Genomic DNA, 144,179 nt, shown 5'->3' on the forward strand with positions numbered 1-144,179 from the left:
AGCCACACATTGCTCGTACAGCCAAGTATCACTCTTAAAGCCACTTAACACACTTTTAGCCACTTGTTTTTCTAACAGCCACCTATTACTCCTTCCTCCTCTTAACACACTTACATCCACTTATCACTCTTACTGTCACACATTACTCTTACAGTTATTCAATATTCTTACAGCCATTTATCTATCTTACTGCCACTTATCACTCTAACATCCACTTATCACTCTAACAGCCATTTATCAATCTTACAGTCACTTCTCACTCTATCTCCCACTTATCAGACCCGCAACCACTTCTCACTCGTACATACACTAATCACTCTTATTGCCACTTATCACTTTAACAACCACTTATAACTCTTAGAGCCACTTATCTCTCCTACATACACTTACCATTCTTACAGCCACACATTGCTCTTACAGCCAAGTATCAACCTTACAGCCACTTATTATTCTTACAGCCATTTATTATTCTTATAGCCACTTAACACTCTTTTAGCCACTTGTTTTTCTAACAGCCACCCATTACTGCTTCCTCCACTTATCACACTTACATCAACTTATCAATCTTACTGTCACACATTACTCTTACAGTCATTCAATATTATAATAGCCACTTATCACTCTTATAGCCATTTATCAATCGTACAGTCACTTATCACTCTTACATCCACTTATCAATCTTACTACCAAACAATACTCTTATAGTCATTCAATATTTTTATAGCCACTTATCACTCTTACAGCCATTTATCAATCTAACAGCCACTTATCACTCTTACAATAACTTTATTCTTACAGCCACACATTACTTCTACATCCACTTATTACTCGTACATTTACTAAAGTATTCTAGTTTCTTACCATCAATTTTCACGAAGAAAAGGACTAATACTCCTGTTGACATCATCAAATTGAGCCTAAAATACATTTTGTAACAAAGCGTATTCTTAACCTTTCCAAAAATATCTTTATCTGCACTACACAAATTAGTTTCAAATTGTTTTCAAGTTTCAGAAGTGAACTACATGAATGTGTAAATGCGAATGTGCTAATATATAATCTAATTAATTATGTGAATCTATTTTAATATAAATATATTTTAATAACGAACTTAAAAGCACAATATGAATATTATAATTCCTTGATCGAATGACCAATTTACTGCTTCTGTCGATGATAATGGTTGAGATATCATTATGTAAATTAAAACGTTTAGAATATTAAAAAGCAAAGGCTGACAGCTAAGTCAAAAGATGGTCGAACATCGCTTGGTGAGTTGCAATCAAAAACAACTTGCCTTTTGTTTCGAAGAAAAGCTTGAGCCTAATATTCATCAGCAGCATTGGGGCTATGTGTTATAACGAGAACTACCTCCTTATAGCATTGTGTATGCAGTCTGACATACGTGTACAATGTTGTTGTGTTTTACAAAGATTGTTCAAAGTATGGACCTGTGATTTAAAGGGACTGTTCACAAGATTGGCACCAAAAAAGTTTTATCTGTAACAAATCTCAGGACAATTATTAAATGAAATGTGTTACTCGTTGATATTATATATTTTTTATAATAAAACACCAAAATTGAAAAAAAAATGTTTCGAAGACCGGGTTCAAATCGTTGTCTCAAAAATTGCAGACCAGCGTTGTAACCACTGCGCTACGAAGGCTTACTCTGTATGGGTGATATAGTTAAGCTTTCCACCTAACTCGGTAATATCATGTGATAACATCGACTAGCCAATCACGCATAAGGAATGAATTCTACTAAGTAGACTTACCCAGTAATCTTTTTAATGGAAAAATACGAGAACACTGCGAAAAATGAATTAATTGTAAACTATGCGGTTCTTCAGTTAGTAAGTTTCAATGCATTGTACACATCGATACCAAAATTAAGTCAGTTTAAGACAATTTTACTGCTTTTCGCTATTTCATCAAATGGAGTACAGTCCCTTTAAAGCTGCCCTGAAAAAGGGGTGACAGGTTTTCTATAAAAAATATAGTTACATCATTGAAAATCTTTTCTGAAACTGCAAATAACAGACCTTTTATATAAAATGATTTGATCGAAATAAAGAAGTATGTGTACCTTGGTTACCATACGCCAATCACGTAAATTAATTTGTATAAGTCTGATTTTACGACTTTGAGAAATACAAAAGAACTATGACTTTATCTGATTAAACGCTTTATCCCCCCTCCCCTACACACACTTTTCAAATTCCCCTTGCAGCTTGCAATCAGTTTCAGTCTAAAGTTTAAACCAGTCTATTCAACAGTCACCCCTTGTGGTGTAAGCCGATTTTTTTTCAATGCTTAGAACATAGTTGTCAACATTCCCCAAAATGAAGCCCTAGTCCATCAGTGCTTTCAGTACTTTAATTTACGCAATTGGTTTCTTAATCACTGTGTATAAAATGATTCATTTTTGTATATTTCAAATACATAAGCCACGATAAGCAAACAAAGGAGTCAGAAATATATTCTCCATTGACAAACCTGGGGCTCTGATATACTCGTGAGATGATATTTCAATGTTTACGAGCTATTATTCAAATTAAATACAGTATCTTGTAACATTACCCTATAAGATAAAACCAAAAATATCTGCCCATAAAGTATGAGACGGATTAACATAAACCTTTGCATAAATCTTGAAACTTGATAGTTCGAAAACATTGTAAATATTTCTCAATAGATTCGTCCGTAAATTTCACACACTCACAGTAGGATAGTGTTACATATATTAAGTTATTTTAACTCCAACATTGGTTCAACCATCCAATGAATTCTAATGTTGTTTGCTGATCTTTCCGATGCAATACCCACACTTGTATTAGTGAAAAATAATTACTATTGACGTCAAAAGTATATGATAGTGTGAGTCTTGATTGTTTTGTTGTTAATCTAAAGGAATTTAACAAGACCAAAGGATGTGTTTTTTAAGAGATTGTACGTTATGGAACACTTTTAGTTTGGTAGGAATAGTACGCACTGTTCTATTTCTAAAGTTGTGATATGCTTTTGTATCCTATCATATGTCCTTTAATGGAGTCGATTTATTTATTGGAATGAATTCAATAGCATTAAATGTATTGCAGTATTAATTGACTGTAGATTATTTTACTGCAAAGCAATTTTATTCAACTAAATCAAATTCGAGAATGTAAGTATGAAACGGATATTATACATTTAAATCATTGTACATATCACTCGCTTTGCAACAAACATCCGCTTCAACTCTCGGTATGATGAATGACCCCGGATTTCTTTTCAAATATAGAGTTGTTAAGGTTATTATAGGAATAACTAGGAAGTTTTAATGTTTCTCTCAATCATTGCAATTAATTATCTTAGCAAAAGCCTGACTTTAGTAATGTAATGCGTAAAAGCTATCCATTCTTTTAGCATTTTGTTATGATCTCTTAAATTAAAAAAAAATCAAAGATGTTTGTTTCATTTAATAAGTGAATGTAATTATGCTAACTGACATGTCTCAACATAATCGGCTTTCATATACTATACATTAACTAATTGAAATGTTCATCTTGTTAATTTATTGTACACATTTTCCGACAGACAAAAAACCATTAACGTTTCCATCACGAGTCACCAGTCAACCAATATTGGTCGCATTTTTCTTTCTGTAAGTTACATCAAAACGCACCAACCAAGTAGAACACAATATAAAAAAGTTCACATCTTGACAAGTAGAATAAATAAAATAATTTAAATTAAATTAATTGCGACATTGTGGCTTTTAATCGACCGCTTTCAACCATCGTATGGAATACTTTGTTCCTTATCAATTGATAATATTACTTTTAAAAATCTTATACAATCTCGATTGCAATGCAGTTAAACTGTTGATATAAATATAAAACTTATAACTTCTAAAGTACTTCATAGTTTAAGCATTGGAAAACCATGCTGAAAGCTGATGTTGCAACTATTTATATTTTTCAGAAAGAAGTTATAGCTGCGGTTCAAACCCAATTATTGCTCTCCCGGCCTTATCAAGAGTTTTGACAATTTTTTTCTGTGTACATCTCGACCAGGAAACTCTTAATCGCCTCTAATAATTGAAAAGCGTGTTAATTTATTACATCAAATCTTATTCACTGTATCGTGCAAATACTCGTCTGCATGCAATGCTAAACTAATACAATTTTCTACAACTAGGCATTTCCTAAACATAGTTTTAACAGCTATATCGAAAATACACGTGCATATAACCACATATGAGCCTTAGGATGTAACGGAAACCAAGGGCAAAAGTCTAGCCGGCATAACGTTAACGATGATCTTGTGATGATGAACACATATCAACCTTAAACAGGCATCCAGCGTGCGACACACACTGTCATATGAAAAAAGAGACTGATTGCATCAATAGTATATTTTACATAATTGAGCCTATTAATCTTACATACATGTGTAAAAGGCAAATCATATGTGTAGACATACTAAATAAATAGAACAGATCATAAACAATGCATTTTTGTTAATTCTGATTTTTAATATCTCCGTATTCCTTATTATCTATTTCTTTTAAGAGGACAACCTCTTTTATCAAATAGCGTACCTGTACCTGTGTTTGAAGATCTAAGACAGTTAAATGTTATTAAACGAAATATTGTTAATCGATTGGTGTACTTAGACCTTCCTTTCAAAAGTTAACATAAAGGTATTTGTTTTAATTTAAATTCTGCCGTAAAGCATTTAACATTAACATCGGAATGACGGAAAATATGTGCATCATTCAATTCAGACTGCTAAACAAAATGTCTAAGGTTTGATATAAACTCACCAACTGTAGTTTATGACTCGTGTTTGTTTACTTAATTAAATTGAATTGATTGAATACCTTTAACAGTTTTATTTTACAATGCAATACATCCAGCCCCATACCCATTATAATTATAAATGACGAAACATAAGTATGAATCAATTCAAAGTCAAATTTATTAGAATAATAAATAAATAACATGCATTTTTCATCGCTTCAAATATATTCTCAAAATGAGATTCTGTAGTTATTGCCTTTTTCCAGTGACTGTGATTAAAGATGGAGAGGTGGTGGACTGTACACATGACTGTGTGTGTTGTAAAGGAGGTGCTGCTCGCTGTGCAAATGGTCGCTATTGCTTTGATGGGTGTGTTGATACTCTTTATGGACAAAGTTGTCACAACCTTTGTCCTTGAAACTGCTATACGTGCGAACAAACATTTGCCAATTGATGTTACACATGCAAGGACTAATTTCATGAAAAAAATAATATGTGTAGCAAGAAGTGTTCGATCGGGAGTGCTTGAGGTACATTCATTGATGACGGGTCCTGCGAATGTCGTCCCAACTTTACGGGATAACTGTTCAAACCGACTTTATTGAATGTACTCTGACTTATACTGTTCAGATAAAGTGTCGGTGGCACATGCTCAAGATTTGATAGCATATGCACGGTCGGTTGTATAGATGGGTATTCAAAATCCAATTGCACAGATATTTGCATTTCAAACTGCATAACATATCAACATTATGATATATCGTAATTTAAGTCATGCAATAATAGTAGTTTTCATTGAATTATTGCTAAAACCTTTGAGGATGTTATGTGTGTGATGCAGCACCTTCAGAGATACTAGTAAAAGATTTATGTCCTTATGTCTATAATGGTAAGACCCATTCTGTCATCAAGGGTACATATGCGGTTTCTATTTAGCATTTACACTCATCAAGGCTTAGTGACGCGTTAATTAATAAATTATTGCTATTATTGATAAAAGTCAAAAAGTAATGCAGCGTGACATCAATGCATGTACTATGCAGTATTTATCACACGATATGAAACCTGCTGACTGTTTCAATGTGGTAATGCATTTTTCCCAAGATCTTCCGATACATGTGTACTCTGTTTATGTTGCTTTGTATGGTGTGAGTTTTTTCTAAGAGGATGAAAACACATGGACAACAAAATATACAAAGTCAACACATATAGTATGTATGTTCAGTTCAATTGTACAAAAGTAAACAACAAACGAAACGTATAAGTCGCTAGATTCTGAATGTCATTTTTCTTATGCCGCTGTATAGTTCCTAATGGCTGAATGGCAGTTTTCTTCTGCCGCTGTATAGCTCCTAGAGTCTGAATGTCAGTTTTCTAATGCCGCTATAGAGCAGCTAGAGTCTGAATGTCAGTTTTCTTATGCCGCTGTATAATTCCTATGGTCTGAATGTCAGTTAACTTCTGCCGCTGTATTATTCCCAGAGTCTGAATGTCAGTTTTCTTATGCCGCTGTATAGTTCCTAGTGGCTGAATGTCAGTTTTCTTATGCCGCTGTATATTTCCTAGTGACTCAGAGTTTGTTTGGTTCGCTGTATATTTCTTAGATTTCTTAGCCACTTTGTGTCTGTTTACTCTCTTTACCGCTGTCAAGTCCATTTTTGCAAAAAAATTCTTTACTTTAGTCACTGCATATTTTTAAGCCACATAGTGTTTGTTTATTAATGTCGCTGTATTTATCTAATGACTGAGTGTTTGTTTACTGATGCTGCTGTATTGTACCTAGTGGCTAAGTGTATGTTTAGTTATCGCGCTATATATGCTATTGCTGCGTGATGTTGCTGTGTTGTTTCTAGTGACTGAGTGTATGTTTACTTATGCCACTCTATAGTTCCTTGTGAATGAGAGTCCGTTAACGTATGCCCCTGTATATGTCCTCGTGGGTGAGTGTCTAATTTGTATGCGGCTGTACATTTCACAGATGCTGAGTGTATGTTAACTTATGCCACTGTATATTTCTTAGTGGTTGAGGGTCTGCTAGGGCTAGGCTCTGATCCTAGATATTGCAACAATATTATGGATAATTTGAATCCAACTTTTCAAGTCCTGTTCATGTAGTTACCTTGTGGTAATGCATTTTTCCCCAAGATCTACCGATTCATGTGTGCTCTGTTTATGTTGTTTTGTATGGTGTGAGATTTCTCTTAGAGGATGCAAACACATGAACAAGTAGATATACAAAGTCAACACATATAGTATGTATGTTCAGTTCAATTGTACAAAAGAAAACAACAAACGAAACGTAAAAGTAGCTATTGTAAAACAATAAAATAGTAGGCCATTGTTTTTTTTCTGTTGATTAGATACGTTTTTCTCCCACCTCAGGTAAGTAGATCCATATATTTAACCATGCTAGAAATTCTTATCTTGCCCACGGGCGAAGATAAAATGCCCGTATGGAACTTCTTTTTATGGTCACCACATTGTAATTATCTCCCTTGTTGAAGACTGTCGTCTGTAGCGCATCATGGAAACCTTGTCTTGTGGCAATTATTAGAACGCTAGTTAATTATTTCTCGCTTCAAATGTCACCAGAAAACAGTTTTCACATATCTTTAAGAAATAATGCTTTACTCTTCTTAGAACTATTTAAAGACTGATCAGACCATTTACATACTCTGAATCACTGCGCGAATATCCATGACAACCACGAATTATCGCATATCCGTACGCAATTATTTTCACTAAGCACAAAAGAGTTCCAGCAAAAAAATACATGTTTTCTTTATTTTGTTTAACTGAGGTGGGAGAAAAAGCATCTACCATAGCCGCTCGTGTAAGATAGGTTCATCCCGACCCTCGCGCAGGGTGTTTTGCGGAAACTCTGTAAACCTCGTTTCCGCAAAACACCCTACGCTCGGGTCGGAATGAACCTTTCTTACACTCTCGGCCATGGAAGATACCTATACACACACATTTAGGCCATTGTTTTCTCTGTTGGTTAGATACGTTTCAAACATTGAAAATGTAGGCCATTGTGTTTATCTCTTGATAAGATACGTTTCACACACAATCTTTGTATTATAATGAACTTCAAAATGATGTAGTGTGCTGCAGAGACAGAAAATAATATTTAAATTTTTAGAGATTAAAGGAATTATTACCAAGGGCTACCATTTAAAATTATATTTATAAATCGAACAGACTGTATAAATAAAATAAAATCATATATACCATTTATTTACATCAAATTCAATTGTTTAGCATACAGTTAGGATGCATGTACGCATATGCCATTTTCATTGATTTCTTAATCTTAATTACATGTCATTGCATATGTTATAAAAAAGATATCAAAACAATAATCAATTATTAAAGTAGAATATTTTATATAAAACAAATCCATACAACATGATAGCAATAAATTAAACACTAAATAGTAGCCATGTTGAGACTGAGTTTAAACGAAGTTTGTATCATGTTTTACCTGAAAACCTTACTGTAATAATCAGACTTTAGTTAAGACAGAGTTCAAAATGTATATAGTAACTACGAATACTTATGTGAAAAATTACAGAAACAAGCTCGGTAGCAAAATGTTTAAAGATAAACCCGGTTTAATGGCCCTGGGTAAACGCCAAATACATAGAACACACAAACCAAAAATTACAAACAAGAAACATGGAAGAACAGCACAAAACACTACAAACAGCACAGTGCATATACACTATGTATAGACAAGACAGGTATGTTTATCAAGGATTGTTACGTACCGCCTTGGAACGGTAAGTAAAATGTAAATTTACTGAGTGTTTAAACCAGTTTACTTGCACAGACTTCACTCTCATCCCAACAATCCTAAATAAAGAAAAAAACGTAAAAGGTAAATCTTATCAAAGTATGCATTAACTTGATGGAACTTAAAAATAAAACAAATTATAAAAAGGTAATAGGTATGCCCCAAGTACTTCAATGATTAGAGATCCCAACTCTTTTTGCAGACAGAGAAATACCATTCAGAGTACCTAATGAAAAAACATTTCAAAGACGATGCAGTCATTGTTTGAAACTGTGAGCATCACACACAGTCTGCCTTTTAAAATAAAATATTTAAAACTGCGTGATCATAGAGTTTCATAATAAAAATATTATTATACTAAAACTGTGAACAAATAAAGAAAACATTATTAAAAATTAAAACGACATACATCAGCTAATCTTTTCTTCCAAATGATTACCTATGTAAAATATTTGAAGAAAATGACGTCACACGCCAAAACATTCCAAGCCAGCCACAGTCGGTTTAAAGATAACATGAGTCTGCAAAATTTTCATAAAATCGAAGGACTTAATACTCAAAACGGAAAGAAAAAAAATGGTACAGTCATAAGACTTGACATAATCAGATTATTAGTTAGTTATTTTGTAATGTGTGTACAAACATATATTCAACTATACATAATATATAATATCTATTGACAATAGTTCTAGTGCAATATTTCATCAACAAAGCATGTATCAAACTGCATACATATACATGTCCCTTTTGCCGATCTAACGGTTGAACACGAACATGTAGAAGTATTTTTAAAACTGTTCCATATATATATGTAAACGATTCCAACAAGAATGACGAAATGTCTTTAGTCCAGAACTTGTCACGCGTTGACCCAATATTATGTCTAATCTAATCTCTTTATCGTACAAAAATGGCGTCTATTTTCCCATTTCGATATCTAAATGAACATTTCCCAGATTATGTTCGTGTCTTGATCAGTTTTAATGGGTTGTCGACGTGATATATACGTTAGTATGTGACCCGGTAAGGGATATACGGGGCGCAGAAAACCATATTGGGGTTCGAGTTTTGCTCTCACCCGATTTGGTTTCCTTTGCGCCGTATTTCCAATGTAGGGTCACCTAACACCGTAACTTGTTTATAACACGTATCAGTGTGATAATTGCTGAAAACACTACGAAATACAATATTATAAGTTACGTGGTTAGTATGTGAACCGATATGGGAAATACAAGGCAAAGGAAACCGTATCGGGTGAAAGCGAACAGATAATCGAAATAACTACTCAATTTTAGTACGATAAAAAGAAAATTGACCAAATATGAAAACATATGGGAGTCACCGCGTGACCAGTCCTTCTTCAATTGCGTTGGTGGCGCGTTACATAGTATTATGATATGAAAGTCATAACATATTATTCTTGTGAAGTGTTCAGAACAGTAGCATAACTTAAGAATAAAATACTTTTGTAACCACATAATATATGCACATGAATGAATTAATAAGATAATAGACAAGGAATAAACATGTGCATGTAAATAAAGTGTGAACACTTGAATGTCTAAAGTAATAAAACATATGTTATACATATATGCAAGAGAGCGAAAACATGTTTAAGAGAGGTTATGGGTTCGAGTCCCATCAGGGATACTTTTTCATGACCTCTCAAATATGGACACAAGTATAGGATTTTACATATACTTTTGACTAGAGATTGATTCAATAAGCTATAAGCTTTCGTCAAAATCGACCTTAAAGTAATCTGTATATAATTTGTAACAATTCGAGAGAGCTGATACGTTTAAGGGCTTATAATGATTAACAATTGTGTTAAAAGTTGAAGAAAATACCCGGCTGCCTGTTAAACAAATCAACATTGAAAGTTCTTATTGGCCTCCAAAATCTCCATCAATATTGTGTTGTTTTACATGAATTAGTGCATTATAACTAAAACAACATACATTTATATCAGTATGTCGAGTAAGTCGAGGTAAAAAAAATCATGAAGAATCTGATGGTTACAAAATGTTTCCATACTATTAGCAGAATATTGTTTTCACAAAACAACATCCAAACTCATTATCTATGCGATTGTTGATAACATTGGTATTATATGTCTCGAAAGCACCAAAGTATGATCTCAGGAAGTATCTTACCTTAGACATAACACAAAACATGAAAGCAGACTCAAAATAACCAGTTATGTTCATGAAGAAATTGTATTCTTATATGATGTAATGTATTTTTGTAGGGGAAAAATGCCCGGACAACATTCTTTTGAATACAAAACTGATACATAAGTAACAATTCTAAAGAACAATGCATGAACTTTGGAGTTTGAATGTACTTTGATAGTCACTTTCTGCTTATTTCGCTCTCTTTGTATGGCCTTTTTCATACAGTAAGTGTCGAAAATGATGCTTAAACAATTAGTATGTGTTTTATATTGTCAGCGTCATGTTTTGTATCGCCAGTGTCGTTGAACATGCCCTCTACTTCTGGAACTGACTGTCATTTGTGTTTTTGCTAGGACTACCTTAATGCCAATTTCAAATTAAAACTATAAATATTTAAATTGCTTCTCAAACTGGAATGTTTATTAAAGTCTCTTATTATATTTTCTCTAATATCGCTTAAAGTCAATCTATGTAACAATGACTTTAACAATATACGTTGTTAAGCTGACAAATCATCGTAATATTGCTCATTTTGGTATGTTAATTCCTGTTCCCTTCCACGCAACCCCTCGTAAATCACTCCACCAACTGGATTTGGCTGATAACGAGTCCCTGCAAAGTGAAAATTTACTTATTTAAAAATCATACTGCAAGATCACAGTGTACTTTGTTTCCATTTTAAAATGAAGCAATGCAATCTGTTCAATGTATGTGCTCTTTATAAATATATAGGAAAAACTTCCGTAAATATGGGAAAACGGCATTTGCATTTATGTATATTTTCAACAACTCTTGCATTAAATGGTGTTTTTTCATTACAAAGTGTAAGATACAAACAACAATCTCTAAGCATTTCTTTACCAATATGTAACTGAATATAGTTTTGTATATTTTGAACTTATCAGTAAAAAATACCCATTTCCGTTGCTTTCTTCTTGTTCCATAAACAGCAAAACCCAATTAAAGTTGACAAAAGCATTACTCCAAGACAACCAGTGGTTATTGCAAATACAATAAAGAATAGTTTGTATTCGTCCTGTCTTGAAACGGATGTCCCTTTATCTGGAATCAACGCATCTGTTATACCGTTCTGAGTTGATCGAATATCAGACGTATTTATGCTTGTGGGTGTTGTCGTTTGAGGGCTAGTAACAAAGTCCGCTGAAATAAAGAGCACGGTGTGTTAGTAGAGCGTGTGATGAACCGACGTGTGAGCTGTTATTCGACTAAGCAATTGTTATTTATTCATATATTTAATGTGAAATCGACTTTTAAGTTTTAACAAACGGACTAACTCATGTTTCGCGTTAAGAATACTTAACTACATATGAAAAAGTTAAATACAAAAATGATACTAACATTTGTCAGGAAATCTGAAGAAGCCGTCACTTCCCCAACCATAACTTATTCGCATCGATTTAATTGGAAAGTCCAATTTTGCAAACAAAATAATGCTGCTGATATCAATTTTTGTTCCATGTCCAATCTGGTTGAAAATAACAAAATATTACACAGGGTTAAAATAAAAAATATTGTAGCAAAGTACCTTGCACATTGTGTAACTTGAGCCACCAGTAAACACTAAAAGAAATAATATTTTATTAAATAGGAAGGACGTAGTTCTTTTGTTCTATAGATAAACGTATGCCATTTGTATAAATACTAAATGTCGGTACACGGAAAGGTTCCTTGAGCCTATCATGCTTTATTGTCGAGCATATTTTGTTTGCATATTATTACAATGTATTATGCAAAAAATTATTTTGCCTAAGTCTAGCTTCAGGAAAGGCTTAGATTATAAACAATCCCCGCATACCAATCTGAATTAAATTGAGGCTTGTTGATGTGAACCTACCGCCAAAGTAGTATCCCATGTTATCCAAAACGACCTATATTCTGTCTCATTAAGGATACCTGGGGTCTGAAACGAACAATAAGTCGGTATTTAAGTGTTACTGTAAGATTAGAAACAGAAATTGGCGCTAGTTTGTTTGATTGAATGGATAGCAAGCTTACGTTAAATATGCATACCTCAAGTGTTCCGATTTTAGGTCCGTAAGAATTTGATCGCAATTCCGATACGGTGTTCCCATTTCCTCCGAGCACAGCTTCATAAGTTTTGCTTTTATATTCTCCCGGTTCATTTTGCAATAATATGTGTGCGTCATGTTTTCCTGAACAAGAAATACTAATTTAATACTTCATCTACAGCTCAGTGCAGTTGTTCTCATTCCAAAAATAATATTGTGGTAGTTCCATAACAGCATGACCATTAAGGTCAGGATAAAAATAGACACGGCCAAATCGGAACGGGTTACCGAATTATTAATACACTAGGATTAGGGAGGTCATACTAGTAGAGAGGCTTGTTTATTCGTAGACGAAGCGTGTCCATGTCCATTGTTTGCTTGTTTCTACTACGGTTCCACGGTCACAAGTTTCAAAAAGGTTTGCCTTATAATAATGTGTCTATGAGTATTTTCCATCCAAGTTCTGTACTATTACTCATAAAGAAAGCTTACGTAATATATCAAACAAGATATGAATGGAAAACAAACAAAACCTGTTTGAAATAATTCGTAAACAATAGAGATTCCTTTATCTGTTTACCTTTAGTTTCGAAATAAATTTTATTTGCATTTGCCACAAAAACCCCTTCCTTAACAAGGTCATACTGGGTGTAGTCTAAGCGTTCTTTCAATGGCTTATGTCTCCAGTCTGGAATATCCGGGCAATAGAAATCCTTACCTGTTGAAGAAAATGTTCATTGATATTAAGCTATGCAACAGTGTAATACTGTATGTATAAGTTTTATGATCATAATTCTCTATTTGAATCCGAAATAAATTATCTCTTTTTGAAACTCAGCGTGTTAATGAAATAAGCTGGACGAAAATGGTTCCTTAGTAACTACATAGTTGCTCTTTGCAGCTTTGTAACACTAGCTTCAACATTTTACAGGGTCGGTGTTCACCACGAAATAACGCTTCACTTTCATATGCAATTGTGGCATTACTATAAATTGCTAAAAATGTTCTTATAAGAGTTTGCATCATTCAATTGCACTTGTTTATGATTATTTGTTAAATACATCAATTGAATTGTTTAAGAAGTAAGTATTTCTTACGAATGGTACAATACAATTAAACACTACAGCATAACACTTTCAATTAAACCGCGCAACATTTATATGAACCCTAATATATACATTACTATTATATATGACTAGTTTATATCAAATATGTGTTTTAACAATAACGAAGCTTAAATTGGTTCTTACCTATTACACATGATGCACACAGTGACAGAATAACTAGTATGTGTGTATATTTCCTTTTCGGGAACATTCTGAAGGTAAGCTATCAAACATATGAAAATGAACTATGAAAACATGCTTGTTTTAACCCTCCAAAGGTTTCCTTTGTACAGTTTAAAGCGCAACACTAAGCATTAAGAACGAACGGAAGTAAATTTCCTGGAGTGTCCATTTAAGAGAAAATATACAACTTTAACAAACTAGTTTGTTCACTTGTATAAACGAATCCTGGCAGTTACTTTTCAAGATCAACAAACCACTTACACCAAGAAAATAGGAATATGAAACCGTTCACTCCCAAGACAATCAACGTTTAAAACACTTCAGTACATTGTATTTTGTTGCGAACGTGAGAGCAGGGACGGAACCGGATTCATTTGAAAATGCTAACATTTAATGAAGATTTATAGGAAATAGTTACGGAACTCATACTTAATGATTGCAAGATGGTGCAGAAGGATTTGTTTCCTGATAGATTACTAGTTTTAAGTATATGCATTGACTGCATTGAATTTATTAGCCTCAGTAGCAGGTGAAACAAAACCAATTGAGTAAAGCTTAACCACAAAATCATTTTTTAAACAGTAACAAACACACATTAAGATATGGTTGCTATATACAGTTGTGTTCTATGTCTTCGGCGATTACTCTGTGCCATTAAACGGGGTTGATGTTTAAACATTTGGCTATTGAGATTATTCTGCAATTTTTCACATAAGTGAAGGAAACTATTACAAAATGTGACATAATCTTACAGCACGAATCTGAGCTAAATAATGTATTGGTGAGCATTGATTTAAGTGAATGAAGTGAAAATCGGGCAATGCTAAAGTGCCGCATGCTTGTACATGTTTAGACCCTAAATAAAATGAAAATTTACATCGGTGTTGAGTGTTGAACTATTAAGGCTATGGTCAGCGTCCAAATACCATTGTTAAGGCAATGGGTTCAACACAACTTCCAGACATAACCTCTGGTTAGACACTCAGTTGAAGTCAATAAATAAGATAAGTTCTTTAAGGCAGAAATCTGCTTTAGACCTAGCTGTATCTCTCAACCGAAAAACTTAGATTATGTCTAGTTATTTATTCTCTTTGTCTGGAAGAGTATGTCTTCTTTAGGTAAAATTTAATCGTCCTCTTGATATGCTAAGCTTTTTCTTCTGTTGAATTTTGTCCTCTACTTCTGGTTAAATTAATCGAATGTAAGTTTGTAATTTTACCTTTTTCATTATGATTTATTGCAATGTTTATGCTAGGACTGAACACTGCTTAAAACATGACACGATTTGTGTTTCTTCAAGCTATATCGTTCCAAAACAATTAACACTATAGTTTGGTTCAAAATATTACTGGGACCTGCTTGTTAGCTATACACTTAAACCTTAAACATTTTGTAGAGGCACAAGGCCAATGACAATACACAAGGAACGAGAAACACACAACATGTAAAGCAGAAGGACAGACATCACATGCATTAACACAGCTTTGTCAAATAATGTTGGGGCTGTAGCCTAAGAACGGTCATTTTACATGTGAAAATTAGTACGTTAACGATTTGAATTACATAGCAGTTTGTTGAAAAATATGTAGCTCATCGGCAGCGCGAGCGGTAGTTTTTGTCTTTCCGAAAAGGTTCAATTTGGTTTAAGTCGGTAAACAATTTATTTGGAATTTAGCACACTGCTGTGACACCAGCGAATGTATAGGGGATGCATAGCTTATAGACATAAACACACACAAACACACACTCAAACCCACACACACACACGCCCACGCGCACGCACACACACACGCGCACACGCACGTGTGTGCGTTTGCGCTTATATCCTTTGGAGGTTAATCATATGAGTACACAGCAACCTTCCGAGGCACAATTTACTTCCGAGGTTAATTGTCCCGTTACCTCGGAAGTTTAAACCTCTGAACAGCGTTATAATGTTCACCAGACTCTCCTGGTTAAATATGAAGATTACCTCTAAATAACGTTGTATAGTGTGTCGTGTGTTTGAGTGTGCTTGCACACATTGACATACGAAAACAGGGCGTGGAAAAAGTTTAAAGTCGGGCATGCGCTTGGCTCTCCGTTTCGCTGCGCATGCCTAGTCCGCCCCCGCGGGCACCTGTTAAATTCGCGCATTGGGCATGCGCACTACCATCGACACCTCACGTGGTGTGGGAACAACATGGCGGCTTGCCGAGGTAAGTTGTGTATTATCGATTCTAATGATGGCGGACAGTTTTTCTGCTGTAGGATTTTTGCAAATTGGTTGGATTTTGAAGGGTGTACGTATCAATTCTATTGTAATACCTTTTTATGGAAATTAATGGATGTCGGAGAACACTTCAACATCGTTCTGTACCATTGTTTTAAGACTGTTTCGTACCACAGCACATGGCATTAGTCATTTTAGAATGACTACACATGGCACATACCTGTACTGTATAATGATATATCATATACTGGGTGAGTACCTAAATCGGAACACTTTCGGCAATAGTTGTGAAATATTTTTAGTTAGACTTGCACTACAAGTTCGTGTACAACTACAAGTACAAAAACTTTCATCAGCATACTAGGATTCAAGACCAATTGAATTGGTTGATATAAATGGCATTTTTCAAGATACTACCAATCTGCATGAAAAGTGCTTTATTAACCGCACAATCAAGGACTGCCATTTTCGTCCTAGGAGTACCTAAATATGGAACAGTTTTAATTTGTTATTCATTTTCATTTATTCTTTTAAAATTATTGCTCATTATTTTGTTTAAGTAAATTAATAATTTATGTTATTTACAGCTTGTCTTTTTTTGTCATTTTTGTCAGTAAAATTTGATGATTTTAGTAAAATACAGGCTGTACCAGTATGCTGTGATTATGGCAAGCATGAAGTCTTTCCCCCGCATGCCATGTATTGACATTTGAACATGAAAAACTTTAAATGATCGCAGTTTTTGAAATACTGACCGGATAAATGTGTCCTTTGGAACATGTATCTGAAGCAAGCGTCTTTATTGATTAAAATCGTAAATAACCTGATCCCGATCGGAAAAACACTTTTATAATGGGTGTTCCATATTTAGGTACTGTTCCGATTTAGGTACTCGCCCAGTATATACACTTTATAGTAAGGTTTTTAACGGTGTTTAGTACGTGCTTATGTGGTGGTTAAAGGAGATAATAGTGTGTGAAAACTGGCTCTCTCAATATCGAAAACATGCAACAGATGCGAGGTGCCTGATCATGCAGTTAGAACTCAAGAACTGACATTTTGTGGTTTACCAGTATGCAAGAATTAGCAGTCGTGAAAATTATACTTTTGAATTCTTATAGTTTTGCTTGGCATCAAATTTTTTAACAAGCACTGCTATTTAAAATTCAGAATTTGAGCAAGCCCGAAAGACATTTTACCAGTGCAGGGCTTCAGGGCTTGTGCTTATATTGACCACTATAATTATACATTGACAGATATATTTTACGATTTTTGATATGGCAAATCATTCACGCACAAGTTATTTTGTATCGAATGTAGGTAGTTATTCCGATTGCATCTATAAAATATCTTAAAAACAAGAAATATTACCAGATAATGTTACTTAAATAATAGTTCCGTACACAAAAAAAACAAATATCCAACAAATTATTATGAGTTTGATGCATGTTTCTTCATTTCATACTGTCAAAACATAACAATATACAATACATGAATGACACCTGCAAGGCTGCGGTTCACAGTTTAACAACAATTGGAACACTTCAGCCATGGCCGAGTTGTAACGATTGTATATAAGAGGTCTTTCTCGAAGCTTGCCGAAGATGGTCAAGTTTTAAGCTTGGTACAATTGTTGTCTGTGTCGGTCAAGTTTCGTTTTGTTGGAAAGGTAAATCCTTTGTTTTAATGCATCTAATGCTTGTTTTGTGCAAAATATCTTTGCACTTGCACAGTAAAATATGAATATAAACCTTTATTATCTATTTCAAACCTAAAATGCTTCTCTAAATACAATTCAAAACCCCCCTGTTTTTGCACAAACCCGTATACAAGTTATGGATCGGAAGAATCCCATATAACATGTCTACTATTTTAGACTAGGCAAGAATCTGCATGTGCAGCCACAATCGATGCAGTATGATTTGTATATATATACATTGACAACACAAACATCAACAGAAAAATGCCCCAGATTTGAGTAAAACAAAAATTAATATCAATTTATTTCCTAAATCATGGTCTTAAATGTGCGGCAACATGTGCATGTTGTTTAAGTCAGAAGTCAATTTTACAGTCATTGTTGGAGTACGATTTATTAAAGTTCTATTGCATAACTGATCTGATTAAATTTATTGCTTTTCCTTTTAAAAAGGATGAATTCAGGTGTGAAATATAGAATATAAGTATATTATTATATTATTGCATAATACTAATACAGTTAAATGGAAACTATAAGCTTTCACCGATCTTTATCGTAATGTGAAAGAAAAAGTAAGATGTTAAAAGGCTGCCAAACCATGTTTTCAAATTTGTCTTTCTGTTAATCTTTGAAATTTAAATGGCTGTAACACAATTGTTTATTTTAAAAAAAAAACGATCCTATTATTGATTGTAAAAAGACCCATCCATTTCAGAAGATGTCGAAATATCGGAAGAATGAGAGCATGTGTTTCTTTTTCATATTTTCCACAGCAGTGGTCGAAATTAGCACAAGCCCGCAAGCCCTGCACTGGTAAAATGTCTTCCAGGCTTGCTCAAATTCTGAATTTTATATAGCAGGGCTTGTTCAAAAACATGATTCCATGCAATAGTATAAGAATTCGGGCTTGTTCATCCGAAAGTCTAATTTCAATGACTGCCACAGTAATAGCAGATCGAGATAGGACTCAGTACACATCCATGTACTCCTCATTTCTTTTGGAACTTTCAGGCCTTATGATATATGGATTTTGTCCAAGTGGCCTTTGGTTAAAAATGCTATTTCACAGACTGACTTCAGAAAACCTTCATTAGTAACTTTTGCCCGTTTTTTTTTAAATGCATGCTGTTTTGACAACATCTAGTTAATATGTTTATGGGGAAAGTAGATTCACGAAATTATTTAGACTACATTGATTCATTATGACTTACTTATTTGATAAGATAAGCTTGGGTCTAATTATGTAAACACATTGTCTGCTCATAAAGCACCAATCACACAGGGCAGTATTGGGAGCTATGCTAAAAAGCCTAGATGAAACACTTTGATACACAGCATTGATTAAGCATGTCATTTGTGTAAACCCAGATGATCATGTCATTAACTGGCGCGAGAAGTAAGTGGATTGAATAGTGGCTGTTTACATCAGACTGTTGTTGATATGTTGTCATTGTTCCAGCCTCATTTTATTGCAATTGCAGATGTTTTTGGCCAGAATCAACGCCCTTGCAGAAAAAAAGCCAACCAAAACTACCTTCAGACAGACACGGCTGAAATTGAGCTGAATTTGTGCTATATGCAGTATATCGATCAATACATAGGTATGATTTTGTCGTGATACATTAGCAGCATATTTGTGGACTTAGTCAGGGAATTGAATTTAGAAAAAAATACTGCTCATCCCTTTGAGTTTGTTAGAAAAATGTATGTACTTAAAAACAACAACAATGTCTTCTGTGTCATAATCAAAGCATAAGGTTTGTAAAAACAAAAAATGTTTTGAGTAGGTCTGATATGCAGTCTGCACAAAATATCTTGCCGATGTTCTCATCATTTTCTGTATTGAAGTCTAATTCTAGGTGGAGTTTCGTCTCCCATTGAGTAACAGTTTCTTTGGACAGTTTGTTAATTTTGGCTGCTATGTCGGATTAGTTTGATCATCACCATCGGCCTTCGTAGATATTAAATATCAATGCATAAAAAACTTTAAAAATATTATTGCTTGTCATGATGATGGACTGTGCCTCAAAATTGATATAAGTCAAATACTGCCGTCTAGAATCTGAGCACGAAATAACAGTCTACAACGTGTGAGTTGTGTATACGTCATCATTTTGTGTGTTTACAAGAAATGGAAAGTAAACAAATTGAAAGTTGTTCTTTTTCAAGAGTTTTCACTCGCATTTTTATACCCCCGACAAACGAAGTTTGAAGGGGGTATATTGGAGTCACCCTGTGGTCGGTTTGTCGGTCGGTCCTTTGCAATTTACCTTGTCTGGAGTATAACTTAAAAACTACTTGATATATAAATATTGCCCTTTATTTGTTTTTTTTTTGCTGTCAGTTTTTTTGTCTTTGTTTTTTTTTTTTTGAGGTAAACTATACATTGCAAAAAGGAGACTCTAGACAAGTACACTTTTGATAGGCCAAAAAAGAACACTTTTTTAACATTCCATCTAGAAAAAGCAATATAAGTAAATGTGAATTTAAAATTTGGTGGCATGGCACAATATTTATCTCAGGTTTTACGATAAGTATCTCTTCTCCTTAAAGTCCCCCCACTTCTCCCTAATTTGACTGGTGGGAGAAGTGACTTCTCCCCAAAAATTCAGCCTTGTGAGAGCCCTGGTGATAACAACCCGAGATGGTAAAGAAAGTGTCTGAAGTGAAAATGAACAAGAAAGAAGAATTAAGAGCAATCGGTCGAGATATTACTACAATGTGTGCATGAACATGCATGTACTTTGATATCAATACAATGCATTGTTTTCCCATTTAAGAAAGCACCATGTTTTGGGCCCACCCTGCCCTTTTTAATTCCTGGCTAAAACACTATTTACTGGTTCCAGGTAATGGAGTGTTTGCTAGGCAAGAGCTCTTGAAGGGGCAGTTTATTCTCGAGTACAGAGGAGAACTATGTAAACAGCAGTCTGATGGTGATGAAATGTTCAAATACCATTTCAGACATAACAACAAGGAATACTGGTATGTATATATAGTTTTTGTGTAAGCTATAATTTTTGTAGTAATAAATTGCTATTTATTTTCTTTTATACACTACTTTTTTAGCTTGTCTTTTTGTCCATTGATAAATTCTGGATAGTGTGATGGCCTTGTGGTCGTACCAAAACTCTCTCTCAGATTACATGGTTACAGTTATGTTTTGTTTTGTAAAACTATGCATTGACATAATATCTTGTCGTGTCTGGGTGGTAATTTTGGGTTAAAATTCAGCGCTATTCCCAGTGCAAAAAACATACATTTTCCCCATGACTGGAAAATATGTGTGGTTTATATTAAGAAAACAATATTAAGCAATGTCGGGTGCATTCTCCAAACAAAAAAACATTATCAAAGTCAATAGTTTTCTTGGTTTCAATATTTTAAACTGAAGCATTGTTGTTCACAAAATAAAAAAAAATCTAATGACACCCAAAGTGGTGAAAAAAACACATAGGAACATTAAACACATAGGGACATTAAACACATAGGGACATTTGTCATAATACATTTCCTTTCTTTGTAGTAATGTTATGTTTCAATTGTTTTAATAGCATCGATGCCTCAAAAGACACGTGTCTGGCATGCATGGTCAACGACTTGGACCGATACACAAAGCCTAATTGCAAAATGGTTAACGTTGTTGATGACAGACATCAACCAAGACTCTGTCTGTATGCAACTGAAATGATCAGCAAAGACACTGAATTGAGGTACGATTATGGTGTTGCTGATGTACCTTGGAGAAAGCGAAAGGTAAATAAAATGTTTTAATTTTCTCTTCTTTTTAATTGAAGTCAAAATACTGAATGCATTGTACTCAAACTCTGTTGGATGTTAAATAAAGTCTGACGGGTATTGCTTCTCACTTGGGTAAAATTTGTATTATTGATTTCCCCTATTGATACCCCAATTTGGTGTGAGCTTTATGACGTCACAAATTTTAATAATAGACCATCATACAACCTCAACCTCTAGTTTCGTTAAGTGTTGAATTATTTCTTTCATTGCTTGTTTTTATGAATTATTCCCTTTAAAACCTATAAAAACTTACGGATATACTACTATTTTGTCTTGATTGAAATGTATGTTATAATTTATTACATAGCCTATGGTGTAGATACAGACATGACTTAATCAATAATTGAATTCCTTGTAAATGAGATTGTTTTATTAGCAAGGTGCACACAATCAAAGCTATTTCATTCAAATGGACTTAACTTGAATCCGGACAACTATCGGCAACTTTATGATAGTAAGTTGAATCATAATGTTGACATCAATGTCTCTGCATTTACAAACTTGTATACCATATTTTGCAGAAAAATGATGTCAAGCCTGTGGTTTTTGAACAATTCAGTAATATCGAGATGTTCCTTGTTAATTGTTTTTGTTATTTGCATGGTTTTTTTGAATATGCAAAAGTGAGAACTACATATTCAGTGTACATGAAAAGTCTTTTAGCGTTCAAAAATATTGATTATTAAAACAATTGGTACTTACTGTTTCTAAGAAGCCTGTACATGGGATTTAATGTTTAATAAAAAAAAATCATATTGCCTTAAAAAATTTAAAGCAAACAATTCTTTTTGTATTATTAAATACAGAGAGACAATTTTTTTCTGTCGTAGTTCGAATTTACACATGACATATGATATATAAAAGCCTGGCAATGTCATGTTCTCTGACTCATTTCATGTACACTGTATTTGCCTTACATTATTTTATTTTCCAACTTCATCTAAAAGTTATATGACTTAATTTTCCGCCCCACCATTTGAATATTCATAATTTTGTTCTCCATTTGAACAAGATTACGGAAAGCCCTGTCCTACTATTGCCGTAAAAATCCACAAAGTAATAAAAAAATCTCAATAGTTTTTTTACTTTTTCAGTCTGTGTCTTGTTTTTTTGTTTGTTAGAATTTTGTGTTTAAAAGTTGTTCATCAGAACGTTTGTGGGAATCTTAAAACTGTTGAAATGAATAGTTTTTTCTAGGGATGCAAACGAATGGCAAAATTGATATTCGAATATTCGGTAATTCTTTTGATCGAATATTCGATCACAGGCAAGATTGTCTAAAAACTTCTATATTGCATCGATCATTTGCGTTCCAAATAATGACTTCCGGTATGACATTTGCCGAATAATTTTATTGATGTCGGATTGTATGACGTCGTTTGTAATACGTGTAGTGGCTTTATTGTGCAATTTCAAAATAACTTTGCATATGTTATCTAGAATTATACTAGTATGTCATATTGTTTCATTACAATCATTGTGAATGATGGACATCAAATTTTATGCGCATTATATTCAGTGCGATTTTAGCTACATTGCTCAGTTTAATTGACATACAAAAGAAATATTTTGTGTTATTGCTGACATGACGAACCCTTAATTGGCATCGTTTAAAATAGGTTCCAATCCCCTTTCAACTTTATTTATTTCATTGCCGCTAATTGGCAGGGGACGGCACACGTAAAATTATTTGTTTATTTCGCCATGATGATGGGCCATGATGATTACGCGTAATCTTAAGGCCCTTAATTGACACTTGACGCGCCACTGTGTATTGTCTAGATGCTCGCGCCTCGATAATTGGTGACATGCATGGGTGTATTGACGAAACGAGGGTAAATTAGAGCGTTTTAATCTTTAAATATTAATGTTAAATAAATGTTCAAGATGGAACAAAATTTAGAAAAAAAGTAAAAAATAAACGAATATTCGAATACCGATTTTAATATTCGAATACCATTCTTTTGATCGAATATTCGAATATTCGTTTGCATCCCTTGTTTTTTCCATAATTAATTCATTATGTGATTGGCCTTTGTCAAGACCACACAATCATCTATACTGCAGTTCATCATTATGTAAAATTACCTCCAGCTCATTTATCCTAAGTGTGTTAGAATTGTACCTCAGAAGGTTTGTCATAATTTAAAATTGTAAAATGATTTTATGGCGCTTGATATACATGGTTGTGTGCTGAAGACAGATACTTTTATGATATCTCATAAATGATTATGAATCCCAATTGGGCTAATTAAAATCATCCGTGTGTCCTTTGTCCCTCCCAGTTGTGTATGGACTGTTATGAAGTCATCTATGGACTGATTTTAAAATACTTTTGCAAATGTGTTATGCATACAAAGACGTCATGTTGTGTGCAAGGCCAATGTCCTTACCTCCAAGGTCAAAATTACACTATATAACCCGGACTGTATCCTCTTCATGTATAGACAGTTCTCAAAGTAATTTGCTGTTTTGCATACAAAGATGACATTCCACTTGCAGGACCCGTGTCCCTACCTCAAAGGTCACACTTATGGTTTGATTTCTATGAAATGCTGCGTTTAATGACATAGAGTATATCTGTTCATGTCCGAACTGTATCTTTCACATGTATGGAAATTTTGAAATTATTTGGCACACATGTTTAGTATACTTTAGGCATATGTTACGTGCAAGGTTTGTGTTCTTACCTCCAGGGTCAAAGTCACACTTTGTGTTTGATCATTATAGATTGTTCAATATACATACCGTACATTGAGTATAGGTGGTCATATCCAGGCTGAAACCTTTTGATGTTTGGACAGATTTTAAAATAACTTTGCACATCTGTAAACCACATAAAGACAGCCTTTAAGACCTGTTTCCCTTTGTAAAAGATCCAGGTCACACTTGTCTATGTTTTATTACCTCACAAAGTATGCCAAAAGTTTTTAAATAATGGTGTGTTGCTGTGTGATAAATGACTGTATATAACTTTTTAAAATTATAAAATGACCTTGCAACTCCTGAAACCCTGTCTTTGAACATAAGACAAATACTTCTCATGGCATTGTGACATGGCAGATGTGCGCATGGTATAGAATTTTGATACATTTCAGATGCTGTTAAAGATGGTCATACAGCTGCAGATACTACAGAGGTCACAGAAACATCTGAAGATGCCCTCGGTGAATCAGCAGAAGTCTTCGAACATGCTTATCATGGTAAACTTGAGTGCTATTTAGTTCATACTAATTGATTTAAGCCTGATTGTGTAAAAGCTAACAGCTTATTTTAAACACACTCCAGTCGGTTTTCTTGGTCAAACTCACCAGTACTGAGTGTAAATATGAGAGGAAACTAGAACATTTTCCTCACTGGGGATCAAACCTAGCACCTCTTGGCTGCGAGGCGGACACTATAACTCTGAGCCATCCTTACATTAATTGTGTTTATGATCTGAAACAGGTACATACATGTTTCTGTTGCATCTAGACAAGCATCGACTTTAAAGTACCTCATGATGTATGCTAAAAGTTTGTAATGAATTGTGTGTGTGTTGGAGTCAAACCTCAGAAAGTTTGTTAAGCTTAATTCAGTAAAACTTATGCTTGTTCTCAATCAACAGATTTATTCAGTCTGGGTTATTTAATCACTCATTGGGTGTCACCTTGGGGGACATTGTTTCTCGGAATGACAAACACATGTTGATTTATACATCTAGATCTTGTATGTTCGTAATTTGGCGATGTAAGCATCTAGTTAGTTAATAATTGCTTGTGTTATTTTTGTACCTGAATACCAGTATATATGTGTGAAGCTTTTAGCTTTAATGAGTTTGTAACAGAATACAATCAACTCAACTGTGTGTTTCAGATGCTGTAGGGAACAGTGGGACAGTTGCCCCATCCACAGTTGCCCCATCCACAGTTGTCTCTGAACATGCTGAAGGGCCGCCTCAAGGTAAATTGAATACAAAAAACAAGTTTCTTTACATAGTTATTTCTCACTGGTGACCACAATCTGTTGATGTTAATTACTTAAGACTATTTTTCTGTGATGAGGTACCTCATAAAGTAGACATAATGCTTGTAAAGATGAACATGGAATGTGTGTGTGTGTGTGTGTGTGTGTGTTGCTTACAAATGTTAGATATCTTGTCATCTATTAAAATTAGGCTTATTATACTCTTTAACATGTATTTGGACAAAGTATGCGTAAAAATATTGGTGAAATGTGTGTGTTGAAATGAAGAACCTCTGTGTGAATTGGGTCATCTTGTGTCGGAAAACTTAATTGTTAGGTCACATAAGAAATAGCCTATTTATACCGTCTTAACCATTTTTTTTACCTTTCTTAAACATGGTGAGATTGCTTCCCTGTACAAATTCTTGGACAACTCTTATACTTGTTTAACATAATTGAATTGATCATCAGATTGGCAGATGTTTAAACCATACAGATGTAATTCAATCATACTTCATTTGAAAGTTTTCAAAAGACATATTTCTATGTTTTATTACCTCACAGAATATGCCAACAGCTTTAAACTAATGGTGTGTTACTGCTTGTCAAAATTGTAGCTCTGAGTGCTTGTATGGTAACTTAAAACTAAACTTACATCTCCTGAAACCTATGTTTGTGAACATAAGACAAATACTTTACTATCTCACAGCATTGTGACATGGCAGATGTGCGGGTGGTATAGAATTTTGATACATTTCAGATGCTGTTAAAGATGGTCATACAGCTGCAGATACTACAGAGGTCACAGAAACATCTGAAGATGCCCTCGGTGAATCAGCAGAAGTCTTGGAACATGCTTATCATGGTAAACTTGAGTGCTCATTAGTTTATACTACTTTATTTAAGCCTGATTGTGTAAAGCTAACAGCTTATTTTAAACACACTCCAGTCGGTTTCCTTAGTCAAATTCAGTACTAAGACAGTGTACATATGAGTGGAAACTAGAACATTTTCTGAGCGGGAATCAAACCTAGTGCTCACCTCTTGGTTGTGAGGAGGACACTCTACCTCTGAGCCATCCTGACATTAATTGAGCTTATGACTGAAACAGGTACATTCTTTTTTCTGTTGCACCTAGACCAGCACAGTCTTTAAAGTACCTCATGATGTATACTAAAAGTTTGTAATGAAATGTGTGTGTTGAAGTTAAACCTCAGAATGTTTTTTAAGCTTTATTTAGTAAAACTTATTCTTGTTCTTAAATTATTAGATTCATAGAGTCTGGGTTATTTTTTCACTTATTTGGTGTCACCTCAGGGACATTATTTCTCAGAACAACAAACAATTGTTGATTTATACATCCAGATATTGTATGTTTGTTATTTAGTGATCATACACTGATGTAAGCATCTAGTTAGTTTATAATTGCATGTGTTATTTTCATCCCCCCCCAGGTGGGCATATTAAATTGCACCGTCAGTCTGTCTGTCCGTCCGTCCGTCTCCGTAACTTTCCCTTGTATGGACAGATTTTAAAATAACTTGCCACATGTGTTCCACATACCAAGACGACGTGTGGCGTGCAAGACTCGTGTCCCTACCTCAAAGGTCAAGGTCACACTTAGTGTTTATTCACGATGGAGTGCTGCATATAAGGACATAGAGTATAGGTTGTCGTGTTCGGGCTGTAACTTTCTCTTGTATGGACAGATTTTAAAATAACTTGCCACATGTGTTCCACATACCAAGATGACGTGTCGCGTGCAAGACCCGTGTCCCTACCTCAAAGGTCAAGGTCACACTTAGTGTTTATTCACAATGGAGTGCTGCATATAAGGACATAGAGTATAGGTTGTCGTGTCAGGGCTGTTACTTTCCCTTGTATGGACAGATTTTAAAATCACTTGCTACATGTGTTCCACATACGAAGACGGCGTGTCGTGTGCAAGACCCGTGTCCCTACCTCTAAGGTGAAAGATACACAAGTGTTTATTCACAAGGGAATTCTGAATATAAGAACATAACAGTGTAGGTTGTCAAGTATGGGTGGTATTTTTTATGTTCAGAGGCAATTTAAAATAACTTGCCATATGTATTTGACACGTAAAGGCAAGATCAACTTTTCATGTACTGACCTTGTTCGTAGGTCAATGTCACATTCGGGGGCATTCGTCACATACTGTGACAGCTCTTGTTTATACCTGAATACCAGTATATTTTTGTGAAGTTTTAAGCTTTAATGAGTTTGTAACAGTTTACATTCAACTTAAATTTGTGTTTCAGATGCTGTAGAAATCAGAGGGATAGTTTACCATCCACAGTTGTCTCTGAACATGCTGAAGGGCCGCCTCAAGGTAAATTGAATACGAAACCAACTTTCTTTGAGTAATTATTTGTCGCTGGTGATCACAGTCTGTTGATGTTCATAACTTAAAGACTTTTTCTGTCAAAAGGTACCTCATAAAGTAGACACAATGCTTATTAAGATATACCTCGGAATGTGTGTGTTTGTTTGTGTGTGTGTGTGTTCCTTACAAAATGTTATAAATTTTAAAATACCATCAGTTATACTGCGGTTTGATTACCTCACAAAGTATGCTAAAAGCTTCTCAAGATTTGTGTATTGCTCACTTGTTGTGTGTTCAACTTGTACCTCAGAATGTTTGTATGTAACTTAAAATTTATTTTAGGACATCTGACATATGTTGGTGTACATACAATCCTATCAGTTTTAGCATGTCTGTTTTTCAAAGAAAATATCACCATGGTGCCTGGTCAGCGGGGGAGTGAAAAATCTTCAAATAAAGTCACAACTCTTTGGGCAATCATGGCCCTCTTGTTAAAATATTAGCATATTTTCTTGGTTGAAACATTGATAATCATTTCATAATGAACAAAGGGAATGAAAACCAGGCAATATCTGAAGAGAATGATGAAGTTGATTCTGTAAAAGTGAAATGACCATGGAGAAAAAATAATGGAATTCAAGATCGAGATTAAATGTATAAGGTAACCGGAAAGGTCTTGTTTCCTTCACCGGTCAAACCTGAATGTGTCTGTTTTAAAAGCTTGTCAGAAAGACATACATCATTACATGTATCCCTGATACAGAATGAACCCACAACTGTTTGAGTGAAATACCTGCACATAGACTAGATAATTAACCTTGCTCTCAAGGAATCTTGTTTTGTCATTTCATTTTATTGATTAAGGATGTGTTCAGTGCACATATTATGAATAATGTTAGTTTCTTTCATGTACTACTATAAACAATAAAAACATTGGTGACTGCTTCGCCAATGGAAAGGGCTACAACAGACACCTTTCCATGGAGTTGTGAAACACTTCTACATCAGCTATAGGTGACTTGTGCTAAACTTTACCTATCCGGTATATAAAACAATGTTATGTACCGTAAGCATACTTAGTAATCTTAAGCAATTGTTTGCAGGACATGTTTTTCTATTTTTGTACATGTTTTTTTGCAGCAATGTTCAAGATTTGACCCAGGAGCAGCTACAGTATTATGGTTGATCAGAGTGAGAGGCATCTGCGGAAAATATTTGGAGGATATATTCTCTGCGAGAGACATATTGCATTCAAGCAGGAAGGAAGAAGCAAAAGTAAGGCATTTATGAGCTCAAAACAATTTCAGGAATAAATGCACTGTACTTTTATGGGTAATGTATGAACTTTAGGCCACACCAAATATTTGTTTATTTGTTCGATTGTGACCAAGAAAAGTTGAAGCAAGGAGCGGGAGCAACAAAATTCATATTTCCCATTTCTTTCACAACCAGGAGTTGACAAAGCTGATTTTTTTTAATTGTATAATGCCGTAAATACATTCTTGAATTTTCCCTCCTAAGTACAAGTTAAAATAAAGAACAAACAACACAAAAAGTATGCACATTATTATTCCTTGTATTTTAATATCTTTTACACCTAAACACCAGTAGAGTTAAATAACTTTTTGCATTAAAACCTTATCTTTTGAATGAGGAAACCAGAATTCTTATACTTCTGCTTGGCAATACAATTTTAAACAAGCCCTGCTGTATAAAACCCAGGATCTAAGCCAGCCCGGAACGTATTTTACGAGTGCGGCGCTTGTGCTAATTTCAACCACAAGTGAACAATATGCTTGGTCCAAAATGGTCAGCAAACAGTACCATTAACCCTACAGAATTATCAGGAGCTCTGCACTTGTTATTTAACTTTTTATGGTATTCTGCATCATAATGTTGTTTGGAAATATGGTTTTCATTATTCAACAATATTTATATATAGAGAAGAGATTTCCAAAATTACTAGAAAACTGGCGCCAGTTTTTTAGAATGACTATTTAATGCTATTACAGTTCTGTTTGCCCATGACTTCAACCCAACCCTCTATAACACAGGTATATAATATAGACTGAACCGAGAATGTTGCAGTTTGAAACACTTTCAATGCATTTCAGATGCTGTTAAGACGATTATACAGTTGCAGAAACAACAGAGATCTCAGAACCATCTCAAGATGCTCTTGGTGCATCAACAGAAGATCAGAAGTGGACCATGCCTATCTTGGTAAACTGCAGGCTTAATTGAGCATTTTATCTGTAAATAGGTACATACTTTTTCCTGTTGCACCTAGACATGCATTGACTTTAGTACCTCATGATGTATGCTAAAAGTGTGTAATGAATTGTGTGTGTCGAAGTTTAACCGCAGATGTTTGTTCACCTTGATTTATTGTTGCCCAAAATGACAACACTTCTTGATTAATACATTTAGATCTAATAATTTTTGTAACATTTATAATTTATGTATCCAGTAAGTTAATAATTGCATGTGTTAATTTTGTACCTGAATACCAGTAAGCTTTCATAATATTGTAGCAGTTGACATTCAACTTAACTGTGTGTTTCAGATGCTACGGGGAACAATGGTACAGTTGCCCCATCCACTGTCATCTCTGAACATGCTGAAGGGCTGCCTGAAGGTAAATTCATGTTTGTATGTTGCTTGCAGATGTAGACGTATCTTGTTGTTGGTGTGTTGCTGTTTGTTAAAATTCTACCTCTGAATGCTTGTATACAACTTAAAGTTGTGTACATGAGGCAAATATTTTATATCTCACAAATGATGTTGCAATCATGAAATGTTATACATTTTTGCCGATTTTGTGATTTTTTAATCCACTTGTGGAATGGTGAGACCAACATTCACATGATCATTTAGAGTTCAAGCTCTAGTTCCAATTTCCTCAAACCAGTTTGCACATATCTTCGAACTCTTCTGTTGCTCATAACATTGGTAGTTATATATATGATTTAAAGTGTAACGATATTCCTGGCTTGGTGATTTATTCATGTTATTTAACCTTTATCTTTTGTCCAGCTTAAATCCTCTCTTGCATTTCAGCCAGGAACTTTCAGCGTTTAACAGAGGAGCAAGGCCAACTCCTAAGAAAATGTCGAAGTGTTCAACATTACTATGAGACGGGAACTGAAGATGATAGACTGTATTAATTCAATCAAAAGCCACAAGTGTTTGAATTCTCTGAAGTGGAATTAAATAAAAAAACACATTACACAGTTGGATAACGACAGATTGCACACTGAAACAATAATAAGTGTTCAAAGTGCTAGTACATCTTGTACATAGTGTCAAGGTGTCCAAGCATGTCTCTGTAAGCCAATGGTTCACTGCATATGAGGTTAATTTATATCTTACAGTGGATTGCAGCAAAAGGCCAGAGGAAAATATGTTTTGATACTCGTCCGTATTTTGAAGAAGAAAAATGGGGCTGAATGGCATGTTTATTTTTTTATTTGACGGGCGGGCTGGGATGAGAATCTAAAATATTTTTTCTCTGGCTTAAGGCTTTATTCTTAGTATGTATCTATTATTTCATCATGATGAAGTCATCGTTACTATTCTACATTGTTAAAAATTAGATTCAATCATTTTTAGATTTCCGGAGGTTTTGAAGAGCATATTTTTAACAGCCAATGGGATCATAAGCACATTTCGAGTGTTACATGACCCAGCCTTTTTATCAAAAGTTGCTCAGAGTTCATTTTTGCGTGTCAGAGTAAAAGGCCTTGGAAACTTCAAAATGGCTGAAAAGGCTTGTCCAAGCACTTTATTTTCGCTTGCACTGTTTATCATCTAGGTTAATAAATATAATTTCAGTTGATTTGCAGAAAGTTTACCAGGATAAGAATTTGTCGATTGTTTCTATACAATAATAATTTCAATAAATTAACTTTATTTTCAAACAGTTTTGACACAATGACCACAATGAATTTATATTTTGTCACAACTAAAACTGGTACCAAGGTCTACTGCATTGTAAATGAAAAATAGAAGATATGTGTTGACATACGCTCGAACAACAATTTAACAAAATGGGTATGTCATGTACAACACTGATACAATGTTCTCAGTAGTGGTGACATTATGTCATAATAATTTTTGTCACAAATAGATTTTTAGAGTTGCCGATTGTTTTATTCAAACAGTAATTTCTCATTTGAATTTTATGGAGAAGTGTATTTTAATTATACACATTCACAGTTAATGTGTATTTTCATGGTGTCAGTCATTGGTTTGCAGTTCATGTTACTTTGTAGTTTCTCACTTGTATTTTGTGACATATTCTTAACATGTAAAGATGGCAAATGTATGTGATGAATGTGAGAGATTAACATTGTTCATTGCACAATGTATTCACATATGTGCTTGTTAACCTCGTTCACTATTTTATTTCCCTCTGCATGTAACCAAAAATGACTTGTATATAAAATGTCCATGATTTATTTAAAATTCCATAATCATGGCAACTCGACTCAGTCTCTGCAATATTCAAGTGTAGATCAAGGGGCAATCCCCTGGCATTATTAATTATTAAAATATTTAATTTTACTCGTTTTAATCTTCGAAAAAAGGTGAGGGCTCGCTCCACGGCGCTTCTTGTTTGTTTGTTTTTAGATTATTTTTGCTCTGAAGCAAAATATGACCCCCAATTCTTTTGCTTATATTTTTTAATGAAATGTATAAAATACATGTACTTAAACGTGAAATAAATTTGCCTTAAAAGGATGCTTTGTTTTACACTGATGGTGAACAAAAAGTTCCTTCACGGAGTTCCACCTACAGAATGGAATGTATACAATGTATTGAGCGATCTATATAATGGACTTGAGGAACAAAATACTACGTCATTATCTTGATGAAACCCTGAAGTGGCTTTAAGGGGGACAGGGAACCCGCTGCTGGGAATTGGCTCTTTGTGCTCTAAATGGTAGCCAAAAAGTTATACTATAAGCCAGTGGCCAACACAGTTCGGGTAACCGTTTAATATTGTGGTCAGTTTGAAACGTTACGTGTGAAATAATGAAGATTTACATTAACAAGAGGACACATTTCAAAACCAAAATAAATTTAGACGTTTTTATGAAGTATATTTTTACTCTAGCACCGCTTATTAGCAGCCAACCTACAAGTCCGAGTTTCCGAATGACAAATATGTCAAATTCTCTTACTCAGTTATTTCCCTTGACAATTATATCATATTTCTTTTGCATCATCGCTTTTAGATTTGACAGCCAACAAATTATACGCAAGGTGAATAATAAGATTAAAATAAGCTCCATGGTTACACATAGGTATAAATAAAGGAAGAAACATAAACTTAGGCAAAACTATGCAGGTATCATTTTTAGTTTTAATTTTATTTCCGTCGGCTGGGTTTGGTTAGAATAAGGCAAAAGCCGATCAAGGGTTAAGTACAAAGCTCGTCTTTTTTGTTAATTGTGATTAAGTTGATGAAAGAAACACCACTGGAACACGTGTTACATGTCTATCCGGACAGGTGAACAGTTGGTTAAATCGAAGTCTCGATGTCAAAGTAGTCTGATAGTCCGCCGATACAAAAGAGAAAACGATTTTAGACTCCTGGCGTCTATCATGTACCATTCCAAATGACATTAATGGTGCCGCTTGTTTTTACAATTTGGTTACGAGGTTTTGCGTACGCAAACTAATTAAACCCCAGTAAAATTACATTTTGCTGACGTTCCAAAGTTTTAACCCAACAATCCTTGATAAACAGTTCCCTAGTATTATACATTATATATGTTGTGTGTCGTCTGTGCATGTTTGTGTTGTTTTTCTGTGTTTCTGGCTTTAACCCTATGTCATTATGTTTTAACTTTCGACTACTGAACTTGTATCTGTACTTTCAAGTCAGTATTAAGATACATTAATGTAGAAATGTTTGCTATGCACCTTTTAAGTCTCAAAATGCGTTTGATATAAGAGCAATAATCAACGATATCACGGCATTGTTCACAGGTTTGAAGTATTAGTTTAGTTTATTTACTTATTTTTTTTGCAACGATTGTGAAACAAAGTTGTTACGATTAATCACTCAAGTTGTTACGCGATAGTGTGGTGTTGTGTTGTGCGGGAAACCTGAGTGCCAAGAGAAATACCACTAGTCCAGCTTGGTGACCACAAACTAAACCAACATGCGCCCAGGCTGGGAACCAAACCCGGGAGTGCGTTAACCGAACAACCTTAAAGGCCTAGTTTAAGCCTTCTATAAGTGCCCCCCCCCCCCCAAGTACCCAACTTCTGTTAATTGATCTTAATCTTAATGCCTAATTGGCTTATCAGATCTCCAATCTGAGTATCCTGTTGCGCAGTTTTCATTGTTTTATTATAAAAATTGACCCTAAATGGCCCTGAGCCAATAAACCAATGCACATGATATTGGCCCCTACTGTGGAACCAGTGTGATAAGCAGGAGATGCACAGCATGGGATTATCATGCCAAAGATTCCTTAAACTAGGCCTTTAAGAGCTAAAGAAAGCGGATTCTGACTGGCGCGGTTACACCGCCTCATACGACAGTAACTGGAACAAATCATACACCATGATTGAATTTTGACAAGTTTCCGTGACAGGAAACAAAACAACGCAGTCTGTTTAAATTTCATGGTGTGCGCTCTACCCACCCTCCGGGGCAAAACACGGATAGGTGCAAATATTTTTAGAGTCATCAAACAATTCTGAAAATAATGAAGCGGGAAGAAAAATGCCGTGTACAATAATGTGTCAAATGCAGCATAATACTTGTTCAAAGTCGTTAATGCCACACACAAAGTACACGAACGCAAAATGTTATGGTTAGATGACATGAAGTAAAATCTGTATGATAAGGAATGGGCGGAGCTTACGAATGCTAAATAAATAATAATGATAATAAGAAGAAGGAAACAAAAGGCCCAAGAGGGATAGATTGGGGTTTGCTCTGGAGGAAGAACACTTGAGGTAAAATCCTCCTAGGGGTTAAAACTTCATGATGAGTGCTAGTAAACTCGAGAATTAATGTATGATTTAACACAACGATATTTTACCTCGGTGAGTAAACACGTATTCACTGATCATCAACGTTATGAGTTAAAACAAGTATTCACTAATCATCAACATTATGAGGCAGTTGTGTGTAATATGCAAACGAGGAGATGACAGACACATGTCATACCATATATGGAGATGCCTCTAAATGATGTTGAAAAGTTGAAGAACAAACTATTGATGTTATTTGAATTCTCGACAGCAATTTACAATATATGCCACATTTACGATATTAATTTGAAAGATGGTTGCTCTATCTTCAACAGAAAGGGCAGACCTCGGTACGTCGGTGTAGCTCTATATAACTCACAAGTATATATAAACGCGTATGTGCACACGCACACGCACACACGCACACACACACACACACACACACACACACAAACAAACTGACAGACAAATTAATATATAACATATATAAATACCCTGATAGTTATTTTGTTATGAGATTGTCGAAGCGTAAAAGTAATATGTTTTATTTTTCATATACACACATCAAAATTGGGCAATTGTATTTTAATTTATTTCATTTTTATTCAGTTACGCCAAAAGTTCGATTCATATCAGTTTGTACAATACTATTATAATAATATATTGTGTAAATATATTTCTTGTAGCTCATCTTTTAAGGAGAAAATATTTGTAAATCAACATATATTTGCACTTTGTCACTACGAATATCATTTATTGGTCTAATGTTCATTTTGTCTACTTATTCGTAATATTTAACTATGTAAAATCCCAATGTTTCATTACTTTTGTTTAACAATGGTTAAATTTGAATCATTTTTCTTCCTGTTTTGCACACTCTGGTTTGCATGTACATGTGCTTTATTGATTTCAGCAATGACGTTTGAAAAAACCGGTAGTTATTTAAACAAATGTTTTACAACTTAATATTTAAACTTTCATATAATAAAAAAAGAATCCCCTACTCTTTTTTCACAGTGTAAACAGTTCTGACATCTATCCTAGGACATCATTTATGTATGGACAATTGCATTTGGTAGGACATTTTCAGACAATAACACAAACATTCAACAATTTAATAGAAAAATTTAATACTTTTTGATAGTGCAAATATCATACTTAACATAAGAAAACTGCACTTTGGTGTAATTCCTGAGCGTGTTAAAGGCGGCAGAGTCGTACATGATACATCTTAGCTCGCATCGCCACGAAAGTCGCAAACGCTTCGGACCATTGTCTTCCCATGTACAAAAGAAGTTTTTTGTTTTGTTCATTTAAATAATATAGGAGATGGTAAGTTTAATCAATGGACAAACTATTTGTATCATTTTCCTGTGCATATTTACTTCTTTGCGCCCGTTCAGACCAGATTGTAATCAAACCATATCGGCTTTTAAACGAACGTAATATAAAACAACATACTTAATACACAACTTCGAACTTTTGTTTCGCATGGCTGCCTTACTCAGTTCGATTCAATAGTTTGCGACCATTTTTTTGAAGAAATAATGCTACTAGTTAAGTAACCTGAGTTTTCATTATTTTAGATAATGGACAAAATATATAGCAATTTAAAAATGAATGCGTTAGAACATTCTGCTCCATTTTATGTGCTGTCTTGCTGTTTGCGTGAGTTATAGCGTATTGAATCAAACGGTGTACGCACTATAATAGTGTGCACTGCCTTAACGTAAACGTTTTTGAGGTCGTTACCATTAGCAGAGACCTAAAACATGGTGTAATATTACAAGTAGAAATGTATCTTATACTTTTAGTTGATTTTCAAAATAGGCAGTGTTCGGCTAGTGTAATGTCTTATACCATAAGTTGAATTTTATCATAGACGAAGGTGTTCCGTTGGGTGAAATTATCTTGATAATATTATACTTTTAATTAAATTTCGAAATCGGCATTTTTCGGCTAGTGAGATAAATCATAATTTTTTTAGCTGAATTTAAAAAAGGCGGTTTCCGGCTTGTGGAATATATGTTATACTATTAGTTCAGTTTCAAATATTCGGCAGCTTGAATGTATCTTATACCTTAAGTTGTTCTTGAACCTCGCTGTAAACAGTTAACCTCGATCCATTTTGATTTCTGTATTTTTAAATAATGCGGATGTAATTGTCCGATTTGTTAACAAAGGACAGTTTTTTAAAGCTTTGATTCGCCGTGGCTTAACTCAAGTTTTAACACGCGATGGCTACAAAATGATGGTGGGAATTGCGCGTTGATATTAATTCTGTATTTTATTCTGAAAATTGTGTTTGAAATATCAATATAGGATTCTCAATACTCAGGTAAGACTACAAAATTCTCCTTTGTCATCAGACATAAACGTGATGGACCTAGATTATGACCAGCTAAATTAAGTATTGATCAGTGTCGTTTATTGTGACAATATCAACACTCAAATTGAAATAACTTGATCATATCCAGATTGTTCGTTTATTTAAAAGACATAACATTGCCTTATATGCATAGTCATTTACAAATTTCATATGACCTGTATCATGTTTGAATCTAAAATATATTATTACGACTGATGATAGTGTGTTGCCTTGTTGCACTATCTGTCTCGTTGAATGTCGTCTGTTTGCCATTTACAATTGCGCTTTAAAACAAGCTCAAAGTTAACGTTGCTTCTGGGATTGTCCTTCATAAATCAAAATACCTTTTATTTAAATCTCAAGGCATTGCTTACAACTTATCAACCAAAAGCCATGGCCAACCATGTATTATCCTCTATAATACATATGTTTTGTCATTTATCAATGATTTCAAATGGATTTAAAAACGTGATTTTGTGGAATTATAAAGGATATGTCATATAAGTAGCATGTTGTTTGAAAGTATTTGAACTGAGATATAACAAAATGGTTTCGAATGGCATTAGCTGCAAAAATAACGAGTGACTGGAAATCAAAATAGCAAACCTTTTCGTACCGGTTTTCAGAATAAACCAGTCCTGCAATTTTTCCATTCTTCAAATATTTCCTGTTTTATATCGGCTGAATGTGATGTTCATTTCAATAGGTGAGCACAGTTAGGGTCAACCAAGTCTAGGAGCAGTTACATAAGAATCTGGGCTTGAATGACCCTAGCCATTTCGCTGGAATAATAAACATTTCTCAGCGGAAAAAAAGCGGAAAAAAAGTAAAACAAAACGTTTCAACAACACTTTTCCTTGTTTCACTGCTTTATGACCTGTACCGAATGTAAACATCCGGTACGGTTTCGGGTAGTTCTCGTTACTGACACACGGAAGGTGTCATTATATGTAAAAAAAAAATTCCACTGTTATTGCACCGATAGTTCCATTTTAATCACTTTAAAGCTTTTAATGTTTAAATGTTTGCATACCAAGTAGATGGCGGCCATTTTTATTTTCGATAAAATGGCGTCAGTGTGCAAATGTTAGTCTTCGTCATGCAATTTTGCCATAATCGCCCTGACGTGCCGTGATAATCTCACGAGCGGAGACGATAATCATTATTGCGAGAACGAATTTCCATAGTCAAATGTAACTTTTTATAGTAACATGTGTATTATTTAACTACAATTCATGCTAGGTATAATACCTAAGGGATTTGTTTAATGTCGGAATGCATGTTTAGCATATATATACGGAAACATTCGTATTTGATCACGAACAAGCATGCATCCTTTAAAAAAACTTATCTTTTTAAGATAAGGCTATTATACATATCTGACTACTTTTACTATATGCATGTTTTTAATTATCCCAACGTATTCGGCAAATGTTTTTACAATTATTATTTTCATTGGCAAGAAAGGAAGAGGTTCTGTCGTCATGATCAATCTGAATTTCCTATTGTGGGTAATCCTGAGCACAGTAGGATCATGCACTGCAGGTAAGGACAAACTCAGCAACATTTATGGTATACTTTGTACTATAATTGTTTTTTCGAAACTGTTGCGAACCAATATGTATTTAAGTTCATTATTTAAGTACGCTTCAAAGAAATCACATATAAGTCTAACATCATGTTGTTGCTTTATTTTCCTGTGTAAAGGAGACTTATTTCCGTCAAACATTTAAGATTTAATATATTTAAGGCTCAAATGGTATTATAAGGGCCGGCCAGTCATTATACGAAGGCGTTTTGTCCATCCACCTTCGGGAACTGGCTTGCTAGTCCTTATAAAGCCATATTACCAAATGGCCTTATCAGATGTGACAGTGGTGTCCAATATTTGTTAGAATGAAGCAAACCGTTGGTATCCTAAGAATAAAACCGGTTGACAATGTTTATTCATTAATCATTATACTAATCACGCACATATTAATAATATATTGAAGATATATAAACACTGAATCATTTAAACCTCAAATTTTAATAATGCTAAAATTCCAAATCTCAAAATGATCAATAACTCTGAAGAAATAAACACAAACAACATTTAAAAACATACCTTCCCACTGTTTACTCACGTCGTCCGTCAGCAATTTCATTTCAATTTGATGTTGCTTTCATACTCACGACCTATACCGTTTGTACTCTATGAACATGCGCTCGTCGACTCGTTTAAAGATTAACGCAAAAAAAGACGCAAAGAAAACTTAAAGGTTTATCATCTCAGCGAGCGTAAGATACGTAACAGACCGTTGGTTAACAACAGTAGCTTCCACTGCTCTAAATTTTAACAAAACGCAGTTACTGACAGATTTATTTGATGCCTAAATAGAAGGGAGGTGATTATATAATATATAATGTTAGACATTTTCGCCCATTTGTATTCAATATAGGATGTTAGATCTATACTCAGTCAATGCTGGTATTATGTACTTAATGTTTCCGTTACAGTGACTGTCATTTTAGACGGGAAGGAGGTAGACTGCAATGGTTCACGATGTGCTTGTTGTAAAGGAGGAGTGGCACGATGTGGACCTCTGGCTAAGGTAAATGATGGTGATGATTATTGTTTGGATGGCTGCGTTGATACAATATGGGGCCACAGGTGTAAAAACAGTTGTCATGGAAACTGTTATAGATGTAAACATAATGTAGGTATACCATGTTACGAATGTAAAAATACATTTTATGATGTGAGGAGTAACTGTAGTAAGAGCTGTTCAGTCGGGTGTAATAGCTGTTCTGATGACGGAACTTGTAGTCAATGCACTGAAAATATTGAGGGCGTAAAATGCGAGACATGTATTCAAGGAAAATATGGAACTAATTGTACAAATGATTGCCTCCACCGGAATTGCCGATGTACGACTGATACTTATTGTGATTCATGTAAAGATGGATTCTATGGAAGAACAACATACTGTCAATCACCTTGTTCCGCAGGATGTCAGAATGGTGAATGCAATGACGATGGAACTTGTACATGTCGTCAGAACTTTCTTTGTTCCCTTTGCATGGATTGTATTACTGGTTATTATGGAGGAGACTGCAACACGAGATGCTCAGGTTTATGCAGTGACGGTATGTGTATGAAAAATGGAATATGTAATCAATGCAAGCCTCGTTATTTTGGAGAACAATGCAAAAACATGTGTTCTTCTGGATGCAGCGATGGAATTTGTAGCAGAAATGGGACATGTGCCTGTAGGCTAAAATTTACAGGCTCACTTTGTGATGCTTGCGAAAAAGGAAAATACGGTGCAAATTGTGAACATGAATGCTCTGTAGGCTGCACCACATCTTCATGTGGAAAAGATAATGGGTTCTGCAATTGTCTTCCTAATTTTAATGGCAAAAGTTGTTTGTTATGTACAGACGGATTCTATGGGGCATCTTGCCAACTCCGTTGCTTTGATAAATGCATCAACAATGCATGTTCAATATCAGATGGCAAATGTACTTTCGGATGTAGGGATGGGTTCACAAGCGACAACTGTACAGCGCATTGTCATACAAACTGCAAAACATGTGCACAAAATGATCCGTTAATATGTACTTCGTGTTTCAATGATTTTAGTGGGACAAACTGCATATGTCCTCCGAACTGCAATTGTGCATCGGGAAGTGACATTTGTTTGTCGTGTATAAACAACTACATGCATCATGATAAACAATGTAAATGTCACGCACAGAACTATTGCATTGACAAGGGATGTAATGAATGCATCGATGCGAAATTTTATTCTTATAAGAATAGTTGCTGCGAATGTCCAAATTCTTGTAAAGACGGACTTTGTTCGTCAGGACACAGGTGTCAAAATGGCTGTGAAGATTTATTCTACGGATCGTTTTGTTCATTGAAATGTACGGATATCGACAACAAATGTTTCAAATGTGCGCAAGTAGATGGGTCCTGCTTACGTTGCACAGACGGATATTTTCCAAATGTAAATGGAACGTGTATGAAATGCCTATCATCATGTAAGGCAAATGCGTGTGATCCAAACAATGGTAGTTGTAGTAAAGGCTGTAAAGATGGTTTATGGGGTATACATTGTACAGAAACGTGTAACCTTCTCTGCAAGACTTGTGATAGAATAAATGGTGGTTGTATTGATTGTGTACTCCCAGTCTTATATGGACAGAATTGTGATTTGTCCTGCAGTTCTTCTTGTATAAGCTCGAAATGTAACGAGAATGGAGAATGCTTGAACGGTTGCTCTGATGGTTACACAGGAGTAAAATGTGACACAGGTAAATTAACACATTTCAACCACGATAAATGTTGAAAGAATATACTGTCACTTTAAGTAAGTTAAAAGTAAAATTTCCAGAGGATTTGTTATTCCTTTATCCAAAGATTAATAGAAAGACATATTTACCTATATATTTTTTCGTTAATAACAAAACAGCTACTTCTCGTCTTGTATTCATTGTTTTTTTAAATCCAATGTTATTGTTTGTTGTCAAAAGTTAAAAAGACTGGTGATGACGTTGGACTTAACGTGGGCATGGTTGTTGTCGGAGTTGTCGCAGGAATATCAGCTACTTTGCTGATTCTGGTTATAATAAGGAGGTAAACTCTGTTTTTTTTATTCAGTTTCAATAAAATAGCAATACCGTTTGTTATTCCGAATTCCATTCCAAACATTAATTTGTAATTATTGATACGGTTCTTATGTAGCATATGCTTTCATTTGACAGACAAAGTGCGACAAATGTTATCGGTGGAACACGTTCAGCGATTGAACATGGGCGTTCGAAAACAGGTAATATACCTGTTTGTTTATTGTCAATGGCGGTAAAGCATGAACATTACTATAAATTTTAGCAAAATTTACTTCTTGTTTTAATAAGACGTTTAAAAGTAACTCATACTTCCAACTGTAGGAAATGTCTCAATATCAGCAGAAAACACTTTTTAAGGCAGATCATTCAAAGTGAATGGTTAACTAAATGTTATATTTGTGCACAGAATGTAACATTTACCAATATCATTTCCATTTATAGTCTAAGTGTTGTAACATGTTGCAGGAAAAACCTTGTCGTTGAGTAATAAATTGAATTATATTTTAGAATCCAAAAGTACGTATGAGATTTTTGACGATGAAAATGGTGAACGTTCACATAACCATGAATACGAAATGCCACAAACGTCGACTGAAGGAAATGGGAGGCATTCTCGTCACTATGTTAACACGGAAGATTACGAGACTGTTATTAATTAAATGTGTAACACAGTATTCCTAACCATAAGCGTGCACGATAAAATATAAACAGGATGATGTGGAATATATGTAGCTGGTACTATGTTTAGCTCTGTTCGATTAACCCTGACCCAGTTCAGACTCCTTATTTGTATTCGTGATGGTTCGAAGTAATGTTACAGATGATGTATTTACATAATTGATCAGCAAAATACAATGAGTACGCCGGAATTCAACGATATTAGTGTATATATATGAGCTGTGTATAGAGAATAATATTTTATCTTAGCACCAGGTCTAAGCATAGAAATGTAAAACACGGACGGCTGTCAGAGTGGCCATTTGTTAAACACACAGTCCAAAGAAAACGCAAGATAATTTTTTTCAATGCAAAAGTCGTTTATACATGTCAACATGTACTATATATAATAAGAATAAATAATCCTAACCTAATATGTATGCGTGATAATTTTTCAAATGCATATGACGAGGCTGTTCCATGCCATCGTAATTAAAGCATCTACACATGTACTTTAAGTATGTAGTGAACTAAATAGTCATAGCTCAGAGAGAACGCATGAATATCTATACTGGAAATAAAAATGTACCTTTGACAAATAAAGTCAAAGCGCAGTCAATGCCGCTTAAAGAGACCTGCCTTCGTTCTATTACAGGTGTTTAATTAGGTGATTAATTTCCCCAAACGCTTCGATAAACCTGTTTCTAAACTGATGTTTTGACAATACTCCATCAAGCTGTTTGTGAAAAGGTTTATCGAAATGTTTTCAGAAACTAAACTCTTGATTATACTCTGGTAAAATACCGAAGGCGGGGCTCAGAAGATTGCGCTTTGTTTCATTTAAAATTTTGAAGAAAAAGTATAGTTATATGTGTTTTAAAACTACATTCAAAGCAAAATATTGCCTTCCGATGAAGCATTTATGACAAATTTATCACATGGTTAGATACACTGAACTAAATTATAATAAATAGGAGAAGCCTCGTTATCTGTAATATTATTAAATTTTCTTATTGGTTTAGGTAAACAATTTAATGAAAAATGCACATGTTTAAATACAAAGACAATGAAAATTGGGTTTTCAATTACTAAATATTGCATTCCTATACACTTACACCGCATATTTTTCATGTGTGCATCATAATGTGTGTAGTTCAATCATCTTTTTCTTAATGATATAAAGAAAAGTCCGTATTAAATAGTGTGTGAAAACTCATACAAAACAATTGCTTATATTAATCCTATATTGAACATTGTGTCCGGGGTCCCGGCAGTACCTGGTTTGGGTAATAACAATTAGTGTACAGGTGCGCGTCATCTTTACGCTAGATATAAATAGCGTTCGGATCTTGGCTATGAAAAAAGTTGAGTATGGACGCGTGGAGTCGCCAAAACAAAAATGGTCAAAGCCTACGAAGCGGCTATTTATACGGACTAATTGTGAACTGAATTAAAAATAATATAATATGAAGTTAAATGATAGAGATGAAACAGATGCTCGTTTTTGCATATAACTTGACTTAACATTACACTGTATCGCTAGCATTTATCCAGATTCATCTATTCTAAGCATAGCCTAAATATGACTTTGGCCTTAAAATGTTTTTTTTTCTTATTAGCATTTGTACAAACTAAGAATTCTGGGTGCATGATATAATTTTATCATTGTAATTATTACATATTTGATATTTATTGCATATGCAGTTCAACATTAGAAAAGTTACTTACAGCTTTTAAATTTAATATGCATGTACAAATATAGTGCTTTATAAGATCAGTTGCAATAGTGACATTTGACCCAATTCTTATTTGTCAATGATAGGAAGTCAGTTTCATACTTTAAAGGCCCATTATGATAATTGAGATAAACAAAAGTGCGCATACAACTAGGATATATTATCAGATAATGCCTGATGAAATCCCGATGTCCACTAGATGCTTTAGAAATGTGTGGAAATGTCCAACTGTATCACTGACTCGAATGCTCATTCTCTATTCATATGGGTGCTAAATTTAAAACATACGTTCGTGTGTGTTGAATGTAAATTGTAATTGCAAAAAGAAACCATCGTCTGTGTTCAAGAAACATTAAGAGGATTAAGAGAAGTAAATTGCATATAAGTCTTTAAGTAAGTCACGCAATATGCAAATTTGATTGTGACAGTTTGCATGCTTAATTAAGAATAACCTTTCGGTTGTGTTGCATGTGTGTTTTCGGCAATGTATGCATTTTTGTCATACTGGGGGTTTAGCAATGTAAAAACGGTTTTAAAAGGAAATTTATCTGAATGTACATACACTTAGATAAGTATACACTTCTTAAAAATACAGGGCCCTTTAAAGCCTTGGAACGTTTAACATGAACCTATTTATACAGTTTTGTTTTCCCATCAGATGTTACGGAATAAACGTCTTTGTTATAAGTAAAGACAAATTGGTCACTCTAGATGATCTTATTTTTTGAAAAATATACGTATACATGCACATTTTACTGCACAGTGTCTAAAAGAGAAATATGTTTGTAGATAACTGAATTTATGAAGGCTGTTTGAAATAATAATGAATTGAAATTTAGTTTGTTTGAAATTTTAATCTGTTAACAAATGTATTTATCTTTTTCTTCATATTTTACATTCTGATACAGTTTTTTAACTGTGTTTTGTTATCTTATTTTTATAACAAAAAAGCTGCACTCTCACAGATTTACTGTTTTGACAAAAACAAATTGTCTTGGAATGAGACAATTTTTGCCTAAATATCTGAAAACCAGTGATAAAAGACTGCTGACAAAAGATCAGATCGAAGATTTACATATTGCGGTTCGAAAATTAATGTTGTATGGCTAAAAGCGTTACTAACGGTTTAAGAAAAATGCATAAAACATAAACTCAAATATGAAAATCTGCGTTCTAATTTTTTCTGTCAGCATTTTTATATCACTGGTTTGCAGATTTTTACGCAAAAAGGGCCCGTTCAAAGACAAATTTTTTTTTTAAAAAGTTGTCAAAACGTTCAATCTGTGTGAGTGCGGCTTTAATGAATATATTCTGTAATCTCACCGAGATGTTTTTGCAGATGTAGTGTCAGAGTTGCTTTGTTACAAATAATTCATTAAGCATATATCCTTTTCTTATTTCAATTTTTAGGGTTATTGATTGTTTTGTTATTAGTAATTCAATAAATGTATAGATTTTAAATAAATTATCACCTACCAAGTGCAGTCAATTTCTATTTACTGATGACATCATCAATTATCAGTCATTATTATTGTGGTAATATTGAGCTTGTTAACGGATCTCATCATGCATATTGGGGTCAAACATTTGGTAACGACCTTTTACCAAGTAAAAATAATTATTTTATCGTTGTCTACGTTGAACAATTATCCTGTATTGACACACATATAGATTTAAAATCTGGTTCCGTAAATCAGTTATGACGGCATTGTTTATTTGAATATTGCGTTTCGATTGGAATAGTGTGACCTCATTAAACCAATGTTATACGAAGCTTCAAAAAACAGCTACTTTTTATTCAAACATAGTCATTAACATTTGGTTACGAACAAATATTCAATTGCAGAAGTAACTGGACATTTTACATAGCAATGAATCTTTATTTTCGATGTGAACATAAGTATTGATCGCAGAAAGAATGAGATTAATCCTTTAATGATCCTAAACTAAAACTCTTCAGTTAAAATGTTAATTAGTATTGTTTCGGTGTAATATCCAGCTATGAAGAATGGCATTAATTGTTTAAACGTGTTAGAATTATACCCATGTAAATCAACTAAACTGAAAATGGTACAGCAATATAAAATCTGTCGCTGTACTTTACACCTACAACGGCTTCTAATACATACAATGTTAACTGTGATGAACGTTTAACCTTCAACATATTTTAAAAATATATATAATCGATCAATAAAATATAATTACTTTACTTTCTTGTTTTTAATATGTTATTCATAAAACTTTCTTTTTTGTTTTGACAGGATTTTTACAGTTGGCCAATTTCATTTTTTATTTAAAATTCATTAAGGAAAATTTTGAAAAAATATGGTGTTATCTTTTTTATCGTCTAGAGGTAAGAAGCACGAGTGCCGCTCACTCAATCTCTTACTTCATCTCCTACTGGAGGCCTTTGAGTATCGCTCACTTCATCTCCTACTGGGGGCCTTTGAGTGTCGCTCACTTCATCTCTTACTGGGGGCCTTTGAGTGTCGCTCACTCCATCTCCTACTGGGGGCCTTTGAGTGTCGCTCACTCCATCTCCTACTGGGGGCCTTTGAGTGTCGCTCACTCCATCTCCTACTGGGGGCCTTTGAGTGTCGCTCACTCCATCTCCTACTGGGGGCCTTTGAGTGTCGCTCACTCCATCTCCTACTGGGGGCCTTTGAGTGTCGCTCACTCCATCTCCTACTGGGGGCCTTTGAGTGTCGCTCACTCCATCTCCTACTGGGGGCCTTTGAGTGTCGCTCACTCCATCTCCTACTGGGGGCCTTTGAGTGTCACTCACTCTATCTCCTACTAGGGGCCTTTGAGTGTCGCTCACTCCATCTCCTACTGGGGGCCTTTGAGTGTCTCTCACTTCATATCCTACTGGGGGCCTTTGAGTGTCGCTCAATTCATCTCCTACTGGGGGCCTTTGATTGTCGCTCACTCCATCTCCTACTGGGGGCCTTTGAGTGTCGCTCACTCCATCTCCTACTGGGGGCCTTTGAGTGTCGCTCATTCCATCTCCTTCTGAGGGCCTTTGAATGTCGCTCACTCCATGTCCTACTGAGGGCCTTTGAGTGTCGCTCACTCCATAACCTACTGGGGGCCTTTGAGTGTCGCTCACTCCATCTCATTCTGGGGGCTTTTGAGTTTCGCTCACTCAATATCCTACTGGTGGCTTTTGAATGTCGCTCATTCCATGTCCTACTGAGGGCCTTTGATTGGTGTTCACTCCATATCCTACTGGGGGCATTTAAGTGGCGCTCATTCCATCTCCTACTGGTGGCTTTTGAGTGTCGCTAACTCCGACTCCTAATAGGGGCCTTCGAGTGTCGCTCACTCCATCTCCTATTGGGGGTCTTTGTGTGTCTCTGAATGTCGCTTACTCCATCTCCTACTGAGGGTCTTTGAGTGTCGCTCACTCCATCTCCTTATGGGGTCCTTTGAGTGTCGCTCACTCAATCTCCTACTTGGGCCTTTGAGTATCGCTCACTCCATCTCCAAATGGGGGCCTTTAAGTGTTGTTCACTCCATATCCTAATGGGGGTCTTTGAGTGTTGTTCACTCCATATTCTTCTGGTGGGCATTTGAGTGGCGCTCATTCCTTCTCCTACTTGGGTTCTTTGAGTATCCTTTTTGAAAGTATATGGCATTTGTAAGAGTGAAAGATTATTATGGGCTTTTCAGAATATGGCCAATAGTTTATAAACTAACTAGATATTTCATGTTTCATTATTTATTGTTTTGAGTGGAAATAAAATATAATGTTATACTTTATGCAACGTAATTTAACAGATTTATGATTCTATACGATGCAAAAAAGTCAACGCGTTTAGATATCAGTTACAAGTAGTTTACATTTACCTGTTGCCTTACCAAAAACCTTGGTGAAATATTATTCGTTGACCCTCACTAGCGTTAAAATATTTTTTTAAATTGATAGTGGTCAGGCGTCAAAGTCACGAAGGTAAAGTAATTTCCATATACAATCAGTAAAGTCGAATAACAAGAGTTGACCAAGAATGTGAAATTAAATGCAGATTTAATTTTATTTGACATAGATATGATCATGCAAATAGTAAACCGAACATAAGAATCCATTCCCCAATTTTCTCAAAATATATTACGTATATCAGGCTTAAGCATCTTATTTCATTAACTAGAATTAATAACTCAATTATTTTGTTCAACATGAAAACGTTTGTCTTGATTAAACATAAATATAACCTCATTAAAATATCTCGAAACTCCTCAAAATAAGATACACCACAAAATATACCAAAACAAAACTTGTGTGCTAAGCTTGATCATGTTGTAAGTGTCTAAAGGGTGTTCGAGAACTTTGAGTCTGTAATTTGTGTAACGTACGTTGTTCTGCAATGTTTGTATAGTGGTAATGGATTGCAAGGAACGTGATAAAAAGCCGAAGTTAAGGTTTAAAACTTAAGTTAGTTGAACAGTCTTGTTACAAATTGGATGTTTCAAGATCCACTTTCTTCCACAAACTTGACGATTGACATGGTATGTTAGACAGTGCCGCTTAGAACATACAAATCTGCCCTTGTAGTATGTACCACTATTTTCAGATGGGACACTTGCAACGGTTCTTCAAAATTTCAAACGAGATTTTATACTAATTGACGTTGACGGACGTTGACATCATTCGTTGATGCCTCGAATGCAAAACATGGTGCCTTGTCATTCTTTACAATATAGTATTGTCGTTGTCAAATTATGAAGGTGATCTAACTGCTGTCACCATTGGAACATAAACAGAAAGAGGAAGAATCGGACTTATAATATACAAATATTTGTCGCAATACTCTTAGTTGAGTATATATATTGATGCATTTGCAATCGATTGCAGCATCTCAATTTTATTCTGACCACTGTTTGTAATTATTGAGCTTCAGTAGGGTCTTTAACTTTGTTCGTTATGTGTTTTAACCCTTGTTTGCAAATGTGCATTTTCCTTAAAGATAAAACACATTCATATGATTTACAATAAAACTTAAGACAAAGTTCTAAACCGTCAGTAAGATCTAAATTCTTTGTGAAGCTTAACTCACTGTAATATATATGTTGTGGATTTATAAGGCAATACATAAATTTTATTGAGATTTGCTTGTTTGTTTTGCGGGTTTTGTATTTTCTAAAATGTAGTGCCAGTCCGGCAAATGAACACGGGACACCTGCTTACAAGGCATGTGCTTTACCGATAGAGATAACCACCACGGATACCGTACATACTATCTAATCAGTGCGACACAGTTCTTTATTAAAATATGATAAAATTGATTAGACCTGATAATTGAACATATTTTCGTCATCGTCTCGTTCACATTTTCACGTGCTGTTATCAATGTATAACTAAAACGTCATAAGTTCCGCCTCCGTTGTTTAAGTTCTCGTGGCTTAGAGGTTGAGGTCTTTGTTTACTAATGTCATCTTGACTTGAAACAGTTTTTCTCTTCTGTTTGTTATATCTTATTTGGGGATATATTAGGACAACATACTGAAATTCAAGGGTGTATTTTTATATGCGTTTCATGGTATTAAAATGAGTCCTAAGCAACGTTATTTGCCTAGAAGGAAATAAAAATTAACATAGTCCAAAAGGATGAATTTCATGGCATAGTTTGAATAGGACTGCGTGATTCGCTTAACAGTTTGTGCATGCTGGTTTAGATTATGTGTGTTAAGTTAGTGCTTAATTTCCAACCTGGAAAGGGATTACTTCATAGACGGTGAATGGTGTTCTTAGAAACACGGCAAATAATTTGTTTAGATCTAAAACAAAAATACATTATACTGTATTATTATATCTAATCATTAAATATGTTTAAAGATTGAAGCTCTGTGCTGGACTTTATAATGCAAGTGTAACATGGAATAATAATCTGTACAAATATATTTGTTCATGCAACGGTAAGGAATAATAATCTACATCTTATAGTTTACAGAGGGTCACGTTGGTGCTGATTTCCTCTTGCCACAAGTGAACTATGACCGACTTATCCGACTTTTGTTTGTTGTGCGTCGTAGACGCTTGCTTTAAAAGACCTCTGCTCTTAAACCACATGGCCAGTGTTTTGCATTGATATCTCTGTAGCTGGTACGTCAAACGATTTCTGTTTGTTAATTTAAAGTAACGTGACTTGTAGATGCCTAGTATTCAACAATGTTATTGTAAAATTTGAACACGAAAAGTGTGTTAAGCAAGTGTATGTCGGCCATGACAAAAACAGATCATTTAACGTCCACCTTCAGTTGAAATAATACGAACATATTTATTCAAACTACTATCCCTCTATTTTTTTGTAATTGAGAAATTCCAATTAAACATTTTCTCAAACTCGATTGTTGGACCGTTCAGCTATGTCGAAAACCTATGGATCATTTGCCTGAACTTTATAACAGAAGTAACAACATCAGGCCAACTCGTGAAAAGGAACTAGTCAAGTGTACTCTCTTGGGATTTCGACAAAATGCAGTTTAGGCCAATCTTATCTTGCTCTCGTTGGAAGGCTTTTTTTATAACACGCGTGAAATAAAATACAATCTTACACTGAATCATCACATATCCTCTATATCAGTCATTATATAAACAATAACATAAGTGGTGATAAACATGACACATATCTAGCGTATATTTGCTAATTGGTCGCAATTCATATGAAATCTTTGGCACTCTCAGTATAAAAGATTACACATGGAAAATTCACGATATCTACCAAACATTAACAATCGCTTCCAAATATTCACAATCGCTACCAATCATTAACAATCGCAGCCAAACATTCACAATCGCTGCCAAACATTAACAATCGTAGCCAGACATTCCCAATCGCTACCAAACATTAACAATCGCTGCCAAACAATCACAACCGCTACCAAATATTCACAATCGCTGTCAAACATTAACAATCGCTACCAAACATTCACAATCGCTACCAAACATTCACAATCGCTGCCAATCATTCACTATCGTTACCAAACATTCACAATCGCTACCAATCATTTACATTCGCTACCAAACATTAACAATCGCTGCCAAACATTCATCATCGCTACCAAACATTAACAATCGCTGCCAAACATTTACACTCGCTACAAAAATGGCTGTCTATTACAACACGAATATAATATTAAATAAAGTGTTGTAAAAAGAGTATGCTGTGCTATATATTATTTTTTTTAAAGAGTTTGGGAATACAGTTAGAGAAAATAAGGGCAAAAGGTGATATGAGAGTCCACAAAGACAAGCAAACATTGGCAATAATGGCGATGCTTTCACGGCGTTACTTTTGAAACGCTTGGACATGTTATACACTTATTGTTTTAGAGCTGGTACTAGATAGCCAGTCCTCATTGCAGGTAACCCCTACACCTACAACCATGGCACTATTCATGTATTTAATAACAGAACTTCATGGTAAATGGTCAGGGGATACATGGGAAAGGGTAAGTTGATACAAGGAGTATAATCAGTTGTTACAAGGGATATTGTTATATGAAACATGGGATATGGTCAGTTGATACAAGGGGAAGAGTCAGTTGATACATCGGATATGGTCAGTTGATACTTTGGATAGGGTCAATTGGTATACGGCATGGGGTCAATTGTCACATCAGATATGGTCAGTTGATACATTGGATAGGGTCAGTTGGTATATGGCATGGGTTCAATTGTCACATCGGATATGGTCAGTTGATACATGGGATAGGATCAATTGATATATGGGATGAGGTCAATTGATAAATCGAATAAGGGCAGTTGATACATGGGACAGGGTCAATTGAAACAAGGGATATTGTCAGTTAATACATGGGATATGGTCAGTTGATACATGGAATACGATCAGTTGCGTCGTATGTATCTCATTTTATTTTTGCATAGTATTTCCATTTATGGTTAATCTTACCTATTTTACAACGATTTAACATGTAGCATTTGCATCATTATATTAATCATTCTTTTTGAGACGATGTTACACTAATATGTTCTTTTATTATGAAGGAAACCAGAGTACTCGATGAATATCCGCTTAGCTTAGTGACAAAAAATAAACAAACATGTCCCAAGGCCTTGGGGTTCAGCAATTTAATACATTAAATTATATAAAAGGATAATTGTTTGTTTTACTCTATGATCGTTATATATTTCACCGAGTTAGCAACACAATATGATAATTTATATTATATTTATAACATAACTTCCGGCGCAGGAGTGATATATCCCTATGCAATAATTTCATATATAACTAGTGTAATAACTGTGCACATTAGGTAGCAGCACCACAGAGAAATATATTCATACGCGTTGTCAAATGTAAACAAACATTAGAAACGATGTTACAAAAGAGAAATCTCAACAAACTCAATTAAAACGAATGCTGGAGAAGGCTCGGCTTGATCAAAACAAACACCTCCCTGGTGACTCTGCCAGAAAATATCTTGTCCATAAATACATTGAATGATAACAATGTTCCTGCGAACCAGATCATTTATGCAAATATCGGTATACAAATCATTGCATCTATAAACAACTATAGCCACATAAATACAAATCAACACAAGGAAATGTCCAGCATCCTGTACTCCAGTCAAAATATCCGTCTACTTGCGTGCAAAATGCTCATTCTAGGCAGTTCGCCAGTAATGGTCAAATTCACACATTGTCACTGATTCCTCATCAAATTTCTGGAAGATTTTACAACATTTATGGTGATGCAATTCAAGGATGTAATGTCCTTGTGCACATCCATCAAAATCCATGCTGTAATCGACAAAGTGTATTCGCACTATTGAAAACGACGTTGACGCTGACTTATGTTCTTTTTAAACTTCAACCGCCTAATGACCTGTACACACTCATATGATTACTAATGACTTGCTCTTTTTATGGATTTGCTTGATTTAAATGGAATGCAATATGCATTTTTGTTTCTTAGTAAATCCTTAGAAAATCGGTTGATAATTGAGACCTGATTTATGTTTCTTTGTAAATTGTTAAGTTTTTCTGTCGGGCTGTTTTCTTTCCTGGGGATGAAGCATCCTAATAACACACAATGTAAATACTTCGCACTATGACAATAGAAGTGTATTGTAGAAGCTTTGACCTAGATTTCGACCGTAAACAAGTCATGTTATAAATATAAATAGAATCTTAAATTCGTGTTTATTTTATATCAAATTTATTTAACTCGTCATTTAACAAACGCTAAAAACTCGGCAGAGCCTCGCTTCCATCGCTTTTAAATGAACTCGTTTAATAAATTTGATACAAAATAAACACTCATCTTAGGTTCTCTATATAAATATATACTTTTGTTGTTCACAACATGAAATCAATTGCTTTCTTACACTGAAATAAAATTTCCTTTTATATGCATTTAAATTGTGTGCAATCCCTATGCTCGCTGACGTTTGAACCGGGTTTATGTTTAAACTTTTTGCTACTGAGATGCTTCAATAGCTTTTGGCATGTATATTGGAACAGAGAGCGGGTTTAAATTTTAAAAGATTGAAAAATATCAATTTTATATTTTCACTATTTCAAACAGTGAATTACCAATTGTATTTCTCTGATAAATCTTTTTTGAAACCACCTGAAAGCATATAATAACTAAGTATTACATTGACATGTACATGCATCAGTGTTTGTTGACTGTGTACGCAATGCATGAACACGTATAAATACCCAATAGGGGACGAGATGTTCACAAAAAGCTCTTCATTTTACAAAGCGAAGAGGTCGAAATACAAACAAACATATTCACACTGACATATTGATAGCATTATCAATTAATATTGTTTTCCGCCATTTAACAAAAGTCCTCATCAAACAATGAGGAACTTAACATTGAGTAGAACAATTATGTTCCGTTTACCCATCAGTGTTATTGGGAAAAAAAGGTCCACATTGCGTGCAGTGTGTGCGTGTTGTACATGAGTGGAATATGTAAGTGGCTGATGCAGATTGTTTACATGAACTCATAACTTGTGATCAGAAGAAATACAATGTAAAACATACGCTATCAAATTGTTTAATGTTTATTTATAACGGAGGATTATTCTGGTATGAAAATGGAATATATGCATGAATAACTGTTTAATTGTGTTTAGGCTACCCATATTAGTAAACAATACATTGTATTTTTGCTTTCCGTTTCATGACCGTGTAAGTAAATCATGGGAGTGATGTCATAATCTTTGCATGAATGCAGTAAGGCTGGTTAAAGTGTGTGAAGTCCGAGAAAATTCACGCGTAATAAGACCAGTCCATCTGCGATGATATTTCCGATAATGACATCAATCCAGCAATTCATTTCTTATATATACACCAAAAGTTCACTATTTCATTAAAAAGTTACAGAAATACTTCATTTCATTTATGGAATCCTTACAGTTATTATCTCATACCCATTCTATAAATAGAACGACACGACCGTAACCGGAAACAGTTGATCAAATGGCATCACTATAACGTGGGAAAGAAGAAATAACTTCAAACCTCTTTTAAATGTGAAATTGAAACATGGATGACAAAACAATTCATTGAACTTATCATAAATTAACTCTTTCTATTTTGCTGATTTAAGTTTTTCGGAACCTGTTCACACAAAACAAACAAAAACAATTCAAACAATGTTCTATTTACATAAATATTATTTTACTATGATTAGCGATCCGAACATATCCGAAGATGTTGCGTTCATCGGAAAATATTTGCAATTGCCGAAATGCAATTAATTTAAAGATTGAAGTTGAGGTGTCAATATGTAATGTTATGATTTGAAAATGATTTTTATTCAGTAAAGAAGACGAACGCCAATTTCTACTACACATTCAAAGTTTTCGTAAATTGACAACGTCATAAAACCGAAATAAACAGTATGCCATCATAACTTTGGTGTAGCAATATGGTGTACAAATTTGCCATCAGGTTAAAATACTATGTTAATTTGCTAATGACATCATGAATAAATATATTTTGGATGTTTACTTTTACTCATCGTTTGACATCATTAATTTAGATTTATTTTAGATTTTGTTTTTACTTGACCTTGTTATTATTACTGTTTCAGTGAACACATTTTTTTAAATGATGCTTCTTCAGAACTTTTGAATTTAAGTTGAATCGACAAGACCTACAGCCTAAATATTTGTCCTAAATATTTGAGAATGCTTTGATAATATAGTTGAAGAGTGAATGATTAATTGTAACTGGGCTACAGGACCCGTTCAAGTGCTATTTTATTTGAATGAACTCTCACACACAAACCGATGTAGCTTTATGATAATAATAATATATAAATTCATTGAACTATGAAGCTGTTCTTAATGACCATATAGTGAGGCGGTTTGTGTAATAAGATTTGGGCAGTTAGTTTTGGGGTATATGGATGTAACGGACACCATACGTAAAAGTCAAACATGCAAAACATTACAAATGATCGTTTGATGATGCTCACAAATAAACCTCAAGCAGGCATCCGGCGAGCGATACCATACGTCATATGAATACAAAACATGATTGCAACAATAGTATGATTTAATTATAAAGGAAAATTGATTGAATGCGAAGCTCTTACTACTCTTTATCTAATTCCGAATGCTATACATTCCCTGTTTGTTTCCTCGAAGTCAAAGCAGCGTGCTAAACTCTCTGTGAATTGTTCACTGCCTATTGCAAACTTGGGGCTTTAAGGGATGAGTTATGCTTAAGTTTTAAAAATCAAAACTGTTCTGACATCTGATCATTTATAACAAAACGAGAGTACAAATGCACTTTAAAATCTGCCGCAATACCCCATATTGAGGCGAGGGTCAATGTTACATAGCTTAAAACAGCCCTTTAATAGTATATGGCAAGTACGTGTGACGTGTAAACAAATTTCAACCGATCGTGCAGCTAAACGGAGTCTTCGATAGTAATCAAATTAAGTCGTACACATACTTACTATTACACAAACATGTTTCAAGTGTCGTAACCCCAGCCTTTATTGATAAAGTTATGTTAACGCTGATGTGTCTGTCTGTATTGTTAATACATAGTGTCCTCAGTTTCTCTTGGGTCTTAGCCGTGTTAAACTAATGACAACTTGGCACGTCCCTGTAGTTTCCATTGTTATATTTATTTGCATACTGGTATGTTTAGTTCAAATGTATGCCAAAATATATATTAGAAGTGATAAGAGCATGTTTTAAACACTGTTTTTGTCAAAATTAAACTGCATTGATATTGAACAATGAAAATGGTTAAAATACTATAATTGTATAAATTCATCAGGCAAAAGAAGATTAACCTTACCAGAAAAAGAAAACTAACATAATACAAAGAAAATCAACTTTACAAGACGAAGACAAAAATACCAGATGAAGACAAATAATTACTGGACTAGACTGTCCCTGTTAAGACAGCTAGATCTACAACGAATTCTTGCTTAAAAGAATTAATCTTTCTAATTGTCTACTGTTGAGTTTCATTAGACGAGTCCATTCCAGGTAGTCATTTTGACCCCATATGTTAACGGTGGTAAAAGATCGATGAAGATAGCTTCAAAGTTTAATACTGTCACACTTCACTTAACTATGGTCAAAACTGGCACGAATGTGCGACACTAAGGCATGGCCCTACTTTTACTTCCTTCAGTTAATTCAATAGTCACCAAACGTTATTAATATTTGGCTTGTCCGGTTTATAATCGTTATGTAGGATTACAACATATATTTTTATTATAGTGTTTTTGACTACTTTATCACCAGTATTTTATGTGCAATTTTACTTTTTACTAAATGATTTTGTGGTTTAGTTTTACTTAATTGTGTGTTGTCCCTGTTACTGAGACTAGTCATATCCAATGCGGAAATTTATATACTAATACTATACTAGTAATCTATCAGCAAGCTATCACTTTTGCACTATTTTGCATTAAGTATGAGTTCCGTAACTCTTTCCTATAACTCTTCATTTAGCATTGTTTTAAGATCCGGTTTCGTTCCCGTTTTTGCGACGCAACAAAATACAATATACTGCATTGAAGTGTTGACTGTCTTTGGTGTGTACGGTTTCATATTTATGTTTATGCATCCACGTGGCATGTTGATATTAAAACGGAAATGATTTGTTAATGATGTATGTTGTTTCTTATACGCCATGTTATTGTCTTTCGTTCTATAACATTCCTAATTCTTAGTGTTGTGTTTGGAAATATATGAAGGAGAAATCTGGATAGTTAAAACAAGCATGTGTTCATATTTGTTATAGCTAAACTTAAGAATGTTACCGATACAGAAGTATACACACAGCCTAGTTTTTATCTCACTGTGGACATTACGTGTGCCAGGTAACATACATCAGTTTCATTATAATAATTGTTAAAATACATGTAATTATTTAATAATAGCTCGATTTTGTAAGTGTATAATATAATAACTGTGGTTCATTTGTTATTGACCTTGTTATGCTGTAGTGTTTAATTGTATAAGTCGTAAGAAATTCTAATATGTTTCTGAAAATCAATATACATTAATACCAATAGTCATGTGTATGTGTAATTGAATAATACATAGGAGATATTACGATAAGACGCTTTTCCAGTTACCTGTATCAAGTCGAGTTCGGTGTGTAAACGCCTATCCGTCGAGACCGTAGGTCGAGACAGATACATGTTTACTCACCGAACGAGACGTGATGCAGGTTACCAAAAAGCGTCCTATCTTCATATTCCATTTATTATATACCTGTATATCTAATTATTCCTTTTTTTGTTTCATTTGTTTTAAATTTACCGCAAACTGTCAAGTGTCAAAATATGGAATGGCTGGCGCGTATGAATGTGTTACGTACTTTTGTGTTTTGAAGTCAAGGGAGGGTACTTCAGCGAAACGAAGTCAGAAAGTACAGAATTCACTTTATTGATCAAAATAAAAAGAAAATAATTTATATCTTAGCAAAATTAATTAATTGTTAATACGAAAACTATTATTAATTATCACAGCACAAAAATACAACAACAGGAAACGGTACTTATTTTACGAGTATACACTAATCGTCATTTCCTGTAGACGTAACGCGGTCATTTTTAACAAAGTGAATATTCGTGGGATTTTTTGACGATCATGATAAAACTATGCTGAATTAAGGAAAGTTCGTGAGTCAATCGCTATTTCTATCGATGACACGAATTTGCCTTCTCTTTAGTATTGACGAGCTGCTCATGTTTATGACAATGCTACAATTTGTGATCTTCGAAATGGCAAACATCTGGTTGTCTAGATAGACTTGAGGTGTTCTCTGCTGCGTGCTTATCCTAATGTTTTTTTTGAAGAACCATGGTCCTTAATATTTACATGCTTCTGGAGCGTGAGTAAAGTGAGACAATTTTATGTGCTGTGTTTTTTTATATATAACTTGACACGTTTGACCAGGATTTTTGTCACGCTATTTTTAGCAACGCTAAAGTAGTTCTGAGACTACACACGATAATTGCATGATACGGAATCAGAAAACGACAGTATGGTGATGCGGATATGTCAATTCGGCGTGCTGTATTTTCCCTGTTGGATATTAAAAAGGAAATTGATAGGCATATAATAAAACATCTTATCAGAACATCGCAACTAACTGATAACTTGATAGTTATGCATGAATTGCATATAAAAGAGAAATGTAATTCATTGGTGTAAAGAGACTGTTTAAAGTTGTATGCAAGCGATAATGAGCTCCAAAGAGCAAATTGTAGCTACTAATGTCATGTTTAAGCTTTTGTCTTTTTTGATTCTTTCTTTAATATGTTGAATGTAAAAAAACATCAGATTAACACAATTCCATCAGAGTGCCGCATTATCTTTATGGAACTTAAGTATTTTACTGTTTCATAAAGTATTAACAATTGAAATTGTTCTCAACAGGTAAAGAGTTGTTTTGCCCGGGTATTCCAGACTGGCGGAATAAATCATGTGAAGAGCGTGTAGACTACACCCAATATGACCTTGTTAGGGAAGGATTTTTCGTGGCAAGTGCGGGAAATTTTTTATTCGAAACTAAAGGTAAATATATTAAGGAGTTCCACATACAAATAAGCTTATAATCTGACAAATCCATTAACCTTAATGTTACATTTTCTGCCTTGTGACTGTATATAATTATTGAATCATCGGGAAAGACGGCGGACGATCGGTACAAGCCGGAGAGGTTCTGAGTTCTGAGACACTCAGAACATCGACATCGATCTGGGTTTGCAGAGAAGAGGGTAGAGGGATAGAATGAAGTTCGGGATCGTGAATTCATTAGCTGAACAAACGCAACAATGAATTGTGTTGCTTGCTGATACTAAAGTCACGGATACTTTACTGCCGACCCGATTTAAACATCAATACTATAAGGCTCGGCAGTTTCATAGCATAGGTGAAACCACGGAAATATTGACAGATAAGTTAGCTTGTAATATGAGTAATACTAACAAACTAAGACGAACAACTTTCGTTAATCATGAGTTTACAGAGCGCAATCATTTAACACGAGGAATAACGGTTTGACACTGTAGTTTCCCTACTATTATATTTATGTTAGACAGTCTAAAATGTCCAATGCCCGATACGCTCCGTCGACAATTAAACATACCTCTCCACCGTTATGCCTTCCCCAACCGTAATATATTAGTTATTTGGGACTTTGCGTATTGTATCATGACCCAAATAGTCATGAATGTTTAGATATACCCCGATTCTAGTTTAGAAGGAAATAAATAGCACTCTGAATTGCAGATAAACATATACGTTAGTACTTCTCGTTTAGGAAAACATGACGCACACATATTACTGCAAAACGAACCAGAAGTGTATTCAAGGAATGTTTATGAAGTTGTGCTCGGATCAGACCTAAACAGAATGTCGGTTTTGCGATCAAGTTGTCACGGACCATGCATCGATGACCTGGAGGTATGTATTACTTGACATATACTTGGTCTTAAATCAAAACAAACAAACTCGCATATTTTATTTTTCATTTCAGATCCTACTTAGTTACTGACGTATTGTTCGTTTCAGACCCCAGGTATCCTTAATGAGACAGAATATAGGTCGTTTTGGATCACATGGAACACTTCTTTGGCGGTACGTACACATGTCTCTATTAAACTCAGAATGGTATGAACTCACACAAGTAGACTACTTGTACTTGCAATTAGTATTAACAGAGATGACTTTTACGTTCTAACATAATCAATAAACAAACGAAATCCATTTAATGTTTGTTATATGTCATTCCTTCCTTTAATTGTGTTTATCTGTGGCAAATGATACACAACGTGTAAGGTTCAGTGCTACAGCAAACCTTTGTTGAATTTATAACAGTTTAGTAATGTAATACTCTTTCCAACTAGATTGGCCAAGGAACTAAGATTGATATCAGCAACATAATATTGTTTACACGGATGGATTTTCCTATTAAATCGATGCGAATTAGTTATGGATGGGGCAGTGACGGCTTCTTCAGATTTCATGACAAATGTAAATATCTTTTTTGTTTTTAGGTTTTTAATATGTACATTTTAATATTTATTAGGAAATTACCGTTTTTTCTTGGTGCGAAACGTGATTTCCTTTGTTCGTTCAAAGTCGAGTCCACATTGTATAAGTAAAAAACAGTTCCTTGGTTGAGTTACTACCCACCCGCCACAAGCTCCACCATTCTAATGTGCGCTTTATTCCAGTGGACTTTGTTACTAGCACTCTAACGACGACATCCACAACGACAGAAACGTTTTATAGTCGATCAACGCATAAAGGTAAAACAGATGTCTTTCTTCCAGACAGAGGGACCACCATTTCAAGAAAGGACGAGGACAAACCATCCGTTTTAACGGTTGCTCTTGCCACATCAACTGGGTTTTGTTTCGTTATACTTTTGTCAACAATACTTTGGGTTTGCTATTTATGGAACAAAAGAAAATCAACTGGAATGGGTATTTGTTTTCACTTATAAATTTCAGTATATAAGCTCATCGCTGAATATTGAATGATGAAGCAATACTGCAATAACCTTTATTATACATTAGTGTGTAAACGGAATCAGTCAACATTCTATTATGCAGATCCGTCTGAGTTTGGAATTATATTAATATTACTAAAACTATGATACTAGCATGCATGCTGTATTTACACTGTTGACTATCAATAGGAATGTAAGGAACTTGATATAAGAATTGCCAAAAAGTGTTCCTTATCATTGCGTGGCGTTTGGTAAGTATTAAAAGGACTATTAAAAATCGTCTTCGAGTTATGAGATATATAAAAGTATAAAAAGCATTGTGGAATGAATGCATTGTTCCTATTCCAAGGGAATTCTATACTATTATTGTGACATTGTTGGGACAGGGACTATCAGAACTGCATTTGTTTCATTCGCAGAGACTCATTCACAGCCAAATCCAGTTGGTGGAGAACATTACGAAGGGTTGCGCGGGAGGGAACAGGAATCAGTATACCAGAATGAGGAACAGTACGCTTCTGTGTCAGTTTAACATCATTGATGAAATATGACAACTTCGTTCTTACTACATAAAATTCATGTAATTAAAGGCATTGTTTGATTGACTAGCTTTATATGTTACAAGCGTTATTGAAAAAAAGAGACCTTTGAGTTAAACATTCGGTATTAAGAAACTGTTTATAACACACTTAATTTGACGATGGCGTTAGCATATACACATATGGCACATCCAGAAAAAGCAGACCATGCTTAGTGACACTTGCGATATAAAACATGCTGCTGACCAAATTAAACTCATACTGTTAGCTTAAGCATCCTTTTCAGCACTTACATGTGAAAGTAGGCTATACAAGGAATGACACATTAACAGAAGGTTTACGTGTACACAAACAACACGTATGAAGGTCTGTCTGTGTACATTGCTAATAATGAAGAACGTTCTTTGTATACACAATTGGTTATTTTATGATGGTTTAAGTATTGCGTTCTGTCTACGGTAAAATTTGTCTAGATATCATTATTTGGTAAGTTTTTTCAAGATAGTATAACCGATTTAAATTACAAATATGGCACCGATAATAATTTATAATAAACTTTCGTAAAAATGTGTTTTCTGCTTATCGTATGCTTATAGTATGGAAACGTTTCCGTACCATCTTCTTTCTCTCTCTCACTCTTTCTCTCTCTCTCTCACGTTAATTGATATAAGCAAAATAAATGACATATACATTACATGGAGAGCTTTTGTCAATATATTACATATTTTGTTGATTTTTTCGTTTGTTCGTGCATAACAAAACTACTTACGTATTTGGTAAAATCTTCTTGTTTGCTAAAAATTCATACATGTACATAACACAATATACATTTCGTGAGTTCGATCACAGGTCTTGTTGACTTATTTTAAATTTATTTTTATCGTTATTATTATTGAGTAAACTTTCTTACATGTATGCATGCGTATTCTTAACGATTGTCACTGATGTAACTATACAGGATTTTAATACATGATGTCATCTTCTGTACCCATTCTTTGCCTTAAATTAATTAAATTTGTTTTTATTGTCTTTGCTACTTATTTTTATTTATGTCCTGAATATAAACAAAAGTTTATTTAATCTAAGTCACTTCAATGGTATTATTAACATTGCACTTGCCTAATAAATATTTCATGAAAGTAAATAGTTTGAACAACAAACGTCTATACTCAACAAAGTATTACATCATTAAATTTTGATTTATATTGAGCGGATCATCTACTTGTTTAAATTATCAAACTGCCGTAATTGGCCATTGTTCTTCACCGTTTGTCAAACAGCTTAGTGGTGTGTAGTTTTTCTTATATAATACCGAACACATAATATTACCATTCAATAGTTTTAAAGCGCCTTTGATGTGTGTCATTAAACAAAGCTTATAATGTTTCTTTGCGAAAATGGTTCGCCTTTATGCAAATTGCAAGCAGCACTCATCAGTTTTATGATGTCAGCGGTAAAAATGAAATGACGTCAGTGGTCCGTATTATAATTATGGTGAGGTCCAGACCGGCCGAAATATGATATGAACAACCGATGTCATAAAAACTTTTTTATTTTTTTATTAAAATACTGATCAACGGACGAATCAACTTTATATACACAAGGAAGGGATTAATTTATGTAAGGTACTCTATTGTCGTTTATACATATGAAGTTGGTGTTGAGAAAAAATAGTTAATCGAAACATAAGGCGTACGTTTAAATTTGTGAGCATTTTTGACATTCAGAGTGGCTTGATGTTAAATACGTTCGGTATGTAATGTGTTAAAACATAAGATGAACATATATATACATTTTTGACGTGAATTAACTGGATATGATGTCACAAGTTAAAAAGAAGTGAATTACGTTATAACGTATAGTGGTTATGCTGTGAATCTTACTTGGTACTATATTAGAAGTCATTCTATATGTACACGGAATTAAAACGGTCGAATAAATATTGTTTTCAATACTTCCGGGTATTACATTCTTCAATGCATGTAGCGTTGAAAATATCATTGCAATGTGATTTTCGGCTCATCCGCAGCCCAGGTGGAAACAAGTTGGTATGTTTTGCTACAATTGTTAATAAGGAAAACCACGTCATAATGTATATTCGCCCGGGTAATTGTTGTTTAGCTCATGAAAGGCAAATTAACATACTTCCCAAACTCGTAGTATAAAAGCGTGTATTAAATTGGTAAGACTCTTGAAATCGTTTGCAATATTTGATAAATACATGATTTGTTTCATATCATAAAATGAAATAAAAAAACAACTACTTTTTAACTACTATATAAAATAGGTATGTACTGTATAAATTCACCACAGCTTCATCAATTTGGCCAAAATCGGACAGATTCTCAAAGTGAGTCATGTTTCTATTCAAATGTGAAATATTAACTTAATACAAGCGGATACAATAACATCAAATGTTTATCTAAATTCAGTTATATAATAAATGATGAATATCCTTATATAAGTATATAACTTTACATCTGTATCCCATGCATGTTTTGAGTGTAGGAATTCTGTGAATGAAACAATTACTTTAAAATTGAAATGAAAAGCAGAACAAATTATTGTAAATATATACAAAATATTGTTTCTGGGTGTCTTCACTAACTACACAACACGATTTATACACAGGACAAACAAAGCTTCCTAAAAGTACAATGTTGCCGATTAACAACTATAGTTAGCTCACTAACATTTGATGCGGTAATAAAAATAGCTTCTTTAAAAGCCTTATTTTACTTGACTTTTACCTCTGCAATGTACCAAGACACACATTGAAGTATTTGAAATAATATGGTTCATGGAATGAAAAAGAACAACACTTTAAAGAACAGTTCTGTTTTTGTTCAACATACGACATGAGCATCTGGAGCATTTGGAGTTTCTAAAGTTGGCTCAATTTTGAATTACATTTAAAGTTTATTCGTCCGGGGTATGATGAATTTCAATAAAGTAGTGAGTGTACTTCTGTTATGTGTCACTTATGAAATCATTTACTGAAAGACTAATTTTGGATGGATAAATATCATCTAGGACAGGCTGATTTAATTAGTACTCATGTTATGAGTGTAAAACTAACAAATGTACATATGCGTAAAGCCGAAGTTATTACATTATACATAAATTAATGTATGTAATGCATAAAACGGATATGACTGGAACATCAGTTTGACAACGAAAACAACAGTCGACTATGAGGTTGCCAGGATGATTCACTCTCCTGCCATATGACTTTGATGTTTTCCTGACCTAACATAAGCTGGCATAGAGCAACACTTGTCGAAATGGTACTTGGGTCGCATACAATTAGCAATGTTCTCTGATCCATGTATTAAAATTTATTTTATCTCGGTTTTGGCATATCATAATACAATTAAAACGTGGTCCTTGTTAGCCGTAAAAACCTCGTCTAGGCTAAACGTAAATGTTAAACTCGTGGCTACACAATTCCAGTAAAACAGCTTTTGGTGTTTTAGCGTAGGTATAAGTTACGATACCATAAGTTGTTTCACTGCTATAATTACTGTATTATGTAATATGACACTAGATTTGGATTTTTAAGAGCCTTTCAGGCCTGCTTGCATTGGGAAAAACACCTTCTCCGCGTATTATAGTATATGTTGCTTTTAAAAGCAATGCGAGTTTTCTCAAGCACAGTAGTTTAAATAGTTAATTACGGTATGCATTTGGCAAAAATATATCATGTAAATCTTTAAAACCTATCCTATAATCTTTACTAAGAGATTCAACCTTGCATTATTTTACATAATGCGGATGTAAATGAATGTTACACTCCACAAAATGAGATGATTTTATGCATGAATGAAGTTTAGATTCCCCGTTTTTTTCTGTGCTGATTGTATTCTTATATCAACTTCAAATTTTCACATGAGATGGCTTCAAACTAATAGTGGGAATTGTGCGTAAATAGTATTTCTTAATTTATACCCACCATGATGTGATATCTATGAAATATAATATTTGTTAAATACCAGGGTACAGATACATCACTTCATTTTAGCCTTATTGTTGGCAACTGAAATAAATGTGAAGAAAGTTAACAATGCTAGTTAATTGAAAGCTTTAAGGAAGTTTTGGACCGTACCTTTGTTGGCAATATGGACATTTTGTTTATTTACATTTCATTATGCAATAATTATGTTCCTTAGCAATTGTGAAGCAAAAATCTTCTTATTCGATTTGCATGTACGATGGTTCGTGTGGTTACATTACACTATATCATTGATACAAAACAGTTACAGTTATTTATAGAAAAAATAACAATAGCAAATAAATACTTACATTTCATAAGCTGTATCTGGCATTCATTCACTCTGACTACCTTGTATCATTTTGTAGGAAAGTTTTGGGAAGACGTGTTTTCCATCGGTGCTGTTCAAACTGTCAGCAAGAATCAGGAACATGTGATTCATGTGCAGACGCAACCGTATTTTGACTATATTGCACTTATATAGCTCCGCAATTTTTGAAGCTCTGTACGAAGCGGCACTGGAAATTTCTGCTGAAAATTTTGTGAAAACAAATGACCTGCAGTATCTCTTGAAAGTAATACTTCTACTAGTTGTAAGATACCACTGGCGACTGTATATATTGCTGCTATGATGTGTTTAAACTTCTACTGTACAGATATTAATATTATACTGATAAATGCTCAAATTATATACATACCAAATGCTTAATTGTGACATTGTGGCTTATAATTGAAAGCCTTCAACCATTGTTATGTATTGGATACTTAATTCTTTGATAATAAAACGTATAAAATCTCGATTGCAATGCAGTTGAACCGTTTATATAAATATAAACCTGAAAACTGCTATAGTATTTCATATTATTAGCATTCGAAAACCTTGCCAAATGCTGATGTTGAAATCATTCATATATCTCAGAAAGATGTTGTAATTGCGGTTCAATCACAGTTTGTGCTCTCTCGGCTTTATCAAGAGTTTAGCCATTTTGTTTCTATGTACATCCATTGGTTGCTTAATCTCGAACTGGAAACTCGTTAACGCCTCTGGTAATTGAAAAGTGTATTTATTTATAACATCAAACCATCAGATATTTTGTCATAGTTTCTTTCACCGTTTAAAAGCTCCTTATTTTTATGTGTTAAGATATATTTTAGTAAATGATTACTTCCGAATCATTTTGTATTAAGTATGAGTTCCGTAACTATTTCCTATAAGTCTTCAAGTAGCATTTTAAGTGGATGATCCGGTTTTGTCCCTGCGTTCACGTTCGCAAAACAATGCAATATATTGCAGGCGTATTAGTTATGATTGCCTTGGGTGTTTTCTGTTTTATCTTCCTGTTTTCGACGCACGATGCTTGTTGATATCGAAACGGATATCCCCTGACTCTTAAATGCAAGTATGTTTTGTTTCATAGACACATCATGATATTGTATTCCGTTGTGTTTAATTCCTCATGCTCAGTGTTGCACTAGGATCACAGTTTAAACGAGAATTATATCGTATCTGTTTTAGCTTTACTTGAAAATGTTCCTGATACAGCAGTTTACCAAATGCATAGTTCTTATCTCACTGTGGACATCATATTTGACAGGTAAACAAGTACACTAACATCATTATTGTTAAAACACGTTGAATCAAATGTTTATATAAAAAATAGTCATAAATCATATTATATTTTCATTAATTTACGAACTTTAAAAAAGGAAGATATATCAAACAAACGTGTGTATTACAATTAAAACACAATGACCTCTCGAAGATGAAAATTAATGTAAGCAGGGCTTTTAGCACATGTTTAAACATATTCATATTATTGAGGATTTGAAAATAAAAGTTGCCAAAACCATCAGGAGAACCATTCAAGATTAACACCAACTGATTTCGTCGACAGCAATATAGGAATGTTATTATTTTAAGTGTATAATATTCGTTCCGTGTCTCATCTGCAAATGTATTGACCTTGCGTTGGTATCTAATTACATGTGTCTAAGAATAAATGAAATGGTTATACATTATTGATATCACATTGATACCGAATACAGATCGTTTAAAGTGTGTGCATTTGTATGATGCAACATCCTTTGAGAACATACCTAGCAATTAATACGAACCATTAAATATACAAGCGAACTGTAAATCCTTTGTGTACGACGACCCTTTAAAATCTTGACACTAGGATTACAAAGCTGCAAATAGAAAATATGTTGAAACCTAGGACATTATAAGGCTTCCATCTACCTTAAGCTTTTTTCTTTAATACGAGGGCTTTAAAAACAAATTTACAAACTTATATTGCAAATATATTTTATTGATGCTTTAAGTAGATCGCCTCAATAAATTTCATAACACTTTTGCATGTAGTATTACACTTTTTCTAAGCCTATTATCAACATTGTTTTCAGCAGCTGAAGATTTCTATTGCCCTGATATTCCAAACTTAAATAAGTCACGGCTAGAACGTGTAAACTACACCCAATATGATCTTGTTAAGGAAGGCGTTTTCGTGGCAAGTGCGAAACAAATACTATTCAAAACTAAAGGTACGTTGATTGGGGAATCCGACCTACAAATAAAATTACTCTCTGTCTGACAGCTCTTTCAATCATAATATTTCATGGAGATCCATGATAACCATTCATAATTATGGTATAATTCCAAAGGTATTTAATTGCTAATTATTGATATGAAAAAAATATACTTAAAGTATTTCTTACTCTAAAGTTCTTACTATTTGTATATTTACTCTTAGATTAAAGACAACAGTATACGGATGTATATCAAATAAGATATAAATGATGATAAACCAGGATTGCTCAAAGAGGGTGTTTGTTCATTGCGATTTCAATTATGTTTGGATCATGTCAGGAAATTTTGGATTTATGTGCTGGTTTATTATCATTTATATCTTATTTGATATAAACAGTAAGCTTTTAATATGAGTAATAAAACAGAAATAACATGAACACACCGAGTTTAGTCATGAAATATTTAGAGGGTAATATATTTTGAAAAATTGATGTTTGTCACTGTGGCCTTCCGTCGAAAAATTAGTATGTGGAAATAATATCGTGGAATAATAAGAAATTGCAGATGCCACAGGTATTAAAGTAAGCCAGGGGCTGCTTTTGGGCTCTGCATCATCCTCATATCATCATATAAACTGACCTCTCCACTGTTATCCCTTCCACAACTTAAATGTATTGATTATTTGGTAATCCTTTTCTTTTTGAGAGTGACTAGTTTAATCATGACCATAATAGTCATTATATTTCTAGAACAAAATATATAGTGAAAGGAGAAATCCTGCACTGCATTGTAGCTTAACCAATATGTTTGTATTCCTCGTTTAGGAAAACATAATGCACACATATTACTGCAAAAAGAGCCGGAAGATTTTTTAACAAATGTATATGAAGTTGTGCTCGGAGCAGATCGAAACACAATATCGTACTTGCGGTTACATCAGCACGGACAAAGACTCGATGCCTTAAAGGTAGGAATTCTTGCACAATCGCTTGCTCTCCAATTAAAACAAACTCGCACGTTTTCCTGTTTCTGATCAAACCAAAACACTCTTTTATCCACGTATTGTTTGTTTCAGACATCAGGTATCCTTAATGAGACAGAATATAGGTCGTTTTGGATAACATGGAATTCCATATTGGCGGTACGTTCTTTTCAATAAGCTTTAAAATTTATTAAACTCACATTAAGTATTTACAGAACTTATATCCGACTATCCATATAATTTATAAACAAACTAGGTCCATTCAACGTATACACTTGTTAACGTGACACTCTTATTCAAAATCAATACATACACATGTATAACAAACATCAATTTTGACTGATAAATATTAATTAGTAATTACTTATAACAGGATTAATACCGTGTATTTAATAGCAGAAAGCGCAAACATATCGAATGATTGGTGAATGCTAAAAGATTAACTGTGGTCAACTATAGCCTCTTAAGATAGAAATAACTTGTTTTATGCTTAATTCTTTCACATTAAATTTAGAATCCTTCATAAGAATCATTGCTTTTGACATTTATTCGTCCATTTTGGAATATTAAAACAATATTATTATTTATGGTAAATGTTATCTGGTACTATGAGTGCATCTTTAAGTTATACGTTATTCCTTTCAGTAGTGTTTATTGGTCACAAAAGGCACTCAACGTGCAAGGTACTGAGTCAAATGCCACCAAATATGTAACATTTAATTTCGTTATGTAATGTTGTACCCTTTTCAACCAGATTGGGCAAGGAACTAGGATTGATATCAACAGCATCATTTTGTTAACACGTCTGGATTTTCCAATCAATTCGATGCGAATCAGTTATGGATGGGGCAGTGACGGCTTCTTCAGATTTCATGATAAATGTAAGTATCATATATGCTTTATAGCAATTCATATATAGTGAAGTATTTAATTATTCAAAAGGAAAATTATGTTGTTTCATGGTACGAACGGTGGGTTAGTTCTTTTGTTCAATACGCTAAGCCAAATCCTTGTACATAAGTAAATGACTAACCGTTCACACGTTTGTCCATTATTATTAATCACGTATTACGTATTTGACGAGATACAGAGACAATTGCGGTACCAATACCAGACAATTAAAGACAATATATGCCTGAACCCGATCAATATCGAACAAACTCGGCCAATATCAACAACACTCGGCTAATATGAGTTTCCTCTGTTTTGATTGGCTACAAATTCGCCTAAAATAGGATTTGAAAAATGGGCCATTTTCATTTGCTGTCGAATATGAGAAATATGCTTGAAATTATTTTTAAAGGTAGAGGTTTTATTTTCCGTTTTCCGACTGTTTTGAAAATGTTGTGCTTCGTATAAACATATTTGGAATACTTGAACCTTTTGAATTGTTGAACCACTTTGTACGGGTTGATATAACAGTTGTATTTAACCCGTTGGTGCATATAACGACTATTATGATTTTGTACAACGACACAATGGACGACGAAGGTGAAACATTTGACGTTTTGGCAGACGATTTACGAAACTAAGACGAAAAGACATGCTTCCTAACAATGTTCAGTGCATTAGTATGTGAAATGTCACTCTAAGGTGGCATGTCAAAATCAGCAAAGTATAGTCTAGAAAAGCAGACAACATGAATAAATAAGGGATAAATACGGATTCAATGTGAACTAAAGGTATGTTTTAAATATGTTTGTTTACTAAAATACTTATTAATTGGGTGATTTCATAGACCCTATCGGGCTCAGGCAAATACAGCTAACCACGGACAAATAACTAGGCCAATATGAAATCACCTAATTAAGAACATTATAATCTTGCCTTAAGCGTCCGTGCACTTCATTTCAGCGGATAATGCTACAAGCCCTCGAACAACGACACCGAGAAGAGAAACGTCTGATCATCAATCAACCCAGAAGGCTTTAAGTGATTCTTTGCAGGACAAACATTCCTCTATTGTGATTGCGCTTGCCACATCAACCGGTTGTCTTGGCTTTATACTTCTGTCAACATTACTTGGGGTTTGCTTTTTATGGAACAAAAGGAAAGCAACTGGAATGGGTACTTGTTCTTACTATTCCAAAATCCGTTCAATTATAGATACGTAGACATATGCCTATAGCTAGACGCTATTATCTTTAAGTTGCACTCAGCACACAGATTGAACGTTTTGACAATTTTTTATTTGTTGTCTTGCGAAAATCCATGGTAACCAGTGATATAAGACTGCTGTCAAAAAAATAGATCGCAGATTTTTCAAAAATTAATGTTTCACCGTTAGTAACGGTTTAAGCCATACGACATTATTTTTCAAGTTGCTCCTTCCAAGACAAAAAATAAAAAAAAAATGTAAAAAATCTGTGAAAGTGCAGCTTTAAACTATGATTATTTGTAAGGAACCACATTTTTTTTACGTTAAACGAATGGAGAATATTGCAGGAATGTAAATAACGTTTGTGATGTTAACGCAATTTCGGTCTATATATTTATAACGGTCACATGGCAATCATGTTTTACCAAGAATGCATGAATTAAATGTTCAATATAAATCTTGCACAATGATATTTCCTAGTACGACTATGTTTACATTTAAAGAATGAATTGCGGGGTTGATGCTATTATCGGGGTATGAACGCAGATGAGTTGGTTAAAGGATGCGGAGTCCGGAGGACTCCATGCGTACTTTAACCCGACCAATTGCGTTCATATCCCCGATAATGACATCAATCCCGCAAATTCATTACTTATATTAATAGCAATAGTTAATTATTTATTTCAAGAATTGTTAGAAAAATACTTTATTTCATTTATGAAAAAAACTTTTAGTAATTCTTTCTTACCAATTCTGTAAATAGAGTGACCCGACCGTAACCGGAGATATGGCATATGACGTCATAATAACGCAGGAAAAAAATAAACATCTTTATAGTTGATTTTTAACGTAAAATTAAAACACTTATGACAACAATACTTGAACAAATAACAAATTTACACTTTTTAACATGTATGATTTAAGTCCGTGGCTTGCTTACACGAAAAAGCAGTAACAAGATGTATATTTACATGTATATTTATACACGATCACTTGCGATCCGAACATATCCGAAGATATTGCATTCATCGGATGATTATCGCAATTGCCGAAAGGCCGTTTATTTAAGGAATGGGCGTTGATGGGTAAAATATTTACAAGTAAACTAATATATTGGGGATATACTTTACGGATCATCATGCGAATTGTTCGACATGCCCTACAATTCAATTCAATTCAATTCAATTCATTTTATTCAAGTAAATAAAGGCCACCGGCCCAAAATACACAAAATGTACAAAAAAACAAACATAGTATAGTAGTTGCAACATACGATTTACACATTTATCATATCTAACAGATGGTATACATAGATTGTTAACTTCAATATTGAATTATCATTTTCAGTAGACATTAAAGAGTAGAAATCATTTAAACTATTACCAGATGAATACCAATTAAAAAGATATTGTCTACGAATAATATCGAATTTAGGACATTGAAAGAATGAATGATATTCACAATCAATAACTGTCAAATGTTGATTCAGACAATATATACAAAGTCTCTCATCTTGCGGAGTATTTATATATCTTCCAAGTTCAATATTCAGCTTATGGTTGGAGCAGCGAAACCTAGCAAACGCAATCTTATATTTTAATGGAATTTCCAGATGTAGGTACCTTTCTGTATTTAATAATGTTTTGTAATGTTTATAATGATGACACCTTGAGGACTCACTAATGTCGTTATGCCAGTTTTGGACGAAACAGTCAATCAACCGTTGTCTAAAAGTATATATAAATAGATCTATATTTCCTACATCTTGAGCAATCCAAATATATCCAAAACCGTACGTGAATAACAAAGATTTAATATTGGATGCCCAACAATTTCGCCCGGCGTCATCTAACGATTTTAACATTTTGTAGCCCTACAATGCTTTACGTTATTATCAAGCGAAACTTCAAAAAGATTGAGAGACAAAAATTGAAAACCCTTATTGTATACTGAATGATATCTGAAATTCCACCGTTTTAATCGGATTCTTTTACACTTCTATGATTTTCTTTTTCATTTTTTATTAATTGATTACGTATTTTTGGCACATTGAAACTGTTTTTGTCTAAAGAATATCCTAAAAAGTCGTATGTTTATGTTCCTTATATCAAACCAGTCATACACTGTTCAGTGACAGGTAATCTATGTTAATAGAGGGGGATAAGATCATTAACACCTTATTTAAGGCCAAACTAAATAAAAGACGATACATTTATTTTTTTAGAAATCATTCAAATGTCATGGCGGTCCTTCTTCCTCCGATAATTTTGATATCCCATAGTCGCAATACAATAACGACAGGCTGTGTTTGTGATCATTCGAAGCACATTAAAAATGATTTTTTTTTAATTTTAAGTAATTGTTGTAATAACATTACTTACATACTTAATTAAGTACCTCAGTGATATGTAGTAAAATATTAAAACAACTTGGTATATGGCATAATCGAAAGTGCTCCTTATTTGTGCGTCTCGAATTGCAAATACTGATATACTCCGATTTAAAATATGAATATTTACATTCACACTTCATTCCTAAACGATGGTTGTTGTTTATCAATTGCACTTTATTTCTGTATAAAGTGCAATGGCATTTCCCATCGATATCGCGTGCGTTTGTTCGATACTTCTGTCCTGTCATTGGGCGCAATAATACCAAGGGGCGGGGCATATTTACTACGGAACTATTTTTTTCAATGAAATCGTAGTAAAATTTTTGCCAATATTGGCAACATGCAAAACTGTAATCTGCAGTAAAGCAGTTAAAAAAGATAAGCAACAATTTGATTGATTTTAATGTAGATGGTTTCATGATGGATGGAACAGTTGAAGAAACGTTGGTGTTTAAAAAGGCTGTTAAATGTCACGAAAATGCAAAAACAGTTAGTTCAAAATAACCTCTATGACGGGTGCTTGTATGACGTCATGAGTGATGTCATTGAAAAAGTTTTACATTAAGCTCGATTCGGGCCGCAACATAACTCGGCAGCTGCATTTTGTTTCGACGCCATTTTTTGCAGTGTTCATTCGTTTTGAAAGTGTTGTTTTTTCGAAAATTGACTGGATTACTGGGATTATTTACACGCAATGCCTATTGGGTAATCAATTAATTACATATTCAGTCATACTTTAACCATTGTTTGTTTTGATAACTAATTTAAGCCTGAAAATTTGGTAAACATGTTCTTGATAAAATGAACAACATCTTCAGCATCAGAGAAAACATATTTGGAATTTCTTTGTTCATTGCATACGACGTAATGGAATCATGTCCATATAAGTCGTATGTTCTGAATAAAATCGACAGAAATAACTACAGTTCGGAGGAGTTAGTCGTTTTAGACATAATTTAGTGCTTTTAATAGTCAAAACAATTGCAGAAAAAACCATTTAGTAAACACATCAGCTTGCCAGGAAAAGACAACTCAGTAGAAAATATGTAAGTTATATGTGGTTTATTTCATGTTTTGGTATTTGTATGCAGCTACGTTATATATGCTAAAATATGTTTTTGTGCAAAAGTTAGCATCGTTGACCAACTTTCGGTCAAAAACCTGGTCGCTCAGCCTTCATTGTTATGATGCGGGCCCTGATAGCGCATATGTAAAGCAAAAAAACGGGCATTAATGGCACGTGAATTTACTGAATAATGCACGTTCTACCGATAACGCCCGGGTTTTTGCGTTTTAATACACCACGATAACGGACCGAAAACACACATTTTAAGCAATAATACGTATTTATAATATTCTTAACCTTGAAAAGATAGAAAGTAATCATATAAATAAGGAACTATTTTATCTGTGCATTCATTGTGGTATAAAATTAGGTTGCGATAGCTGTTCTAATTTACCCACCGTTGAGAACAACGAGAGAAAGAAAAAAGAGAAAATGCTCTTGAATAATCAATTTATTTTAGCAGAAATGTAGATTTAAATGAATGTAAATATAAGTATTAAAATTCGACATGTTGCATTTTATTGGGGTATGGTATGCATGGTATGGGGCTGTTCAAAATGGGTGGAGTCCGAAGGGTGTCGAATTTTAATCCTTAATTAAATGCAATGCTTTCCGGAATTACTTTGTTGTTCTAGTACAAAGTGAATCTCTATTTTATAGTGTGATGAAGTTGGAGATTGATTTAGCCCATGAGTTGCATTGTTTCATTTTGCAGGGACTCATTCACAGGCAAATCCAGTTGGTGGAGAACATTACGAAGGGTTGCGAGGAAGGGAACAGAATTCAGTATACCAACATTACGCGACATTGTCAGTTTAACAATATATATATGACAGATTCATAAAACCTGGAAGGCAACATAGTAAGGAACATTACGCTACTGTGTCAGATAACAACATATATGACAGATGACAACTTCGTTATATTCCATTATCTAGTTTTGTAACAATGGCTAGCTTTATACGTTATATTGTATACTAATATAAAAGAGTCCTTAAAATATTCCAATTTGAGAAACGGTTGAACGTCTTATCTCTCTTGTATTTATAGTTTAAACTTATTTCCTTAGCTCGATTGTGACGAAAGCTGATATCTTTTATAATTAATCTGGAGTCCGGGACATGGACAGAAGCCAGCAATGGTGTCCATTTGAGAGAGTCCATGAACAAGTATCTCTATAGATGCTTAAACATACAACCTGTCTTGTAAATGTATTCCCTAGCTGGTATTGATATGTTTTATATGTGTATTACTTTAAACCAATTTTGTAAGATGCACTATGCCAAAATAGAATGTGGCAAATCATAAGGATTGCTAAAGAATACTTAAAGCTGGAACCCTCCCGCTAATGTTATTATTTGCTCAAATTTCGTCTTTGAAGACAACATTTTTTAATTGGCGTTAATAACGGCTATAAAGGATTCTTTGTTACGTGATTGGTTGATTGACATTATCACGTGATGTTATCAATGTATTGTTCAAAGAACAAAATATCCATTACTTTTGCTCCTGTTGGCTTAGTGGTAAAGGCTTATGTTTTCTATTTATTTTTTAACTTTACCGCCGTGGGTTCGCACCCAGCTAATACATTTTTTTTTGTTATAATTGTATTTTTTTCTGCAATTTCAATATCAAAGAGTACAAGGATGAAAAAATAAGTGTTTTCAGATGCATGACCGGAAAAGCTATTTTTCGTCCAAAACATGAGCATGTCCCTTTAAGCACTCGTGTTATCACACATTATTTACACACTCATGTTTATAATATTTTTTTAATTATTATGCGTGTGTTTTCAATGAACATGCTGTACATAATGTTTGTATCTAAATACATGGTCTGTTCTGTATTGTTAAGTTATTATGTGTAGTTTAAAATTAACATAATTTGTACATGCCTGGACCTAAATAATTGCTCTGTTCTTTTTTGTAATATTGTATGTGACTTTGGGATATATTAGAACAACATATTGTAATTCAAAAGGTTTTTTAGGACATTTTTGGAGTAAGACTTTATGATTCGTATAACAGTTTGTGCATGTGGTGATGTGCATATAAGTCAGTGCTTAGGTCCGGCCACGATAGTGAATAATGCAAAGGCGGTGTATGGTGCTCTTAAAAAAAATGGTAAATGATGTCATTTATCCCTTTGCACAAAAATAACTTATATTGTTAGACTGCTCACTACATGTCGCTGTACAATCTAGCTGATAAAATACTTATTTTCATTACAACACGTTTTAAACTTCATATGTGTCTTTAAATGATTTCAATATCTTATAAATCCAATGAAATTGGTGCCTGCATACCAACCATAGGACTTTGAGGCATTTGAGATGATTGTTTACGATTGGCAATTTATGGTGTTTGTTGTGGAAGTTAGAATTGTACACGCATGGCATTTGCTACTGCCGCTGCTGCTGCTGCTGCTACTACTACTACTACTACTACTACTTCTACTACTACTACTACTACTACTACTACTACTACTACTACTACTACTACTACTATTACTACTACTACTACTACTACTACTACTACTACTACTACTACTTCTACTACTACTACTACTACTACTACTACTACTACTACTACTACTACTACTACTACTACTTCTACTACTACTACTTCTACTGCTACTGCTACTGCTACTGCTACTGCTGCTACTGCTACTGCTACTGCTACTGCTACTGCTACTACTACTACTACTACTACTACTACTACTACTACTACTACTACTTCTACTACTACTACTACTACTACTACTACTACTACTACTACTACTACTACTACTACTACTACTACTACTACTACTACTACTACTACTACTACTACTACTACTACTACCAATACTGCTACTGCTACTGCTACTGCTTCTGCTACTGCTACTGCTACTACTACTGCTACTGCTTCTACTACTACTACTACTACTACTACTACTACTACTATTACTACTACTACTACTACTACTACTACTACTACTGCTACTACTACTACTACTACTACTACTACTACTACTACTACTGCTACTACTGCTTCTACTGCTTCTACTGCTACTACTGCTACTACTGCTACTTCTGCTATTTCTACTACTACTGCTACTATTGCTACTTCTGCTACCTCTGCTACTACTACTGCTACTACTACTACTACTACTACTACTACTACTACTACTACTACTACTACTACTACTACTACTACTACTACTACTACTACTACTACTACTACTACTACTACTACTACTACTACTACTACTACTACTACTACTACTACTACTACTACTACTATACTACTACTACTACTACTACTACTACTACTACTACTACTGCTACTACTACTACTACTACTACTACTACTACTACTAGTACTACTACTACTACTACTACTTCTACTACTACTACTACTACTACTACTACTACTACTACTACTACTACTACTACTACTACTACTACTACTACTACTACTACTACTACTACTACTACTACTACTACTACTACTACTACTACTACTACTACTACTTCTACTACTACTTCTACTACTACTTCTACTACTTCTACTACTACTACTATTACTTCTACTACTACTACTACTTCTTCTTCTACGAAAAATAATGATAATAATATTAGTAGACATAAACCATCGATTTACTATTTTACCGTAACTATAATATGTAGTCTCTATAGGCTGCACTGAATATTTCTAAATTCTTAGTGAACCCAAATGCCATGCAATCTGTCTGAAGAGTGATACTGAAACTATTTGTTATACACCGCTGGCGACTGTATAGTTGGCTGCCGGTATGTGTTTTGAAGAAACGACTGAACAGTTATTATAATTATACAGATATTTTCAAAAACAGCTATAACCAACACAAAGTTGCAACAGTGTGTTTTTAATTGAACGCCTTCAACCATGACATAGACCCTATTAAGTCTCAGGTAAATGAAGGTTTTATCAATGATTACATCAAACACTTATTAAACAGCAAATGTATAATCACTTCGTCGTAAAACTACTTGACTGCATGTATTGTAAAACTATTTGTTTGTTTCGCCACACCTAAGCATTTACTAAACAAAGCTTCAATAACAATAGCCAAAAACATGCATAAACACATTGATAAGGATATAATGGAAACTACGGGAAAAGCTCAACCGGCAGAAACTTGATCATTTGATCATGTGCACATATCAATCTTAAAAGGCTTACACTGTCATATGAAAAAAAGCATAATGCCATCTTCATCAGCTACTTCCGGATGATGTTTTAATGATTTACAAAAATCAAACATAAACAGGCATCCAGCCAGCGGCACACAACCTCATATGCAAACAAAACATGATTGGATCAATAATAAGATTAATTATCAATGTTTGCCTTAAAATTTAACTGAATACGTATTTCTAACTACGATTGTTACAACGTATCCAATTAACAATTAAGTTTGTTATTTTATTGAGCCATTTGCTTAAATTGTCAAAAATAATTATCGAGATTAAACCGCGACCTCAACTTCATACTTGGACCGTTGCTGTTTTTATGCTATGTCAATGATATGAGTATAAGCATAAGTGAAAAATGTAAATTAATATTATATGCAGATGATAGTGCTATCCTTTTCTCCCACAAAGATCCGTCTGTTATTAGTAATGTACTTGTCAAGGAACTTGAAAACTGTAGTAAGTGGTTAGTTGACAACAAACTGTCTTTGCATCTTGGAAAAACAGAATGTATTTTATTTGGGTCTAAAAGAAAACTAACAAAAGTTGATAACTTTAATGTAAACTGCAATGGCCATATCATAAAACCTAAACAATCTGTTAAATATCTTGGAAGTATACTGGACAATGATCTCAGTGCTGCATCTATTGTTAACAATATTGTCAGTAAAGTTAATTCTAGGCTAAAAATTTTATATAGACAAAATCGTTTTTTAGATATGAATCTAAGAAGATTGTTATGTAACTCCTTAATACAATGTCATTTTGACTATGCATCGACATCTTGGTACAGTGGTATATCTAAACAATTCAAGAACGGATTACAGGTCACTCAGAACAAAGTTGTCAGATTTATTTATGGCTATGATTGTAGAACTTCCCTGAAAGTCTCGGCTTTCAGTGATATTGGATGGCTTAATATAGAAAATAGGATAAAGCAACTGCGACTAAACCATGTACATAAAATCTTTAATAGCAAATGCCCATCATACTTACATGAACATTTTACTTTAGTCTCATCCACACATTCTTACAACAGTAGACATAGTGCTGGAAATTTTAAAGTGCCACAGGCTGACAGTTGTATATTAAATACTTTCTTTTATCAAGCAATCCAGGACTGGAACAGTCTTCCAATAAAGTTAAAAGAATTGAAAAATAAGAATACTTTTAAAAAAGAAGTGAAATCACATCTCATTGTTGGTATGAAATGTGCAGAAATGGAAGATTTCCTATTTTATTAATTGTTATTCATTTAATCTTGCATATCAGTCCAAAGATTTTTGTCGTATTATGCTAAAGTGTCATATGGTTTTAACAGTCGGTTTCATTATAACTGTAAACGTTCGATATCAAACATTTAATCATTCTTTAACTGGTCAAGAGTACATGCATGTTATTTTTGTATAAGAAAACCTAATTTAAACAGCTAACAACTGAGATCTTGGCAAATAATTATATTTGTCATAAGGACCCCATTGGAAATAAGTTGAATAACTTTAGTGGGTTATCCTGTGTTATATATTTGTCATATTGAATTAAATCTTTATTAACGCACGTATGTTTCCAAAGCATTCTAATGATGTTGTGCTTTAGTATAGATATCATCACTAATACTTTGTTATTCAGTCTGTGTTATAACTTTATGAGATATTTGGTTTGTTACTATGACATATATATGCACAAATAAATCTATCTATCTATCTATCTATCTATCTATCAATCTATCTATCTATCCATCCATCCATCCATCCATCCATCCATCCATCCATCCATCCATCCATCCATCCATCCATCCATCCATCCATCCATCCATCCATCCATCCATCCATCCATCCATCCATCCATCCATCCATCCATCCATCCATCCATCCATCCATCCATCCATCCATCCATCCATCCATCCATCCATCCATCCATCCATCCATCCATCCATCCATCCATCCATCCATCCATCCATCCATCCATCCATCCATCCATCCATCCATCCATCCATCCATCCATCCATCCATCCATCCATCCATCCATCCATCCATCCATCCATCCATCCATCCATCCATCCATCCATCCATCCATCCATCCATCCATCCATCCATCCATCCATCCATCCATCCATCCATCCATCCATCCATCCATCCATCCATCCATCCATCCATCCATCCATCCATCCATCCATCCATCCATCCATCCATCCATCCATCCATCCATCCATCCATCCATCCATCCATCCATCCATCCATCCATCCATCCATCCATCCATCCATCCATCCATCCATCCATCCATCCATCCATCCATCCATCCATCCATCCATCCATCCATCCATCCATCCATCCATCCATCCATCCATCCATCCATCCATCCATCCATCCATCCATCCATCCATCCATCCATCCATCCATCCATCCATCCATCCATCCATCCATCCATCCATCCATCCATCCATCCATCCATCCATCCATCCATCCATCCATCCATCCATCCATCCATCCATCCATCCATCCATCCATCCATCCATCCATCCATCCATCCATCCATCCATCCATCCATCCATCTATCTATCTATCTATCTATCGATCTATCGATCCATCCATCCATCCATCCATCCATCCATCCATCCATCTATCTATCTAATCGATCACCAGTTCTCGAACGACCGCGTATTCAAACCATCACCAGTTCTCGAACGACCACCTGTTCGAACCATCACCAGTTCTCGAATGACCGCCTGTTCGAACCATCACCAGTTCTCGAACGACCGCGTGTTTGAACCATCATTAGTTCTCGAACGACCGTCTGTTCAAACCATCACCAGTTCTCAAACCATCACCAGTTCTCAAACCATCACTAGTTCTCAAGCCATCACCAGTTCTCGAACATCACCAGTTCTCAAATCATCACCAGTTCTCAAACCATCACTAGTTCTCAAACCATCACCAGTTCTCGAACCATCACCAGTTCTCAAACCATCACCAGTTCTCAAACCATCACCAGTTCTCAAACCATCACCAGTTCTCGAACCATCACCAGTTCTCGAACCATCACCAGTTCTCAAACCATCACCAGTTCTCAAACCATCACCAGTCCTCGAACCATCACCAGTTCTCGAACCATCACCAGTTCTCAAACCATCACCAGTTCTCGAACCATCAGCAGTTCTCGAACCATCACCAGTTCTCAAACCATCACAAGTTCTCAAACCATCACCAGTTCTCAAACCATCACCAGTTCTCAAACCATGACCAGTTCTCAAACCATCACCAGTTCTCAAACCATGACCAGTTCTCAAACCATCACCAGTTCTCAAACCATGACCAGTTCTCAAACCATCACCAGTTCTCAAACCATCACCAGTTCTCAAACATCACCAGTTCTCAAACCATCACCAGTTCTCAAACCATCACCAGTTCTCAAACCATCACCAGTTCTCAAACCATCACCAATTCTCGAATCATCACCAGTTCTCAAACCATCACCAGTTCTCGAACCATCACCAGTTCTCAACCATCAGCAGTTCTCAAACCATCACCAGTTCTCGAACCATTACCAGTTCTCAAACCATCATCAGTTCTCGAACCATCACCAGTTCTCGAACCATCACCAGTTCTCGAACTATCACTAGTTCTCGAACTTTCACCAGTTCTCAAACGATCACCAGTTCTCAAACGATCACCAGTTCTCAAACCATCACCAGTTCTCAAACGATCACCAGTTCTCAAACGATCACCAGTTTTCGAACCATCACCAGTTCTCAAACCATCACCAGTTCTCAAACCATCACCAGTTTTAGAATCATCACCAGTTCTCGAACTATCACCAGTTCTCAAACCATCACCAGTTCCCAAACCATCACCAGTTCTCAAACCATCACCAGTTCTCGAACGACCGCCTGTTCGAACGACCGCCTGTTCGAACCATCACCAGTTCTCGAATGACCGCGTGTTCGAACGATTGCAGCTTAACTGCATGTGGTTTAACAATTTTATTTTGTTATATGTTCCCCGTTCCTGTTATCAAGTTTGATTAGATTTCAGTTTGTCAATACATACATGTTGAATATATACGTTTAACTCTTAAGTAGCTCATAATAAGTTAAATAACACTGCTGCCCCATTTTGCATTAAATATGACATAATAAATATTAGTTTCGTTATTGTCTTCGAGTACACATCATTTACCACTTTTCAAAGTGTATGAGTTTCCTTCCCTGTGCTTATGCTCGCAACATTTTACAAAACACTTCAGTGGTTTCAGTTTTGGATGTCTTTTTTGGTTACAACAAACTGATTATTTGCTTCAACTAGAAGGTTTCATCTTTTAAATTACTTAAAAAAAGATCCGTTATAAGATGTTTTAAATTGCCATGCTCAGTTTTAATTAAATTTATCAATTTAGCGTATCTTTTAGCCTCTTTGTATCATCAACTAATAATAATATCAATACCATAATACCATCTAATGGCATCTATAGAAGGACGAGAATGAGGTCACAATAACGCCCTTGTTGTTTCTTTACTATGCGGCTACTAAAATCGACTTGCATGCTAACAGCGTATTCAATTCGAATATTGTCAATAAACAACGAACATATTATATGACATGTAATGACAACAAACTGGAGTAACCAAACAAATGAAATACAAATTAAATAAATTTTACAACAGTTTATCGATTGGAGCAAAATATGAAACAAGTTTATACGTGGCATACTTTAAACGTATTAATTAAGTGAAGGTATACATTTCTTTTATGTCGAAAGTGAAGATAAAGTAGCAACTTTATTCATCATTTTAATGAGCAAACGAGTTCTCAATTCTGGTCATATTTCGCCAGTGTATATAATAGCCAACAGTATGCATTCCAATAGTGTGTATGTAAATCTCATGATATTCAATTCATAGAGAATTTGATCGCAAGCCTTGACGAATATATTTTTTTTTACATAATCTCTTAGGTATGTAGTGAAAGACAGCATGTTTGAACCATATATGCAGACGATCTGTAAATAATCGAAGTTACATCACTAAACACATCTGCCATATTTTTAATAGTTCCATGCTGTTATTTGCACCAAGAATCTATCGCACACATAAAATTTATAATAGAGAGGTTGCGAAACCCAACATTTATAAATCTACGTTCACGTTGTGCATCACAGCCTCTTTTCTATGAACCCTTATGCACAAACTGACTCACTATAAATCCTCTTTGCTACATTTACAACACTGTTAACTCAGATTAAACGCAACCTTTCGTCTTGCAGTTGTCCAATTAATAATAAAGCCTAATATCTCTACAAATACAAATATATATATCTCAAAAACATAACACGCTTATAATTCAGAATGTCTTGATACGTATTCTGTAGTAACGCATGTACAAAACAACACTGTGTTATTATAGTGATCTCAGTTGGCAGAGGTGCGTCACGTCTAAAACAACCACGACATTCGAAAACCATTTTAGCGATAAACGAGAACAATAATTTATTGTGTTGGGAAACCGGTCTTCATCTTTCGTCAACCCAGGAAATATCTTGAACTTTGGTTTAGTTACTAGTGATCCTCGGCAATGTCACAGTCTTACGAGAAGTGTGTTGGTTTGCTCCTCTGTCTAGGAACAAAGTGCACGTTTGTTTGCATGTTTGAATACTTGCAGAATACTAATATTATACTTCAGAAAGGCTACCCGTTTGATTACTGATTGTGACCCAAATTCGGTGAGTTTCACTATGTTTCACTTTAACCCTTACAGTATTGAGATTGATATTCATTGTGTGTTCAATTGTGTTTTCGTGTGAGTCTTTTTCAGCTATAAACAATATAGTATGGAGTGTTTTTGTCTGCTATGCATGTCTTGGTTTTTTTTTACTTCTAACGTATTATGCTTTGTACGGCTGTTCAGAATGACGGTTGCAATGAGAAATACTAAAATCTAAATAAGACAATTAACATGGTAAGTGATAATACTAAATCACAAAACTGCTATTCCAAATTATTCAAATCTAACATTACAATGGTTAGAGAAGTCACACATTTAAAACATTTTGTACTGGCTTTATCCCAGTTTCATTAAATTACCAATGCTTAGCCACAATTCATTCAAACCTGAAGTTCTGGCGATGTCATTTCTTTTCCATTCTCGCGATACACCTGCAATATAACATTCGGTCTACCACGACCTTCACAGGACAGAACTACCTTGTCCGTCGTGTGTCTCACAACCCCGGTCTTGCTTACGTCATATTCTGCAGGCTCGTACGACATAAAGTTGAAGGTTTGCTCCGATTCTGCTTCTTCAAGAGTAGCTCTGGAGATACAATGTACATGCATGTGATAACTAATAGGCAGCAGTACTGTGGTTACTTGAAATATAAGATGTCTGGATGCGAATATCTGTATATGCAGTCTCCGTAAATTATTGTGTTGTTAAATCAATGCTTATTGTATAACTACACTTTGACTTACAGCAGACTGGTTTTGATATCAAATAATAATAATAATAATAAAAATAATAATAATAATAATAATAATAATAATAATAATAATAATAATAATAATAATAATAATAATAATAAATATAATTTTTTAACGCGATCTAAACTAATTTATGGTTAATAATCAAATATAGCAAATATAAAACTCGTCTTTCATAAAATCTTATTTTTAATCATAACACATGTTACTGCTTTATCTGAATAGAAAATGGTAGCTTTACCTGTAAACGTTAGTTCCTTTATAGTTCTTTGACCGATAAAAAGGTAATACCTTTCGAAGTCCGCATAGAATCGTAAAAGAAATTTTCAGTTCTCATACGTTTTTCCCTTCCGTTTTTTAGAAGTTTCAGAATGGACACCGATGGAGCTTGATTTCCCATGGCACAACATAGTAGACCTCGTTTTGTTTCTTTAATGTAGATATTTTTCTTCTGCTTGTCAAATTCAGGTTCACTGACGTTGGCTTGGTCCTTCAACGTTATCTTTACTTTGATACGGTAAATCAGTATATCAACTTATGAGGAAATTTTTACACCATACGTGTGCGCAATTGTAAGAATAACGCCATTTCGCATCAGGTTTTCATTTAATGTGATTGTTATTTTACCAGTTTTGTTTAAATGACTAGTACTAAGATGGATGTAATTTTTTCCTCTTTTATGCGTAAAATAACAGAAGGTGGAATATCTTGTGTGTCAATGCCAAAATGAAAACGAATATGAACATCTTGTCTGGAAGTTCTGGTTTAAATTTCTATTACTGTAGTACTTTTATTTGGTAAGGCCATTTCAGGAGAAATAAATTAAAAAATGAATTGCGGGGTTGATGTCATAATCGGAGTATGAACGTAATTGGGCTGGTCAAAGTGTGTGGAGTCCGAAGAAAACCTTTCACTAATCATTTCTTACCCATTCTGTAAATAGAACGACCCGACTGTTACCGGAAACATTTTTCAAATGACGTCCCAATAACGCGGGAAAATCACTTTTTAATTTAAAAATGAAACACTTATGGCATCAATACATTTAAAATATAATAAATTAACACTTTCTAAAATGTTCAATTATGCGATGAATTGCGATCTGAACATATCCGAAGATGTTGCGTTCATCGATTGATAAACGCAATTTCCGAAAGGCAGTTTATTTAAGGATTGGAAGTTGAGGTGTAAATATTCGGGGACAATCAGTCAATTTCCGAGGCATAACACTTGTGGTATCGATGGAAACAGCGTTCATGGTTATTGTGGCGTACAATACGTTCATGAGTACGTTCTCCTAACACATATGCTTTTTTATGGGCCTTAAGAATATAAAAAACTAAAAGCTATAAGTCAATTAAAGGGAGATCAACGCGTAAGTTTAGCCCCGGCTGACGGCCACTCACATACTAACGAACTTACACTGTGACCTCTTCTAACGAAAAGTGCAGGTAGCATCATCATCATTAACATCATTATCATCGTCATTATCATCGTCATCATCATCATCATCATCATCATCATCATCATCATCATCATCATCATCATCATCATCATCATCATCATCATCATCATCATAATCATCATCATCATCATCATCATTGGTCATTCGATCAAGGAAATATGAAGTTCATATTGTGCTACTAAGTTCGTAATTTAAATATATGTATATTCAAAATAGATGCACATTATTATATAGATTATATATTAGCACATTCACATTCGCATTTACACATTCATGTAGTTCACTTCTGAAACTTGAATACAATTTGAAACTAAAGTGGCTGTAAGAATAATAAGTAGCTGTAAGAATAATAAGTGGCTGTAAGGGTGATACTTGGCTGTAAGAGAAATGTGTGGCTGTAAGAATGATAAGTGTATGTAGGACAGATAAGTGGCTCAAAGAGTGATAAGTGGTTGTTAGAGTGATAAGTGGCAATAAGAGTGATTAGTGTGTGTACGAGTTAGAAGTGGTTGCAGGTGTGATAAGTGGCTGTAAGAATGAGAAGTGACTGTAAGATTTATAAACTGCTGTAAGAGTGATAAGAGGATATAAGAGTGAAAAGTGACTGTAAGATTGATAAATGGCTGTAATATTGAATGACTGTAAGAGTAATGTGTGACAGTAAGAGTGATAAGTGGATGTAAGTGTGATAAATGGAGGAAGGGGTAATGGGTGGTTGCTAGATAAACAAGTGGTTAAAAGAGTGATAAGTGGTTGTTAGAATGATAAGTGGCAATAAGAGTAATTAATGTATGTACGAGTGAGAAGTGGTTGCATATGTCATAAGTGGCAGTAAGAGTGATAAGTGGTTGCAGGAGTGATAAGTGGCAGTAAAAGTGAGTATTGGCTGTAAGAGTATTGTTTGGCTGAAAGAGTGATAATTGGTTATTTGAGTGATACGTGGTTTTAAGAGTGATTTAAGGAGTGAAATGTGGCTGTAAGTGTGATGATTTTATGTAAGAGTAATAAATGCCAACAAGAGTGATAAGTGGTTGTATGAGGGATAAGTGGATGTAAGAGTGTTAATTGGTTGTAGGAGTTATAATTTATAGTAAGTGGGATAATTGGATGTAAGAGTGAATAGTGGAGGAAAGAGTAATGGGTGGTTGTAAGTGTAATAAGTGGCTGTTAAAGTAATGCGTGGCTGTAAGATTGATTAGTGGCTGTAGGAGTGATAAGAGGCTGTAAGAGTGATAAGTGGATGAAGGAATAATAAGTGATTGTAGGAGTGATCAGTTGCTATAAGAGTGACAAGTGGTTTTAGGAGTAAAATGTAGCAATAAGAGAGTTAAGTGGCTGTAAAAATGATATGTGGCAGAAAGAGTGATAAGTAGATGTAGGTTAAATAAGTTGCAGAAAGATTGGTAAGTAGTTGCAGGAGTAATAGGCGCTAGTATGAATGATAGGCGGATGTAAGAGTGATAAATTGCAGTAAGAGTGATAAGTGGATGTAAGAATAATAAGTTGCATTAAGAGTGAGAAGTGGATGTAAGAGTAGTAAGTTGCAGTAAGACAGATAAGTGGTTGCAAGAGTGATAAGCGGCAGTAAAAATGATAAGTGGATATATGAGTGATAAGTGGATGTAAGTGTGATAGTTGGCTTCATGAGTAATAACGGGTTTATGTTTGATAAGTGACTGTATTTTTAATATGATTTTAATTTATTCACAGGCAAGGAGTTCTATTGTCCGGCTCTTCCAGTAATACCTGGGTATAAATCGTTTACAGAACTAAAAAACTACACTTATAATGACCTTGTTGAAGAAGGGATTTTCATGGCAAGTGCGAAGAAGCTTTTCTTCGAAACAAAAGGCAAGTAGGTTTTGTCATGATTGCCACTCACCAAGGGATGTTCGATCATCTTTTGACTTAGCTGTCAGCCTTTGTTTTTTTAATATTTTAAACGTTATAATTTACATAATGATAGCTGTTAAAACACATTACATTACGTAGCATATGTGCCGTACACCGTACATTCCGATAAGACAGGTTTTACTAAAATTATGTGTTGCATGAAATAATACTTCTTTAACATTTATTGATAATAAAGGTATTACTAATGTGTGGAACGAAGTTATCGTTAAAGTCACAATATATGTCGATAACAAATATCACTTAGCTTACGTGCATTTTAATGTTGTGTTAAAGTGTGATATTGTTAGACCACGTCCCATATTGAAATAGTGTAATAATGTACTACTTAAAATGATTTATTGTATAATAGGGAAATGTTTAGTTTCAAATTTTAGGGTTGTATTTTTAAAACCGATCAAATATAACATATGTAAGAGAATCGACATACCTTGTGGTTGCCTTAAAGGGAAATTGAGAGAAGGACTTGTCTAATTTAGAGCAATAACATTAGGTGACAAGTGTGGTATTTGAACTTGGGATTTTCAGCCATTGTTAAAATTTTGTGTGTGTTCGCAGTGCCGTAAGAGCCGAAAAAAAACACCTAATTCGAGAATGTTATCTTCTGGTTATATTTCTTCAGAACCTCGAATATAGCGGAATTCTTATAGCTGCCTTTCGGGAATGTCCGTCATTGGCGAGCCAAAAATTAAACAAAGTCGCCAATCTGTATTAATGTCGATAAGTGTGTAGCCACTCGTAACATATTCAATTCTAGTGTTTACGAGCTATAATATATTGCTATCTTACACTAAAACAAACATTTTTTTCTGATTATAATATGCCTTACATTTGAAGTTAAAGTCCTTTCATTACACCTTTTCAGAAAAACGCGCCAATTTGTACATGTCACTATCCGTAACGTTAGTTTGGAAATAACGTCGTTGAAATTGTTTCCAAGCCCTGTGCACACTGACGTCCGGTTTGGAACAGAATGCGGGCCTAAATCGTAAAACAATGAAAAATATCAAATTGATATTTTCACTTTTTGAAACAGTGAAATATCAGTTTCCTTTCACTTGCGAATCTCTATATATTTACGGAAAAGCATTTAATAATTATATTAACGCTTATCAATATAATATGCATTTACTCTAGTTTTTGCACAGAAAATCCTTGCTGTTACCTAGTGGATTCGACTTGACAACAAAAACTGTCAACAAGTTGCATCATGACTTAGAAATGTCCACTGAACCTATTTTTGCACAAGAAACGAATCAGCTTTATTCAACGGTGTAAGAATGACATAACTCTAGCGTAGCTAGGCTGACAGATCCGACCGAAACATCATAACCATGACTACTCTCAGGTTTTATTATGATCAGATAATATCATTCGGGTATTTCAGCACAAATTGAGTTCCTTCAAAATATCAATATGCACACACTTAGAATAAAATTTATTTACGCATTTCAGATCAACAACGTTTTTTATATGATGTATTTGGGTGTCAGCAAACGTCACTGTGCAAAATAAAAAACGAAAGAAAGTTCCCTTATGTCTTAATTAAATGCTTAAAAAGACGTGTTGAACAATTTCTATTTCATAATTTTCAACACCATTTGAAGTATTTATGTGTTCTTGATTAGGAGGGAAACTAACAGAAATATTCAATCGAATGATTTCAGTCAGATAAATATCTTAGAAGGCGTTTGTCCATGACACAGAAATATGTATTAACACTTTATGAATGAAACAATTTTAAGACTAAAACATTTCATTTATTATCTTGTTTTATATACATAATTCCCTAGTTAAAGAATTTCAAGACAACAAACGAAACTTGCGCATGGTCACAAGTTTCCACACGTTACTTCGGGTCCAGATCGCATACACATGAACTATATTCTTATACTAGAAACAGTTAAACAAGGAACACCCCGACTCGGTACGCGCCCGGTAGCTTTACATCACTGAAAATGAACGTAGTACGTATTACCTGCTTCATTTATGAATTATCTTTGCAGGAAAATATGATGCACATATTTTGCTGCAAAACGGACCAGAAGACTACGTAAACGATGTGTATGAAGTTGTGATCGGAGCATATAATAACACTCGATCACAATTGCGATTAGGTCAGACGGGGACTCCCATTTTAATGTTATGGGTATGCATCTTTTGCAATCAGTTTTGAAAGTGCATTTCAACAAAACAGCATATGATTTGAGTACAGATGAAATATAGCCTCTAAAAAAATACAACTAAGAGCAATAAAACACCAAAGATAAAAAGGCGCCAAACTATCGCTAATGTTTTTTTTAACTGTACACAAATGATATGCTATATTTTATCATTAACGTCTTAGATGTTTACTATGATAATGAATTAACATTAAAACAAAGCACGTTTCTTTGTTTCAGACATCTGGTATTCTTGATGAGACACAATACCGTCCATTTTGGATAACATGGAAAAATACTTTAGCGGTATGTTGCAAAACAGAAAATATGACAGGTTCCGAAATATTACTTGTACTGGTACGTGTGCACTAGGGCATTCATGATGTGTACGTTGTACAAGTTTAGAACATGTACGATTGCACTACTGATTCATGCGATAACAGCGAATCTGCAAGTACACGTATTAAGATAACATTTAATATCAACTGCAACTTTAAGCTGTACATAATGTGCATGTTCACGTGCATCTTGTCTTACGCAACATCTCTTGATAATGGAATACCTTGACGTTTGGTCTGGTTAATGGAACTGTTTTACAGTGAAATAACGAAATCAGTTTATATTAACGTATATTTCTATCTATACTATCATACTATCGCATTTTGCCGCTCTTATACGTTCCAGAACTAATGATTAGATACTGTGATGCATGGGTAATTGCAAGCATTTTATTTTGCGAAATGCCTTCTGATCAGACAAAAAAATGTATTGTATTAAATACTGTAATTTCTTATTAATCAGATTGGGCAAGGTACTGGGATTGACATCAGCAACATAATTTTTTCTATACAACTGAAGTTTAGAATTAACGCGATGAGAATCAGTTATGGATGGGGCAGTGACGGCTACTTCAGATTTCCTGATAAATGTGAGTATAACTCATGTTATTTAGTACTTAGATATTCGGTAAAGAGATAAATGAAAATGGACATGAGGCTACAGCTCTTCTGTTTCGTTTTGCAAAGAAATGTGCCCTTTTCACACCAAAGAGTTTCATTGGGTATGCGTTTTTGCAGTATGGTATGAGTGATTCAATTCAGCTTCAAGCTGTTCTCAATATCAAACAAACGTTAATGCAAGTATAACAAATATAGACAATAATGATCTAAACAAACATTGGACATTCATTAAGGTGAAAAACAGAAAACAACCGACTTGCAATCTTTTTCAGTGGAAAGTGTTTCAATCCCTCATATGACGACAACCGACAGGCAAGGAAAACCCCGCTCACAAAAGGATGAGGACGAACGATCATATATTGTGATTGGTTTTGCAACATCAACTGGCTGCCTCGGCGCTATGCTTCTGTTAACACTTCTTAGTGTTTGCCTTTTGTGGAAAAAGAGGAAAGCAAGCGGAATAGGTATTTGTTCAAACTTAAATCTGTTGCTGAATAAGTGTGCGTGCGCGGCGGCTATTGTATTGTCCTAGATACTGTATTGCATATGTGGGAATGTCCGCGCGAGCGCGGTGCTGACAATAACCTGATTTATAAGGTATTGATCGATCTATCTAAACAACAACCCGATGATTACGTATCTACCAACATGCCAGTCGTATACGGTAATTGATGAAATGTACTTATCTTAAATAAAAACAAAAGTTATGGGAACGTGAACTCGATAATGGTTAAATGTGTTAACTATCTTTGTATACAGAAATTAGATTTAACTTATGACCACCGAATCAATGTAAGCCCATACTTTGCATAACAATGTCGCTAATTATGCATCTGTTTTAGTTCAGAATGTAATGCTTTATATTCACATAATTGAAAACCTTTATTGTGTACTAAATACTACGTGAAATCCCACCGATTTGATTTGAGTCTTGTTTAGTTTTATGATTGTTCATTCATTTTATATTAATTGAATTCGTATTGTTGGCAAATTGAAAGTGTTATTGTTCCCTTTATCTAATTAGTCACAAACGATTCTGTGACATGTAATACAGATGGTTGGACGTGGATAATATGATAACACGTTAATTTAAGTAAATGTTAAATCAACCGATGAAGTATTTATATTTAGAAAAGGCAACAAACATATTGCAAGCATTCAACAGTCATGTCGGCCGTTCTTCCTCCCATGATTTAAATGTCTCAAAGTCAGAATAAAATACCGACAAGCTGAGTTAGTGATCGTTTGAAACACAAGAAATATGCACTTTTTTGATTGTTAATCGTAAGTAATTGTTGAAATATTATTAGTTACATATGTTTAATGGTATATGGATTACTCGAAAGTGCTCCATTTTTGTGCATTGTTTTATCTTGCAGGGACTTATTCACAGGCCAATCCGGATGGTTGAGAACATTATGAAGGGTTGCGACGAAGGGAACAGGATTCAGAATACCAACATTACGCGACTGTGCCAGTTTAACAATGTTTTTAACGGATTATTAAAACCTGGAAGGCAACAAAATAATAAACATTACGATACTGTGTCAGTTAAACAGTATATATGACAAATGACAACTTTGTTATATTCAAACATCTAGTTTTTGTAACATAGGCTAGCTTTATACGTTTTATTGTATAAAAAATAAGAGGCAATTTAATAAACATTTCAGTTTGCGAAACGGTTGTTGAAAGCTGATAGCTCATATAATTAATCTCGAGTCCGCGACATGGGCAGAAACCAGTTATGGTGTCCATTTGGGAGAGATCATGAGAAAGTATCCCTAGTGGTGCTTGAACCCACAACCTCTCTTATATATGTATTTCCTCGTTGGTATTGTTATGTTATAGATGTGCTATTACTTTAAACGTTTTTGTAAAATGCACTTTTTGTATAAGAAAATAACGTGAGGCAAATCGTTAGGGTTGTAAAACTAGGATACTAAAAGCTGGAACCATTCAGCAAATGTTAAATTTTGCTCAAATTTCGTCTTTGAAGCGATCTATAAGCGTCTATAAGCGATTCGTTGTTGCGTGACTGGTTGATTGACAAAATCAAGTGTATATGTCCTTATGGCCTACTGCTTTCTATTGATTTCTTTATTGTACCGCCGCGGGTTTCTGCAATTTAAATACTTAGATACTCATGTTTTACATTTTGTTTCTATCAAATTATTTATGTATGTGTTTGTGCTTAATATGATGATTAAACATAATTGTTTTAAATGAACATACTCTATCGTATGCTTGTATCTAAATAAATGCTCTGTTCTGTTTTGTTCTGTTACTATGTGTAGTTTTAAATGAACATATCAAGCTGTATATGCCTGTACCTAAATAATTGTTCTGTTCTTTTTTGTTTTATTTTATGTGCCGTTCGGATATATTAGAACAACAAATTGTTATTCAAAAGGTTTTTTCAGGACATTTTTGGGTAAGACTTTATGATTCGTCCTACAGTTTGAGCACGTTGTTATAAACTAGTTGCATACTAAGTCAGCGCTTAGTTCCGATCAGGATAGTAAATAGTGCAAAGACGGTGTATGGTGATCTTAATAAAAATGGTAAATGATTTGTTTATCCCTGAGCGCAAAATACCTTATGCTGTTAGATTGCTCAATACTTCTACTTCTAAAAATATTACTACTCCTACTACTACAAAAAATACGAAAAAAAATACTAATAATTGTACCAAAGCAAATATTAATAATAATAGTAATAAAGCATACGGAATTGCTGCATGTGCATTATTTTAAAACTGTGCAGACACATCGATCGATTTACTCTTTACCGTAACTATAATATGTAGCTCCACATAGACTGCATTGAATATTTCTACTAAAATTCTAGTGAACCCAAACGTCATGCAATCTGTCTGGAAAGTGATACTGAAACTATTTGTTATACACTGCTGGCGCCTGTATAGTTGGCTGCCGGGATGTGTTTTAGGGTAGCGACTGAACAGGTTATATTATTATACAGATATATGTTCAAAAATTACACCAATAAAGTTGTGACATTACATTGACCCTAATAAGCCTCAGGTAAATGAAGTACTTGACTGCATGCATTGTAAAACTACTATGTTTCGCCACACCTAAGCATTGAAACAAAGCTTCAATAGCTATAGCCAAAAACACATGCATATACACATTTATAAGAATAATGGAAATAACGGAAAAGCTCTGGCGGCAAAACCTTAACAATGATCATTTGATCATGCGCACATATCAATCTTAAAAGGCACACACTGTCATATAACAAGAAAACATAATGACATCTAAATCAATTAATTCCGGATGATCTTTTAATGATGTACACAAATCAAACATAATCAGGCATCCAGCGAGCGCCACACAACCTCATAAAAACGAAATAATGATTGGATCAATAATAAGATTAATTATCAATATTCGCCTTACAAATTAACTTAATATTAGTGCGATAAGTATTTTTATCTACGATTTTTACAACGTAACCAATCAACAATTAAGTTTGTTTGTTTTATTGAGCCATTTGCTTAAATGTTCAAGAATAATAGTCGAGACTAAACCGCGACCTCAACCGATCACCAGTTCTCGAACAACCGCCTGTTCCAACAATCGCAGTTTAACTGCATGTGGTTTACCAGTTTTAGTTTGTTATGTGTTCCACGTTCCCGTTACGTAAGTTTGATTAGATTTCATTTTGTCAATACATACATGTTGAATATATACGTTTGACTTTTAAGTAGTTCATAATAAGTTAAATATCACTGCCGCCCAATATTGCATCAAAAAGGACATAATAAATATTAGTTCCGTTATTATTTTCGATTACTCAACATTTACTTCTATTTATAGTGAATGAGTTTCCGTCCTTGAACCTACGCTCGCAACAATTAACAATACACTTCAGTGGTTTCAGTTTCGAATGTCTTTGTTTTTTAACGATTTTATCTTCCTATTTCATTTTTGAAATTTAAACGGAAATGCATTGCGAGTGTGCGAAATGATTTGCTAATGTGGTTTGTTGTTTCATACATGAACACTCCATGATGTTGAATTCAAGTTGTTTTCATTCTCCATTTTTAGTTATGCGATTTTGACTAAAGGAAAAAGGAACACTTTAAACAGTGAAAAGGAGCATTTTATTATTTCATATTTGTTGCAGCTTAACTTCAAAATGTTTCCGATACAGAAGTACACAAAACGCCTATTTCTTTTTTTACTGTGGGCATATAATGTGACAGGTAAAAACATACGTCAGCTTCATTATTGTTATGAAACACGTTGTCAATGGTAAAGTTTTATATAAAATAGTAATTTATAACAGAAGTGCATATTTTACTTTTCAATGAAAAGTAGCCGTTCCGTCTGAAGGAATATTAGCCTCTTAAGGGAAATGCAGGTGTTTTAAAACATAATTGATCAACTACAATGTCTAATGAGGATTTGCATTTTAAAATTACCATAGAAAGCTCATCGGAGCCGAGCAATATTTATTCCAAATAATTTTATTGATGGAAATAATGTAGCTATATCTTAATTTTGTTTGCAATGTTTTTGACCATGCTCATATTTATCGTATTTAATTATCTTATTTTTCATTGGTACCAATTATGTATATGTGCATTTTAACGATACATAACCTTCTGATACGAATGGAAATATTGCATATAAAAGGAAAGTATAAGTCTTGGTGTACGGGGACACTGCAATTAGCAATGTATAGTTAATAACGGCACACTTAGCTTACATCATTGTCAAACTCCTTTCATTAATCCTCGAATTTAAATACCGATTTAACAAAGCATAGCTAAGTATGCCCATTATGCTCGATCGAATTTCTTAAAACGTTAACAAATATACTTTATATCTTAAAATCTAAACGGTTAACGTTCTAAATTTGAATATGCCATTTTATAATCATCATCAAATACTCATTTCGAATTCACAAAATATGTGTCTTGATGTGTTTTCTCTAAAAATACAACACGAGTTTTATTTAAAAAATGAGTTTTTTTTTTTTCATTTTGCTTGAAAAGTATTCTTATTTAGTCTTGATACCGGTCGTTACATGAGTTCTTATAATCTTCTGCCCAAATGCATGCATTGAAGTTGCATAATAATTGCATTCATTTACAAGATTCCATAACATCAAGTGCATTCCGCTTCAGCAGAATCGCATACCCCGTGCTTTCCGCTTCAACAGAATCGCATATCCCGTGCTTTCCGCTTCAGCAGAATCGCATACCCCGTGCTTTCCGCTTCAGCAGAATCGCATACCCCGTGCTTTCCGCTACAGCACAATGCATACCCGTGCACTCCGCTTCAGCAGAATCGCATACCCCGTGCTTTCCGCTACAGCACAATGCATACCCCGTGCTTTCTGCTACAGCACCATGCATACCCCGTGCTTTCCGCTACAGCACCATGCATACCCCGTGCTTTCGCTACAGCACAATGCATACCCCGTGCTTTCTGCTACAGCACAATGCATACCCCGTGCTTTCCGCTACAGCACAATGCATACCCCGTGCTTTCCGCTACAGCACAATGCATACCCGTGCTCCGCTTCAGTAGCAATGCATACCCGTGCTTTCCGCTACAGCACAATGCATACCGTGCTTTCCGCTACAGCACAATGCATACCCCGTGCTTTCCGCTAGAGTAGAATCGCATACCCCGTGCTTTCCGCTACAGCACAATGCATACCCCGTGCATTCCGCTTCAGCAGAATGCATACCCCGTGCTTTCCGCTTCAACAAAATCGCATATCCCGTGCTTTCCGCTACAGCAGAATCGCATACCCCGTGCTTTCCGCTACAGCACAATGCATACCCCGTGCTTTCCGCTACAACACAATGCAAACCCCGACCTTTCCGCTACAGCACAATGCATACCCCGTGCATTCCGCTTCAGCAGAATCGCATACCCCGTGCTTTCCGCTTCAACAGAATCGCAAATACCATGCTTTCCGCTACAGCACAATGCATACCCGTGCTTTCCACTACAGCACAATGCATACCCCGTGCACTCCGCTTCAGCAGAATCGCATACCCCGTGCTTTCCGCTTCAGCACAATGCATACCCCGTGCTTTCCGCTACAGCACAATGCATACCCCGCCCATTCCGCTACAGCAGAATCGCATATCCCGTGCTTCCCGCTACAGCACAATGCATACCCCGTGCTTTCCGCTACAACACAATGCAAACCCCGACCACTCCGCTACAGCACAATGCATACCCCATGCACTCCGCCTCAGCAGAATCGCCTACCCCGTGCTTTCCGCTACAGCATAATGCATACCCCATGCTTTCCGCTTCAGCAGAATCGCATACCCCGTGCTTTCCACTACAGCACGATGCATACCCCTTACATTCTGCTACAGCAGAATCGCATACCCCGTGCTTTCCGCTTCAGCACAATGCATACCCCGTGCTTTCCGCTAAAGCACAATGCATACCCCGTGCACTCCGCTTCAGCTGAATTGCATACCCCGTGCTCTCCGCTACAGCACAATGCATACCCCGTGCTTTCCGCTACAGCACAATGCATACCCCATGCACTCCGCTTCAGCAGAATCGCATACCCCGTGCTTTCCGCTACAGCATAATGCATACCCCGTACTTTCCGCTACAGCACAATGCATACCCCGTGCTTTCCGCTACAGCACAATGCATACCCCGTGCTTTCCGCTACAGCACAATGCATACCCCGTGCACTCCGCTTCAGCAGAATCGCATACCCCGTGCTTTCCGCTACAGCACAATGCATACCCCGTGCTTTCCGCTACAGCATAATGCATACCCCATGCACTCCGCTTTAACAGAATCGCATACCCCGTGCTTTCCGCTTCAGCAGAATCGCATACCCCGTGCATTCCGCTAGAGCACCATTGCATACCCACATGCATTTCGCTATAGTACTATCTTATAACACGTGCATTTCACTAAGCACCATCGCATACCCCGTGAATTCCACTACAGTTCAATCGCATAGTGAAATGATAGGGGAACCTGACGCTGTATTGGAAGACTGGGGGAATGTGCCAATACCATAGCAGAATCTCCATAGTACCCGACGTTGCAGAAGCAAACTGCGTAGAGTACCCGACGGTGATGTACTGGAGGATCCGGGGTATCCCTATAATTTTACTACAGCACCGTTCGTTACCCCTATCATTTCACCACAACATCGTCTGGTACCCGTACAATTTCACAACAGCACCGTCAGGTACCCATCTCATTTCACTACAACACCGTCTGGTAACCCAATAATTTCACTACAGCACCGTTGGGTACCCTATAATTTCACTACACCACCGTCGGGTACCCCTATCATTTCACTTCAACACCGTCCGGTAAAAATCATTTCACTACATCACCGTCCGGTACTCCTATCATTTCACTACAGCACCGTTGGGTACCCCTATCATTTCACTACAGCACCGTCCGGTACCCTTATCATTTCAATACATCACCGTCGGGTACCCATATCATTTTACTACAGCACTGTTGGGTACCTCTATAATTTCACTACAGCACCGTCGGGTACCCATATCATTTCCAACAGCACCGTCAGGTACCCCTATCATTTCACTACAACACCCTCTGGTACCCGTATAATTTCACAACAGCACCGTCAGGTACCCCTCTCATTTCAATATAGCACCATCGGGTAGCCTTTTCATTTCACAACAGCACGGTCGGGTATCCCTAACAATTCACTAGAGCATCGTCTGGTACCCCTATCATTTCACAACAGCACCCATCGTCGGGTATTCCTATCATTTTACAACAGCACCCACCGTCGGTTACTCCTATCATTTCACAACAGCACACACCTTCGGGTACGCCTATCATTTTCCTACAGCACCTATCGTCGGGTATCCCTATCATTTAACAATAACATCCACCGTCAGGAACCCCTATCGTTTTACTACTGCAACCCCCGCCGAGTATTTCTATTTCACAATAGCATCCAACGACAGGTACCCTAATAATTTCACTACATCACCCAACGACAGGTACCCCTATCATTTTACTACAGCACCCACTGTCGGGTAACCCAATCATTTCACGACAGCACCCACCGATTGGTACCCCTATCATTTCACTACAGCACCGTCCGGTACTCCTATCATTTCAATACATTACCGTCGGGTACCCATATCATTTTACTACAGCAATGTTGGGTACCCCTATAATTTCACTACAGCACCGTTGGGTACCCATATCATTTCACAACAGCACCACAGGTACCCCTATCATTTCATTACAACACCGTCTGATACCCGTGTAATTTCACAACAGCACCGTCAGGTACCCCTCTCATTTCACTATAGCACCATCGGGTAGCCTTTTCATTTCACTACACCACCGTCGGGTACCCCTATCAATTCACTAGAGCATCGTCTGGTACCCATATCAATTCACAACAGCACCCATAGTCGGGTATTCCTATCATTTCACAACAACACCCACCGTCGGTTACCCCTATCATTTCACAACAGCACCCAACGTCGGGTACGCCTATCATTTTACTACAGCACCCACTGTCGGGTAACCCAATTATTTCAAAACAGCACCCACCGATTGGTACGCCTATAAATTCACTACATCACTGTCAGGTAACCCTATTATTTTACTACATCACCGCCAGGTACCCCTATCATTTCGCTACATCACCGTCGGGTACCCATATCATTTCGCTACATCACCGTCGGGTATCCCTATATTTTCACTACATTACCGTGAGGTACCCCTATCATTTCGCTACATCAATTTCGGGTACCCATATCATTTTACAACAGCATCGTCGGGTACCCCTATCATTTCACTACACCACCGTCGGGTACCCATATTATTTCAATACATCACCGTCGGGTACCCATATTATTTCACTACAGCACTGTCGGGTACCCATAATATTTCACTACAGCACTGTCGGGTACCCTTATTATTTCACTACACCACCGTCGGGTACCCCTATTATTTTGCTACACCACCGTCGGGTACACATATCATTACACTACACCAACGTCCGGTACCACTATCATTTCACTATAGCACTGTCGGGTACCCCTATCATTTCACTACATCACCGTCAGGTAGCCCTATTATTTCACTACATCACCGCCAGGTACCCCTATCATTTCGCTACATCACCGTCGGGTACCCATATCATTTCACTACCTCACCGTCGGGTATCCCCATCTTTTCACTACATCACCGTCAGGTACCTCTATTATTTCGCTACATAAAGGTCGGGTACCCATATCATTTTACAACAGCATCGTCGGGTACCCCTATCATTTCACTACACCACCGTCGGGTACCCATATTATTTCACTACACCACCGCCGGGTTCCCCTATCATTTCACTACACCACCGTCGGGTAACCATATTATTTCACTACAGCACTGTCGGGTACCCATATTATTTCGATACAGCACTGTCGGGTACCATTATTATTTCACTACACCACCGTCGGGTACCCATATTATTTTGCTACACCACTGTCGGGTACCCATATCATTTCACTACACCACCGTCGGGTACCCATATTATTTCACTACAGCACTGTCGGGTACCCATATTATTTCACTACAGCACTGTAGGGTACCCTTATTATTTCACTATACCACCGTTGGTTACCCCTATTATTTTGCTACACAACCGTCGGGTACCCATATCATTTCACTACACCACAGTCGGGTACCCATATTATTTCACTACACCACCGTCGGGTACCCCTATCATTTCTATGCACCACCGTCGGGTACCCATATTATTTCACTACAGCACTGTCGGGTACCCATATTATTTCACTACAGCATTGTCGGGTACCCTTATTATTTCACTACACCACCGTCGGGTACCCCAATTATTTTGCTACACCACCGTCGGGTACCCATATCATTTCACTACACCACCGTCGGGTACCCATATCATTTCACTACACCACCGTCCGGTACCCCTATCATTTCACTGTAGCAAGGTCGGGTACCCCTATCATTTTACTACAATACCGTCGGGTACCCATATCATTTCACTACAGCACTGTCGGGTACCCATATCAATTCGCTACAGCACTGTCGGGTACCCCTATCATTTCTCTACACCACCGTCAGGTACCCATATTATTTCACTACACCACCGTCGGATACCCCTATCATTTCACTACACCACCGTCCGGTACCCATATTATTTCCCTACAGCACTGTCGGGTACCCATATTATTTCATTTCAGCACTGTCGGGTACCCTTATTATTTTACTACAACACCGTCGGGTACCCATATCATTTCACTACACCAATGTCCGGTACCACTATCATTTCACTACAGCACTGTCGGGTACCCCTATCATTTTACTACAGCACCGTCGGGTACCCATATCATTTCACTACAGCACTGTCGGGTACCCATATCATTTCGCAACAACACCGTCGGGTACCCATATCATTTCCCTACAGCACTGTCGGGTACCCCTATCATTTCATTACAACACCTTCTGGTACCCGTATAATTTCACAACAGCACCGTCAGGTACCCCTCTCATTTCACTATAGCACTATCGGGTAGCCTTTTCATTTCACAATAGCAAGGTCTGGTACCCCTATCAATTCACTAGAGCATCGTGTGGTACTCCTATCAGTTCACAACAGCACCCATCGTCGGGTATTCCTATCATTTTACAACAGCACACACCGTCGGGTACGCCTATCATTTTACTACAGCACACACTGTCGGGTAACCCAATTATTTCACAACAGCACCCACCGATTGGTACGCCAATAAGTTCACTACATCACCGCCAGGTACCCCTATCATTTTGCTACATCACCGTCGGGTACCCATATCATTTCGCTACATCACCGTCGGGTACCCATATCATTTCACTACATCACCGTCGGGTATCCCTATATTTTCACTAGATCACCGTGAAGTACCCCTATCATTTCGCTAAATCACGGTCGGGTACCCATATCATTTTACAACAGCATCGTCGGGTACCCCTATCAATTCACTACATCACCGTCGGGTACCCATATCATTTCACTTCACCACCGTCGGGTACCCCTATCATTTCACTACACCACCGTCGGGTACCCCTATCATTCCACTACACCACCATCGGGTACCCATATTATTTCACTACAGCACCTACTGTCGGGTACCCATATTATTTCGCTACAGCACTGTCGGGTACACTTATTATTTCACTACACCACCGTCGGGTACCCCTTTTATTTTGCTACACCACCGTCGGGTACCCATATCATTTCACTAAACCACCGTCGGGTACCCCTATCATTTCACTACAACACCGTCGGGTACCCATATCATTTCACTACAGCACTGTCCGGTACCCCTATCATTTTACTACAACACGGTCGGGTGCCCATATCATTTCCCTACAGCACTGTCTGGTACCCCTATCATTACGCTACAGCACCGTCGGGTACCCATTCATTTCTCTACACCACGTCGGTTACCCATATTATTTCACTACACCACCGTCGGGTACCCCTATCATTTCACTACACCAGCGTCGGGTACTCATATTATTTCACTACACCACCGTCCGGTACCCCTATCATTTCACTACAGCACTGTCGGGTAGCCCTATCATTTCACTACAGCACTGTCGGGTACCCATATCATTTCACTACAGCACTGTTGTGTATTCCTATCATTTCATTACATCACTGTCGGGTACCCCTATTATTTCACTACAGCACTGCCTGGTACCCCTATCATTTCATTACAGCACTGTCGGGTACCCATATAATTTCACTTCATCACTGTCGGGTACCTGTATTAGTTCACTACATCACCGTTCGGTACGCATATCATTTTACTACATATATGACGGGTACCCTTATTAGTTCATTACATCACAGTCCGGTACCCTTATTATTTCACTACATCACCGTTCGGTACCAATATCATTTCACTACATCACCGTCCGGTACCCATATCATTTCACTACAGCACCGTCCGGTACTCCTATCATTTCGCTACATCACCGTCCGATAATCCTATCATTTCGCTACATCACCGTCCGGTACCCATATCGTTTCACTACATCACCGTCGGGTACCCCTATCATTTCACTACACCACCGTCGGGTACCCATATTATTTCACTACAGCACTGTCGGGTACCCATATTATTTCGCTACAGCACTGTCGGGTACCCTTATTATTTCACTACACCACCGTCGGGTACCCCTATTATTTGGCTACACCACCGTCGGGTACCCATATCATTTCACTACACCACCGTCCGGTACCCCTATCATTTCAATACAACTCCGTCGGGTGCCCATATCATTTCACTACAGCACCGTCGGGTACCCATATCATTTTTCTACACCACCGTCGGGTACCCATATTATTTCACTACACCACCGTCGGGTACCCCTATCATTTCACTACACCACCGTCGGGTACCCATATTATTTCACTACAGCACTGTCGGTTACCCATATTATTTCACTACAGCACTGTCGGGTACCCCTATTATTTTACTACACCACCGTCGGGTACCCATATCATTTCACTACACCACCGTCCGGTACCCGTATCATTTCACTATAGCACTGTCGTGTACCCCTATCATTTCACTACAACAAAGTCGGGTACCCATACCATTTCACTACAGCACTGTCTGGTACCCCTATCATTTTACTACAACAACGTCGGGTACCCATATCATTTCACTACATCACTGACGGGTACCCCTATTATTTCACTACAGCACTGCCGGGTACCCCTATCATTTCATTACAGCACTGTCGGGTACCCATATCATTTCACTACATCACTGTAGGGTACCTTTATTAGTTCACTACATCACTACGGTACGCATATCATTTTACTACATATCTGTCGGGTACCCCTATTAGTTCATTACATCACCGTCCGGTACCCTTATTATTTCACTACATCACCGTTCGGTACCAATATCATTTCACTACATCACCGTCCGGTACCCATATCATTTCACTACAGCACCGTCCGGTACCCCTATCATTTCACTACACCACCGTCGGGTACCCATATTATTTCACTACAGCACTGTCGGGTACCCATATTATTTCGCTACACCACCGTCGTGTACCCATATTATTTCACTACAGCACTGTCGGTTACCCATATGATTTCACTACAGCACTGTCGGTACCCCTATTATTTCACTACACCACCGTCGTGTACCCATATCATTTCACTACACCACCGTCCGGTACCCCTATCATTTCACTACAGCACTGTCGGGTACCCATATTATTTCACTACAGCACTGTCGGGTACCCATATTATTTCGCTACAGCACTGTCGGGTACCCATATCATTTCACTACACCACCGTCGTGTACCCATATTATTTCACTACAGCACTGTCGGTTACCCATATCATTTCACTATAGCTCTTTCGTGTACCCCTATCATTTCACTACAACACAATCGGGTACCCATACCATTTCACTACAACACTGTCGGGTACCCCTATCATTTCGCTACATCACGGTCGGGTACCCATATCATTTCCCTGCAGCACTGTCGGGTACCCCTATTATTTTACTACACCACCGTAGGGTACCCATATCATTTCACTACACCACCGTCCGGTACCCATATCATTTCACTATAGCACTGTCGTGTACCCCTATCATTTCACTACAACAAAGTCGGGTACCCATACCATTTCACTACAGCACTGTCTGGTACCCCTATCATTTTACTACAACAACGTCGGGTACCCATATCATTTCACTACAGCACTGTTGTATATCCCTATCATTTCACTACATCACTGACGGGTACCCCTATTATTTCACTACAGCACTGCCGGGTACCCCTATCATTTCATTACAGCACTGTCGGGTACCCATATCATTTCACTACATCACTGTCGGGTACCTTTATTAGTTCACTACATCACTACGGTACGCATATCATTTTACTACATATCTGTCGGGTACCCCTATTAGTTCATTACATCACCGTCCGGTACCCTTATTATTTCACTACATCACCGTTCGGTACCAATATCATTTCACTACATCACCGTCCGGTACCCATATCATTTCACTACAGCACCGTCCGGTACCCCTATCATTTCACTACACCACCGTCGGGTACCCATATTATTTCACTACAGCACTGTCGGGTACCCATATTATTTCACTACACCACCGTCGTGTACCCATATTATTTCACTACAGCACTGTCGGTTACCCATATGATTTCACTACAGCACTGTCGGTACCCCTATTATTTCACTACACCACCGTCGTGTACCCATATCATTTCACTACACCACCGTCCGGTACCCCTATCATTTCACTACAGCACTGTCGGGTACCCATATTATTTCACTACAGCACTGTCGGGTACCCATATTATTTCGCTACAGCACTGTCGGGTACCCATATCATTTCACTACACCACCGTCGTGTACCCATATTATTTCACTACAGCACTGTCAGTTACCCATATCATTTCACTATAGCTCTTTCGTGTACCCCTATCATTTCACTACAACACAGTCGGGTACCCATACCATTTCACTACAACACTGTCGGGTACCCCTATCATTTCGCTACATCACGGTCGGGTACCCATATCATTTCCCTGCAGCACTGTCGGGTACCCCTATCATTTCACTACAGCACTGTCGGGTAGCCCTATAATTTCAGTACAACACTGTCGGGTACCCATATCATTTCACTACAGCACTGTTGTGTATCCCTATCATTTCACTACATCACTGTCGGGTACCCCTATTATTTTACTACAGCACTGCCGGGTACCACTATCATTTCATTAAAGCACTGTCGGGTACCCATATCATTTCACTACATCACTGTCGGGTACCTCTATTAGTTCACTACATCACCGTTCGGTACGCATATCATTTTACTACATATCTGTCGGGTACCCCTATTAGTTCATTACATCACCGTTCGGTTCCCTTATTATTTCACTACATCACCGTCCGGTACCCATATCATTTCACTACACCACCGTCCGGTACTCCTATCATTTCACTACACCACCGTCCGGTACCCATATCATTTCACTACACCACCGTCTGGTACTCCTATCATTTCGCTACATCACCGTCCGATAATCCTATCATTTCGCTACATCACCGTCCGGTACCCATATCATTTCACTACACCACCGTCCGGTACTCCTATCATTTCACTACATCACCGTCCGGTACCCATATCATTTCACTACACCACCGTCCGGTACTCCTATCATTTCGCTACATACCGTCCGATAATCCTATCATTTCGCTACATCACCGTCCGGTACCCATATCATTTCACTACATCACCGTCCGGTACCCCTATCATTTCACTACAGCACCGTCCGGTACCCCTATCATTTCACTACAGCACCGTCATGTACCCCTATCATTTCACTACATCACTGTCCAGTACCCCTATCGTTTCGCTACATCATCGTCGGGTACCCCTATCATTTCACTACAGCATCCTCTGGTACCCTATTGTTTCACAACAGCACCCTTGGGCACCAATATCATTTCACTACAGCACCCTCAGGTACCCTATAATTTCACTACATCATCGTCGGGTACCCCTATTATTTCACTACAGCACCCTCAGGTACCCCTATTAGTTCACTACACCACCGTCGGGTACCCCTATCATTTCGCTACATCACCGTCGGTTACCCCTATCATTTCAATACATCACCGTCGGGTACCCCTTTCATTTCACTACACCACCGTCGGATACCCCTATCATTTTACTACATCACCGTCGGGTAACCCTATCAATTCGCTACATCACGGTCGGGTACCTCTATCATTTCACTACACAACCGTCGGGTAATCTATCGTTTCACTTGAGCACCCTCGGGTATGATGTATAATATATCATTCACATATGTTTTCAGATTGTTCATATGATACAATGATAAGTTGATTTACCTCTCACGAATTTATTTTTTTGACAATAATTTAAACAAGTTTCTTATTTCACAATAACATTTGTCTGCTAGTTTGTATTAGAAAAAAATGTGTAATCTTATTTATTGAGTTATGCCTTTATTCGTATTCGTATTATAAAAAGATCAATTGGCATACCAAAGCAGATTATCTTCCTTTATTTTTTTATTACGATAAATCATTGCTGTTAGTACATGCAGATCTGTTCCCGTTAACATACATTTCAAGTTTTCAAATATAACCCTTTAAAAGTGATAAAATGCATTTAAGACAAACATTAAAATTATCGTCATCAATAAAATATAATTCTACTATATTTACTCCTGCCATGAAGATTTAGTTTTAATTATTGTATTCAGTTATATACTCAAACGTAGTAAAACATCACGTATTGGAAGTATCATGTTTCAGTGACAATATTTATTTTTTTAATTTCACTGCATATTATCCCATTGTGGTTTAATATTTGAATGTTTAGGGTTTGTAAGATTTTATCTTCCTGTTTTGAATTGATGGATTACAATTGCTGGTGGACAGTGTCGTTTTCAGATTTAGAGAACGTAAGTGAACAAAATGATTTTGTTTTAGTTGTTGTCAAGGGACAATCCAAAATAACGTTTAAATAATGTATTTCTGTTTACATCATGTATCTTCGTTTACATGATACATTTTGTATTTACAAAATGTATTTCCGTTTTGTTTAGATGAACTTGCAAGGGCCGTACATCTATATATGTTGGGAAAATGAAGCTTTGAACGATTTAATTCATTTGTTAAACAATTTGTGTAAATTAAAAACGCATAAAGCTAGCAAGTGTAAGGTTAAAAAATTAATAATCTTTACAAAATGAGCAGGAAAGTTGTTTTAAATATGTACTGAAATATATCCTTATTCAAACATTTGGAGAACGTTTAAGGAAATTAAATTTAAAAAAAAATATCCAAAAATGCTTTCAATTGATTATAAATCTGGCTTTCGTATTACCTAAGATTGGTCCCTAATCAGACATGTGAAAATATCATGCGCACACTATATTTGGAACACAAACGCGCAACAGAACCTTTACATCAATTTTCAGTGTACTATTAACATGTTGTTCATGAATAAACGCCTATCACCTTTGTCCACGTATGTTTACTCCAAATGTCAAATATTAACTTCAACTTGTTTGACAGAAGGTACGGAACAGCATTGGATGTATTGTCAAAGATTTTTAAATTGGAGATATAACAGCCGGTTTGTCAAACAAAATCATGTTCTGTCCAGTTGATGATATGTTTTATTATCAAAATATCGATTTCGTTTTTAACAACTCTGCAATATCACAGTATGCCAATTCTTAACGATAAAACGTCTATTTAAGGATTGATTCTTATTGTTTGTGCGTTCATGCAGTATGAACGCTCGGCTGCGATTTTGCATATTCATGAATCGCGCTAGTGATTCTTGGAAAGTATGCAAAATCGTGGCCGAGCGTTCATACTGCATGAACGCACACAAAATAATAATCAATACTTATATTTACATTTTTTTTTCGCTCTAATAGTGTTTGCGAACAAGTCTTTGATTACAACATAGGGGAACTAAACGTGTAGATCGAATATAAATGGTAAGAGCACTTGACGCCCTTGATGTTTTTTTTTTATCCTACGCATAATAAATAGTCCATAAGTAATTTGCAGAAAAAAAATCAAAAGTCAACGATTTTTCTTTTCATCATTTGGTAGTTTCTGTAAAATATGTGGAGGTAATAATGAGTTTTGTTGTAATATGTTCATTTTAATAAAGATAACTTTCGAGACATTTTTCCTGTTTGACATATGCATGACCCATGTAAGTGGGCATAAAAAATGTGGTCATGCTGATTAAATGGATATCTTCCAGTTCAAGGTAACTATAACAACATAATTCTTAATTTTTTGTCGTAGAAAGATATTCATTGTCTAATTCTGATAATTGATTATACATTTGTCCTACACAGATAACGCCGAACTCAGAATCATCAGCCATTTTGCTTTGACAGCTGTTGCAGACGAACCGTAGTAAAAACCGCGTCAATTTTAATATGTTTTTTTATTATTTTCTCAATGCGTGTTCTTTTGTTATCAAATGCAAAATCAAGCATTTTTCAAATGATATTTCTAGACAAAATGTCTTTCATTTAAATAATTCTTAAACACCAATATAAACATGTAAACAAGCCTGAATTCAACAGAACATGTGCCCTGCTATATTAAGCAATAAAGTAGATTGTAGTAAGACCACTACGCACGGTGATTCAACAGCGCCCAATCAGAGCGTTGCTTTCTTGCAAAACTCCGCCTACAATGGTCACGAAAGGTCGACCGGTTCATGCAAAATGAACTCATTTTTTATCGTTCAGATAATCAAGTTTGGGTGTAAATATTACAAGATAATAAAGCAAAGCTTTAGTTTATATAATAGTTACTGGCCTTACTGCATCAAGCCCGAAGAGCAGCGCCTTAGTTTATATTACAGTTTCTACCTATCTGCATCAAACCCGTAGAGACAGCGCCTTAGTTTATATTCCAGTTACTGTCATATCTGCATCAAACCCATAGAGGCAGCGCCTAAGTTTGTATTCCAGCTTCTGTCAAACCTGCATCAAGCCCGAAGAGGCAGCGTCTTAGTTTATATTCCAGTTTATGTCCTACCTGCATCAACCCCGTCGAAGCAGCGCCTTAGTTTATATTCCAGTTTCTGTCATACCTGCATCAAGCCCGTAGATGCAGCGCCTTAGTTTATATTCCAGTTTCTGTCCTACCAGCATCAAGCCCGTCGAAGCAGCGCCTAAATTTATATTCCAGTTTCAGGTTGTATTTTTAAAACTCTTTTCTATATTTCTTTTTTAATTTATTATAAATGTATGCGTTAATGGAATTAATCTTAAATACATAGTCGGGCGAATAATTTGTGAAGGCTTCCGCTAAAAAACTATGATTTTAACTAATTCGACAAAAGGAAAGATTCAGACATCTTATGATCCCAATGGTCAAATATTATTTTAACCGTTCAGTAACTAGTGCTCTATGCCATGTATTCTTGTATTCTACCTGGGTCATTCAAATAAGCATTTAAAAACAGGGCAGCAACGAAGGAAGACCCAAATCAACCAAACACATGTATAACGATTAGACGGAAATTATATGCAATGTTAATTTTCTGTTTGATTTATGTAATAAAAAGCATTTATTTTTGAAAACTATAGAAATGTTTCTCTAGTTGTATTCTAGCTAATCCGAGTATTCTTTAGATGGTACTGCCGATGCAGGTGATTAAATATGAAAAGCCTGATACTCGTTTTACTGTGGGCAACATCATGTTCGACAGGTAAACACGTTGTTTTGATGACCGATCGTAGCTATTTTATTTTGACTTAGCATATTTAATGAATTTGAGCCCATGGTTTCTATTCAACACATAACCAGAGACTATTTGTGTTTTGTCAACCTAAGTAGCGAATCGTAACAATCAGGAGTTTAGCATAAAGAGTTTTCTCAAGCATTGCCGGGTAAAATTCTACCTTATGTTAGTTTTCTGATTCACTTGAGGTTCTCGTCATCAATACGTCAGCGTTATACAGAATATAATACATATATAAATTATAAATATATAAAATGCATAGAGTAAACTGGCATTTGCAATGTGTTACTTAGGAAAAAACCACATGATCATTTTCGCCTCAATACGTTCAGAATCAGCTGATCATTGTACGATCTAGTTCATTTAGGCAATTAACATGAAGCACCTAAACATGAAAATAATTTATTTTATTTCGTTTTGTTTTATTATTTGTTTATATGACGCATATTAAAGAAATGACTTCGTGTCGCTAGGCATTCATTATATGTGTTTGTGTTTTAGTGACTGTGTTAATAGACGGAGTGGAAGTGGACTGCAGTTTGGACTGTGTTTGTTGTCAAGGAGGAGAGGGACGATGTGGATATGCATCAGTTTATGGAGATAACGTTTGTTTTGATGGCTGTGTTGACGGAATCTATGGCTCGAGATGTCACAACCCATGTCCAGGTAACTGTAATACGTGTGAACAAATCATCGGCCGCCGATGTTACAGTTGTCAAGATATATTTTATGATACAGACAATTTCTGTTATGTGACCTGTTCAGTCGGATATGATGAGGGAACCTGTAACGATAATGGAACCTGTCGATGTAAAGCCAATTTTGAAGGAAGTAAATGTGACATATGCATACCAGGAAGCTTCGGCACAGATTGCTCTAACGTTTGCGATCATAAGAATTGCATATGTACGACTGGTTCTGATTGTACTTCATGTAAAAAGGGATTTAATGACAAGAGCACCTTCTGTCAAACACCTTGTTCCAGAGGTTGTTTGAATGGCGTATGCAATGACGATGGAGGTTGTAAATGTCTCCAAAGATTTGCTGATTCTCTTTGTTCAGAATGCATTTCTGGATATTATGGAGTACAGTGTGATATTCCATGTCCTAGCGGGTGTATGAGTGGAACATGTATGGAAAACGGAACATGCTATAAATGCGTATCTGGTTTTTACGGGGAGAGATGCAAGATGAAATGTTCTGATGGCTGCAGCGCTGGACTTTGCACAATAGATGGTACATGTACCTGCAGGGTCAATTTAAACGGTAACAACTGTGAAACTTGTACAGCAGGGAAATATGAAAACAATTGCCAACACGTATGTAGTGTCAGTTGTTCTACAACTTTCTGTGACAGAAGCGAAGGATACTGCAGCTGCCTTCCGAATTTTTCAGGAAATAAATGTGATACTTGCACACAGGAAGCATATGGACTGGCATGTGACTTACACTGTTCAGATAAGTGTATTGATGGGATGTGCTCACGACTCGACGGCGCTTGCATTATCGGCTGTGTTGATGGTTATTCGGGTATCGATTTTACAGAAACTTGTAACTTGACCTGTGCAACATGTCAACAGTATGATGAATCATATTGTGAACCATGCTTTAATGAATATTCTGGATCAACATGCATATGCCCTAAGAACTGCGCATGTGAAGAAGGCAGTGATTCATGCACTTCATGTGTTAATATGTACTCAAATCTGGAATACCAATGCAAATGTCATACAAAGTACTGTAAAGGAAATAACTGCAATTTTTGTATAAACAGTACATACTATGTTCATGAGGGCCTAGAAAGTTGCTGCCCGTGTTCAACCTTCTGTAAAGACGCAATTTGTTCTTCACAACACCAATGTCTAAATGGGTGTGAAAATGGTATGTATGGTAATGATTGTTCCAAGAAGTGCTCAGATCTTGACCATATGTGCCAGAATTGCACTCAAGTTAACGGAGTTTGCACAAAATGCAGCCGGGGATTTTACCATGATTTCGACGGACATTGTATCGCATGTAGCCCTACATGTATCGGTAGTTCATGTAATTCAACCGACGGGCGGTGTCTCGCAGGATGCATTGACGGTCACTGGGGGGAGTCAGTGTGAAAAAAGTTGTAACATATTTTGTAAGGCGTGTGACAGAATGGCAGGTGACTGTATTGATTGTCTTCAAACGTTTGTATATGGTCCATACTGCAATGCATCATGCAGCCGTGGTTGTATGAACTCAGACTGCAGCATGTTGGGCGAATATAGGATCGGTTGTTCAGGTGGCTATACTGGGGCCAGATGTGAAACAGGTATGTGACGTTTATTATTGTTATAAAGTATCAAGTATGTAAGAGATTATTCCACATTTTCAACAAATTAATATGACAATTGTATGACTATATCAATAACATATAAAATACCCATTCTTTCATTGTGTATGTAACTTATCTAGCTACAAAGTCTACTACATCTGGGGTCAGTGTGGAACTAACTGCGGTAGTGGGGGTAATTGGAATCGTTGTCGGACTGGCAGCTGCTTTGATTTTCGTGTTCATTCTAAAACGAAGGTAATTTTATTTAGAAACTTTATCTTTAATTAGTTCTTCATTAATGATTAAAGTACGAAGACATTTATTATCAATGGAAGTATATCGTGTCAGTAAATAACTTATAAATTTATTAACGAAAAGTCGAAATTATATGAAATTTATAAGCCAAACAATACTCTAATAGACAGAGAGTAGAGAAGCACACACATACAGTAGATGTTGGACAACGATCAGTTGAAATCAGTGCTACCAATACAGGTAATGCAATATAACGTAACTTGTTATTACTAATGCACCATAATAATGCATGATATTTCATAAATAATAATAAGATGTAAATAAGATTATTCTAAAAGTTTATATGAAATAGAACATTATAGAAGTTAACTTTTCGAATCACACTTGCTTAAACAAATACTTTATCAGGATAATTATATATTTGTATTCAGTCTTAACATTATTGACTGACAGTTTCAAAACTTTTCTTTTCTATAGACTTCAACAGTTTGTACGAGGAATTAGACAAAACACAGAGCGTTGCATCACAAGATAGACAACAATATGAAATGCTACAAGCCTCTCCAAATCCAGTTGATAACCAACAACAAGTCAACGAACGGAGGGACTATGATAATGAATATCACAACGAAAGTTAAACTAAAGCACATTCACACAACTGAAAAGTCCTGAACAAATATGTTGATAACGAAACTTGAAAGAGGTATCAGTGAGGTCAGCTGATAGGTCAAGCAATTTATTCTAAGGCCTTACAATAGTGAAATGCTTCTAAAACATGTTTAAAAGAGATTCACTCGCCTTGTATTTTTATTTACTTATTACCGCTCCAGAATAATTTTAGTATGAAACACCCATTTGTCAATTGCATATTTACATCTGGTGCTATATATTACAAAGATTAATTGAGTTATTGATTAGCAATTGGGGCTAATGTATCGATTAATGGTATGCAAACCCTGGTAATGCGGCTATTCTGGCACATAATTCGATTAAGTAATTCACTTTTTCTGATGGTGACCTCGTGATGGTCTCCTTAAAAAGAAGTTCGATATATTTGTACTTGGTCATTGAAATTATCAAACAAATCAGTCTTGCAAGCTTAATTTTGTGTTTTGTAAATTTGGGTCAAAATATATGTTTACACTTAATTATTTACCTGATTAGCGTTATATTTAAGATGTTTCGAAAACTAAGCCCAAGATGATGATATTTTCCCTGTTTTGATTTTATCTTTGTCATATTGTCTTTATCACTGTCATCATATTATAATATATATTTTACCAACGATATGTAGATAATGTGTAGCAACTCAATATGTACTTATTGACTTTTTATACATTTTGTACAAGCATGGCAAAGTTCGTACATGTGTACTTAAAGTACAGATGTAACGTGTTTAAACATGGAAAACTTAGTCCAAGTGTTTTACCAAAATTAAAATGATAACTTGGAATGTGTATATGAGTAAAATTCTTCAGTTATCTAACCCCTTGCGTATAAACAACCTGTTCTTATTTTGATTGCTTTTTAAATATTTAAATTTATTTAATATATTTTCAGATAATTGTTTCCAATAATTTCTTAACGTATTTGCTCTGCTAAGCGGGTGTTTTATATACTTCGCTTATATTCACAACTTATGATGTATATTTATCGTGTGAGTAATCATTTGTATCAACCCAAGTTTCGAAATATTTATTTCAGTCAACGACATTTTTTGATAATCTCCATCCCGGAAATAAAAGCATATCTTTCACTAATTCATTTTCCCTTTAATATGTCTTTTTATATATTCTATGTCGATGAAATTGAGATTCAAAAAATAAAAAATGCCAGTTTTGACAACTTTTTTTATTTTTTGTCTTGGAAAGAGGAAGTTTTTTCGTAAATATCTGCAGACCATTGATAACATATTGCTGACAAAAGATCAGAGCGCAGATTTGCATATTTCTGTTCGACAATTAATGTTTTACGGGTTACTAACGGTTTAAGGAAAATGCATAAAACATGATTTTTTTTAACTTAAATATGAAATTCTGCGATCTAAATTTTGTCAGCAGTCTAATAACACTAGTTTATATGGATTTTCGCAAATATTGACTCGTTCCAAAAGAAAAAGAAAAAAGTTGTCAAAACGTTCAATCTGTGAGAGTGCAGCTTTAAAGACACAGCAGGTAATTAAGCATAACGATCAATTATATAGTAAGCTACTATATATATTCATATATTTCCATTTGAATCTAGTAGGTGTGCTTCATTTTTGTGTGAAACTGAAATGACCCAATGCACAGCTACAAAGATAGGCAAAGAAGCCAGCATGCAGGAAATGATGATGACTATTATATTGTGCTATTAATATAAATATTCAAAACAATGAGTACTTTTGGAGAATTTTTCCGAGATTTATCTTTTTTCAAACCGAACATTGTAGATCTATATAGTTAGCATACGTCCTAGTTAGTTTAAACATTATACATTTTTTAACGATTGTGTAGAAAGCTATGATAGTCACTCCCGTTTGCACGATGTTGCGCGAGAGTGGGGGAAACCGGAGTACCCGGCGAAAACCCATTTGTTCGGCTTGGTGACCACTGACCAAACTTACGTTCTAGTTAGTAGTAATTTAATTAGAAAGATATGTTTAAACATGTACAGTCTGTACGCCATTATTATTCAGAACAATGTAACAAGTATCTTTACCATTAAAACTTATACTTTTACTTGTGTTTCTAAATTACTGATGTAGGGAAATACAAACGTAATATACGCTATTTAGACTAATTAAACTACTGATCATGTTATGTTTATTGGATCGAAAATGAAGGACTTCATTTAATTTATCCTATGTCTTGCACAACATAAACATGAGTATGCTACGGTGGGTTTTCTAATAGAAGAAAAAGAGTTTCTTCACGAAATGTATCATTCTGTACATACATATTCGATTAAACCAATATGCCCGATGAACAAAATGTGTAAATATGTTCGTAGGATAGAGATCTTCTACAAATATCCCAAATAGGAAACTAATTTATCGACAGGCCACAAATAAGAGACAAAAACTCTCAAAAATACAAGACTAACAGGCCACAAACACGAGACACAATATCTACAAAACACAACACTGACAGGCCACAAACAAGAGACATAAGATCTACAAGACACAACACTGACTGACCACAATCACGAGACATAACATCTACAAGACACAACACTGACAGGCCACAAACACGAGACATAACATCTACAAGACACAACACTTACAGGCCACAAACAAGATACACAATATCTACAAAACACAACACTGACAGGCCACAAACAAGCGGAAGACGATCTACAAAACACAACACTGAAAGGTCACAAACAAAAGACTTTATACAACATACAACACTGACATGATCAAAACAGAAGACCAACATCGACGAAATACAGCACTGACAGGCCATAAACAAGAGAAGGAATATCTACAAACACAACACAGACAGGCCGCAAACAAGAGACACAACATCGAAAAAAATACAACACTGACAGGCCACACACAAGGGACACAGCATTTACAACATACAACACTGACAGACCATACACAAATGGAACATGTACACAGCCCAAAACTGACAAGACACAAACAAGAGGCATAATATCTACAAAACGAAACACTGAAATGTCACAATATCTACAAAGCACACACGTATAGGCAACAAAAAGGGACATACTATCTTCGAAACACAACACTGACATACCACAAACTTTTTAGCATACCGTGTCTGTAAATAATTAGTAAACATATTAATATAATACAAAAAAGACGAAAATTCGCGAAGAAATGTTCTAATAGGGAAAAAGTAGAAAAGCACAACCATGCTGTACATGGTGGACAACGACCAGTTGAAATCAATTCTACGAATACGGGTAACGCATTATATGTGCTTTGTTTCTCATTATGCACTATATAAATATTCTCATAATAATGATAAGAATGTATAAGCTAACTCTAAACGTTTATTTGGAATATATATATATATATATATATATATATATATATATATATATATATATATATATATATATATATATATATATATATATATATATATATATATATATATATCAGCAAAGTCCCCATTCATTAACACAAACCATAGTCAAAATAAACATTACATATTTTATTACATTGGTGTTCCTTTTAAAGAATCTCACATTGTCATCAAACGGGTAATCTGTTATGGCAATACATACGTTATTCTGACATCAGATAGATCCGGTTGGGGATATTTTATATCCGTGCTCATTATTATGTTGAGATCTTTGAAAGTTGTAGGAATTATCACAGGCAACATATTTTCTTGTTAATACCTAGGACAAAATTGTACTATCAGCGAGGTATTGAGAAACCATTAAACGGGGTTTATGTTTAAACTTTTGGCTACTGAGCTTTTTTTGTAGTTGTTCAAATACATTATGAGCCTACGGATGAGAACAGTTCACCGGTAACCTGTGAAGATCTGAGTGTATTATATTTGGAGCCTATGCTAACGTTTGGCAAGACAACGATGGCCAGTATATGACAATACTATGATATATTTCGAAGAAGCAACAACAGCAGACTAAAGGAACTCATTGCCGCATAAGTTTTCAACTCATTCGGAGCGATGCAGTAAATTCATAAAAAATCAACATGATTCAATCTTTGTTATAAACCCGCTCATAACATATAACATTCATAATTCTATATTAATGATCATTAGCAGACTGAGATTTGTTTGAAAATGAACATGTATAATTGTATACACTGTATATTTGATGATTAACAATTTTAAGAAGTAATTCAATTTAATTCTTTGAATGATGAGTTATACAGAATGTAGTTTAATAACTCAAAATATGTTACGTGTACGCTTGTATCGTTGAGGCATAGGTCTGAAAAAAAATGAAAAAACAACAACATAACAATACTTTTTAAAATATATATTTTAATAATTATGGAACTATTCAAGTTTGGTTCTTGATGACAGTGTTTAATTTATAAAGGGCTCTAACATGTGTTACAGTTCAGACTTCAAAATATAATGTGTGTAATGTGAGCAAAATGATTATTTAAATCATAAAGTTTGAATATTAATAAGTATTTAAGAATGTGATAGAAGAAGTTTAGAACATTTGATTTATTTTAGGCTTGGATATACGAAACTCTGCTTAAAATTAACATAGTTCAGTGACGGTATTTTTTCTTATTTATAAATTCAGAAACATATAGAGAATACTAGGTTCGTGCCGTGGATGGAGGAATTTTATCTGGCAAGGTGGAGGAATTTACCGATAAAATCCGCAGACGAACCAGACTAACTTTCTCCATCCACGGCACTCACCTAATATTCTATTTTTCCGGTACTTTGTTTATTAAAACATTTTAAATTGCCTTAAAATTATCAAGTACCTTTAAAAAAGGGGGACAACTGTTTTTTCCCTGTTGACGTTGGCACACTCGGTATCAATGTTTTAATGCGCACCCAAAATAGTTCACAAAACTTTTCAATCTTATTCAATACGTTTATAGTCAAACAATTCACATTGTAATACGTCAATATAAATTCAAAACATAAAAAAGCTTTTGAAAGTGCATCAACCTGGATCAGTCAAGATCAACTTCAAGATCACAAATTAATCGCCATATGTTCAATGGATTTAATTATTTTTTATAGTAAATAATATAGTGTTAGATGTTCAGATCTGCACTGGCAAAGAGAGAACTCATTTCTGTTGTTAGTAAGAGTTTGTCATTCACCACAAAAATTGGAATTCACTATCGTTGAATGTTGCACATTTTCGAGATTTGCGGGTGGGGTAAGAGAAAATTACTTTTGTACAGTCATGATGTAGATTTTCTGGCCAATTTTCTTTGCCAGTGTCTTAAACCTTTATTTTCTTTGTGAGTTGCTGATAAGGTCGGTTATTCGCGAACTATTGATAAGACTCTGAAGCAGTATTTCTGTTTTTCATCTGACATTTCAGAATAGAAAAGAAGTTCGCTGTTACATGACCATCGTGAAACATCACGTGTTCTATTATCCTTATAAACTAAGATTTACACGGCACCTTGTTATTGGAGCGTTTTGTTTACAGGATAAAACTTAAACTGAACTAGTTAAAAAAATCATTGCCAAAATGAAATATGTCAGTGAATATCTTTAATGCACAATTTGTAAACTTGTCAGAATTGTTTCTTTAATCTCCTGTAGTAGAGTAGCGGTTCTTTTTCTCCCATCTCAGATAAGTAGATCCAATAATTTAACCATGCTAGATATTATTTATTATCTCGCTCACGGGCGAAGATAAAATGCCCGTATGGAACTCATTTTTAATGGTCGCCACATTGTAATTACCTCCCTTGTTGAACTCTGTCGTTTGTAGCATCATGGAAACCTTGTCTTGTGGCAAAATTTAGAACGCTAATTAACTATTTCTCGCTTTAAATGTCACCATAAAACACGCACCTTTGAAGAAATAATGCTTCACTCTCCTTAGAACTATTAAAAGACCGATTTGACTTTTAACATAATCTGAATCACTGCGCGCATATCCATGACAACCACGAATTATCGCATATCCATACGCAATTATTTTTACTAAGCATTTTTACTTAATTTGTTTAACTGAGGTGGGAGAAAAAGCAAATACCATAGCCGCTCGTGTAAGATAGGTTCATCCCGACCCTCGGTAAACCTCGTTTCCGCAAAAAACCTACGCTCGGGTCGGAATGAACCTATCTTACACTCTCGGCCATGGAATACACTTATAATCTCAATTCGTAGGGAAGCAGTTCCTTGTTTTAAAATCCAGCAATTCGTTTAAAATCTTGAACATTATATGCATTTAAGATAAATATATTGAAAAATCATCAACATGCATCACTCATAGATTAGTTGAAGTCTGCCTTCCGCCGTCCGAATGAAGTAAAGTGTCTCCTTGAAGTGCAATAACTAGAAACACGTCGGTGCCAGACTTCACAGTTGCTGTGCATCAAGAGTTATGATTTTTGTGCATTTCACTTCTCCTTAATATGATCTGGATATGATGTTCTTAGTAAATACATGAATAGCTGTTTTAAAATGCTTCGGACGCGCGTTGAAACAAAGACACACTTGCTTAACACTTCTATATCGCCTTTGCCTTTCGGTGGAAAATAAAATCGGTTAGAGACCCCTTTTCGGCCGGAAACGGACGATTTTCCTATCTTCCTTTGGACACAAGATAGCTATTGCAATAAGGGTCTTCCTTCAAAAACCTGTGTAATTCGTTTTTAACAACAGCAAGGGATTCCGAATATTCCCACTTGCAAAGTGTCCCTAAAATTTCGCCAAATAAGCACCCTACTGTACCAATTATTCGCCCACCCACCCCATAAATTCGCTGTTCTTGCGATGTGTTTTATATATTTCATTCTAAACTATATCTTCAAACGTTTTTATATTATTTGATCATTCAAGAAATCGTTTTAAACGAAAATTTATCAATTAATATTACATGAATACCACCATATATGATTAAAATGACACTTCACCTGTTTTTGGCAAGTCTTATTTTTGCAGAAGACTTAAAAAGCTGCAGGCATTCCTTCTTGAAACATTATCTACATCATGTATGTTCATTTTTAAACTTCCAGTAGTTATATTATAAATAGATAACCTTGAATTGAATGAGCTTACGGCTGTGAGGCCCGAACCGGGGTAATTTCTGAAAATATATTTCAACGAAATATAATAGAATTAATTAATTCATTCGTTCATTCGTTCGTTCGTTCGTTCGTTCGTTCGTTCGTTCGTTCGTTCGTTCGTTCGTTCGTTCATTCATTCATTCATTTAGTCATTCATTCATTCATTCATTCGTTTATTCATTCGTTTATTCATTCATTCTTTCTTTCAATCATTCAATCAATCAATCAATCAATCAATCAAGCATGCATTCGATTAAACAATCTATGATAAATCCAATCAATTATCAAATCATCCGGGTTTACTTAGTTCACCTATTACCAATAAATCATCTATTTATACAATTTCACTACAAATTAAACAAGTTCAATATAACAAGTTCAATTTAACAATGAACAATTGAAAACAATACACATGTAAATACATTGTTTAAAAATTAAACAATTAAAAACAGTATATTGTGTTCCTTTACTCCTCTAGTATTTTTTTGTTCTTCACATCTGTGGCATAACCATTCAGACCCATCCCGCAAACTTTCTGACACCCTGACCATTTCTTCCAAGTTCAATCACCTGTCGTGGAACCACGTATTACATATATCACAGCCGTACCTCTCGGCCATGACCCGTTTTCTTTTTTCTTTCTACTCCACGTCTTTGTTCAATTACCCTTACCTTCAAATCGAACGGTTCTTACTAGTATTAATGATTGCGTATATGTACGTACATATAACAATGATATATTCTATTAATACATATGTTACTATATATAGTAACATTTTGTACAGGGATTTCGAGATTATTTGCATAACTCAGCGATTATCAGTTTTGCGGCCCGGGCCGATTTTCGATTATTATTTTGCGGCCCGTAGAACGTTCGCACGTGAATTCAATTTTCGCCTTAAAATCAATTTTGACGACTGCAAAATAATGTCTTGACTAAATAAATAAAATTTTATTGATCTGCTTGAACATCTTTATTATTAAAATCCTAAAGGGAGGCGAACGCGAACGCAGTTTAGGAAGATATGCTAGTGTTTGATAACCAGTGTGGACCGTTAGGGCGGCGTTTTTATTCTGCGTTGACATTCAAAAAACAAAACAAAGGAAGCGGCAAAATTGAATTTACTTGAAAAACAGCAACTATGCATACATGTTGACATCATGAATACGAGGTATTGGTTTATTTGAGTACAAACAGTCTTTCCAATTGCTAAGTGTTCATGTTTATTGAATTGAATTCAGTTATTCAGGACATGAACAGACAGATGTCAGTGATTCGTTCAGAAAAAATCGGATAAACGTGTTGTGGAATTTTCAAAGTGATAAATTGAAATTGGAATAGGAACATAAAAGTGACAACAAAATGTTGTTTGCCTGTTTGGCTCACTCTCAAAAACAAAATAATAAAAATTAATTTTATTTGAGAGTGAGTTAACTCATCGTAATCAAACCAGAGCGAAATGAGAATGCACAACTGGATTGCAGGTAAACTTTAAAAAGCAAACTTTAAACTTGCAAAATAAGAAAAACGACTACGTCTCGGGCCATTATGAGTCACTCGGGCCAATTATCACTCAACGGCCCGGCTACGCCGTGTATTAACCTCTAAATAATTCACTTTAAATATTTCTTCTAAACACTTCTGTAATTAAGTACACGAACAGCATATTGTGCATGTCGTCCTAATTTTGTATCACTTGTTAATCAATAAGCGATGTAAAGTACTAAATAATTTTACCTGGAGCTCATTCAACATTTTCTCCCCTGTCAGTATGCATGCTGACTTCACGGCCTTGCTTTTCAGCCGTTTCGCATGCAACGGTGGCATTCTAGGGGGCTCGAGAATGTGACCTAACGATTCTGGTATTAGCCCCTTTGCAACTACTCGGAATGCTCCACAGGTTGGGCATGTCTCCGCCTCTGGCCCAGTTACACCTGGTAAATGAAGATCTTTATTAATACCACTCCTTCTTTGAAGCAATGCTTAAACAAAGAAAACTATATTTTATTTGAGGCTTTCCAAAATATACTTTACATTTTTGGACACGATTGGTAAAAGTATGATTAACATTAGTCACCTTGATTGAAAAGGGGTTCCACTAGTTGAGACTTGTGCATGGCCATTCTATTGATAGGGCACAAACCACTAAGTCTGAACTCTTCTCTGATTTATGCAGTGCTGGCCTGGTCAATTGCATGGTGTAAAATTATTGGACATTTTGCCTTGCCCAAAGTAACAGTACTGGCCGTGTGTCCAATATTTGTCGCCAGCTTTGAAAATCGAGACTTCAGTGGATCAAAGTCCTGGAACAGAAAATAAATCAATGTTTGAGCTGGTACTATATTCCAGGAAAAAATGGATTATATGTAAGGTATTATAGAAGCAGATAAAAATACCTTGACATCTAGTGGCTGCAGTACGTGGGTCGTGTGGGCGGGCAGTCCTAGTAACACCACATCATTCATTACGGCGGCCTTCATCGTGTGTAAAATTACATGCGCATTATGATTGTCCATGATCAATAGGACTGGTCGTACGCTCCCCCAGTTTGACAAGAATATTTTCATAAACTATTGAAGGAAGAGGTCTGTGTTAATGAAACATGACTTGCTGACCCCGAACTTTCCCATCCTGTGTCGATGTGGATGTGACCACTTTAAAGGATAATATAATCGCGTATTATAGCTACAAAATAACACACACGTTTTAGTCACGGTATTGCATGTGGACTTATAACTTACACTGTACATGTAACAACGTACATAGATAGTGAAGAAATTCGTACGGGAAATATAACCAAAGGAGGTAACATGCGGCAACTTGCAGACACACATAGATGCGCGGTGATATGCTGATGCACCATAGTATCTGTCTGTAGGTATGCGCAGCAGTTGAACCTATGACTTTCTGTCTCGAAGTTTCACGACCTGTCCAGCCCTCCTCATCGCAGTTGAATATCTAAAACGATAAAGTTTATATGTACGCGTATACTCATATTTATAATACGTCGAGGTACGTTTTAAAATTCACATTTATTGCAAACATTAGCAAAAACACTTAAATGTGTAAAACATACAAATTTATCACCTGCTCAGACTTATCGTGAATATCGTAATCGTCCAACAGTTGCCCATACAGATCGAAAAAGTCGTCAATAGTATGTTGGGTTTACATCAACTTTTTGGCCTTGTCCAGAGTCTCTGCCCTCTTCTCCGTTATGTTTGGATGGCGAGCGAACATTGGTCGGAAGTACTTGTCCGATTGGCATCATATTGAACAATGTAGCCAGGCCTTAATAAAAAGCATGCGTAATTTAATTTTAAGTGTGCATGCATGCAACTAAAATATTCGTACTTAAGAAAACGTATACGCAGGGCAAGTCACTGTTTCACATGTACAGTGTATCGTTATACATGTGATGTTGGTCAAATAAAAGCAGTATACATAGTTAATTAAACTTTCGACCACTGTTATGTACCTGTATTAACAATGATGTCCCGTATGTAGCACCTAACAATGTCTCGTGTATGCGGTAGGCATATACACCAGGTACGTAACCAGAGCCCGCTCTTCGACATCAGTCTGCATTCTACTTTGACCGGTCTGCGTTCCTTTCATCTTCTGATCAACGCCATCACTGAGTGTATATCTTGGAACACCGTACTGTACTGCTGCCGCCCTCTGACTCAATACATTTCGACGCACGGCCAAAATAGCCTGAGCAAGTGCTTCGTGACTAGTTTTTGTAAGGCATTCTAAAACAAATTGTATCAAATTAAACTTACATTTGAAAATGCAACCACTCTGCAAGTTAGTTATTATTGATCTTGGCTGCCGTACAAATTAGTTTAAGCCCATTAGAACACTTACAAAGAGGGACAATTAATGTACGTACCAAAATTTAATAACAAATTCAAATTTGAGTTGTCTCCCTTGGACAAAAAATCGGCGATAACTTCCCCGTTTTTACCAATTTATTAACTTCCCCGTTTTCAGGTTTCACCATTTTATTGCAAATTAAACTTGAGATACAACAATTAATGGTATTTTAAAAATTTATCACATGCTTTATACTTTATAATGACAATGCAATAATGTCGTCTGTTAGCGCAATATATAAGGACAAGTTTAAAATCCTTACAGGGCCTCATGCAAATGAGCGCGCGCTTGATGACGTCATCACCCGCGTGCTATTTAAAAGGTCAGAAGTGTAACAATGTTTTTTTGGGGGTAGAATTCCACAAACTACTTTCATTTGAACGCAGAAAACAGCTGATATCTGTCAAAATAGATGCCGCAATGAAACGCCAGACAGGTTTGTTAAAAATATTTCGTTTTGACTGGTTTTAACAGGATTGGCGAAAAAGTGGTACGGGCGAATAATTGGTCGCTAGCCAGTACCTAGATATGTATGAAATGCATTTCCATTTTACTATAATGTTTCCTCTAAAAAAAAATTATTTTTTATGAAATGAAGCCAACAAATCACCTTCAGTTCCAAAGGACACCCGCATGATCCGATGACCTCTATGAAATTCATGCTGCCTTTTTTTAACACTTAAAGAAAACATGTTAATAAACTGTTTGCCAAAAGAAACATTTCCATTTAAAGATATAACCTCTATCACAATCAGTTTAGCTTCCCGTTTCAAACAAAAGGTATAACATTGAAAAAAGCATGTTTAGTAACAATTCCTTTAACAGTAACGGGGTATGTCAGCGGAAGGAGACACTATTCTCGTCCATCTTTAAAATAAAAATCACATAAACAGACACGTAGAAGTGTTGCAGGAGGAACACTTCATCTAATAATCACGTCCGTCTTTCAAGTTACAATATCTCACACAGGCACGGGGTTGCTTGGCAGGAGCGACCTCCCTTACCCTATCCGTCAACCTTCATAGTTTCCCTTCAATAATGATAATTATATATCTTAGGTTACTCATATAATAAGGTTCATTATTTGAAAAGTACCATGATTATATAATGTGATATATTATTATTCTTATCTATTCAGTAACAATATAGTGTGTTCACAACCATATTTACTATTCAGCGCAAACATAAAAACACTTTTAAAATCGAAGTGTGAATACGCACATCTTAAATAGACATCTGAAATGTTTAAATTGTTGTATCATATTTCAGTGCTCTATTCAGCTTATTCATTCGGCTAAATACTGCCGGCTTAATAATCGAAGGTGAGTAGGAGAAAGAATAACAATATTTGCGATATTTTCTTCCTGTTTGAGGAATATGAATATTTTAAAACTGTCGTGACTGCGGATATTCATGATTTAGATTGAGGTTAGTGCCATTCCATTTGGATTTATCAAACTATAAAAATATTTAAGAGGATACGTATTATAACAAGTGCGTAAATTAAGGAACACATTGAAAAATAGATTTTCAGCTTAGATTTATTTACATGTCGGTGTCTAAAATATTTCAAACCTTAAACGTTTTATAGTATTCGAGCACAAATACAATTAATGCTATACCTGGGATGTGGATAAATAGTGGAATTTCTAAAACAATAACGGTAAGCAGTATAACTGTACCATCTAAATGCTTATAAACAAAAAGCAACCAAATGTATATCTTACACGTGTTAACTTTTTTGAAAGTCAATTGAAAGAAACTCAGCTGCTTAATCAATCAATCTCTCTAAATTCACATTGTTACTACACTAATAACAATATTATGTATATGGTCACATATTTGATGCATTCAACAGTTTTCCAATAACATAATACATGACGAAATAATGTAAATGAAGATTAACAAATGTAGATATTATTCCCGTTACAGAAAGCGTTGTTTGAACAGGATGATATTTCGAATTTTTGCTCTTCTTTGCATCACTCGATCATGTTTGGCAGGTAGGAAATTCTTTATTATGAAACACGATATTCTTGCCATAATAAGGCAATCGATTTCGTGTTTAAATATCCAAATTTAAAACAAGTATTCCCAGTCACAAGAGTTATACAGTTTTCAAACATGTATAATGTAAGCTAGCCTTACGTTATCTACCCTATTACCTAGCCTCTTATCTAGCCTACCATAAGGTGCAATTATATTCAGCAATCGTTTACAGTATTGGAAACACATTTGATACGGGTAGGGGTTGGGCATTAAAAGTCACAAGTTACTTATGTTCTATAAAACACAATATAACTCAATTATTTAAAAAAAAAACAAAAAAAAAACAGCACATAATTTTGATCATGTTAATATTACAAGTCAACGTCAAATCGGGTATACGGCTAAAAGCATTTGCTTAAAGTACGTATGGTGTATGCAATGTTTGTCTGGCGGAAAGTTACAGAATGTAGCTACCGAGTCGAATCTTACATGTACCAAGGTATAAACAAAAGTACTAAGCAACGAACATTTACACCGTCACTAATTAACCGTTTGTTTATTACCGTAATTTGTTAGACTGCGGGTTTCAACGGAGAAATTATGAGCATTCGTCAACGTCATAAGTGCAGTGTATGGTGCGCAGTTCTAAACAATGTGTTATTGTTTCTGTCAATTAATTCAGCCTACGTTTTCATTTATCACATATTCGAAAAACAAGTAATTTAGATTGATATTTGTTGCACACTAACACAGTGGAGTAACGGAATACGAATTTTCTTTCATGTTATATAAAACAAACAAATTGAACTTGACAATATACACGTATTTTTCATTTATTATATATCATATCGCAATACAATTTTGCCGTTTATATGCATCAAACAACATTAAATATTTTAATTACATGTTTTTTAAAATTTCTATAACAAGTTTTTAATCATTTTTTCCAGTGACGGTGATAATAAACGAGACGGAGGTGGACTGTAATGGACATTGTGCTTGCTGTGAAGGAGGAGAGGCTCAGTGTGGACGTGCTGATGGAAAACCAGATTATTGTTTAAATGGCTGTGTTAACACAATATTTGGACATAGATGCAAATCTGCATGTCCTGGTAACTGTCGTACTTGCGCCCAGGATGACGGACATCCGTGTTTTACTTGCAAGAATTCGTTTTATGATATAATTAGTGCTTGTAGCATGAGATGTCCTCTTGGGTGTGATGGTACTTGTAATGATAACGGAATATGTAGCGCATGTAAATCAAACTTTGAAGGAGCTAGATGCGATACATGCATACCAGGGAAATACGGTGAAGATTGTTCTATGACCTGCCATTATCAAAACTGCCGTTGTACCGACTTGAATGGATGTGACTCATGTACGACAGGATTTGCTGGTGATTTTTGCATGAAATGTGTAACTGGATATTATGGAGCAAACTGCAACATAAGATGTCTTAGCGGATGCAGAGATGAAAATTGTATGAGAAATGGAAAGTGCATTGAATGCATAACTGGTTATTATGGGGAACAATGCAATGATATGTGTTCAACAGGTTGTAGAGGCGGAGTTTGTTTTAGAAATGGAACTTGTGACTGTACTGATAATTTTACTGGTACACGTTGTGACGAATGTGTTGTAGGAAAATATGGCGAAATTTGTCAACAGGAATGCAGTGCTGGTTGTTCTACATTGTCCTGTGGCAAAGACGACGGATCATGCCATGGTGGATGTGACGATGGATTATATGGCATTTATTGTTCTCGGAAATGTAACGATATTGGCAATGAGTGTTTTAAATGTAGCCAGCCTGATGGAAGGTGTTTGGTGTGTAAAGCAGGATTTTACACGAATGAAAATGGAAATTGCATTTCTTGCAATAGTAACTGTAAAGATGACAAATGCAATGCTGAAACAGGCAAATGTATTAATGGTTGTGCAGTAAGCTATTGGGGAGACCAGTGTAACCTAAAGTGTAATTCAAATTGTGCATCATGTCAGCAAGATGCTGGAATTTGTTATTCATGTAATAATCATACGGTACATGGCCTTTATTGCAGCGAACCTTGCGTCTCAGCATGCTTTGAAAGACAGTGCGAACAAAGAACTGGTCATTGTCTTCTTGGATGCAATGGCGATTTCTTTGGCAATATGTGCCAAACAAGTTGCCCTGAACATTGTCAACATACAGGAACAAAAGCAATTTGTAATAATGAAGGCGATTGTTTGAATGGCTGCATTCATGACTTTGAAGGCAGACATTGTACAGGTACGTGTCAATTTAATTTACACACTTATTATGGCGGTATGCATGACTCTCAAGTAAATGCTAAAACTGGAACGCAAACAATAACGAGGTAATGTTGTTTTTTTCCAACAATAATGCAGAACATAAACTAAGTGTATGGCTTATTCTGCAACAAATGTTAAAAACGGTTAATGGCGGCTAGATCTGTGAAGGATAAAGATGTATAACATCGGTGGAGTAAACCGGTATTGGGGCATTTCAATGATATGTTGTATCGATATTGGAGGCAATAAAGTATGAGACAAAATAGATCAGTTTGATTTGGAAGATAAAACGTATGGATACTAAGTATATTCAGGACTTGAACACCTTCACCCATCTCGATGTGTTGTTAAGACTAGGTTTATAATAGATGCGTTTATTATTATATTTGGCTTATGCTGTTATTTCATATAGGAATGCCTAAACATTAATAAACGAATCATTCCACGTAGCATTCTATACATTTATATTGTACATTTCAAACAGTGTGTCTTAATAAAGAATTATTACTTTCAACTTGGTATGTTGTTATACGTTGTTTTTATCAGAGAAATATTACTCGTGGCATTATAATCACTTCCGTTTGCGATAAATTTATCTGAATGAAACTGCTAATTAAATTATCCTATTCACACATAATCTATAATACGTTTTCATACAGAAGATACTCAAATTTTGCATTGCACTTATATGCAACTTTCCTTATACAATGTTTTACTACTTTCCTAACCTGTGCCACCTAGTGATGCATATAAACGTAATGTAGTCATCCTGCTATGGTTTTGGTTGTTAAACGTATTTGAATTTGTTTCTTATGCTCTCTTAACACTCATACCCTGATTCCGCTGATTTGCTAAGTAAGGTTTTATGTCGATTTGGAGTACTAGTATATAATGACGTCACTTCCCGTAAAGCACTATTTCAAAAACACATTTGCAACGCAAAGTCCTAAAATGTCAATAAATAGTTAACTGAGTGATTCGTACAGCTATATATCATAAGGAATAGTTAGGAGTGATGCATGTTGTTTTTTGGTAAACATTCTCGAAATATTGTCATATTCAATTTTAACGGACGTCCTCATTTAAAGTGTCACTTTAAACATTTAATTTAGAATAAAAGTAGGTTTAAGCTCAAAATTCACGTTTCATGCTATTGTTATACGAGCCAAGCAACACACATATACATTCTTACTTTAATTGTATTGTTCTTCAAAATAATGCAAACATCATTTTCAGAAAGACGAATTTACACTGCTTCATCCACAAATATTGCACTCGCAGCATCATTGGGTGTTTTGGGCATTGTGCTTGTTTGTTCACTGGCTGGTTGCTACCTGTGGAACAGACGCATGTCTAGATCAATAGGTATCTGAAATTATATTGGTTTTGCACACACTGCTTATTTCTTAAACAGTCAATGTATTGTTTGAATATTTTAATTAATATCAATTTTAGTTTCACAAAGAAAAATATCATGACACACCTAGTAGTTTCCATAAGAAAAAAGCGTGTTTAACTTCCTGCCTTAAAGACACACAAGCATATGATAATGTACTATATTCCTTCATTGAAATATGTCAGATTCGCTGTTTTTATTTCAGAACGAAATTCGGAAATACAGTTGGATCAGCGTGAAACCGCAAGGGCATATGAACAGCTACACATACAGGCCAACGAACCAACAAACAGGAATGTTGACGACAATTATACTGTGCTTTCAATGTAAAAGTTAAAATAAAACACATTTGAATCCTAGTTAACATTTCACAACATGTGTTTATGACGTCTTGTTTAGTGCTGGTATATTTTAAACATTTGGTCAAGGTTGGAACAAGTGTGAGGTTGACCGCTATTAAACCGGTTCAAGTAAACGCCGTTTTCAGTTACCCCAACATTTACCAATTCCAATTAGTTTCGTTATATATGTTGTCTTGAAGTTGTGTTTATAGACTTTTTTGCCTTGTTCCCCTTTTTCCTATAAACTGGATGTTTACAAATTTTAGCCTACTTGGCTTCAGGGAAAATACAATGTTGAGGACAATTTCAACATCATGTTTGTAACACGGATCGACAATAAAAGTCTAACACTACCTGAACATGGAAATTCTATGGCGACTGTTCTATAAAAGAAAAAAAAAGTTTTACTTTTGACCAGCTGTAAGGCGAAGTATTTAAAAAAAGATAAGAAACCATTTTCAGCATATTATTGCACATTAACCGTCCGGTTTCATATATATATATATATATATATATATATATATATATATATATATATATATATATATATATATATATATATATATATATATATATATATATAGTATGTATACACTGTGCTGTTTGTGGAGTTTTGTACTGTTCTTCTATGTTTCTTGTCTGTGATTTTGTGTTCTATGTCTTTGGCGTTTGCCCAGTGCCACTAAACCGGGTTTATGTTTAAACTTTTTCGCTACTGAGCTTGTTTCTGTAGCTTTTTGAATAAATATTGTGTCAAGTTAAAACTATAAGTATTTCTTGGCAGAAGAGCTGCGATTGGTTGAAAATGTGCACCAAGACCAAATAAATACTCAACATTTAATAACTTAAATATAAGATTATCGGTTTATAATCAAATTGTCTACACACAAATAGTTTGATTTTAGCATTTGACTATTCATTATGTTTAATCTTCACATGCCATGTGAGTAAGTCTACACTGATAAGCTACACAAGCTATGTGAACAAATAGATACTAAACTCAAATTATGGCTTGGTCTGTCTGCGGAGTACTACCAGCAAGTAGGGTAGAGGACATGGCAATCTTCCCTCACATTTAGGTCAACACTGTGAAAAATTGTTAATTTGTTTCAATCACTCGTACCGATACCAACTAATACTTACGACTTGGTCTGTTTTCCTGTAGTGAATGCTCGGTGGCATACGAGCTATATGCGGTAGGAGATGGTCGAGTCCTTTCCCCCCTTATAATAGGTGCTACTCCCCCAACTCATCTCAAATGAGTAATAAAACATCAGGACATTGGCTTGTCCTTTACCATGACGGGCAGGTGCTATTCTACTTAGTTTATAGTTTTTGAGTTTTGTCGAATTCAGAAAACTTAACAAATATCTGCTTAGATTACCAATATGTAAAGTTAAAGTACTTTTTTTTCTTTACCGGTATCACATATTATGCATGGCTGATATGAGGAGCGTTTGTCCAGCTGTTAAAAGGTGACATAAATTAAAACCCGTCTATATTAATTCATTGATAATTTCAAAACTAATAAATAGAAACAGTTCAATTGGACGTGTTTTGTATTTGTCAAACAGATCTCATAACTATTAACGGACAAGTATAAGTACTTGTTAGTCAGTATGTGGACTGTCTTCTCAAGGAAACAACAAATCCGGGAGAGTAAATGTATAAATCGTCTGATAATAAGGGTTTAGTAATACGTTTTTTATAATTTCATATTCGTCCGCATAAGTGTATATTGACTTAAACTGCAGTTTAAGGCATCAAATGACGAAATGTCTGATGGGTCATAGTAATTCATCAATCTATTTATTTATTTATTTTATTAAATTAGAATAAAAATATAAAGCAATTGAGCAACATATAAAAGTTATTGCAGCAATCTGCCGTAATCCTTTTTGCTTTATTATGTATGCAAACCAAAACACAATACATGTTATAGAACAAATTGAATTAATGTATTAGATGTACCATTAACATTGCCATTTTAAGATGTGACGTTTTGATGCGTTGTGACCCCATATAATATTGCTATTATTTGAATTATTTACTTCCGGATTACTTATATGTAAATTAAATTAGCGTAAATACCATGTAAAAAGATACTTAAAAATACATAACATCATCATCATCATCATCATCATCATCATCATCATCATCATCATCATCATCATCATCATCATCATCATCATAAATCATCATCATCATCATCATCATCATCATCATCATCATCATCATCATCATCATCATCATCATCATCATCATCATCATCATCATCATCATCATCAAAAAGTGTCGAGTATCCAAATAAGCGATGTATTTAGTTAATAAGTTTAAACTATTAAAAACTTTTTTCAGAAGTGATTTTTTTACTCTTATAATGTCAATGCAAATACAGGAGAAGAAATGAGCCTATCGTTTGGTCTTACAATAAGTACTTAAATAGGAAGTTTATTTGTCGGAAAGGATTTCCCTTCTTAAAAATTTTCATTTTATGTGCAATAGATATGTTCATTTTAACTGACATCACTGTACGAGTTATATGTTTTAAACTTACAAAATGTTTTATTTAAAGGCAAGCTAAAGTAAATTTTTAATCCTGACATTTGTTTTTGAGATTAAAAGTGTGTTTCATGTTGATGTGAAGCAAGACTTTAACAACGATAACTTCAATTCTTAAGAAAGTATAATAACGTAATCGTTATAAAACTTTATGTAGTCAAAGAATTATACAATGGAACACAACATCAATAGTTACGATGAACTCAACGCATTAAATAGAAATAAAACTTAAGAGTTTGCCGGTGCCATTATTTATACCTTGCTCGTGATAGTGTTGGAATACTTGGAAATATTGTGTGCGTCATGTTTTATGGGTTCAAAGTACCAAGTACATCTACAAATGTGGTATTAACGGGGCTTGCTACAGTTGATCTTATAGCATGCATCTTATTCTCTGAAAAAATCATCGACCTTTGTTTTGACAGTAACATTCAAAAACAAGCCCGGCTGCAAAATGATACATTTCTTAAACCATTGGCTTGTGATCACGTCAGGTGCTTTGCTTTTGTTTGTGGCTATTGATCGGTATCAGAAGATTTGCAGACCCTTTAGATGGCATTTGTCAATTAAATCAGTAAATATTGCATTCCTGGTTATCGTTAATGCAGCAATGGTTTATTCTGTAGGAACTATTTCGATTGTTGATGTTGCTCACGTAAACGTGACAGAAGAAGAAAGTGGAAAAAGAATTGAAGCGTTCTACTGCACGCACTCGAAAGACCCTGGATTAAAAACCGCTATTAACTTATTCCATGCTCTTGATCTTCTGGCATTTATCACAATTATTGGTGGATGTATAGTTTTGTACGTGTTGATATCCAGAGCTCTATGGGTGTCCAGAAAGCATTTAAAACACGCTAACAAAGGAAGGTGTTCAAATGACAGCAATTTGCTATTACCAGTGTATGGTATACTGAATCCAGTAGCAAACGAGAAACACCAATTTCTTGCACTCTCAGCGATAATGTAGAAAATAATACGATGAAGTCTACCACGCAGCCTTCATGGTTGCTATCTAATCCTGATCAAATCAGGCGTGCTAATGTTGAACGAAATGATAATCTCTGCAAAACATCATTAAGAGACATTGCTGTTGTCAACGATATGGACAAAAGTCTTACAAAAACCGCTCATGGGGAAGTACAACCTAGTGATACCAAAAAACAATTTAAGCATATTAATTTCAAGAGCAACAATCGTCCAGAATATGAAAGAGAAAACAAACATTATTCAAACAAAAGAAAGCAATCTGACATTGAACGAAAAGTTACTCTGATGATGATTGTCATAACAATTACATCTATAATTAGCTTCGTGCCCTACTTTATTGCAAATCTTATAGAAGAAGCAAATTCAAGCGCACAGGAATTCAGTGTTGGAATACAAATCGCTCTGAGATCATATTTATTGAATAATGCCATTAATCCTTACATAATCGGACTTTTAAATTCGAAGTTCAGACGGTTTGTGAAAGGCACCTTTTGCAAAAGCAAATTATTTAGAACGTGATTTGCTTAATTACCACGACGAATTGTATAGCAGTCGCAGGTCCAAATATTTATTAAGCAGTACTTCAAACATTCTAGTACGAAGGACTGATTTCTTATAATTAATATGGATATACATATGGATGAAGAAAGGTTTTTTCTACAAGCGTGAAAAGTTTGAAATGTTTATCAAATGACAATAAGCTTTTTGATGGTATAAGTTTCATTTCAGGCTATTTTAACATTTGAAGTGGTGATGTATTCAATGTAGAAATTGTGTTATTAACTGATTGAAGGGATAAGCTAATTATCATTTTTAGACATCTCTGATATTTTTCTTAAAAATTAAGGATAGGTAAATGGAGATTCCTGGCGATTTCCGAAAGTCCTAAAAATACATTTTTACGAATGAAATTCCTGATTAGTGCCATTAATCATTTGTTTTTTCGTGCAGGCCATGGAAATTAAATTTCTGTTAATTTTTCCTTTGTTTTCAGATTGTTGATAGTATTTGATGTTTTTGTGTTGAATATAACCACTTTTAACTTAACAATTTAACGAATATATAATTATGACAAAAGCGTATAAAAATGTTTACTCAATTTATATGCTAAAATATGAACTCGTGTATATATTGTCATATAAATTCAATATCCTGAAGGTATTCATCCATGCTATTGTCAATGATTAAAAATCTGATCTGTTTCCTCGACGATATCAGACTATCAAATTACATTCTGTTGAATTGTGTGCAATTTAATATATCCCTTTTTGATTTTTGATGTTGGATGAACAATGTCAGGATTGAATGCTATTTTACAATTAATAACATACTAAGTTGGTTTCGTAGTCGTTATCTTTGTCAATATTGACCTATTTGTACAGCCAATGAACTAAGCATCAGCATAGTCGAGCGCACTGTCCTCCGAAGATGTACAGCCCATGAACAAAGAATCAGAATAGTCGAGCGCACTGTCTTCCGAAGATGTACAGCCCATGAACTAAGCATCAGAATAGTCGATCGCACTGTCTTCCAAAGATGTACAGCCCGTGAACTAAGCATCAGAATAGTCGAGCGCACTGTCTTCCGAAGATGTACAGCCCGTGAACAAAGCATCAGCATAGTCGAGCGAACTGTCCTCCGAAGATGTACAGCCCGTGAACTAAGCATCAGAATAGTCGAGCGCACTGTCCTCCGAAGATGTACAGCCCGTGAACTAAGCATCAGCATAGTCGAGCGCACTGTCCTCCGAAGATGTACAGCCCGTGAACTAAGCATCAGAATAGTCGAGCGCACTGTCCTCCGAAGATGTACAGCCCGTGAACTAAGCATCAGCATAGTAGAGCGCACTGTCCTCCGAAGATGTACAGCCCATGAACAAAGCATCAGAATAGTCGAGCGCACTGTCTTCCGAAGATGTACAGCCCGTGAACTAAGCATCAGAATAGTCGAGCGCACTGTCCTCCGAAGATGTACAGCCAATGAACTAAGCATCAGCATAGTCGAGCGCACTGTCCTCCGAAGATGTACAGCCCATGAACAAAGCATCATAATAGTCGAGTGCACTGTTTTCCGAAGATGTACAGCCCGTGAACTAAGCATCAGCATAGTCGAGCGCACTGTTCTCCGAAGATGTACAGCCCGTGAACTAAGCATCAGAATAGTCGAGCGCACTGTCCTCCGAAGATGTACAGCCCATGAACTAAGCATCAAAATAGTCGAGCGCACTGTCCTCCGAAGATGTACAGCCCATGAACTAAGCATCAGAATAGTCGAGCGCACTGTCCTCCGAAGATGTACAGCCCGTGAACTAAGCATCAGAATAGTCGAGCGCACTGTCCTCCGAAGATGTACAGCCCGTGAACTAAGAATCAGCATAGTCGAGCGCACTGTCCTCCGAAGATGTACAGCCCATGAACAAAGCATCAGAATAGTCGAGCGCACTGTCTTCCGAAGATGTACAGCCCGTGGACTAAACATCAGCATAGTCGAGCGCACTGTCCTCCGAAGATGTACAGCCCGTGAACTAAGACCTCCGAAGACTCTCGTTTTATATAGTAGCATTCGCATTCTCTATACCAGATTGTCAATGTAAGTGCCTATATGAGTATGCAAGAAACATTTGCATAGTGTATGGCATCTGCTTTAAATGCAGGAATAAAGAGGTTGCAAGACAAACTCTTGTACTTCCACGTGTACGAGTAACTATCAGCAAAAGTAGCTGCTTTACTCTTAACTTTAAGGCGTTTGCACATTGTAAGATACTGCGCTCACAAGAAGGGTTTCCCTCGTGGTTCTGTTCCCTTTCTTTAAAGGTGAAATCACTTGTAAAATAATCCCGATGGCGTAGCACTCAACAAGTGCTCCTCATGTACACGTGCATGAAACGGTTTTCAATCTCTCAATGTGTTTTTGTACCATACACGTTTGTATTTAAATAACTGTATAACTATTACTTGGTAGTGTATAATTTATTTTTGGGTTTGCATTTATTGTGCTTAATACCAAATGCACATCGATGTTTTAAAAAGGGGAAAATTATTTAAATCTGATTCTGCAGATACACGTGTATTTTTATGTTTGTTTAGATACATGTATTATGCTTTATCTCTAATAGTGCAATGATGCAATGAAAAAGGTTGCATGTGCATGCTTTTGTCACCTGGGAAATAGTTTTTATAAATATTGTCAGTTAACATTATTGCATACGAGTGCAATGGAGAATGACAGTAAAATAAATAACTTGGTAAAGTACTTCAATATATAAGCTCTCGACTAAATACTTGAAAGTAGACTTTGTATAGCAACAGTTGTTCTTAACTCTCAAAAAAAAACACAAAAAAAAACAACATAATAATTCAAATAAAGAAATCTCACGAAAAAGTCATTTTGTATGTTGAAATTGTACTGTTAATTTGTTTCCAAAAAGGGATGAGAGTCTCGGTTATTTTTTTTTATATTTTAGACGTTTCAACCCTCCTCTCAATGCCACTATTTCATTCAGAGTAAACATGTTCAACCTCGAAATTTGCTTTCAAAGATTCAAAATGTCACTTTGATAATTATAACAGTAAAGTCGAGCAAACACTCCATATGTAATATAAGAAAAGAACATATTTCGAAAACTTAACAATATAGCTAATAGGCTCAACTTTGTTGGTTTGTATCCTTCGCCACAGCGAAGCTAATGCTTCCCAAATAGTTGCGTGTTACAGGTTATATCTCCTCCTACATGAATCGGTACATGAATATGGAAATATGCTTTAAATATCATGGGGTATACATTTTAGTCGTGTTCATTTAACAGTGAACTAGAAAAAAAATATCTGACAACTGCTTAATGTTCTTATAGCTTTTCTATACTTATTTTATTTCATTATTTCACTATCTTATGTAAAGGACGTTTTTCTTAATTGTTATCAAGAAATGGTTTTTCAATTACTAGGATATGTTTTGATAAAATGATCTCTCAGCCATAAACATGAAAGTCAATGTAAGATGATGTCTTCTAAGTCAAACTATCGCACTCATCCATAGTGTTGGTCGGTAGGAAGGAAAAACTCCTCTCATCTCAACCTTGAGCATATCTTTATCGAAATTTCTAACCCAGCGGTTGTTTTGCTTGCCTCCCAGCCAATCGTTTTAGTAATAATCTGTCATCCAGTCATGTTATTGCTTAGAAAGGTGATACCCTCTCTGCCAATCTTATTAGTAATTATCTGTCATCCAGCAATGGTGTTGATTGGAAAGGACACGTGTTATTTGAAAGTAATAAGATACCGACCATATTATGCCGTAGACATAAATTATCTATGAAGTTTTAGATTTTAACTTAATCGATATAACACGTTCCAAAACAAAACAAATTTCCAATGACAAAGATAGTTTGTTTAAAAGTACACTGTAATTTGCATTTGGTTTTACAAATAATCTTAACGTCCTGATTTAAGATCAATCACGTTTTATCAATATAAACTCATCGTTTAAATATTTACGCACATAGCTCAAGTACGCAATAGAGTATAAGGTTGAAAAGGATGAGATTTTAATCAACTTAACCATCGTCATTATTATGAATTTTTTTCATGCATATCCGTGAGAGAATTAACATATTGGTGAATGATATCTCACTACATGCAACTCAGGACTACTTATTGTCTTTTTTGTAAGATTTGCTTCTCTTGACATAAATTATACTTGTAGGGTATCCATGTTTGTTGTCGTCTCTACTGAAGCAATACACAAAAAACCGAGTCGGCGTTTGGTGGTATAGTTCTTGTTGTTTTCTTAAACAAAAAAACCCAGAATTTTGAAAAATGATTATGGAAAATTGTAATAATTATAATGTGAACAAAACCATTGAAACGCACGTGAAAAATAACAAACTTAAAATAAACACAAACAGAAAAAGTGAAGTTATGCAATTAAGTTCAAAGACTGAGATTTGGACCAAATTCTTTATGAGAACGTTAACAAAAGAAACATTAACGTTAGAAATAATTTTCAATTATCAAAAGAGTGATTCTATGAATATCCAATGAAATGAATACCTGTGTCAGTTCCTCTTCTTTGTTTGAAAACAAAATGGCGAGGTGTATGAGCCAACGAGCCTCAGACGTTTTGTGAGCTATGTTGAGAGGCATCTTATACAGTAAAACCGCTATATGCGACCACTTCCTTTTTTACGACCAACCCGCTAATAAGACCGATTTTTTAGACCCGATCTTTTCCTCGATAATACAATGGTCGTAAACCCCCAAAAAGGGGCACCTTTATTTTCAGAAATGCAACCACCTAATTTAGTCCCTTTTAATTAATCACATAATAAAATGATCCGTCAATGCGACTGCAGACAATTTATTGATAGGTACAATACATGTTTGTGTTCACACCTCGATTAACACGCAACACAAAAGAGGTTTACAACAGGTGTCCCGTTTTAAGGATAACCACCGACCATATATCGACAACAAGTAACTGCTGTTCGATATATGTCAAGATAAGAGTGAACACACATAATTGTTTGATAATTGATTGGTTTAATTGTTTTATGCCTTTAATTGAATTTCATGGAGGGACTTACTGTGAAAATATAATTACAGGACATTGAAACTGTGTTGTGTTAATACATGCTTTTCTTTAAGCTATTGATGATGCAAATTAATAAATTATATAACTTTTTATTTATTTTCACATTTTACAGTTATGTACATTTACATGTACCTAGTATAAATCTAATGAATTCAATCACTTGACAATTCAAAACCTTAATCATTCAAATTAGGTTTTTTTACTGTACGTGTAAATTCGAAAAATCTGCTATATATGATGTTCAATTTGCTTAAACAAGACATGTTTTGAAAAGAAACAGAAAAACTGAAGATAATGGGCAAAGGCAACGTACCACGAGAAGCCGATATTCTCATAGGCACGCACCTGAGGCAGATCTATCAGGCCCACGCGCTTGGTGGTACCATATAACAGGCAATCAACCAGTTCATGTGGTACACATTTTTTGGCATAAGGACAGGAGGTAAACTTCCAAACATGTATTGGGTCAAATTCACATTTGTATAATGGTGAAACTAGGCGCGACTAAATTGAACTTGAAACTAAACGATTAACGAGAACAAGGACTGGTAAAGAATGTCCGAGAAATGTTTTTTTATGATTTAGAATCATTAAAGAAAATGCTAAAATGCTAAAATGAAAAACTGCTGTTTTCAGTTTAAGATTGTATTTTATTTACTCGATTATCAGTACCATCATAGTCTTTATTATCATCATCATTATTATTATTTAAAATTCTCAACTTTTTCAGCTTAAGTAATAAAATAATTAAATCATACAATTAAGTTGTAGTAGGAGCAGCAGGTCTAAAGCAGAATTGTAATATGTTTAGTAAAGAGGAAAAGGCATAGGCGATAGTTCAAATAGTTAAAATTAATAGTAACTGCAAAAAAGGCAATAGTTGTATAAACAAGCACACTAGTCATTGAATGAAAAGAAATAGCTTATGTAGAAGAAACAACTCATAAATAGTTCATAAATTGTTGGATTGAGTAATCAGTAAGCACATAACTTTTATAACATCATATGAGGTCACTAGGCATCAACATTTAACATTAATGTTAATAGGGCTAACAGGGAACTATCTAGTCTACGAACCGGATTTCATACAATGAAAAAGACTGATAAATTAGAAAATAGTGCTAGATAAATTTGTCACCTCAAGATTGACATTTTTTTATCATTATTTTAGTACGTTCTACACCAATTTCAGTTGCACCGAAACGATTTTTTTCCAAATTCACCAAATATATGAAATGATAAAGAGAATATATTGCAATGTAGGGTCACAGGGGTCATCTATTGTTCATTCCAAGTTAAGCGCCAAGTTTGAGCGCCATGAATGCAGGCATTATCAAGTTATCACACAGACAAGCTTTTAACATAACATAAACTCAATTGAATTAAGAATCAAGCATATACAGCTTTTCATCATTTACATGTAAATAAATCATAAATGTACGCATACACAAAAAATGGCATACAACACCATTATAAAAATGCATTTCATCTCATATAATTGCACCAGAGAAGGAAATGATACAATATTCTATTGCACAATGTTAATAATAGTGTCTCTTAATTTAGAGGCTTTAATAATATATACAGGCATTTTATGCAGGAGCTGTTTACTTTTTACATTTAGTAGTTTAACCAATTTGAACATGGCAGGCCTGTTTGTATAATAAAAAGGGATATAGTCTCTCCTACAGTCACTATATACATCACATGCAATCATCAAATGATATTCATCTTCAATATCATTCCTGTTACATTTTCTATCTTGTCTAGGTGTTCGTGTGTATCTGCTTCTTTAAATTGTTAGCTTATGTTAGGAAATTCTCATTTTAGAAATAGCTTGTCTGTGTATAAAGTTGTCTAACACTGCTAGATACTCACTTATTTCAAACACCGTCTTTATTTCACGATATAACGATAATCCGCTTGACGTGTCAACTGTTTCCCTCCACTGGATAATATAAGTGTCTTTAAGCCTTAATCTAAATTGAGCAATAAAGCATTTAACATTTATTACTTTTAGAAGAAATTGAGAACTATAAGATTTTGCTCTGAATATATTTTATCCTTTGTCTTAACGGAAAAGCAGTTTTGTTTTCAGGGATGGCTTACACCCAATGGACAAGATATGGGATTTAAATACCAGAACAGATTTTAGTGGACTTTTTTGACTAAAATAGCATCTTATTAAAATTAAAATACATGGGCTAATATCTAATTATGGTTGTTCAAATTTATATAACATCTGTCGAACACATACAACTACTTGTGTTTTTCTTTCGGCAAGTTTTTGTTGAGGTGTTACGACTTTACTTTTTCATTTTTTTTTTCAATTAACTTTTTTTACAGTGATAGGTATAATATCAAAATTATATGATACATATCATACCTCCTCTACGCAATACTTGCAAAGAATTTTTCCTATCATGCTAGATTAATTATAGATTAATTATAAGTTTATTTTTTCTTCTTGTTCTTTTTTACAAACTGCACGTTGATGTACAAAGCTGCTATTCATTCCCTTGTATATTTTGATACTTACAATGTATATGATTACCCTTTAAGCAATACCGTTGAAACAACTAACCATTTTATAGTGGTATATCAACTAGTGGAACCGTGCGCGTGTGGACTGGCCGTACAGCCGGGAAAACTTGTTGGTGTAATCACTGTTCGCAATGCTCTAATCCTTTCTTCCTATTTGTTTTTGTATGCATGCTTCAATATGTGTTCATTTTAACATATGTACTTTTATTTCCAGATCACAAGCTCATTGTTCCTGTTATTTGATATGTTATGTATATTTGTATCATTGATCTAATGTTTCCTGTTAACACATACCCGACTTTAAATAAAGATTCTTGCATCTTGTATCTTGTATCTCTTACCGAGTCACTAAATGACCACACATCATTAAACCAGTCTGCCGAAGCATTTCGTAAATATTTGAAAGCCAATTAATTTCGTTATTATCATATTTCTGTATCATATTAACATATTTAGTATACACAATACAATTATTAACATAGCAACTTATAAGCTTAAACCAATATTTAATAATGCGTATCTTTCTGCTGATAATCAATGGTACCCTTCCAGTTTCACCATACAGTCTATTATTACTGATTGCCATTTTAACACCTAACTTATGCTTAAAAAAAAGTATGCAGTCTTTCAATATTGTCAGCACACGAGAATCCCCACAGTCAATATCAAACAAATCAAAAGTCATATTCAATGGTATACAAATATAGCATTATGACTTTTGACCCGACGACCCCTAAAT

The 144,179-nt window shown here is 35.2% G+C and overlaps 8 protein-coding genes across 19 annotated transcripts; 6 read left to right on the forward strand and 2 right to left on the reverse strand.

Moving 5' to 3' along the window:
- Window positions 1-8,068: 8,068 nt before the first annotated feature.
- LOC128205948 (uncharacterized protein 5-like) lies at window positions 8,069-14,362 on the reverse strand. The gene is made up of 8 exons (XM_052908022.1): window positions 14,341-14,362; window positions 14,041-14,108; window positions 13,371-13,508; window positions 12,792-12,934; window positions 12,616-12,681; window positions 12,120-12,246; window positions 11,676-11,921; window positions 8,069-11,372 (listed from the first exon to the last, which is right to left on the reverse strand). The coding sequence occupies exons 2-8, from the start codon at window positions 14,105-14,107 to the stop codon at window positions 11,260-11,262; spliced, it is 900 nt and encodes a 299-aa protein (XP_052763982.1). The 5' UTR covers window position 14,108; window positions 14,341-14,362; the 3' UTR covers window positions 8,069-11,259.
- A 1,899-nt stretch (window positions 14,363-16,261) lies between these two features.
- On the forward strand, window positions 16,262-30,479 carry LOC128204786 (uncharacterized). The gene is made up of 10 exons (XM_052906191.1): window positions 16,262-16,277; window positions 20,840-20,975; window positions 21,545-21,746; window positions 24,294-24,327; window positions 24,890-24,994; window positions 25,647-25,733; window positions 26,497-26,601; window positions 28,019-28,089; window positions 29,224-29,358; window positions 30,198-30,479. Exons 1-10 carry the CDS (start codon window positions 16,262-16,264, stop codon window positions 30,321-30,323), a joined length of 1,017 nt encoding a protein of 338 aa, XP_052762151.1. The 3' UTR covers window positions 30,324-30,479.
- Window positions 30,480-37,276: 6,797 nt separating this feature from the next.
- On the forward strand, window positions 37,277-45,451 carry LOC128205940 (protein draper-like). Of its 3 annotated transcripts, XM_052908007.1 has the most exons (7): window positions 37,277-37,417; window positions 38,911-38,992; window positions 39,947-40,041; window positions 40,439-41,749; window positions 41,969-42,071; window positions 42,200-42,264; window positions 42,572-45,451. In XM_052908007.1, exons 4-7 carry the CDS (start codon window positions 40,510-40,512, stop codon window positions 42,721-42,723), a joined length of 1,560 nt encoding a protein of 519 aa, XP_052763967.1. In that variant the 5' UTR covers window positions 37,277-37,417; window positions 38,911-38,992; window positions 39,947-40,041; window positions 40,439-40,509; the 3' UTR covers window positions 42,724-45,451. The 3 variants fall into 3 exon arrangements, with proteins under 3 accessions (XP_052763967.1, XP_052763965.1, XP_052763966.1); XM_052908005.1 differs by having other exon boundaries at window positions 39,947-41,749; XM_052908006.1 differs by having other exon boundaries at window positions 38,915-38,992; window positions 39,947-41,749.
- A 1,383-nt stretch (window positions 45,452-46,834) lies between these two features.
- Window positions 46,835-47,458, reverse strand: LOC128204787 (uncharacterized). The gene has a single exon (XM_052906192.1). It carries the CDS (start codon window positions 47,456-47,458, stop codon window positions 46,835-46,837), a length of 624 nt encoding a protein of 207 aa, XP_052762152.1.
- A 10,048-nt stretch (window positions 47,459-57,506) lies between these two features.
- On the forward strand, window positions 57,507-63,105 carry LOC128205947 (uncharacterized). 3 transcript variants are annotated; one of them, XM_052908018.1, is made up of 8 exons: window positions 57,525-57,583; window positions 57,716-57,794; window positions 59,362-59,499; window positions 60,248-60,390; window positions 60,499-60,564; window positions 60,834-60,960; window positions 61,164-61,415; window positions 61,861-63,103. In XM_052908018.1, the coding sequence occupies exons 2-8, from the start codon at window positions 57,728-57,730 to the stop codon at window positions 61,971-61,973; spliced, it is 906 nt and encodes a 301-aa protein (XP_052763978.1). In that variant the 5' UTR covers window positions 57,525-57,583; window positions 57,716-57,727; the 3' UTR covers window positions 61,974-63,103. The 3 variants fall into 3 exon arrangements, with proteins under 3 accessions (XP_052763980.1, XP_052763979.1, XP_052763978.1); XM_052908020.1 differs by having other exon boundaries at window positions 57,507-57,794; window positions 60,217-60,390; window positions 61,861-63,105; XM_052908019.1 differs by having other exon boundaries at window positions 57,507-57,794; window positions 61,263-61,415; window positions 61,861-63,102.
- A 4,220-nt stretch (window positions 63,106-67,325) lies between these two features.
- LOC128205950 (uncharacterized) lies at window positions 67,326-77,244 on the forward strand. Of its 3 annotated transcripts, none has more exons than XM_052908025.1 (8): window positions 67,326-67,371; window positions 67,488-67,566; window positions 68,381-68,515; window positions 69,326-69,468; window positions 69,577-69,642; window positions 70,238-70,364; window positions 71,338-71,550; window positions 75,755-77,244. In XM_052908025.1, exons 1-8 carry the CDS (start codon window positions 67,366-67,368, stop codon window positions 75,856-75,858), a joined length of 873 nt encoding a protein of 290 aa, XP_052763985.1. In that variant the 5' UTR covers window positions 67,326-67,365; the 3' UTR covers window positions 75,859-77,244. The 3 variants fall into 3 exon arrangements, with proteins under 3 accessions (XP_052763985.1, XP_052763984.1, XP_052763986.1); XM_052908024.1 differs by having other exon boundaries at window positions 67,337-67,371; window positions 68,378-68,515; XM_052908026.1 differs by lacking the exons at window positions 67,326-67,371; window positions 68,381-68,515 and having other exon boundaries at window positions 67,423-67,566.
- Window positions 77,245-110,260: 33,016 nt separating this feature from the next.
- Window positions 110,261-116,096, forward strand: LOC128205942 (cell death abnormality protein 1-like). 2 transcript variants are annotated; one of them, XM_052908009.1, is made up of 6 exons: window positions 111,019-111,035; window positions 111,476-111,552; window positions 112,087-113,887; window positions 114,031-114,145; window positions 114,312-114,385; window positions 114,623-116,096. In XM_052908009.1, exons 2-3 carry the CDS (start codon window positions 111,504-111,506, stop codon window positions 113,691-113,693), a joined length of 1,656 nt encoding a protein of 551 aa, XP_052763969.1. In that variant the 5' UTR covers window positions 111,019-111,035; window positions 111,476-111,503; the 3' UTR covers window positions 113,694-113,887; window positions 114,031-114,145; window positions 114,312-114,385; window positions 114,623-116,096. The 2 variants fall into 2 exon arrangements, with proteins under 2 accessions (XP_052763968.1, XP_052763969.1); XM_052908008.1 differs by having other exon boundaries at window positions 110,261-111,552.
- A 10,945-nt stretch (window positions 116,097-127,041) lies between these two features.
- Window positions 127,042-132,230, forward strand: LOC128205943 (cell death abnormality protein 1-like). Of its 5 annotated transcripts, none has more exons than XM_052908010.1 (5): window positions 127,069-127,164; window positions 127,669-127,739; window positions 128,676-129,995; window positions 131,255-131,383; window positions 131,620-132,230. In XM_052908010.1, the coding sequence occupies exons 2-5, from the start codon at window positions 127,688-127,690 to the stop codon at window positions 131,742-131,744; spliced, it is 1,626 nt and encodes a 541-aa protein (XP_052763970.1). In that variant the 5' UTR covers window positions 127,069-127,164; window positions 127,669-127,687; the 3' UTR covers window positions 131,745-132,230. The 5 variants fall into 5 exon arrangements, with proteins under 5 accessions (XP_052763974.1, XP_052763970.1, XP_052763973.1 ...); XM_052908013.1 differs by having other exon boundaries at window positions 131,259-131,383; XM_052908012.1 differs by lacking the exon at window positions 127,069-127,164 and adding an exon at window positions 127,176-127,399.
- The last annotated feature ends 11,949 nt before the right edge of the window (window positions 132,231-144,179 follow it).

This window comes from Mya arenaria, chromosome 10 (genome assembly GCF_026914265.1).
Source record: "Mya arenaria isolate MELC-2E11 chromosome 10, ASM2691426v1".
In the NCBI taxonomy this organism is placed as follows: Eukaryota; Metazoa; Mollusca; class Bivalvia; order Myida; family Myidae; genus Mya; species Mya arenaria.

Excerpts from the sequence above, each read along its gene's own strand:
- LOC128205948 (XM_052908022.1), bottom strand. The coding sequence starts at position 14,107 with ATGTTCCCGAAAAGGAAATATACACACATACTAGTTATTCTGTCACTG. Across the intron at positions 12,935-13,370 it reads AATTTATTTCGAAACTAAAG|GAAAACATGACGCACACATA; the intron begins GTAAACAGATAA and ends TTTCTTGTTCAG. Across the intron at positions 12,682-12,791 it reads CTAAAATCGGAACACTTGAG|ACCCCAGGTATCCTTAATGA; the intron begins GTATGCATATTT and ends TGTTCGTTTCAG.
- LOC128204786 (XM_052906191.1), top strand. Across the intron at positions 21,747-24,293 it reads TACCTTGGAGAAAGCGAAAG|GACCCGTGTCCCTACCTCAA; the intron begins GTAAATAAAATG and ends TTCCACTTGCAG. Across the intron at positions 24,328-24,889 it reads CCTCAAAGGTCACACTTATG|ATGCTGTTAAAGATGGTCAT; the intron begins GTTTGATTTCTA and ends GATACATTTCAG.
- LOC128205940 (XM_052908005.1), top strand. The coding sequence starts at position 38,932 with ATGATCAATCTGAATTTCCTATTGTGGGTAATCCTGAGCACAGTAGGA. Across the intron at positions 42,072-42,199 it reads ATTCTGGTTATAATAAGGAG|ACAAAGTGCGACAAATGTTA; the intron begins GTAAACTCTGTT and ends TTCATTTGACAG. Across the intron at positions 42,265-42,571 it reads ACATGGGCGTTCGAAAACAG|AATCCAAAAGTACGTATGAG; the intron begins GTAATATACCTG and ends ATTATATTTTAG.
- LOC128204787 (XM_052906192.1), bottom strand. The coding sequence starts at position 47,458 with ATGAGCGACACTCAAAGGCCCCCAGTAGGAGATGGAGTGAGCGACACT.
- LOC128205947 (XM_052908018.1), top strand. The coding sequence starts at position 57,728 with ATGTTACCGATACAGAAGTATACACACAGCCTAGTTTTTATCTCACTG. Across the intron at positions 57,795-59,361 it reads GTGGACATTACGTGTGCCAG|GTAAAGAGTTGTTTTGCCCG; the intron begins GTAACATACATC and ends TGTTCTCAACAG. Across the intron at positions 61,416-61,860 it reads AAGAAAATCAACTGGAATGG|AGACTCATTCACAGCCAAAT; the intron begins GTATTTGTTTTC and ends TTTCATTCGCAG.
- LOC128205950 (XM_052908024.1), top strand. Across the intron at positions 67,567-68,377 it reads GTGGACATCATATTTGACAG|CAGCTGAAGATTTCTATTGC; the intron begins GTAAACAAGTAC and ends CATTGTTTTCAG. Across the intron at positions 69,643-70,237 it reads CATGGAATTCCATATTGGCG|ATTGGGCAAGGAACTAGGAT; the intron begins GTACGTTCTTTT and ends CTTTTCAACCAG.
- LOC128205942 (XM_052908008.1), top strand. The coding sequence starts at position 111,504 with ATGAAAAGCCTGATACTCGTTTTACTGTGGGCAACATCATGTTCGACA. Across the intron at positions 111,553-112,086 it reads GGCAACATCATGTTCGACAG|TGACTGTGTTAATAGACGGA; the intron begins GTAAACACGTTG and ends TTTGTGTTTTAG.
- LOC128205943 (XM_052908010.1), top strand. The coding sequence starts at position 127,688 with ATGATATTTCGAATTTTTGCTCTTCTTTGCATCACTCGATCATGTTTG. Across the intron at positions 127,740-128,675 it reads CACTCGATCATGTTTGGCAG|TGACGGTGATAATAAACGAG; the intron begins GTAGGAAATTCT and ends CATTTTTTCCAG. Across the intron at positions 129,996-131,254 it reads TGAAGGCAGACATTGTACAG|AAAGACGAATTTACACTGCT; the intron begins GTACGTGTCAAT and ends CATCATTTTCAG.